Source organism: Notamacropus eugenii, chromosome 3 (genome assembly GCF_028372415.1).
Source record: "Notamacropus eugenii isolate mMacEug1 chromosome 3, mMacEug1.pri_v2, whole genome shotgun sequence".
Taxonomy (NCBI): Eukaryota; Metazoa; Chordata; class Mammalia; order Diprotodontia; family Macropodidae; genus Notamacropus; species Notamacropus eugenii.
Genome location: NC_092874.1, coordinates 431,919,874 through 432,042,588, shown reverse-complemented (window position 1 = coordinate 432,042,588; position 122,715 = coordinate 431,919,874). Strand labels below are relative to the sequence as shown.

Below are 122,715 nucleotides of genomic sequence, written 5' to 3'. Positions count from 1 at the left end.
CTGACTTCAATTCTCAGACACTTCCTAGTTGTATGACCCTGAGTAAAGTCGTTTAATCCCTATTTACTCAGTTCCTTATCTGTAATGGGGCCACACTGGAGGAGGAAATGGTACATCACTCTGCTAGCTTTGCCAAGAAAAGTCATTTAGAGTCAGACACGACTGAACAATTTCATACTTTCCCTGTCCAGTCTCGGTGTGAATTTTATTTTGCTCCTAATTATCACTGTATTAGCTTTTCCTAGACATGTGTTGTGTTTCTTTTTCAGGGCAGTGTTATCTGTTCTTTGTATCCTTTCTTATTCTTAGCACTGTACTTGGTACATAGTAGGCTTTCGGTACATAATGCCATTTTCAGTGCCAGAAAATTCTCTCCCTGGTTTGCAGATGCTGTGGTGGAAAATAAGAGCCTAATTTTTTTTAACTGTTCTTACTGAGATTGTGCCCAATCATTTGACTAGGGATTGCCCTCAAGAGATTTGAGCAAATATTCTAATCAGAATTTTGAATTACTATAACTCTAGGGTGATAATGGAAACTTAGATGTATATCATGCATATTAAGTATCAGAGTACCATGCTGGATAGTCAGGGAGATACAGAGCTCTCAGGAGAGTAATAGGATCACAGAATTTTCAAGTCTAGGACATATGTAAGGGCAGAGTTGGCTGAATAAATCAATCAAATCACCCCCTTCCATGTTAAGTGATATTGGATGTCTTTATGAAGTGAAAATCAACTAATCAAACTAACATTTTAGATTTAGTGCAAAATATTCTTGGATGACATGGAGTGAAGCTGATGGGAAGTATTTGAATTGACTGAAGAAACTCAGTTATGGCCTGTGGGTCATCTATAAAATAGATGACCAGTTCAGAACCCAGTTTATTACAGCATCTGGCAGAGAAAACAGAAAACAGCACTCTTCCAAGGAAACCTCTGACTCATAAAGTAGTGATCATTTTTCTAGACTACACACAACCTCCTAGCAATTTCCCACTGAGGATAATTAGGTCTGCGGTGACCATGGATGCCTCACTTAGGATACTCTCCTGTGCTAGATATCAACGGCAATTCAGAGACGTTCCAAAAATCTTAGTGTGGTTTTAAGCTACTGCAGCTTTAACACTAAGACTCTTAGGATACCCTGAATGTAGAATGGCAATTTCTTTTTGTCTTAAAAAATTATTCTACATTTAATAGATGAATAAAGCAGGCATTTTCACTTACAAAGAACACAAAAAAGAGGATTGTCTGTGAAATAGCAAATCCCTAATTTTATACAGCTTGCTTTTCCTTTTAAGCATGTAGTAAATTGAACGTGTAACTTTTTGGGTTTTTTTCGTAAAGCATTTGGGGTTAAGTGACTTGCCAAGAGTCATACAGCTCCTATCACGTGTTTGAGGCCACATTTGAACTCAGGTCCTCCTGACTCCAGGGCCAGTGCTCTACCCATTGTGCTACCTACTTCCCCCTAACATGTAACTCTTTCAAATCTATCCTACTTGTATGATTCTATTCTCTTCAGTGAATTAATATGAAAATAAAAATGCTTCTATGACTCTACCTCCCTCCCCCTTTGTGTGGTAATCTTGTAAATATTAGGTAAGAAAATTAGCTTTGACATTGAAGCAGCATTTCTAGAAGGCAGTGACCTATCCTGCTTTATGTCACCCCAGGATTGTTAGGGATAACTTTCTGTGAGGACCTGAGTATCTCTAGGACAGGGCCTCATCTTGTAATAATACAAGGGTCCAGTGCCTAGGCCCATGACTAAGTATGTACAGGACCTCTGATCAGTATCTGTAGAGGATAATGATGAAACACTGAAAAGATGAGGTTTATTTTGGGGGGGCCAGGGCTGCCCCCCAGTCCATTGTTATTCTCCCTGCCTCAGAACCTACTCCTGGGAGAAGATCTACAAGCTGATTCATATTGGCATCACACACAGTAAGAATTCTCTAGGACAGAGGTGTCAAACATGCATGCTGCCCCTAAAATTTAAGAAAATAGAAATACAATAAAACAGGTAACATTACATTTTGAAACTAAGTTAATATGCAGCCTTAAGATCCTATATATGGATTGATGGCCCCTGTTTCTATTTCTGCTTGGCACCATTGCTGTGGGACCTCTCCATCAGCACTTGGTCACAACCAGTGGAGGGGGAAGGTGTGATCACCTAAGTGTTTTCCCGTATCAGGTCTCTAGGTTCTCACAGGATTGAAGCCCAAGTCCCCATCTCTCCCTGACCTTTACAAATCTGAGAAGGCTCAGGGCTCAATAGAGCATCTTAGTAAGAGACCAGGAAGGGCAAAAAGCTTGTTTTCGACACAATGACTACTGGGGTAATATAATACGAGCATGAGCACATGTAAGACTAAGGACTTTGGGATAGGGCGATCTCCCCAGGAGTGCAGGTATTTTTTTTACCAAGGGCCTTGGCATTTATCTCCCCTATTAGTTCACAATAAACCTAAGCTTACTGGGCTATGTGTAGTACTGCTATACCTTTTAGAATCAAATTCAAAGTAATCTACACTGTGTAGTAATCTAGACTGTGTATGTCTATATGTATGTATGCATATGTATATGTCATATATACACATACATTTATATAAGTAAATCAGTCCTGGCTTTGCATTTTTCAAGGAAAAAACCCTATACAAACAAATAAAATTTGGTGACTATTTATTTAAAACATTATCACAGCATTTTTCAGGAACATTTGGTTACAAATGCAATGGGGAGCACAGCTATCATCTAATAAAATTTGTAGAGCTTGGTCCCATCCATGTTTACTATGATTTCAATTTGTGCAGGCAGAGAGTGTGAAGAGGGGTTGTGATGACTTCACGCTTCTTAGAGCGAGGCCAAATGCAGTCAGAAATGCAGTTTCAACTAAGACTTAGTTTTTCATGATTTTCCCAGAGCCAGTCATGATATTTATTTAACTTATGGTCTTCAGGATGCACCTGGAAGAAAAAAGATGAGAAAAAAAGATAAGCCAAAGCCAAAACAAATCTAAGCTATTAATTTCCATTAAACAAATTCTTAAAGCCATGGTGGGAAGCAGAATCATTCCAGTCGGTCATCAGTGTCACAATCATGGTCCACTTTTACTTTGACATTGGACACTCAACTAATAGGGACATTAACTATAAACATGCAATGCAGGAGAGCACTGGATGGGAGTCTGAGAACCTGGGTTTGAATTCTGCCTCTGCTGCTTACTACCTAGGTGACTGTAAGGATGAACACAAAGCTCCTAATGAGGGAGAGGGGGAAGCAGGAGGGTCCCAGGGTTAAGGAAGGTGCAGAAAGAAGCAATTTATGTAAAGCTCACAATATTCCGTGGGCAAAAAGGAAGGATGTCAGTTGGCTCACAGACCATGTAGGTGGATCCATAGCTGTATGAACAACCAAACTGAAGAAATCCTCTCAAACCAGAGGGAGTCTTCTAGTGTGTCTCACAGGGTTCTTTTGTTCTTTCAACAATGACGGCCAAAGCCAGAATGTGCTAATTAAATTTATGAATAACACCCACCTGGGAAGTAAAACTTAGACACTAGATGACAGAATTGAGATCCAAAAGGGTCCCCAAGGCTAGAGAGAGAAGCCCAAATCTAAGAAATTAAATACTAATCTATTAAAGCTTAAAATGGCACGAAGACTTTGGGGACATCCCAGATAACAGGACTGAAAGGCCAATCTTGCCCTCAGGGACTTCTCCATTTTAGAAAAAGTCAAGTAGAGGATGTTGGGGATAAGGTGGTGGTTTACAAGGCAAAACCTTAGGAAATTCATTGACTGAATTGTCAGTATCAGTGAGTAGCATGAGAAAGGCAGCACTTTAGGTTGCACTCACTGAAGTCTGTGGTGCAGTAGCCCTACTGTGCTCTGTGTTGGCCAGATCTACCATATCTGGAGTGTTGTGCTCTGTTATATATGCAATGTTGACCAATCAGAGCATGTTCTGGGGAGGGTGACCAGGATAGGGAAGGGACTTCAAATCATCTTAGAGGAGGAAGTAGAGGGACCTGGGGAGATTTTACCTGGACACAAAGTCATATAGGTATGGGATAATAATACCCCTTAAATAATCAAAGGGTTATAATGTAGAAGAGGAACTGGATGGATTCTGTTGCTCCGTCTCCTTGAGGGGAGAGTCCCCCTGCCTGCCATGGTTGGGGGTGTCAGAGCAGAGCAGGTTAATCTTGTGAGGGCTGCTATCACCAGGCTGGCTCATGGTTCGTAATGGAACAGCACCAAAGAGCTCACAAAGCACATTACTCAGAATGATCCTTGAGGTGAAGTTAGGAAAGTGACCCGTCCAAGGTCACATAGCTAGAAAGCAGCAGAGCTGGGACAAAAGCCTAGGCCTTCAGATTTTGAGACCTGGGCTCTTCCCACTTCCCTCGTCTGTGGAATAAACAATCCATCAGGTGGATCAGGCTGCTGGGCCTGTGGTGTTTTCTAAGATTGAGTTGTGAAGGGCTGTGACATAGACAGGCCTGGAAACAGCCAGAGAGAGCAGAGGGGGTGTGCGGCTGATCTTGGATGCTACTTGGAGGAGGGAGAGAGAAACCAGCTGAAACCCCAATGCTGCCATCGAGACAGTAGGGGCAGTCACAGCTGTTTGACAGAAGAAAGCAGTGTTTCTTCCTCAGATAAAAAGCTGGTGTTTGTTAGGCTTCCAGGGGTAGGAGGTTCCTCACCTGCTTCCATTCGTTGACACAAAAAATTCTGTACGAGTCATTGCCGTATTTTCCAATCCCATGCAGTTCGATTGGGTACCTCCACTGTTTGGTCAGATATTCATCTAGAGAAAAAAACTCATGAAAAAAGGAGGTTTAACAAGCCCCAATAAAAAGGGAGACATCTTCCCTACCAACCTCAGCAGCTAGCACATGATCTGACACCCATTCATTTATTCACTCACCACACACTAAGTCACCTCCTGTTAAGGCAGTGAAACTTTTAGTGAGAAGAGACCACTGCTCTTTCCCTTCTCCTAATGACTGATGTTTATTTCTAGGGCACCCATTTATTACTTTTTGTAGTGTTTTTGTGTATCTACACTTTTGATGGGCAGCTGGGCGGTGCACTAGATAGAATACTAGGTCTGGAGTCAGGAAGACCTGAGTTCAAATCCAGCCTCAGACACTTAGTAGCTGGGTAACCTTGAGCCAAGTCACTTAACTCTGTTTGCCTCAGTTTCCTCATCTGTAAAATGAGCCGGAGGAGGAAATGGCAAACCACTTTAGGATCCTTGCCTAAGAAAACCCCCAATGAAGTTATTAAATGTTGAATTTGGACATGAGTGATCAACAATACTGATTCTGATCTTCAATTGGAGGGCAGGAACTTGCCTCTGACTGCTCTGCATTCTTCCTAACAGCCTGTCAAAGTGATGGACCCTTATGAAGTACTATTTGTTGTCTGATCTAGTGGGAAAATGAGGCTCAGGAGAGGTGAAAGGATTTTAAAATCTTGTGTCCATGCCTGGGCCTTGAAAGCATTCCAGTATAACAGGGTACAGGGATAAGCTATCTAAGCATAACAGGACACTAACATTTTAGTTGTCCTTGTCTTTGAAGGTTTGGTATTTTCAAGTTTACCTGTAAATGAAAGTACCTGAGAATTTGATAATTGTTTTGGCTCTAAGATCGTAGAGGCCGAGAGGCTTGAGGAGCTCTGACACGTCCCTCCAGTCTGCAGTCCTTGCCACCTCAGCAGAAGGGTACCGCTCCAGAAACTCCCAGAGCACAGGTATCGCCATCTTGCCTAGACAAAGACAGCAGCAGGTGAACACAGTCACTCAAGGTGGGCTCACCTGACTTTTCTATTTGTTTATTTCTCATTCAGAGATTGTGAAGCTCAAAGCAGATCTACTTTTGGTTGGAAAAAAAGATTTTCTGGGGTTGAACCTTTATGTTCCTGGACAGGTTTTTAGTGATGCTACCCAGAGAAAGAGGGTGATTTAGCCAAAATCAGCCCTCTCTGCTAGGGCAGGATAGGTGGGACTCCCTCTACCAGTCACTCCTGAAACCAGAAGTTATCTGCACTGGAAAACCGATACTTGTTGGCTAATAGCCTGAAACAGATAGAATTGATTAGTCAGGAGCTCTGTGTGATATTAGTTGTTGAAGGATATGTATTAATTATACTTTCCCCATCCAAGTAACAAAATGATAAAATCATAGCTAACACCCCTCCCCACCCAAACAAAACAAAACGAAGTAGAATTGCCAGATGATATTAAGGAATTTTTGGAAAAAAATATGCACAATTGAGATGTGGGACTTTTGGCAGGTATATCAGAATGAGTGACTACAACTAAGACCAGTTCCCTTGATCACAAACGCAGCAAATACAATTGAAAATAAAAACAAAAAAAGAGGAAAACGGACAGAAATCTTGAAATAAAAGAAAATAAGAAATCTGTAGAAGACCAGAAGAAGAGTGACATCACCACACCTCTAGCTAACAGACACACTGTAAGGAGCTTCAGAGTGGTTACACTGGGGGCCATTTACCCCAAGGAAGCCAATGATAAAAAGAAAGACCTCAGAGACACTAAGATATTCATATCAATACTTCTTGTAGTACCAAAGAACTGAAAATAAAGGAAATGCCCATTGCCTGGGGAATGGCTCCACAAGTTATGATACCTGGATGGAGTGGAATATTACTGACCTGTAAAAAACAACAAATCTGATGACTGTCGAGAAGCATGGGAAGAAACATCAACTGATATAAAGTGGGCAGAACCAGGAAAACCATAGATACAAGACGTACAACCATGGACATGGAATGAATGAAGAGCAAAATAAACAATCAAAACTGATTACAGTGAAACTGAAATGACTAAGCTTGTTCCCAAAGGAGAAAGCACATCTCCTGCTTCTTTGCAGAGATGGGGAGTGATGGATGCTGTATCTGATGTCAGGCTCTCTACAAATTGTGAGTCTTACTAACCTTTTCTCTTTTTATCACCAAGCACTGTAGACACAAAGAGAAAAAAAAATGAGATAGTCCCTGCTCTTTCAGAGACTTGGATTCTAACTGGGGAGATAACACATGTAGGGCACATGGACAAACCCAGGGTCTTCAGGGTGCAGTGGCAGGTCAGATGACTGGAAATAAGACTGTCCATGGAATTCAAGATGAAGAACATAAGAAGTGACTATATAGCAAGGATCACAGAAAGTCTCACTGAAGCCGTTTTAAGTAGAATGTCTCTGAGAGAAATAAAAAATGAAAGATGGAGAACTAACATGAGAAAAATGTTTTAGAAATGGTGAAACTTGAAGAGCCTAAGCTCTTTTACAAAGCAAAGTAACAGACAACCGAACTTGGGGACACAAGTTGAGAATTACTGGTGTCCAAGAAAAATATGAAGAAACAGTTTGAATAATGATGTTAGACAGTTACAGCTCCATTAAGATATCTTGGTGAGAAAGGAAGAAGGCATTTTCAATCACAGTCAGAAAGACGGAGAGAGAAATCTCGGATACCATCTGGTTCAAACCCTCCTTTAAAGAATCAGGAAGCTGAGGCCCAGAAAGACAATTTGCTTGCCCAAAGTGACATACATCTGGTTCGTGGCTGAGCTAAGCCTAGAAACCAAATCTTTGCGCTACACTTCTACTAATACTGAGCCACCAAATACAGTCTCACTCACCCTTAGTCCTATTGAGAAATATGGTAGCGATGAGGAGCTTCCATGGGTCATGAAACAGTGTTTCTTGGACAAGATTAAAAGGGGATCGAGGTGGAGTCCACTTTTTAAACAGCTTCCGTCGTGGTGGACTAAAGGCTAAACAGATACATCATGTCAATGTTAGATACTCAAAATGGCTTTAGAATCCAACTGTTATATTCCCATACCTTCTTTGCTGTATTCGCTGGAGAAATACTGGCTGGTTTTCCTTTTTTCCACTTGTGTCCGTTGGATGGTATTTTCTGGAAAAGAGAATCAGCACTGGATGGAGTGGGGGAGCTGCAATCAGGAAGACCTGAGTTCCAATCTCACTTGAGACCCTTATTAGCTATGTGATCTGGGGCAAGTCATTTCACTTCTATCTGCAGCAGCTTCCTCAACTATTAAATGGAGACAATAATAATAGCACCTGCCACTAAGATTGTCATAAGGATTAAATGAAATAAGATTTATAAATTATAAAATGCCATATAAATGCCAGCTTTTAGTGTTATTATTTAGAATATTCATAACTAATTATTATAAGAGCAGAAACAATAACAAGGTGAGGCCAACTGCCCAAAGCTTTATTACATAGGGGCTATAAGCACTAGTGATAACTTACATACCATACAGGCATAGAAGCCTGCATAGTTATGGTGACTGAGCTAGCTTTGTCTCCCTGAAAGATTTCAGTGCTGAGGAGATTGACCCCAAGGGAGCGATTCAGCAGTTGAGAGTACCTGGGCAGGCCTCTTTGTTCCTGGAAGGTAACTGGTAACTTCTACAATGTTACATTTACCTAAATCTCTACTTTATATGAGTAAGACCTGACAGTCAAGTCCTCTCATTTGAAGCTGAGCTCTTAATGGTAACCTCCCCCCATTTGCAGAGCACAGATAATGTGTTGTAGTTCTAGTCTCAGAATCTCAGAGCTGGAGAAGGCCACTGAATCCATCCTGGATCTGAACAAGGATCTGCTCCACAAAATTTGTGCCACGTGATTCAGCTTGGTGAGGCCTGCCAGGGCTTCTGTTTGACCCACTGGCATAGCTATGGAGAACCTGGATCACCTCCACACATCACAATGGGAGAAGGCACAGAGTGGGCTAAGAGGTATTATGCACTGATTGTCCTAATGAATAAATGAACTACTACAAAGCTGCTTAAAAGGAGTCACTTTTAAGGAATGATATGTGGAATCTCTTCTCCACTGAGGCATCATAACAGTAAAACCACTGAGATGCTCTGATCTCCATATTAAAACGACTGCAAATTAGAGGTGACCTACATGAAGTCATGAATTTTTTTAAAGGAACATTTCAGGACGGTTATATTAGAAGACTAAAGAAAAAAAATTTTGCATGATCTATAATATAAAAACAATCTGCAGATACAACACAATGTACATTGAGTTATGAAGAATGCAAAGAAACTGCTTACTACTACTTAGTGGTTCATACAGAACAAAATGAGGCACCATACCCCAAAGCCTAGTCCAGGGGGTTTGCTAATAGTATGGAAAATAGAGAGCAGGGAGAGTTGGCAGTCATGTTCCACTCCCTGTTGGTACTTGTAACCCTCAGAGAATGAAGCACAGTCCTCCTGGGAATCCCTAGGAGCCATTGGGGTGAGGGAGGTGGCAGGGGTTACCTGCTTAGAGACCCTCCAGGAAAAAGATTAAAAATGGTAACTTATCTTAATATGAATCTATTGGGCAACATTTGTCTAAGAGAGTGCTTTTTTCCAGATTGTCAAAATAAAAATCCTATCACAGTTATAATGTGTAAATATTTTAAGTTATATTTAGAAAAAGTAAGACAAAATCCATAAAGCAGTGACCTACTCGTTGGGGACCTATGGTACAGAATGTTTTTGAGTTTTCTCTAGATTCTCAAGTTCCAATCAATGTCCAGGCACAGCGCACACAACTCTGTAATGGTAAACCTTAACAGCTCCCCCAAGGAAACTTCAGCAGCTCTTGAAAACACAAGTATACCTTGAGATGTTGTCACAAAAGTCAAATCTTTTTCATCCTGGGAGCTACTACTGCCTATTTCAGAATTACATTTTAAAATGTCAGCTTGTGAATGCTCCTTCTCTTCCCCACTTTCTATAAAGGTCCTTTCAGATCCTCCAGAAGTACACCCACTCTTTTCTTTATATTCTGAAACTTCACTGGCACACAGTGTATTTTCTGTACAAGAAGCATCTTGTGCAGTACTTGAATGTGAGGCTGAAGTAAATACTTTATTTATCCGTTCCCTTTCTTCATCTGTCACCTTTATGTGCTTGTCACTCTTTCCGTCAGCAGAACTGCACAGGGGCCTTTCAAGGTGCTCCTTGTGTGCACTGGAGATAGCTTCTTCACCAAATGCTGCCCTTTTTCGTCTTTCAATGCAGCCAGAAGGACCTTTCCTAGACCGTTTCTTCACTTCCTTAATGTGACTCCTGTTTATAGCTGCTGTTTTTCCTGTGGGTTTTTTCAGATTTTGAGAATCAATGACATCAGTATCGTTCTGGAGCCTCTGGGGGAAGGTGAAGCAAGACAGCTCACTATTCTGGTCCTGCACCTGTGAAACCCTAAATGGGGAAGGAAGCGCATCTTTCTCTTTCCTGTGATGCGTCCTCAGCTTCTGCTTTGGGCACTGGCAGTTTGGCTCTGCCTGGAACTGTCCTCCCAGAGCTTTCTCGCTGTGACATGGGGGTCCTGATGGAGGGTGACTCTTGCGAGGGGCCCGGAAGTCAAAATCTTCTGGCTTAAGAGAAGTCTCTCCACTTTTGTGAAGATACCATGCAAGTAAACTTTTGGATCTGAGCTTCACTCCTTCAGGGCTAGAAAAGCAAATAAAGAGAACTGATTCACTGATGATTATGAACAATTGAAAAAGAGAAATGAATCGAATTTGAGTTAGCTAAGCAGGAATTTCCATTCCAAGACCTGTAAAAGGCATTTAACTTTTACTGTTGAAAATGATGGAACTTTGATTTTTGAGTATTTCCAGTCAAGATGGGTGGGGAAAAGGGAGTAAGATACAGCATCTAATATGTGCCAGGCACTGTGCACTAAGCACTTTATAAATACCTTCTCATTTGATCCTCACAACAACCCTGGGAGGTAGGTGTTATTATCACCCCCATTTTACAGTTGAAGAAACTGAAGCAGACAGAGGTTAAGTGACTTGCCCAGGGTTACACAGCTGGTAAGTATGTAAGTGTTTGAGGTAGGATTTGAACTCAGGTCTTCCAGATTCCAAATACTCTATCCCACTGTGCCACTGATTGCCCTAGGTGACTTCAAAAATCTCAAAGTATGTCATAACACAATAATGTAGGTCTAACCTTTGCCTTAGGCAAAAAAAAAAAAAAAAAGGAAAAAAGGCATATCATTAGACCACAGCATTCCTGTTTTTGTATTTATCACCTTCCTGGGCATATCACATACCTGGTTCTAAATAAATGTTTGCTGAATGAATGATGTATGAGAAACTTAACTACTTTATTTACCTGATAAAATACACATCATATTTTCCAGCCGTTTTCCCAGACAATCTTTGCTTCACAATCCTTTCCCATCCACAAGGACTAGACTTAGAGTGCTCCATGACAGTGCCACTGTTGTGCTGAGTGCTGGCATTAGGTTCCTCTAATTGGAGAGTCATTTCTTCTCTTCTTTCTGTCACTAACTGTTTCTCACCATCCTCCATTTTTTTTCAACTCCTGGGATTTCAATTTCCTCACTGAAAGAGAAATGATAAATTATTGGACTTTGCAACTGGAAATATGGAATCAGTGGTTATTTGAAGAAAAGCAAGAACCAATGATTATTTGGATAAAATGAAAGACTCAAACTAAGGACTTATCTATGTTGGAAGACTCATCTTTCAAATCTGGCATCAGACACTTACTGTGCAAGTCACACAATCCAGTTTGCCTCAGTTTTCTCAACTGTAAAATGAGCTGGAGAAGGAAAGGCAAACCACTCTAGCATCTCTGCCAAGAAAACCCCAAAAAGCATCATGAAGAGTTGGACATGACCGAAAACGATGTTGTATGGAGAAGTCTGGGCTTCAGGTCTCCAATCTAAATACTCAAAATTATGACCTCTCAAACTATTTGTCTGGATCTTTTGTCTTGCTTTGCTAATTAAAGGATACTGTAAAAATGTAATTAAATTTTATACAAGTTTAAGAATTCTTTATAGGTAACCACTTGACAGTGACTAAATGAGAAAATCATAAAATACTGGAGATGGAAGGTAGCTTTGGGATGCCTGTTTTTCTCGCTGTACAGGGAATGGACTCTGAAGTAAAATGACTTGCATAAAGGTGCACGGCTAGTGACTGGCAGAGTCAAGCCTGAACAGTTCTTCAGTGCCCTTCCCACAAAGCCAAGTTTGGGTTTAAGAAATGTCAAGGCTTTACAGTTGCTCTTTAAGCCAACTTCATTAGAAATCTTTTCAGCTAAGCATGGAAGCTGGACAGTTCATGTGCAAATTAATAAGCAAGACCTCTTATACAGTGATGCTTCCCCCCTTACTTGTCTACCTCTAGTAGGATTACTTCACTTAGCCAGTCGTGGATGCTGCAATGTTATGCTGAGCATGACAAAAAATTGAAAATGAAACGGGTTCAGGTCGTTCCAGACTGGATTAGATCAGGAGACCTAGAATGAATAACGTCCTAGCTATGTGCCCTTAGATAAGTCTCGCTTCTCTCCACTATTCCATCTGAAAAAGTGGGATAAATTCCAACGCACCTCATTAGATGAATTAAACGTACCTAACAATCTATGCACCTAAGACAAGGCTGGCCCCAGCGCCAAGCACCCGTGACACGATACCCTCCGCTCTTTCTCCAGCTCCGGTAGCACAATTCGGCTCGTAACTCTAGGACGATGCTACATAGTTACAAACAGCGTTGCTACAGTTTCATAGCCGTACACACAGAGATCACATTCTCCTGCAACTGTAACCACAGATCTAGGAAGCCGCCCCCAGCCCAAGGCGCAGGACTCTCCTCCACACCAGGCTCATCTCCCAAGTCCCCAATGATTCCTCTCCCAGGAGAGCCCACCTCCTGTCCGGGTTCAGACTCGAACGCCTCGTCCCGCGCAGGGGACGCTGGCGAAGGGGCGGGGACCGTGCCGGCTCCTCCTTTCTCCAGCCCCCGAGGACTGAACACGTGGCCAAGCAGCGAGGCGGCCGGACTCCACGGCAGGGGCGGCGAGCCCGGAGGAGGCCTCCGTCTCCCAGGCTGGGCCGCGAGGCAGAGAAGGGAGGAGGCGGGGAAGAAAGGGGGCAAAAAGAGGAAGCTCTAAGCGAGGTCAAGCGAAGAGCAGCAAGCGGAAACCCGGGCCGGGCCGCTGGGCGGAGGGGGCGGGACGGAGAGCTAGGAGAGCGCCTGTTAGCTCACGGTCACTCGCTCCCGGGGCTCTGGGGCAGCCATCTTAAGCCGCCTTGCCGGTCACATGATTCGTGGGACACCGCCCCTCCCCATTTCCCGCCAATTACTCGTCGGCGCCTGCCGTCCCGAAGCCGCACATGCGCAATTGCAGCTCGACGGTCCCGACTCCGTTATACGCACCGCGAGTTCATTACGTAGGGAACGTTTCCCACGTGTGTATTAGTACGGAAGGATGGGCGTATTTCAGAAGGGGCTTCTTTGTAGGCCATCTTCGCCCGAGGGCTCTGTGATCTTTCTCATTTTCTCTACTCTTCCTCAGGTCGTTCCGTACACGCATGCGTAGTTTGGCGATTATTACTGCCCCGCAGGCGCACTCGGAACCTCGGTGTAGTCCTGGGGAGCCTGCGGGACACACGGCGCATGTGCGTTGCCCGGGGCTAGCCCGTGGAACTCAAGGCGCATGTGCGTTGCCCGGGGTAGCCCAGGTAGCCAAAGTAGCTTCCCGACGGGGCGTTTGCAGTTTGGGAGGGGCTGAGAGACCCGGGGTCCGAGGGGAGCGGCCATGAGGGCCGTCCTGACCTGGAGAGATAAAGCGGAGCAGTGGTGAGCCGAGGGGAGGCCCGGAGGGAGGGCGGGAGCCGGAGACGGTTGCCAAGGACTCCAGGTCCGAGGATGCTGGGGGGGAGGGGGAGGGAAAGGGATGAGGGGGAGGGGCAGAGCCGAGGGCTCCCCAGCTCCACCCTCCTTTCGTCCCGGACTGGTGCTCCCTCCCCTCCTTGGGCCTCAGTCTCCCCATCTGTAAAATGAGGGGGGTAGATCAGGCAGCCTCCTCCCCTGCCCTCCTGGGCACCCCTCCCCCCTTGTATTACACTCTCTCTTACCCCAGTATTTGGAAGGCCGGGGGGTGAAGGGCTGTGTCCATCAGGATGGGTCAGTTCTTATTCGTTTGGTGACCACGGGAGAGTCACTTAACCTCCGCTTCCTCGCCTGTAAAACGGGGCGGATGAAATAATGCACATAAAGTGCTTTGTGTCTTCCCTGGGACGATGGTGCTGAAGGAGTACTTCCTCTCAGTCTGTATTCCAGCCCAATTCATTACTCCCAGTACAGGACACTGCACGTCCCACCCGTGGCTCTTTGCAGGGACTTTCCCCCTTGCCTGGAGCGTTCCTTCTTCTCTCGTTCCCCTTTGGAGCTCCTGGGTTCCTTCAAGGCTCTGCTCAGCCATCACATCCCTCCTACTCTCCTTCCCCCATTGCTTTGTATTTATTTTGTCTTTTGTATTTATTCTTTTTGCCTGTTATTTCCCCCAGTAGAGTGTAAGTTACTTGAGGACAGGAACGGTTTCAGTTTTTTGGTTGTTGTATCCCAAATGCCTAGCACAATGCCCCTGGTGCATAGTAGGTGCTTCCTAACAGTTAATTGTTGAATTGAATTTTAAGGTTTTATATAAATGTTACTGTCGTTTGTAAAATACCTCTCGTCAAGAATAATACTTTACAGTCTCTCATTCATAGTAAACCTATAATAAAAGTAAAGTAGAATGGAATTCTTTTCCCCTGACATCCCTCTTTAATCACACTCAATGTAGAGCTGGAAGAAGGCGTTTATGTACCCACTGCAAGGTTTGGAAGGCAAAGTTTTCACAGTTATCAGATGAACCTTGACCTAATCACAAAAATAAATACCTAAATGATATGAATAGTAGAATTTTCTGGCAGTAAAAATATTAATAAAGAGTTATTAAAAAGTGCCCCGCGTGTGGTCCCATGAGCGGAGGTTGTAGATCTTCTCTCACATTACATTGTAACAAAGCACAATTGTGTCTGTTATCTTATTTGATTCTCATAGTAAGCAGCCTTCGTAGCATGTTGGATATAGTACAAGACTTGACTTAACTGACTGAGAGACTCTGAGCATGTTTCTTCACCTTTCTGACCTTTAGGCATTTCAAGTCTTATTTAATGTTATTGAAAGTCAGGATTTACCCTAGTTGATTCTTTGATCAAAACAAGTATTATCTCCATGTTACAGCAGAAGCAATAGAGCCACAGATGTAAAGTAGCTTCTTTGTTCTTTTAACAGGGAGTAACAACCAAGCCATAGAATCATAGGATTAGAGCCATAGGGGACCTTAGAGGTCATCGCTTTTAGCTCTCATTTTACAGATGGGGAAGCAGGCTCTGAGAGGTTAAATGACTTCTCTGTGATCATACAAGGAATAAATAGTAGTTGTAATTCAAACTCAGGTTTTTCGGTTCCAAGTATTGTATTCTTTCCCCTATAACAGACTAGTTTCCCTTTAGATGTTGCTTTGATTCAAGTCTATTCAGTGCAATAAGCATTTATTAAGGCTCCTAATTTGTACAAGGAGCTGAGGATACAAAGATAACAGAAATTTTTTCATCTGCCGTCAAAGATTTAACTTTCTCCTGCTGGTACAGTTTGTATACAGATGAGTGAATATAAAATATGTACTAAATATATCCAAATATATCCAAAGTGAGCACAAAGTGATTCTGGAGTTGAGATGTGCTCTGATGCATATTGATCATCTCTGGAACAGCAGGATCTCCCACTTGCTTCTCAGACCTACGTCACTGGGACCTTTGAATTCTTCACACACACCCCACCCCAGCCCCCACCCCCTGGCTTGCCCTTCAGTTTAGCTAAAAAGTCTGCTTCCTAACGATTCCTTTAATATGTGCCATTTCTTTTATCTAAAATAGACTTACATTTTCTCTCTAAATGATATTTTTTCTTCCTTGAAAACACTGCTGAAATTCCTACCTAATTCCAGTTGCCCTTGCAACTGCCAGAATTTATGTGTAGCTGTGATTTTTTTTTTAAGGATATCTTTTGTATTTGGAATCATGTGTGTGCAATCTTGCCTTCTCAATTAAGTTCTAAAAGCCTCAAAGAGAAGCTCTCCTTTCATTGAAGGAAGCTCTATCACACCTATTTCTGTCCAATTCCAGACAAATATAGTTGTTTTTTTTAAAATTTAAAAACCAAGAACTTACTCTCTGACCCTAAGCAAATCATCTCCTCACTCTGGGCCTCAGTTCACCCCTTCAGAATGAAGGAGTTGGACTAGATGATTTCTAGGCCTTTTCCATCCCTAACATTGTGTGATGTACACATGCTGGATGCAGCTTGGCCAGGCTATGTCAAGTTGACAGGGGGTGTTGAATAAACTTACTAGTGGCTGTATTTGACATTAGTATTTGTGAATGTAACATTGGAAGAGGGTCTGTTTCCCTCTAAGAGAGTTGGATGGAAAAATGCATTAATTTGAAACGGAGATGGATTCAACTGAAACAATGTGCTTTTAGACATATGAAGACTGTTTAACTATAAAATAAATGGCTTTGTAAAATACCAGAGCTCCCTGTAATGTACAGTATTCTAGCAGAGTCTGGGTGACTGTCTCTCAGGCGTGATATGAGATAGGCCTGACTCAGGCCTGTCTAGAGTTCCTGACTGGAAGTGAATGAGACTCATAGACCTTCTAGCTGTTAACAGAAGAAGATTTACTTACTCATAGCATGGAAAGGATACTCAGCAAAGATATAGCACTTGATTCAGGTGAGTTCAGTCCCTGCAGTCTCCAGATGGAACTACTTCTGGACAATAAGTTGTATTGGGTTAGTCACTTAGTAAACATTAAGTACCTACTATATTCTAGGCAAGACACTAAGCATTGGGGATACAAAGAAAGGCAGTCTCTGCTATCAAGAAGCTCCCAGTCTAATGGGAGAGACAGCATGCAAACAACTATATACAAACAAGCTGTTAGGCAAGATAAATTGGAGGTGACCAATAGGTGGAGGTTCTGGGATTCAGGGGGATCTCAAAAGGCTTTCTGTAGAAGGTGGGATTTTAGCTTAGACCTGAAGGAAGCCAGGAGGCAGAGATGAGGAGGGAGAGCATTCCAGGCACAGGTGACAGCCAGTCATTTCTTGGGGACAACATTTCTGACTTAGGGAAAAACGAACAGCCTGCGGTTGTGGCAACAGGTCCTCAAGCATCAGGAATGCCATCGACGGTTCGATCCCTTATCCCTCAGACCAGTCCACTCCAGTCTCAGGGAAAGCTTCCCTTCTTGTTTGGGATAGGAACTGGGGATGGGAAATTAGCCTAGCCCACATGGCAGAGGCCCTGGTAGGTGCTGCTCCTCTTCCCAGAGCTGGGCTATTTCAGGTCGAAGGAACAGGTTGAGTGAAGGCACAAAGTCATGTAAACAACAATTGGTGTCATATGAGCTCAGGTAAAAGTGGATTGTTGGGGTTAAATCCCCTGTAGGGCTTTTATTAGGGAATCATGGAAAATATAACTCCATAGGTCAGGTTCAACAGAGCCAATTTATGGTAGGATTTAAAAACCAGGTGGAAGATCTGAGAGTTGAGAACACTTCCTAATGTGTACATAGCAACACTTGACTGGTTGTGTTTGTCCACAACAACTTCATAAAGTATACTGTGCAAGACTCTATTATCTTGTTACAGATAAGGAAACTGAGGTTCATAACTTGCTCTGGTCCCATAATTATTAAGTAGCAGAGCCTGAACTTGAACCCACATCTCCTGACTCCAAATGCAGCCCTCTTTCCACAAGATTAACTAGACTAATACTCACTTAAATAGCAAATGCCTTTGCGCAAAAAATACTGAACTATTTTTAAGGACGACTTCTCTTCATTTTCTCAGGGGACCCCTGTTAAACCTATATCCTAGTGGGTGATTGTGCAACAGGATTTACTGGCTTTTCAGACAGAAGAGAACAGTTCTAAGACCATATCCTGACCACAAAAGGAATAATGACTAAGGAAGGTTTTCTTACTAGTGGTAACAGGAAATTCACCATGAAGTTCCTTGCTGAGGAGAGTTAATATGTTGGTCTTACTCTTGAGGATCCTTGGATTTGAAACCTCTGGCTCATTTTTGTTTCTTTCTTCTCTGAGTTCCCACATCTCTCAGTTTCCAAGTCCACTTGATTCCAGTTCCATGTTTCTGGTGTTTCCTTTGTCTTCCTCTATTTGTGTTGACTTCATCCTTATCCAGGCCTTCATCACCTCCTCTACTAGCATCACCTTCATCACCACGTCTATTATAAGAACCTCCTCCGTGGCTCCAGGCTCTTCTCTCTCTCATCCTTCCTTTACCCAGCTGCCAAAATTATGTTAGTTTCTTTCTTGATCTCTATTCAAGCCAAACTGGATGACTCAGGGGCTCCTCAGCTCTTGTGTTTTGTCTGTTTTTTTCACGTGAATGTACTTCTTCATTTCCATCTACTAAAATCCTTAAGTCTTAGCTCAGGAGCTATTTCCTCCCTGAGGTTTACCCTGATTCTCACAGATGAAAGTGCTTTATCCCATCTTACATTTTCCCCATCATTTTCTCTGGATTCTTATTTTGCCCCATCACCCTCTCCCTTGTGTTAAGTGTGTGTACATGCAATTTCCCTGCAAGTAGATCACAAGCAGAGTCTTCTTTATTTATTATCTTTGCACTCCCAGCAGCTAGCATAGTGTTGCACATAGTAAGTGCTTAGTAAATATTTTATGAGTTGAGAATTAGGGTTCAGCATATGTTCTTAAATAGCAGAGGCTAAAAACTGGTGTAAGAGGTTTTCTTTTGTCATTTGAGCATTTAATTTTTTTTCATATAAATTTATTTCTTTTCAGTTTTCAACATTTGCTTCCACAAAATTTTAGATTTCAAATTTTCTCCCCATCCTCCCCTACCCTCACTCTAGGACAGCATGTATTCTGATTGCCTTTTCCTCCACTCTTCCCTCCCTTCTATCACCCACACCCATCTGCTTCCCTTCCATTTTCCTGTAGGGTAAGATAGATTTCTGTATCCCATTGCTTATATATCTTATTTCCTAGTTGCATGGTGTAAGAGTTTTAAATTGTTTTTCTGCTCTGGCATCACAAGCTGCTCCTGATTTTTTGGGAGAAAAAGTGTCAGTTACTAGCCATTACTAGTAATTACTAGCTACAGGAGTCTAAATCAAGAAGCTGTCATTTCTTCTTGATGCTACAGCAATTCAGAATATCTTTTAGTTATTCCACAGATTTTGACAAAGTAAGCCAGGTATTGTGGTGTGCTCCAGGAGTCTCTGCTACTGATGAGGCTGAGGCAGGTATATTTCTTGAGTTCAGGAATTCTGAGTTGCAGTAGGGCTGAAACCAACTGAGTATTTTTACCAAGGCCCACACCAATATGGTGACCCTCTGTGGGCAGCGGTGGGGGTGGGGGGCAGACTCCACAGCTGCCTAAGGAAGGGAGAAGCAGCCTAGTTTAGAATGGAACAAGTGATCAAGCCCAGGAGTGGCAGCTTCAGCCCTTCCAGCCTGGATGGGATAGATAGAACCAGTCCCAGGCTGCCTTCCCAACCCCATAAAAAGAAATTACAAAGAAAAAATTCATGTGACAGTTATTTCTTAATGAAAACAAAATATATACCACTTTTAGAAAAAAGGAGAGGAAGGGAGCAAATTCAAGCCCTTCAAATGATAGGATAGTGTAGTCTCAAAAGTAGGAAAATTGAGGGGTGGAGCCGATGATGGAGTAGAAGGATGGATCTGCTCTAGCTCTACCCCCATAACCCATAAAATACCTGTAAAATGAGTCTAAACAAATTCTAGAGCAACAGAAGATACAAAACGACAGAGTGAAAGAGATTTCCAGCCAAAGACAGCCAACAGGAAAGGTCTATCGCACCAGGCTCAGAGCAGAGTGCAGCCCAGCCTTGGCTGTGCAGCACTGCATGGACAGGGCTGGAGCAGGCTTCAGGGCATAGAATCATGGGTAGCAGCTGCAGTTCCTAGATTTCTCAACCCACAAATGCCAAAGACAGCTTCAAAGGTCAGTGAGAAAGCTCTTTCACCTGGGTGAGAAGGGAGCCTAACTGGGCCCTAGCCCTGTCCCAGGGTGGCAGCAGCCACTGTGGTGTTGATTTTTGGAGCCCTCTGCCTAAACACCCTGGGCGAATTGAGAGCCAATCTGGGTCTCAGTTCTGAGTGGCGGTTCTGGGGTGAGGAAGAGCACTGACATGGTGGAGCTGGTGGAGGCTCTGGAGAGGGAATCCTACTCGCAGATCCTGGGCAAAAAGGCTTGTGGTTGTTTCCAGACTAGAGTGCAGGCCAGGAGAGGAGTAAATTCCTCTCCCTTGATTGTGCCAACTTGGAGGAACTGAGAACTTACAGGTCCCTCCTCTTGACAAAGGACTCAGAAGTCAAGTAACTGGCTGGGAAAATGCCCAAAAAAGGGAAAAAAAATAAGACTATAGAAGGTTACTTTCTTGGCAAAAAGGTATTTTCTTCCATCCTTTTGGATGAGGAAGAACAAAGCATAACATTAGAGAAAGACCTAAAAGTCAAGAATTCTACATCCAAAACCTCCAAAATAAATATGCAATGGTCTCAGGCTATAGAAGAGCTCAAAAATGATTTTGAAAATCAACTGAGAGAGGTGAAGGAAAAATTGGGAAGAAAAATCAGAGTGATGCAAGAAAATCATGAAGAGGGAGTCAACAGCTTGCTTAAAGGAGACCCAAAAAGATGCTGAAGAAAATAACATTGTAAAAAATAGACTAACCCAAATGGCAAAAGAGATCCAAAAAGCCAATGAGAAGAATGCCCTGAAAAGCAGAATTGGCCAGATGGGAAAGGAGATCCAAAAGCTCACTGAAGAAAATAATTCCTTAAAGATTAGAATGGAGCAGATGGAAGCTAATGACTTCATGAAAAAATCAAGAAATTACAAAACAAAACAAAAGAATGAAAAAATGGAAGATAAAATGGAATATCTCATTGGAAAAACAATTGACCTGGAAAATAGGTCCAGGAGAGACAATTTGAAAATGATGGGAAAGCCATGATCAAAAAAGAGCCTAGACGTTATCTTCCATGAAATTATCAAGGAAAACTGCCCTGATATTCTAGAACCAGAAGGTAAAATAAATATTGAGAGAATTCACCGATCACCTTCTGAAAGAGACCTGTAAAGAAAAACTCCTAGGAATATTGTAGCCAAATTGCAGAGTTCCCAGGTCAAGGAGAAAAATATTGCAAGCAGCCAGAAAGAAACAATTTGAGTGTTGGGGAAATACAGTCAGGATAACATAAGATCTAGCAGCTTGTACATTAAGGAACTGAAGGGCTTGGAGTATGATAGAAGCCTTGGAAGTCTTTTCCATAACTGTACATGTATACCTATATTGAATTGCTTGCCTTCTCCATGGGGATGGGTGGGGAGGGAGGAAGGGAGAGAAGTTGGAACTCAAAAGTTTTAGGAACGAATGTTGAGAATTGTTTTTGCATGCAACTGGGAAATAAGAAATACAGGTAATGGGGTATAGAAATCTATCTTGCTCTATAAGAAAAGAAAGAAGATGGGGATGAGGGAAGGGAGGGGTGTGATAGAAGGGAGGGCAGATTGGGGGAAGGAGTAATCAGAATGCACAGTCTCTTGGAGTGGAGGGAGGGGAGAGATGGGGTGAAAATTTTAACTCAAAATCTTGTGGAAATCAGTGTTGAAAACTTAAAATAAATAAATAAAAATTGGAAAATTGCTGTGGTAACACTGAGTATATCAACTGATGTTTGCAGGGTTAGTGGAAGGAATGTTGATTTTTCCTGGTGTGGTGATATATGACTGTCATCCCAGCTACTGGGGAGGCCAGGACTAGTAGATCTCTTGAGTTCAGGAGTTCCAAGTGGCTACATCAAACAGGTGTCAGCACTAAGTCAGCATCACAACAGTGAGCTTTTAGGTCACAGGGGTGTGGAACCTGTGGCTATGTTTGGCTTTAAGCTGAAGATTCCCCATCTCTCCTAGGAGCTGTGATCTGATCCAGGTTAGAAACCATAGCTCAAAGCTCTGCAACCAATGAGTAGTGGGACTGGGTCCTGTGACTAGCCTCTGAGCTTCCACCTGGGGCAAGACAGAACCAGATATTTAAAAATATATTGATTTCATTTATGACTATTTCCTCATCTATACAAATAGAGGCTAACATTGCCGTAGAAGGAGATGATTCTTCCAGAGACTGAACATATCTATGTGTGGGTATGTTGATATAATAATAGCAAGAGTTTAGCATGCTATGGTTGCAATTATTTTTAAAATTCCACATGACATTCTCATTTCCTCTTGAACTTCTAATTGGTTCAGTTGGGAATGTAATTGTTGTCATCCACATTTTATCTATCAGAAAACTCAAATTCCAAGGTGAGTTAAGGTAGTCAGAGAGTTGTGATTCAAAGACTGACTGATCCTCCACCTTACGGCTGTGGGTCATTGTAATGCGACATCATTGGGGCTGCAGTGGATCTACTGAAGGATTGTGGGGGATTCTCAGAAGAAGAATTGCTTCCCCAATCCCTATCCTAGCACAGAACAGGAGAGAACAACCTCTTTGGTAAGGTGGAGATGTCAGGGACAAAAGAGGCTAGCTCTAGGACAAGCTCCAGTAACCAGGATTCAACAACCACCAAATTCAGCAAATATCTATTAAGCAAAATGTCTTTTCTCTGTAAGGTACTGTGCTAAGTGCTGGGGAGAGAGAGACAAAAACAAATAGAAAATATTCCCAGCCTTTAAGAACTGTACATTCTCTGTGTTAGGATTTGCTAACTGGCACAGGTAGACATTACTGTTATCTTCATTAATGGCCTGACCTCCTGGGGAATGAAAGAGGGAGCAGCGAGCTTGCACAGACTGTGTTAAAGGAAATTTCTTGTATTAATCATGATATAACAAGTCTATCAATTTAAAAAAATAGGTAATGCTTGTTTTCATTCCCTGTTAGGCCTTACGGTTGATCATCAAGCTTCAGTGGTGTCTCTTACATTCTATAAGAAAAGGTTGTTAGATCAGTAAGAACCAGGTTTTCATTGTTAATAGTATCTAACTCCCATACTGTTTTTTATTCTACTAACCCAAATGCCCTTTGCATCAAGTATAAGCATCAAGTAAGTATAAGCATTATACTTACATGTTCCATATGCATCTCAGTTCCCAGCATGTCCAAAATGGAACCCGTATATCCGTATTTCTTTCAAACTCCAGTAGGGATTGTTTAACTTACTGCATTTTATCCTTAGTGTTTATTAATACAATGTCTGACATACAGTAGGCACTTAATAAATGCTTATTGATTGGTTTCTGTTAAGGGTACCATCATCCTTCTAGTCATTTTTGACTCTTTCCTCTTTCTCACCTCTCATATCTAATCAGAAGACATGTCTTGGTGATTCTTCCTCTGTCTCACATCTGTCCTGTCCCTTATCCACTTTTCACCTAGCTAGCAATCTGATGTTCCTGAAACAGAACTGCCCATGTAACTGCCTTACTTTAAGATCTTCAGTAGGTCTCGCCTGCTTCTAGTAGGTGATACAAATAGTTCCTCACCTACCTTTCTAGTCCTACTTCATGCTATTGCCCTTCAGCTACCCCTCTTTCCAAGTCAACTGGTCTAAGCTGTTCAGTGGATGTGCCATCACATTTCTGCCTCTCCTTTTATTAATGCTGTGGCTCTGGCCCTCTACTATTCGCAAATAGAAACTTTCCTTGCAAAATATCAGGGTCATCAAGCAGAACAAATCAACATAATATTGGCCCTGTTTGAAAATGTAAGCCTCATTCAACATCTACAGTATGCCTGCCGTCAGTCTGCAGGAGGTGGGGGGCACGCTTCATTTAGTCCTCAGAAGTCGTTGTGGGTCACCCCATTGAGAAGGTTCTGAAGTCTCTCAGTGTTGTTTTCCTTTACATTATTGTGTTGTTGTGTAAGTGATTCTCTTGGTTCTCTTTACTTTGTTCTTTTATTAGTTCCTTCCAGGCTTCCCAAGTTTCTCTACATTTTTCATATTTAGCATTTCTTATGGTGCATTAATATTCCATTATATTCATACTCCAGTTTGGCCATTTTCTAGCTGATGAGTACCTGTCTTCTCTGTGGTTCTTTGTTACGATAAAAAGTGCTACTATATGTATTTTTGTATGTGTAAAATCTTTCCTTATTTGTCCTCCTTAAGGATACAGTGTATGCCTAAATGTTATGTTGCTTGGCAGGGTCAGAGGGAATGTAGTTTAGTGACTTTTTAAAGTATAATTTCAAATTGTTTTCCCAAGTCGATTGGAACAATTTACAACTCCAACAGTGAATTGATGTGCCTATCTTCATAGTCTCTCAATCATCTATTTATCATCCATGTATCTACCTTTATCTTCTGTGTATCTCTAGCTATGAACTATATATCTATACCTCTCTCTGTCTCTGTCTCTCTCTGTCTCTGTCTCTCTCTGTCTCTCTCTCTCCCTCTCTCTCTTCCTCCCTCTCTCCTCTCTTCCTTTCCTCCTTCCCTTCCTCTTTCTCTCTTTTCACTCCTTCTCTGTCTCTGTCTCTCTCTCTCTCACATATCCATTATTCCTTGAAATTATCTGTGACCCTGAGATTGTGTGCTGTGCCCATGTGAGTCCCTTCAGCACTAGGAAGTTCCCTGAAGGCAGGAGATCTGGGCTTGCTCCCTAGGTGTACTTCTTCACACTTGAACAACCTTGAGAAAGCAGTTTCACCTCCATGGACATTGCCTACCATGAGGGGTTGAACTAGGTCCCTTCCAATTTTAAATCCTATATATGTATTCTTATCTGTATAGATTCTGTCCACTTGGCTCAGGGTTTTAGAGAGGGCTCTTTTTAATCTGATGAATCCAGCAGAGTGTCATAGACTCCTTGGGCAGGCTGGAGAAACCTGCAGACCCCTTCTCAGAATCATGTTTTTAGTGCATAAAGTATCAATTACATGGAATTATAGTTATCAAAATATTTTTTAAAAGTTCACTGATCCTAGGTTAAGAACTCTTGTTTTAGATGATGGGAAATTGGTAATATTTAAGTGTAGGTACCCAGTACTTTGTGTTCCTAGAAGAAGACATTATATCATATAATATATTGGATTTCCATAAAATTCTGTGTAACTGATCCTTCATAGTCTTCCTTTGCAGTATCATCACCTATGTGTGAAGGTTCTCTACGACTCTGTCTGGAGCTCTCTCGTCTTTCTGTGCTCACTTCTGGTGAGCATTTCAGTGCTTATTGGTTCATTTGTCTCCTTTATGCAGATGACTCTCAGGTCTATATCTTCTTCCCCGTGCACGTCCACAGGGGAGGGGGAGGGAGAATAAGGGTAGTGTGATGAGTAGCAATGACATATTTAGGTGACAGAACCCATCAGATCCCTGCCCTCCAGAAAGGGGTGAAATTATTGTTGGCACAGAGGAGGTGAGGTGAGCACTGACTGTTAGACTCTCTCTTCAGGGATCTCGCTGCTTACACCTTTGCCCACCACCACTCATGGTAACCTCACCTGGAAAGATGCTAACCTGGCTTTTTGCTAGTGCATACTGGTCTCTCCCCTTTCTACCTAAATGTGTATCACAGAATTAGGGACAGCTAGGTGGTGCAGTGGATAGAGAGCACCAGTGCAGGAGTCAGGAGTACCTGAGTTCAAATCTCACCCCAGACACTTGTCACTCACTAGCTGTGTGACCTTGGGCAAGACACTTAACCCCAATTGCCTCATCCTGGGTCATGACTGGAGATGACTGGATGATGAGTATCTGGTCATTGGATTCAGATGGCTCTGGAGGAGAAGTGAGACTGGTGACCTGCACAGCCCTCCCTCACCCAAAACAAAGTCAAGTGCAAGTCATGTCATCATTTCTCTGATGGCATGGTCTTCTTTGGCTATGAAGGATGAACACACACATCTGAATGCCTGTTGGACATCATCTGCCCAATAAGCATCTCTAATTCACCATTTCTAAACCAGCATTCATTATCTTTTCCCACTACTCCTATTCCTCATCCTTATTTCTGTTTTTCAGTTCAGGGTACCATCATTCTTCTAATCACAAAAGTTTGCCCCTGTAGGAGATATCCTTGATAGGAGATATCCTTGATAGGAGATGTCCTTGACTTTTCACTCTCATTTTCCCCTCCATAGCCAGTCAGCTGCTAAATCTTGTTGGTTCCACATCCTCAATGTCTCTCCTATCTGTCTTCTTCTCTCTGTTCACACCATAACCATCCTCATCCAGACCCTTTTCACCTCTGGACTGTATGATGGCAGTAGCCTCTAAATGTTCTCCCTGCATTCAGTTTCTCGCTTTCTCAGCCCGTCCTCTAGATATCTGCTAAGCTGACATTCTTAAAGCTCAGGTTTGACTATATAATCCTTCGGAGTAAAGAAGCTTAGCTGTTCCCCATTCCCCAGAGGATGAAATGCAAACTTTTCTTATTGGCATTAAGTCCGTCACAGTGTGGCTCCCACTAATCTTTCCAGACTGATTATAGGTTATTTCCCCCTTACTTGTCCTCCATTCCAGCCAAACGGGTCCACAGCTCTCTTCATTGTTTCCCATATTCTCTCTCCCAACTCTGTGCCTTTACATAGGCTATGTTGTCTATCTCGTTCACTCTTCTCACTTCCATCTTTTGAAATTCCTATGTAGGACAAGTGTCTCTTCTTGCAAGGTGCCTTTTTCCAGTTGTTATTGCTTTTCCCTTGTATTTATTTGATATATTTCCTGCATTTGTTGTTGTGTTTGTCCTTCATTCTCGAAGAGGACCATGACATCTGTGAACGTGTGCATAGAGGGCAATTTCCTTAGATGCAAGCAATGTCTCATTTTATATTGGTACATAGTAGGTACTTAATATCAGTGCTTGTTTATTGATTCATTACACAATATCAGTTCTCAAACATGGATTGTTAAATGAATTAATATGATACTAAAAGAATAAAATCAAGAATATTTAAGAAAAAAAATCACTCTAATATCCAAAAATCTAGAGAGATTTGACGTAAATCTGTAAGAATAAGAATGCAATAAAAGGTTAAGGGATATAAAAAAGTTTTCAGAAGACATGCAAGTTATAAGCAGTCATCTAAAATGTGCTTAAATTGCTCACTGTTGGAGAAAAGCAAATTAAACCAAATCTGAGTTATCCTGCTGTCACAGATGTAGATCTGGAAGGACTTCAAAAGTTATCTCCTGCAACTGTCTCGTTTAGATGAGAACACTGAGGCTCAGGAAATTTGTGAGTTGTTCCAGGTGATATTGATCATGTCCAAGGTATCTTCACTGTCATTACATTAGAAAAGGTGGTAAGATATGGAAAAATTAAGCGTTGGTGGGGATGTGAGAAAGCAGACACATTAATTTACTGCTACTGGAGTTAGGAGCTGGTCTGTTTTGCAAAATGATCTGGAATTTTTATGCAAGAAAAGTTACAAAATTGTTTATATGCTTTGATTCCACTGTCTTCCTTATTGGATCTATACTCCAAGGAGGTTACTGACAAATAGAAGTACTCACGCTCAGACTATTTCCAGAAGCAAAAATTTAAAAGGAAAAGTTAGAAACAGATTATATGCCCAGTGATTAGGGAACAGCTGAAGAAATTGTGGTATATTAATATAATAACATAGTAATGCATGGCAAGGATCAATGAATGAGAAGAAGTTATGGAAACATGGGAAGACTTCTGGGGAGCAATACAGAGTGAACAAAGTAGAAGCCAGCTGTCTGAACAGAGGGAGCTGTAATCATCAGTGAAATACAGCAAAAACAGTGCACACCTAATAGATAAATAGTCAGAGGATAGGAACAGGAAGTTTGCAAATGAAGAAATCAAAACTATCAATCACCATTTAAAAAAATGTTTCATATCATTAATAATTAGAGAAGTGCAAATCAAAGTGACTTTGGAGTTTTATCACATACCTGTCAAATTGGCAAAGATGACAAAGAGGACACTAGCAAAAATGTTGGAGGAGCTATGGAAAGACAGGTATGCTAGTGCATTGTTGGTGGATTGTGAATTGGTCCAGCCATTTTGGAAAGCAGTAAGGAAGGATACCTCAAAATATACTAAACTGTGCTTGTAGTTGACCCAGTTATACCACTACTAGGCCTATACCCCAAAGAAATTAAAGAAAGAAGAAAAGATCTATATGTACAAAAACATTTCTAACAGCTCTTATTGTGGTAGCCAAAGGTTAAAAACTCAGAGGGTATTCTCCTATTGGGCCAAGGCTAAAGTAATTGTTGCATAGGATTATAATGGAATATTACTGTGCTAGAAGGAATGATGAAGGGGACAGTTTCAGAGGAAACTGGAAAAACCTACATGAACTGAAGCAGAGTGAGCAGAAGTAGAAAAATTTATGCAGTGATAACATTGAAAGACAACTTTGAGAGACTTTAGCTCTTTGATCAACAAAATAATAAACCAAGAGTCCAGGAGAATGAAGATAAAACATGTCCTTTACCTCTTGGTAGGGAGAGTGGTAATGAAATGAAAATGCAGAAAAAGACATGGCTAATATGAGAATTTGTTTTGTTAGACCCTACAGCTAAGTATTTAGGGTTTGCTTTATTTGTTTTAAAATGTGCTTAGTGGAGACAGGATTGCATAAATATTAAGATTAATAAAAAGGCTTGTTAATTGAAAATAAAAGTTTAAAAATTAGACAGAATTGATATTAAACATACACTCATCCTTTTAGCAAACAAGTATTGGGTTGCTTATGCAATCATCAATCATTCTTTTATGCAGTTTGACTTAACTGTATTTGAGGATTATATGTTAGAGAAGATTCAGTTTCAGATATGCTGAAGTTTTGTATTATGTGTCTAAAAATTTATCAGTCAAGAAAAAGAAAGCATAGGATGAGAGAAGAGAGATATCAACAGATCAACACTTTTACTCTTTGATAAAAACTAATAAAGTAAGACCACTTATTCATATAAATGTTTTTCTAATTTCTAAAATATATAGAGAACTGAGTCAAATTTACAAGAATACAAGTCACTCCCCAACTGATAAATGGTCAGAGGATACGAACAGACGGTTTTTAGAGGAAGAAATTAAAGCTGTCCATAATCATATGAAAAAATGCCTCAAATCACTATCAATTAGAGAAATGCAAATCAAAACAACTCTGAGGAACCACATCACACCTATCAGATTGGCTAACATGACAAAACAGGAAGATGATAAATGTTGGAGAAGATGTGGGAGAATTGGAACACTAATTCATTGATGTTAGAGCTGGGAGTCGATCGAACCATTCTGGAGAGCAATCTGGAACTATGCCCAAAGGGCTACAAAAATGTGCATACCCTTTGACCCAACAATATTGCTTCTAGGGCTGTATCCCAAAGAGATCATAAAAATGGGAAAGGGTCCCACGTGTACAAAAATATTTTTAGCAGCTCTCTCAGTGGTGGCCAAGAATTAGAAATTGAGGGGTTGCCTATCAGTTGGGGAATAGCTGAACAAGTTGTGGTATATGAATGTAACGGAATACTGTTGTGCTATAAGAAATGATGAACAGGAAGATTTCAGAGAGGCATGGAAGGACTTATATGAACTGATGCTGGGTGAAAGGAGCAGAACCAGGAGAGCATTGTGCATAGTAACAACCACAGTGTGCGAGGAATTTTTCTGGTAGACTTAACCCTTCACAGCAATGCAAGGACCTAAAACATTCCCAAAGGACTTGAGGCAAAATGCCATCCACATCCAGAGAAAGAACTATGGAATCAGAATGCAGAATGAAGCAAAATATTTTCTCTTGTGTTATGTTTTGTTTTGTTTTTTCTCATATTCATTTATTTTAATTTCTCTATGCAGTGTGACTAATGTGAAAATGTGCTTAATAAGAATGTATGTATAGAAACCATATAAGATTGAATGCTGTCTCGGGGAGGGAGGGGGAGAAAATCTAAGACTTATGGAAGTGATTATAGAAAACTGAGAACAAATAAATTACAGAAAAGTTATATAGAGAGAGTATATTTTATATAACTAAAGGAAGTTGCTCAAGAGCCTGTGATGGCAATCAAAACAAGATCTTTTGCTGTTTTTGTTTTAGTATAATCAGGTGCCTCAGGTTGAATCTTGCCTTTATCAATCAAGAGTCTTTACAAGGAGTAAATTACAGAAACAAGAGTTTCTTTAACTAGAAACAGTGTATGTATTTTTATTGTTAATTATTTGAATGTGATTAAAGATCTTTCCCACCCATTGATGGGCCTGCCCACTGTGGGAAGCTTGATTAGGGGAGTTGTTTTGTAGGAGAATCCCAAATACCTTTTGTTTTTTCTATTGAGGCACTTAGTCAAAGGGTTGTGATGCCCTCTGGCTCTAAAAAACACATACATACTCTCAGTTGAGGTTTTACTTTGGGACCTAGTTTTTGGTAAGCAGGTTTGAGTGCCAGATGAGGACTCTGGGAAATGGCTAAGCAGCTCCCTGCCTTTGAAAACTCACATGTCATGCTTCCCTCTCTGGTAACTATGGTCAGACAGTTGGGGTCCAGCTGTCTGTTGAATTCAGGCAGAGGAAGCCATGTCTGTTGATCTTTTGATTTCTCTGTATTTTCTTTGAAATTCAGGGTGCTGACTCTCTGAACTAACTGAATGATATATGTACTTGGTTAAAGGAATGATACATATGCTTGATTAAAGTGATTGTTAACCCCTTGAAAGTTGTTTTCTTTCTGTGAATGCAGATGTAAGAGCCTGTGCTGGCAGGCCCCCTGTGTATTTTGGGGTGCTTACTAATACAGGGCCATGTTTTGAATAATGTTATATTCCAGCACCTTCTTTCTATTGGGTTCTCAAAAATGTTTGTTGTTGATGCTATTGATAAATTGTGCAGACAAAGGAAAGTTGAGATCTTTGTCGATTGGAGCATGCATTAAAATATCTGTAATCATTATATTAGCAGTAATAATCAGGATCTGATCATACTTTGATATCATCTTCCTCCATATTTGACGTTATGAGATGTATATCTTAATAACAGATTATTGTATTTATTTAGCTAATGGTACTAGTATTGCTATATTCCCTAAACTATGAAAACAATATTAATAGTAATGACCGTCAACGCTGCAGATCTTCATACAGATCTTCAACAGCTAATTCTTCCATTCTTTCCAGCTGTATCACATAAATACTGGAACAAATGTCCAGTGTCTTTGGCTACCATAAATTGTCCCTGGGCACGTAGAGCTATGGACACACAGCATGTTGCAGAGTGGGTAGTGCTGAAATGTGCTGGAAAGGGATAGTGGTTGACTGGAATTTGAAGCCAAATATAGTTCTTACTCTAGTTTTTCCTAGGCGACCTTTGATAATGAAATTGAAATCTATTTCCTGACCATTGGCAGACCTCACCATTTGGGTTCCTAATCTTCCTTTTGTCTTGTCTCCTGTTTAGTATATATGACCTTGCATTTAAGCCTGACGGAACTCAGCTGATTTTGGCTGCAGGAAACAGATTACTGGTAAGATTTATTCGGCATTTCCTTTTATAAAGTGCTTTTTCTTTCCTTCTCCTAAGTGCTCCTATAATATGACCTTTTTTGAGATAAAAAGAAGAGGGTAGAAAAATCAATCATTACTTTTTAATGGGGATGGAAATGGGTTATTTAAAATAGGTAGGCATGGAATCAGATAGGATCCTGTGAAATAATATTTTCACATCACTCATTAATCTTTCTTTTTCTGCTCTGAGATAACCAGAAGCAAATAGAAAATAGCTAATGAATACTTGCATGAGCAGGAGTTGGCAGCAGCTGATGGTTTCTTTTCTGTGGGAAGAATTAAAGAAACAGGGTAGAAATGGGCTCTGAGAGTGCATGCCGTCCATGGGACTGCTCTCGGCCATGATGGCGCTCACCCATTTTGGGAGGATCAGAATGTCTCCAGTGGTTCATCTACTTCCAGAAGCTCTTCTACTTCTGGAGTAAAAAAAGTTCTTTATGTGGAACCTAACTTCTCCTTTATGTTTAGCCTAAAACTTACAGGATACTTCATCCCATGTGCCCCTCCACTTAAAAAAAGTTCACCCATTTCTTCTTGTTCAGCTTTCCTTGGAAATGGTGTAATTAAGTTTTGTTTAATAACTATACGTCACTAGAAACTAGTTAATTGCTCCCTTTATTTCCTTCTCAAGGCTAAACAATCCAACCTCCTTTAATGTTTCATTTTTAAAAAGTGGATTTTCATTGATTTTTTTTTAATCATCTACCTATCTTCTTCTATTTCTGCCTTCTCTGCCTCCCAGAGAACCACCTTTTATGCAAAGAATAGAGAGGAAGAGAAAAAAAGATCCTGGGAAACCAAATGACCCTTTGACAACATCTGATTTTATCCTTTGATGTTTACTAAAGGGTCTTCTGGAGCTCTCTCACACTTTTTTTCTGGGGTGGGGGGGGGTCCCTCCAAGCCTGACCTCTCTGTGGTTAGTTAGTTCATTTCAACAAACATGAATTAAGCTTCCCCCTCTGCCAAGTGGGGTGGGGGGCTGTCCTCAGGAAGCTGTGATTGGGCTGTGTCCCTCATGAAAGCAGAGATGTCCGTAGTGTCAAAGTAAAATGAAATTGTTTATATTGGAGCTTTAGAAACAGGAACAGTTTAGAATCACCCTGAACCTTGACAAATGATCCCCCTACAAAATATCTCCCCTGCCCTCCCTCTGCTCTCCTCCTGCCCTGTCCCATTTTATAGATGCTCTGTGGTACCTAGCGATGGCATATGTGAACCAGCATGCTAATGGGGGGCAGGACTGGGAATCATCAGTCCAGTTGTTGAGTCTCAGCCCTGGCCTGACAGCTGTATATGCTTGGTGAAATCACTTAATCACTGAGCCTCAACACCTTGTCTGTAAGGTGGGCAGAAGATACCTGACTGCTTATCCAGGGTTTTTGTGAGGGTGATGTGAGAGAATCTCCATGGGAGCATGTTAGGCTGTGCGCTGAGTTACAAATCATCGCCAGCCTGGATTAGGCTGTGAGTCCTACAGGGTAACTTCTTGTCTTACATCTGAGGGGACAGGTAGAGTTTTTCTAATTGATTAGCTCAGGTTTAGAGGTGAGACTGCATGGTACGTTGGGCAGAGGTCTGGGCTGGCTCAGGACTGGTCACTTAGGCTTTCTCTATCTAAGGAGGAGAGGCCCTCCAGTCTTGGGGTCACAGGGTCCTTGTAAGACTCTGGATTTTGGTTAATAGTGTTGCTTAGGTCAGCAGACTCTGGAGAGCCTGAACCACCGCCGTCTGCTGCGTGACCTTCATAATCAGCTCCTGCCTCCACCCATTCCATGTTGACCTCCAATGCCAGAGCATTGAATGTAGTTTCAGAAGACCTGACTGTTGGGGGTGCTCTCTGGCCACTGTGATGGTGCTTTAGGACTCCTGGCATAGCTGCGAGAATTCTACGATAGACTGGGAGCTCCTCCAGGGCAGAGAGCCTTCTTAATTTTGTCTTTTGTCTCCAGCCCCTGGCATGGCATCTGCCACCTAGTGCAGCCATAAGAAACATAAAAAATGTTTCATCTTATGAATAGGTAACTTATCTTCTTCTTCTTTAGGTTTATGACACTTCGGATGGGACCTTAATTCAGCCGCTGAAAGGGCACAAAGACACTGTGTATTGTGTGGCCTACGCCAAGGATGGTAAGGGGCTCCTGTGGTTTGTTAGCCTCCTGCCAGCTCTCCAGGGCCACTGGCTTTTGTTCACATCCCTTCTGAGACCCTACCCCGCCGGGTGCCCCCAGCATTTAGTGAAGGCAGCATTTTAGGAAAAAAGTCATCATCACACAATGATCTGTAAAGAGGTCTGTTTCTTATACTTCATTGGATCTGTGATTTTTTTTGGATAACAATTCCATGATTTTTCCTCAACCATTCAATGTTGTCCCCGCCTTGCAGAGATTTTAAAAATAGATTCCTCAGTGCCCTCACATTGTGTTGTTTCTAGTGGATCTCCTCTGTGTGCTTGTCCTAGCCTAGTTCTCTTCCTGACTTCATTTTAAAAATGCCTTTTCTGCTTCCTTCTTGAGCCCACCCAGAGGCCAGTTACCAAGAGTTCTGCTCCTTTATAGGCCCTGTCCAGACTTCCTCTACCACTTTCTCTGTAGTATTCTGAAAATGACTCTGTATTCTAAATGATTGTTTCCCCAAGTTATTCCATCTGTCTAATAATCAGAAGGTCTAGTATTAGGTGGCAGAGATGACTCTTGGGCACTCTTAGCTTTTCTGTTGTAGTGACTCTTGAAATGGTGATAATTAGCATCTTTACTAAAAAAATGGGAAATGGATTTTTAGGTCAGATTGGGGCTGTTGGCATTGTCCAGAAGATCTTTTTGTCTTTTTTATTTCTCCTCTTTTGATATTGAATTTGATTGTTGTTCTAACTTCACAAAGACAGCTGATTTAGAACTGACTCCCAAGTGGCAAACCAGTCCTTTTCTGGCTTTTCAGTTTTAGTCATTTCCATTTTTGTGATATTAAGTGCTGGTTGTCTTTAGGATCTCTCCCACCTGTAGCCTATCTGCACAGGGCTCCTGAGTGGTCTACAAGCCATTACCTCATTTGTTTCTTATCATGAGCCAATTCTCCAGGTCAGTCTTCACAATGATGTTGCTGAATGCCAGCGTGTCTCTTGACTATACTTATGTAGAGATACAGATAAAAACATAAAGATCTTTTCTCCCTCAGTATCCTCTGCCGCAGATGCACCATTCAATCTAATTCAGTTTAGCAGGTGTTCATTAAGAACCTACTGTGGGCAAAGTACTAAGATAGTGTGCAAGGTACCACATGCCTGGTTTCAGGGGATATGGACAGAAGTGAAAACTTATTCCTGTTCTGAGGCAGTTAGGGGGTGCCATAGTACACAGAGCCCCTGAGTTCAAATCCAGCCTCAGACACTCACTAGCAAGGTGATCCTGGGCAAGTCATTTATCCTCTGTCAGTCTCAGTATCAGCACTTTTGAAATGGGGATAATAATAGCACCTGTTAGTGTTATTATCTGTAAAATGGGGATAATAACTGCACTGATGCACTGACCTCCCAGGGCTGTGGTGAGGAGCCATTAAAATGATCATGGTACAGCATTTAGCCCAGTGCCTGGCACACAGTCAGCACTATGTAAACAAACACCAGCGCTTCCTCTTACTGAGGAGCACACCTTCTCTGGAGAACAAGGTGATTGGAGGGAGAATGCAGGCAGCGAGGTGGATTGGGAAGGGCCTACCGAGGTGCTTACACTCATCCTGCATTGTGCCCCTCCATCTCTGCCCTCTCTCTTTCCCTGCTTGGAATCCTCCTGGGCCTCCCCCATTCAAGGTTACTTCATGCCCACAGTGAGCATGTTGTTTCTCCAGTTGGAAGGTAAGCTTCTAGAGGGCAGGTACTGTTCTCCTTTGGTCCTTGCATCTGTAGCGCAGCGCCTGGTGCACAGTGCCGGGCACACAGCTGTCGATTCACACATGCCTGTTCATTATCAGAGTGAGATGCTGTAGTGTCCCCCATAATTGTTTCTTGTTGGCTTTGGGGACTTGCTTAATTACATCGGCTATCACAGCTCCTTAATCTGCTTCTTCAAGGAGAACCTGAGGTCAGTCCTTTTGCTTAACCGCAGCTTGCTTGTGTATTCCGGCTTTATTTATAGTAGAAAAGCTGTACTGAAATGTTCAGTTCCTCTAGAAGCTTGTATATTTATTCATCGTCAAACGTGAATCTCTTGTCAGTTGTAGTAATTGTTAAATCAGCATCTGTAGCCGGTCTAGAAACCGTAACCTTCTCAGCCCTGTCTGCTTCCTTTCTCACCATTCTGTTAATGCTCCTGAAGAAGCCAAGGAGAAGGCACAGGACGAAGGCCATTGTGTTTGAGTGGGTGTGGTCAAAAGTTGGTCACATGATGACCAATGCGTGGATGTTGTCCTTCTCTGTATGTAACTTTGGAAAGCTCAAAAGTTGGATCAGAAAGTCCTCAGGTTCTCTTGCTCAGTGTGCCTGCAAACCCTTTCTAGTGTGGTTTAGAAGCGTCACAACTGGTCGTCTGCAACATAGTCCTTGAGAGCACAGGGACCCTTCACACCATGTTAAAGCACTAGAGCTGATCTCTTGTTATATATTTTTACTTTTTCAAGTTCAACCTGGAAGGGTGGGTGGCATCATGAAGTGGAAAGAGAGCAGGATTTGGAGGCCAGGCCAGGGAGTGAAACCTGGACTTTCTTTTAATTCCACTCATGTGACCTTAGAAAATCTGTTAACCTCTGTGGACCTCAGTTTCTCCATTTGTAAAAACAAAGAGGTTGGACCAAATGATCTGTGAGTTTCTGTCTGGCTGTTAAACTATTAGCCTAAGCTTCTGTATTGTATTGAAGAAAAAGATGGCAAGGGAGATGCCAGTCATAGAACCAGAGAATGTCTGAGTTTTAAAGTGCCTCAGAGGCCATCCATTCCAAGCTGTACTGAATAAGAATCCAACTTTGGAACCTACCCATCCTTTTTCTGTTTTTGAGGCAGGGATGCACAGAATGATTCTTGGAGAGACTCAGTACCTGCTCCAACGCTCCCCTGCCCACAGTCATCTTCAGGCAGCTTGATGGCTGTAAGAGGGGTCCTAGGGTGGTAGAGCCAAAGTTGTTAGGGAAGGCCCACAGGGAGCCTCTTGTCTTATTTTACAGATGGGGAAGCTGAGGCACAAAAGAGGTTCCCTGAGCTGGCCAGAGGCATACAGTTAGTAAGTGGCAGAGAGAGAATTTTAACACTCCAAGTCCAGCAGTCTGTCCACTTTACAGATAACCTCTGTCTCATCATCCTTTGTGATAAATGTTGGTGCATAGATTTCAGTTATCTTTACTGGGGTCCTGAATATTGCAGAGTATGATGTATTCCATTAAATGGTGTTTCTTGTGGCCTTTCACCAAAATTCAACAACTCCTTATTAAGCACCTTTCAGGTGCCAGGCAGTGTAGTAGGTAGGGAGCCCCCAGAGACAGAATTAAACAGATACTGCCCTCAAGAAGCTGGACACATTCTTCTGGACCAAGACAGCATTACCTACCTGAAGAAACTGACTGCTGGGTGCTTTACTCACCTGCCTCTCTTGGGAGTACCTGCGTGCTCCCTTGTCTAGTGTTGGTGCCTTTAGTCACAGTGAGAATGTCGATGTTGATCAAGCTCATTGCCTTTACACCTACTCTGTTTCAGGTAGATTAAGAAGGCAGCTGTTTGCAGACCTCGCTTTTCTATCTCCCAGCTGTACGTATCCTCTCCTTCCACACACTTGCCCATTACTTTGTTCAGCATTCTTATTCATACCATCATATTCTGCCTTCTGCTGATCTGCACTTCTGATGTCCTCACTAGGAGAGGCTAAGCTCCATGCAGGCAGGAAGTTTACCACTGTGAATCCAAAACCACCAAATTCAAGAATGGGGGGTTTGGATGCTACTTCTCCACTATGATGTCATTTCTGAGACAGTCAAACAGTGTGGAACAAAGGATCCTTTAAAAATGTGTTGAGAACAGGAAGGATTCATTTTCAGCTCTCTGGCCTGGATGTGGCACATACTAACCACTTCATAAACGTTTGCTCTTGAATTGAGGAGCAGAGAAAGTAAATGTCTTGAGTCAAGCAGGAGGTGAGACCACAGTAAGCTGGAAGTGATTGAGAAAGACTGCTGAAGGAGGTGGGCCTCGTGTTGGGGCCTGTAGGACAGGGAGGTTGTACAAAGGAGGAGAGAGACTGAGGGCCTTCTACATAACAGGGAGTCCAAGGAAAGGGGAGGGTGAGGTGACCAGGGCGGCAGCACCATGGCTCCAGCTTGGGTCCACTGTGGCTTGTTGTGGTTGATGATGCAGTATAGTGATCAGTGCTGCCTACAGAGTCCCCGCCCAAAAGGGAGACCATTTTCTAGTGGTCTCTATATTTGTCAGGTAGGGAAAAGGATCCCTTTCTGACCCTTTGGCTCAGGAGTGCAGATTTTCAATTGATTTTAGTACTTTGAGATGGTTGTTTAAGACAAATGTGAATTAACCTGGAAGGTTTTCTTTTTGAAAAAATTTTAGGCAAGCGTTTTGCTTCTGGATCAGCTGACAAAAGTGTTATCATCTGGACAGCAAAACTGGAAGGTATTCTGAAGTACACGTACGTAATCTTTTTTTCATTAATTTGATGTCCTTTTTGAATGATCATAGCAAGAGACCTTTAAATCTTTCATGCAGAACTCTTTTACTGTAAAGGTTAGATCCCTGAAGTTAATTTCTGTGTGTGTGTATGTGTGTGTGTGTGTGTGTGTGTGTGTGTGTGTGTGTGTGTGTGTGTGTGTGTGTTTAGGAGGTGGGATGACATTCCTGTAGTCTGAGAGGATGAATGTCCAAAGTGAAAGAGTGAAATTGGAGAGCTGAGATGCCATTCACTCCCAGCATGGCCTCCCTGTTACACATCCTCAGTTTTCAGAGTCATTCATGTGCTTGTCCTGTAATTGGACTTTGATAGGCAGTCTCTTTCTACATGTTCATCCTGTTTGCACATCTACCACAGGCAGCAAACACTTGTGCAAACCCCAGGAAGTCTCGGGGGGAATCTAACTTTGAGGCTGTATCTGTGTGGGTCAGGTTTAGAAGAGCTTGAGGGTATGATCTAGGATGGCCTTCTTGCTTTGAGGACTCTTCAGTTGGAACTCATTGAAATGTGGTGTGTCTGTGTGTGTGTGTTTTCTTTCAGACACAATGATTCCATACAGTGCGTCTCCTACAACCCTGTTACCCACCAGCTGGCATCTTGTTCCTCCAGTGACTTTGGTAGGTTTGGTTTCTCAAAGTTCTGTCCTCGAATGTACGACGGTGAATCAGGAGTGGGTTCAAAACCACCAAATCCAAGAATGGGGGATTTGAATGCTACTTCTCCACTATGACATCATTTCTGAGACAGCCAAACAGTGTGGAACAAAGGGTCTTTTAAAAATGTGTTGAGAATAGGAAGGATTCATTTTTTTTAAAAGTTTAGTACTATTTTGTTTTTTCCCAATTACAAGTAAAAACAATTTTGAACATTCATTGTTTAAAAATTTGAGTTCCAAATCCTCTCCCTTTCTTCCTCTTCCCCCCTCTAATAGGAAAGATTCTTGTGAGAGGGTTGCTCTTATAGGAACACAGGAGGACCTGAGGAAGGGAGAGTTAACCAGTATGATGCCCAGAGGGGCTGATGGAGCGCAAAGAAAAGGCACAGATCATTGGCTGTATCTCAGTCACAGGAGGCATCTGCTTTTTAGCATAGTCGCCTAATGAGTTCTCTCCAATGAAATCAATGTATACTAACAGTGACAATAATTTGCTTAGTGCTTTAAGGTTTGCAATGTGCATGACATATATTACTCCCTCTGATCCTCACAAGAGCCCTGGGAGGTAGGTGCTGTTGTTGTCCTTGTTTTACAGCTGAGGAAACTGAGGCTGAGAAAAGTTAAGTGACTTGTCCAAGGTGAAAGTAAAGTATCTATGGTAGGTGTTGAGTTTGGACCATGTGGCCTTCACGGGACCAGGACAGAAGACCTGGGTCTCAGAGTGGCCCTGGGCAAACCATTTAATCAAGCTAACCTTCTGTTTCCTTCTCTGGAAAAGAGGGTCACTTGTACCTGACCGACCTCATGGGGTTGTAGTTGGAACCAAATGAGAAGCCTTCACTGAAGTCACTTTATAAGTCGAGGTGGTGTTAGGAAGGCTAAGAAAAGGGAAGCCACAGCATGTATAATCTAAGAGTAGACAGCACAGAGGCAGTTTTCTGAAGATTTGGGTTTGCAGCATAGAAATGTATTTTTGTGCCAGATTTATCTTCCTGATTTTGCTTGACTCAGGCTAGCAGTAGAATTCATTTCTATTTCTGAACACAAACCAGCCAACAGGAGCAGGCTCAGGAGCAAGAGAAAACTGATTTGTCCTGGATTGTGTACAGAGTGGGAAAGCAAGAAATCATTTACTTTGAAACATTGAAGTTGGTCTTTATTGCATAGAGAAACCACAGAGAAGTCTGAGGTTTGACGAAATGGGTCTGATTACTTTGAAAACACGATGTGTCTCCTCCAGTCAGAGATCCTGATGGTGTTTGAGCATAGTGGGGCCCTGGACAGCCTGACCCAGTCATGCCTCCTGTTTTCTCCTCTGAGAAAGAGAGGATGGGACCCGCCACCTTGTAAGGGCCCTCCCAGCAAAGAGTTTCCTTTTGATGGATCTTTAAATCTGCTGAGCACCAACAGTCAGTTAATTTTGTGGCCCCAGTTCATGTCACAGTTGATTTTCCTGTAGTTGTTGTTTGTCATTCAGCAAAATTAAGCTGAGCTTTATTTTTCTATTTTTATCTTCCCCTTCTCCCATCCTCCCCACAAGGTTTGTGGTCTCCTGAGCAGAAGTCTGTCTCTAAACATAAATCAAGCAGTAAAATTACCTGCTGCAGGTGAGCATCCAGGAAAGGGAGTGGGGGTGGGGAAGGGTGGAGGGGAAGGCAGGAGGCCAGGCATCCCTGGGCTTTCTCTGTCATCCCCATGGAAAGATAGACAGGAGAGAGTTTGGTTCCTCCGTTGCCAAGGTGGTGGAGGTGGGGGGAGGAGAGGCAGTCAGAGTCAGAGATGGAAAGAGGGAGAGACATAGAGAAACAGACAGAGAGAGACAGAAAGAGAGAGTGAGGGGGGAAGGGAGAGGGAGGGAGGGAAAGAGAGACAAAGACAGAGTGAGAGCTCCAGACTCCCTTTGGGTAGTAATTATGATCCAGAGAGAAGCCTTGTTGAGTGTTGGGTGACTGGAGATCCTGAAGCTGTCAGCATCACAGTCTCCCTGACTTGTGAGAAGGCATCACCCAGAGCTGAGGGTCCCAGGGTCCCTTTTCAATGTCTTAGTGCACCACTGATCACCCAGTCTTCTTTTCAATGTCTCACTGTTGACTGGAGAAGTCAAAAAGGACATCAGATGTGATCCTCTCTATTCACACCCTGGAACTAGCAATAGATAACCTTGAAACCCAACTAGAATTTTTTTCTTTTTAAAATTTTGTTTATTTATTTTTAGTTTTCAATATTTACTTCCATCAGCTTTTGAATTTTTCGTTTTCTCCCCCTTCCTCCTTTCTCTCCCTCCTCCCCAAGACAGCATGCAATCTGATATAGGCTGTACATATACGTTCATATTAAACATACATTCACCTTAGTCGTGTTGTAAAGAATTAGAACCAATGAGGGGAACCATGAGAAAGAAGAAACTAAACAGCTCTGCTTCCATCTGTGTTCACACTACAAAGTTCTTTCTTTGGATGTGGATGGCATCTCCATCGTGGGTCTTTTGGAGCTGGCTTAGATCCTGGCACTGCTGAGAAGAGCCAAGTCTTTGAAAGTCAGTAGCTGTGCACTGTGGCTGTTACTGTGTACAACATTCTCCTGGTTCTGCTCACTTCACTCAGCATCAGTTCATATAAATCTTTCCAGGTTTTCCTGGAGTCTGCCTGCTCACCATTTCTTGTAGCACAACAGTATTCCATTAGAATTTTTTTTACTTAGATTTATTTATTTTTTTTACTTTTATTCTGGACTTGACAAACATCAAATAAAATGGTCTATTCAATACAGAACAGAAAAAGAGGGTTGTACATGAAACTGCAGGTTTCTGTTAGAGCTGGCTTTTCTTGTGAAGTACATGGTAAATTCAACCTGTAGCTTTCAATACTTTCCTTATTTGTTCTTTTTGGCTCTTCTCTTTTCTGCTCTGCATTTTTAAAAGGATGCCTCAGTGATCCTTTTTTCTTTTTCTCTCCCTTCTATCGTATCCCTGTTCTCTCTCACTCTCTGATCATTACCACCTCATTGGGAGAAAAAGAACACCCTCCAAACAGAAATACGTAATCAAGTAAAACATATTCTCACATTGGCTGTGTCCAGAAACATTCATCTTTCCCTGCATTACCGCTCTCTGCCCAGAGGTGCCCAGCAGGCTCATTCTCAGTCCTTGAGAAATCGGAGTTGACCTTTAGAGCAGTGAGAGTCCTCAAGTCCTTTGTAATCTCATCTGATGCTCCATGAGAGTCATATCAGGTTGTCACTTCTTAGCCCATGTTGTCTTCTGTTTGACTCCTGGGTCTGGGAGCAGCTGGACCAACGATGGGCAGTACATTGCTCTGGGGATGTTCAATGGCATCATCAGCATCCGGAATAAAAATGGCGAGGAGAAGGTGAAGATCGAGCGGCCGGGAGGAGCTCTGTCTCCAATCTGGTCTATCTGCTGGAACCCTTCCAGGTACTGGTATCTGGTCGTCTCTCTTTTTCAGGAAAATAGTGACTTTTATGAGAAGATTTCTTAGAAAGGCTCGCCCTTGTTGCCTCCTTCCAGGGTCCTTGGCCCTTCCCACAGAGCCCTCGTTAGGTTCACCAGTTGGTTTAATTCTGAAATGGGCTGGATGGACAGAGCTTTCACTCTCTTTTTGGGGGATCTAGAGTAGGTGCCAAAGGTCAAACAAGATGAATGGTTAAGCCATTTTTCCAGGCTAACCTGGAAAATCTAGATTTTATAATCTAGATCTTATAAATCCTTTCCCATTATCATTGGGTTATTTCCCTACCTTTTTACTTTTCTTTAGCTCATTCCATTGTATTCTGAGGTATCCCCTGGGGACTAGTTTAATAATGCAGAGATGTTTGGGGCTTTTTTCCTCCCCCAGCAGGTTAGCACCTCCAGTGGTCTTCCCCAACATGTCCCCATGTAGTAATAAGGAAGTAAACTCTGACCACCCAAGAGCAAACCAGTCAGTGAGTAGGCATTTGTTGAGCTCCTGTTATGTGTTGGGTGCTTTGCTAAGCCCTGGGGATACAAAGAGAGTCACTGCCTTCATCCAGCTCTTCAGCCTTTTGTTGAGAAGCAGCTGCCCTCAAAGCAACGAAACCTTACCGAGTGGTTCCTTGAGAATCTCTGGGTGCAGGGAAGTTTTTATTAGCCTTTCCTGATGTGGGGCATTGGACACCTAAATCCAGGGTGGGTGCTTTCCTTCCCCCAAGTGCACTTTGGAAGATGTTGTGAATATGATGGGGCCTTTTGTGTTTCTTTGTATAGAGATTTTTGCAAAGATTATTACCGTGTCGGCCCCAAGTCCCACAGGGCCTCTTGAAGGTCACCTGAAAGACACCCAACTTTTCTCAGTTCGTTGCTTTGCTGGTTTTCAGCTCAGTGGTTTTTTGAAATGGGTGCTGGTGGGAGTCCTTTGCCTGGTGTGCCCAGAGCTTCCTGTTGCCTCCTGAGCCATTTGGTATGTCATGTTTCCCTCTCCGGCTCTGGGGTGCATCTCAGAGACCCTGCTGTTTGATTTTGTGGCCATAGATGACTCTGTGGCTTCAGCCTATCATTTTTAATTCATGAAAGACAGGATACTCAGTGTACCTGATGCCCACATTCTTCTTGGGTATAGCTCTATCTCCCCGTTACACACTTTGAATTTATAGCTTTAGTGTAGTTCTAGCTAATGTGATTATGAATGAACAATTACTGTCTGCAGCCGATGGGAGAGTTTCTGGATGAACAGAGAAAATGAGGAAGCTGAGGAGGTCATTGTCAACAGATATTTTCAGGAAATCCCTTCTGCTTTGAAGTCAGCCGTGTACAGTAGTCAGGGTAGTGAGGCAGAGGAGGAGGAACCTGAGGAAGAAGAGGACAGTCCCAGGGACGACAACTCGTGAGTGTGTTCTGAGGAGAGCTAAAGTTAGCCCTTCTACAATGAGAATGCCGGCGTCAGTGGGAGAACTCTCTGATGCAGATGTAACTGTCTTCAAGTCTCTTTACGAGGAGGGGGCCAAAGGGTTAGTGGTGAGGGAAGTGCCTCTGTTTCCAGGAGGTCCAATGTGGTGCATATAAGATACACACACACAGACACACACAGAGACACACACACACTGAGACACAGACGCACACATATAGACACAGACATAGACAGACACACACCCTCACAGCTATCTTGTTATCTCTCAAAATAAAGGTCCTAGGTCTTTTAAAAATCTCAGCATTAGCTCTGATTGTTTGAAATTCTGCATTCCATAAACCACATTCCCCCAGAAAATCCTTTCATTCATAGACTTCACCATCTTACTGTCTCACAAGAGTAGGCTAAAAAGAATAAATAAATCAGGATGATCCTGAGAACCATGCCTGCTTGGTTGTGTAACAGTCCCTGCATTTATTGGGAAGCCCTGATTTAGTGAGGGGTACACTCCTGATGTGCAGATGGTCTGTAGGGCATTGGGCACTGTCCTATTCAGGCTTTTGCCCATGCAGACCATGGATGTTCCTCATCTATCAGTTTTCCTCTGCAGGAACCAAAGATAACATTCCCTGGTCCTTTGCATATTTGTCATCACCTAATAGGTTTAGGATTGCACACCCAGCCCTGTAAAATAGGCTGATTATTTCTTTCTCAGCACCACACCCATAATTTTAGTAGCTGCCACCTGGCCAGGTGTGCCTTTGGGCTTGTTTATAGGCCCAGTGGAGAGGCACGCTCCCAGTGGTGGTAACAGAGAGAATCTGGAGTAGCCCACAGCCCAGCCTGTGCTACTTTTCTAGTCATGATGCAGCCTTCTAACTTTCTAAGGACTGCTATCTCCTCCACTGATACTGTTATACTTTTGTCGTCTGTTGTACTTGTGGACCTCTGGTCTTTTAGGCCAGTGCTTTCTCCTTCCCATTCAGAAATGGTCTCAGTTATCCAAGGGTTACTCTAGGCATTCTTAAGGGGATACTTATGTTTGGGCTTACCTACTGCAAATGATTTTTTCCTGAAAGTATAACATGACTTTTATTAATTTGTCCATGATGGGGTTCGATTTCTGAAATAATATTACACCTTTTATTGGCTCTAGCTAGTGATAATTTTATCTGTGGTTAGAATGCAGTAAGAAAATCATATAGGGAAAATTGGGATAACTTCTGTAGATGGACTAGATTTTCCCACCTTTCCTTGTTTGCAGACTACCTTCCCCAAAGTGTTACTGAATTTTAGGAGAAAAATAAAGGTCCCAGGTCTTTCAAAAATAAAGATACTAGATCTGTGGTACTTTGAAATCCTGCATTTCATAAACTGTGTTGCCCGAGAAAATCCTTGGTTGTGCCCTTTTATCCCTAGGTTTCCCTGTCTCCAACTGTGATGGGATCCTACAAAGGGAGCCCAGGGTAAAGAATATTCAATTAAACAATGGTTTCCAGGGGGAGCATTAACCTTGCCTCATCTTTACCACATTAATGTGTTGTGCTAAACAGCAGCAGCCTTTTGGCACCTGTACAGTTGTGCAGTGTTTGACCCCTTGCAGTCAGGAATTGTATCTTCTCCTTCCTGGTGTTTCTGAATCCCCTAGGAATAAATGTGTCAATAGGCCATTGCCCTACATGACCCTGTTTGTCTTTTGTTGATTAGAGATGAACATAATGACATCCTGGCTGTAGCTGACTGGGGGCAGAAACTTTCCTTCTACCAGCTGAGTGGCAAGCAGGTAGGTACTGGGTCCATTGGAGATATAGCTGTTCTCCTCAGATTGGTGGCACCTTCTCTCCCTCTGAGTTGTTTGCTTCTGGAGTTGTAACTCTGGCTGAACATTCACCAATGTGGTTCTTCTTTCATCAGATGCTGGTGTGGTGCTTAGTGATTTCAGAGCATTGTGCAGGGCCTGGTAGCATGTGACAAGTCAGGCCAACTCCTTTGTGAGCACCTTTCCTTCCCATGACTCCTGGGCTGCTGGAAGCCTTCCTTCTCCCAGTCCTTGTCATTTGGCGTGGTTTTCTTGTCTCTTCTTGATTCTTGAGTTTTCATTTTTTATGTCTGACTGAGGGAATAAGGGGAGGTGGTGGTGGTCAGAAAGTATTTCTAAACTCGGGAGCCAGTCTCCTATTCATGCCATGCCTTCCTTTTAAGTCCTTGGTCTCATTTTCACAAGTGCTAGTTTTCCTGAATCCACCAAAGAGGTATTTTTTGGAGTGCAAAGCAATGTGCTAGACATGGAGGAAGGGAGAAATAGCCCCTCTCCTTGAGGAATTTACAGTATGGTTGGAGAGAGAAGGCATACACATGTGAAATATTTAAGTCATAACATGAGGAGTATGTGATTGCTCCAGAAGTGCTATGAATTGTAAGTACTGTGGATATTCAGAGGAAAGGGGAGGTCAGTCAGTCCACAAGCATTTATTAAGCATTTGCTATGGAGCAGGCACTGACCTCAGCATCAGGATCCGAAGAAAGGCAGCCCAAGTTCTAATGGGTGAGGAGACAACATGCACAAAATGTTCTGTACGAGATCTACACAAATAAATGGAGGATGCTCTCCAAGCAAAGACATCAGTAACTTGAAGGCACTGAGTAATGCCTCCTGCAGTAGGGAGAGTAGGGAAGCCAAGAGGCAGAGGTGAGGAGGGAGGGCATTTCAGGCTTAGGGAGCAGCCAGCATGCGGGCATGGACTGGGGGGCCTCCATGGAGTGCTGGGCACGAGGAAAGGCAAATGCGCCAGTGAGCCAGGGTCATAGGCTGTGGTGAGGAATAAAGATCAGAGAGGTCGGAGGGGGTCAATCTGAGAAGCCAAAGAAGAGTTCTGTGTTTGATCTTGGGGATGCTAGGGAGCCACGGGAATGAGCTGGCTGGCTATTGGGGGTGGGGGAGTCAGACCTGCACGTCTGAGAAATCATTTTTTACTGAATGGATTAGGGAACACCTCATGGATGAGGAGGATTTAGGTTAGGCCTTGAAGGAATTTAGAATTTAGATACCTGGAAAGGAGAAATGAGTATTTTAAGGAGAAGGTCCTTCAACAAATACTTAATGCCCTTGGGAATGATGCATTGGAAAATGAGCTAGACTTGGAATCAGTAGGACTTAAACCCCAAAGTCCTGGCTTTGATCCTTACTCTCTGTGTGATGGGGACATATCCCTTTACCTCAGTTTCCTTATTTGTGAAGTGAGAACAACAGTGCTTGTGCTACCTGCATTCCTTTTTAATGGAAGTGCTTTAATAAACCTTTAAATACTATGTAAATTTGTTTTTCCTTTTGTTGACATATCACATTGAGATTGTGAATTAAGAAATGGTCTTTTTTTTTTGCCTGCGTTTTTTCTCCCTTTAGGTTGGGAAGGATAGATCACTGAACTTTGACCCTTGCTGCATCAGCTATTTTACCAAAGGAGAATATATTTTGCTTGGAGGTTCAGACAAACAAGTCTCCCTCTTCACCAAAGATGGAGTGCGTCTTGGGACCATAGGGGATCAGAACTCCTGGGTGTGGACATGTAAAGTTAAACCGGATTCCAATTATGTGGTAAGAAGAGAAATTTGTTCTCTAGGACTCCTCCCTCAAGTGGATGTTGAACAGTGAGAGCAAATATGTATATATTTGCTTCCATCTATGTTAATGCAACCAAGGGATTATAATAGATAATACTTGAAGACTCTCCGTAGAGAATAGTAGAACAGACCTTTGACTTATAGGATCTTAGAATTCTCATCCTTCCTTCTTTCTAGGTGATTGGCTGCCAGGATGGAACAATTTCCTTCTATCAGCTTATTTTTAGCACAGTTCATGGTCTCTATAAGGATCGTTATGCCTACAGGGACAGCATGACTGATGTGATTGTCCAGCACCTGATCACAGAGCAGAAAGGTAGGAGAAACCATGTGGATAAAATACATGTAGAATGATACACCCCGAGAAGGGACATTTGCTGGAGAAAACTGGAGTCAGATCAGGAGGCTTGACATTTAGTGCTCATACCTCTTCATTGGAAACGTGGAAGGGATGGTGCTGATGGCCCATTTATTGGGGCAGCCTGCGGTCATGCACCCTTTCCACTAGAGGTCACTCTCCTTCAGGATTTCAAGAGTATTTCCGTACTCCTGATTTTGTTAGGGGCTGTCCAGATACAGTGAGTTGTCTTTGGGGCTGCTGTGGGTACAGACATGAGGGATTTAAAACTGATCCCAAAGTGCTGAGTAGACTTACACTTGGATGTTTTGGCTTATGTAGACCAACAGGTGTAGTCCATACCCCCTCAGTGGAGAGGATACCTGCTAGGCCAGAGTTTGAGATCCAGTTTTGCCACTTTCTGGTCTTGTGACTCATGGTAAGTCATTTCCCACCTGTGAGCTCCAGTCTCTTCACCTACCCAATGGAGATGGCCATGACTGGGCTGCTGACTTTACAAGGAGGTGACGATCCAATAAGAGCCAAGCTCTTTGCGTACCATAATGTCCTCTCTAGTCTAAGAGTTCTGGAGTTATCTTGAAGCTCTAAGAGTGTATCTCTTTGTAGGCTACAATTCATCAGTCATACCTAGAAACAAAGGTGTTTGGAGCTACAGAACTATGGGAGTCTGCTATGGCCCCTCAGGCAGCCTCCACTTCCTTTGACTGCCCAGCATACAGTGGTCAATCTCTTATTGTCTGTGCCACTAATAACTTACCATAGCTAACCAGCCTGAAAGCCCCATTGTCATGGCCTGTGACATGAAGGCAGAGAGATTTCCCTGCCTTCTGCATTACTTCCAGCCTCAGAGAGAAAGAAACTGACATCAGACTCCTTTTTTCTTTCTTGGCAGTTCGGATCAAGTGCAAAGAGCTTGTGAAGAAAATCGCCATCTACAAGAACCGGCTGGCTATCCAGCTGCCGGAAAGGATCTTAATCTATGAATTATACTCAGATGACTCCTCAGACATGCATTATCGAGTTAAGGAAAAGATTGTCAAGAAATTTGAGTGTAACCTACTGGTGGTGTGCTCGGATCACATCATCCTCTGCCAGGTCTGGAGCTTTGTGTGTGTGTGTATGCATGCATGTTGAAAAACATATTTTTGATCCCTGTGTCTTTTCTAGGTTTCTCCCAAGGGTCTGGTTGTTAGCTCAGGGCTTTAAAATGGGTACTATTGGTTTAAACTTTTCAATTTCCAGAGAATCTTTGGATGCTTTTCATTATATTGGATTTTTGTCACATCAGATACTGTTTGAAATAAGCAAGATGGTGGTTGGGACCTGATGATCTTTTTGTAATATGGAGAATTTTGTTTTAATGGGATTTGACCTATGACTGTCAGAATATGAATGAGTAACACAGGAAATTAAGGTTAATTTGTTTATTCATGTGGATTTGTGTGTGTGTGTGTGTGTATGTGTGTATATAGCCTAAAAATGATAATTAGAGCTTAATAAATGCCCATTAGGTATTCAAGGAAAGAGTTCTCAATCAAGAGAAGGCCTTCTTGCTTCCTAGGGAATGGTCATGACTCACAGCCATTGACCAATATTAAGTGACATTTGAGGATGCTTTGGAAGGAGGAATACCTTAACTCCTAACAGTAGAGCTGGGTTCAGGTTCACTTGGAATAAAATAGAGAAAGTCTTGCATAAGTCAGAAATTATTACTGTAGAATGAGATATTTCTGTTTCAATATTTTTTTGAAATCCAGAGCTTTGCAGGAGACTTAGGGATGCCTCTGGTCATAGCATGACTTCCTTGTGTAGGACCAGCAGTGTCTGCTTTATTAAATGAGCCTGTGTATGATGTTTGGTTTGCAGGAGAAAAGGCTGCAGTGCTTGTCTTTTGGAGGTGTAAAAGAGAGGGAGTGGCAGATGGAGGCCCTTATTCGTTACATCAAGGTGATTGGAGGCCCACCTGGAAGAGAAGGCCTTCTGGTTGGCTTGAAGAATGGTCAGGTGAGTGTTTGCTACTTGAGTTTGTGTGGTGAGGGCTTCCATGTGCCTGGTAATCTGTACACTGGTTCACATGACTCAGAAATAGCCTTGACACCAATGCAGATTTCAGTAAGTGCTAAAAGCTTCCATCTTTTCCAAGGGCATGGTGGAAGGAAACCCAGAGTGTGGCTTTGTGCCCCAAGGAGCCTGAGGGAGAGCATTTCCTAGTCATCAACCCAGTGGAAAAGCATGCCTCAAATTCTTGGCATGTTCGCACACCAGGGGGATTGTCATTGCAACCACTGAGCTGGATTAGTCAAAAATGGATTAGGTTACTGAAGGTCACCCAGAAATGGGAACTTTATTAATGCCTTGGAGTGGGGAGGGAGACTGGGAGAGACAGAGAGAGAGAAACTGTGACTTAGGTCACATTCATATGAGTGAAATGAATGGATCTTAGTTAGAGTCTTAGATCATACCCATAGCTTGCAACAAAAGGCTTGTAGCATAGTTCATATGCTTGAAAAATGATTGACGTAACTCCAGCACAGCTCACTTGGCCTTAATGATCGATATTGTTTGACAACAGAATTCTGGCTTTGTGGTCTCTGCTCCTCCATAGAGCTGAGCCTTCATCCTCCCTCCAGGAGCAAAAACCAAAGTTGAAAGGGGGTTTTTGCTTGTTTCTGGGAGATGATGACCTAGTTACACCTTTAGGAATCATGCCAGTCACAGAGTTTAGATGCCCTTCAGTGCTCATCTAGTCTAAGCTGAACCTGAAAGGAATCTTTGCCATAACTGCCCCAATCAATCCCCTTTCCTCACAAAGTCTGAATTGGCTTTTTTGACATTCCTCTTTGACATTGTTTCTGGTCCTGCCTCTGGGGCCAAACAAAATACTGGAAATACTGGAACACGGCTTTTCTATCTCCCTTGAGTCTTCTCTAGGCTAAAAATCCCTGGTACTTCAGCTGGTATTTACATGACATAGACTCAGGAGCCTTGTCCCTCCGCTTGCCCTCTTTTGACACTCACTGGCTTGTCAGCATCCTTGCATTGTGGGTCACAGACCTGAACGGGGGCCTTCAGCTCTTTCAGACCAATTGTGGTCTGACTGTGCTGTGCCCTGTACCCGAGAAGAGGGAGACTTTGCATTTCCCTGTAGTGAATTTGTCTTATTAGATTCAGCCCAATGCTCTAGTCTGTCAGGATCTTTTCAGATCCTGACTCTTTTATCCAGCGTGTTAGCTTTGTTATTTGCAAATGAGATGGGCCAAGAGAATGATTATAATCCCTGTAAAAAATGATATAGGTGATTGAATTTTCTAATTCAGAATTACTGCATTGAGAAGCTATGATCAGGTGAGGAACTAAACATGACTCAGGCCTGGAATACAGTCATTAGAATTTGGGAGTTAGCTAAAATCAGTTTCTTCTTCTTTTTTTTTTTTTTAAAAACATTTTTAGACAAGCTATTTCAGCCTACAGATTGCTCCTCCAGATGTGATTGTACCCCAAGGCTCTGTCCCGGACCCTCTTCTCTCTTTACATGATAGGTAGTGCAGCGGATAGCCTTCTTGGCCTGTCATCAAGAAGACCTGAGATCAAATCTGCCCTAAGACCCTTACTAACCATATGACACTGGGCAAGCCCCCTAACCCCCTTTGCCTCAGTTTCCTGTTCTGTAAACAGCAGAACCTACCTCGAAAGTTTTTTGTGAGGATCAGATGAGATAATTGTAACGTGCTTAGCACAGTGCCAGGCACATAGTGTTATGTAAATGTAAGCTGCTGCTGTTATTATTACTGTTATCTGTACTCTCTCACTTGATGATCTCATTGGCTCCCATAGTTTAATTATCATCTCTATGTAGATGACTTGTAAAAGCTATATGTATATATATGAAGGGTATACTTTGATTTCTAAGTTCCTGTTGCTTATTTTAACTGGATGTCCTGGAGGCATCTCACACTCATAATGTTCAGAATAGAGCTCATTCTCTTCCCTGACCCCCCAAATCCACTCCTCTTTCAATCTTCCCTATTTCTGTCAAGGGGACCACCTTCCTGACAGCAGTTGGTGGTACAGTGGTTAGAACTGTGGGCTTAGAATCAGGAAGACCTGAGTTCAAGTCCAACTTAAGATACTTATTATCTCTGTGATCCTGGGTAAGTCACTTAACCTTTGTTTGTCTCAGTTTCCTCAGCTGTCAGAATGAGATAATAATTACCCCCTAGGATTGTTGTGAGGATCAAATGAGATATTTGGAAAAAACACTTTGCAGAATGCCTGGCACATAGTAGACACTATATAAATGCCTATTCCCTCCATCCCCTCTCCTCCTTCCAGGCACTCAAGTTCACAACCCTGGGGTTATTGTAATCTCCTCTCACCACATATATCTAATCAGTCCCCACAGGTTGTCATTTCTACTTCCAGATTCTCAAATCAGTCCCTTTCTCTCCCCTCATGTAGCATCCCCCTACTTTGGACCCTCGTTGCCTGTCTCCTGGACTAGTGCAGTGATCTTCTCAGTTTCCCTGCCTTATGTCCCTCCCCACTTGAGTCCATCCTCACCAGAGCTGCTGAAGTGGTTTTCCTCAAGTGCAGTTTTAAGCACATTACTTCCCTTCTCAGTAAAAGCCAGTTGCTCCCTGGTGCCTCCAGGATCAAATATAAACTCCCCTGTCTGTCTTTCAAAGCCATGGCCCTGATCTCCGTTCCCACCCTCACCCATTCCTCCCTTTCCTACCCTTGGTGCAGTCAGATTAGTCTTCTCACTACTGCTCACACTCAACACCATCACCTTTGCTGCGGGGCCTCCCTGAGGCATGGACTGCCCTGCCTCCTCGTTTCTGCTTCTTATAATCTCTCATTTTCTTCAAGTTTCAAGTCATGCTATTTTCTGTGTGAAATCTGTGCTCTCCCTCTCTCTCTTAGCACCCTCCCTTGCAAATGACCTCAGATAATGCATACGTACATGTTCATATATACATATACGTGCAAAACCTCTCTGTGTCTCCCTTTTGGGAATCTAAGCTCTCTGGAGGCAGTTACTATTTGAATCTTGTCTTTGTATTCTGCATGCTGAACGTCTTGGTGCTGTGAGAATCTTGCACAAATTTGCTCACAATGTGGAAGTTCTGAGTGGGATGTCTGAGAACTTGAAAGCTCAGTTGTGGCCTGCCTTGCAGAGTTATCTTGTGTGAATTAGAAACCAGCTGATGGTTGTGTAGATGAGGTTGCCCAGATCTGTTCTGAGGTTAAAGATATCAGCCTTCTCATGGAGGAGTTCCCAAAACCCACGTATAAAATCAGTGGGGACTTGAACCATGGAAGGAGAGCCCATTTGTCATGATTTTCTGTATGAAAAGGGATCAGTTCCATTCAGTTCACAAACATTGGGTACTTATTAAAAATGGGGGCCCTCCTTTGAGGAGGGAGGGATCACTTTTGGCCAGAGAAGTAGACACGCATCATCCATTGTTAGTTTCTGACTAGAATCCCTGTAGGGTGGAGCATTTAGCCAGCCAGGACAGCAGACATTTTGAGGCATCAGAGAAACCATTTTACAGTGAACCCCAATTGTACTCTGTTAGTATGTGGTATCTGCCGTGCTTTTGGTAAGAATGTCCTTGTGCCTTGTGATATCAACAGGAGCGCTTTTCTCCACTAAGGAGCTTCTCAGACGTTAAACTGTGTTTGAAGTTTCCTCCAAGGCAGTGACTGACACGTGTCGTTGAAACATTTCCAGATCCTAAAGATTTTTGTCGACAATCTGTTTGCCATCGTCCTGCTCAAGCAGGCCACAGCCGTGCGGTGCCTGGACATGAGCGCATCCCGGAATAAGCTAGCTGTAGTGGACGAAAACGACACCTGCCTGGTGTATGATATTCACACCAAAGAACTGCTCTTTCAGGTAGGAGATTGGAGCAGGCCACTAGGCCGGCCAGAATACAAGTTATGGCCACATGGAGAATTAAAGGTCTTTTAGTCTTCCTCTCTTTGTTTCACAGGGATGTTGTGAGTCTACAAGATAATCCCAGTCAAATGATTGAACCCCTCAGGGATAGGCATCATACATAGAACATGATTCTGTTGTAGAGGCAGGTTAACGTCCCCAGGGAGGTGAGGGACAGGCTGGTCAGGTGTCCACCAGCTTCCCTTTCCTCCCCACTGTTTTCACTCTGCAGCTAGCAGGGTGCACGGGGAGCTGGGATCATTCCAACTTGACTGTGCTCCTATTTCCAAATAGCAGAGGAAGGATGGGGATTGCTGCTACAAGTCCTATCTTGTGCTCCTGGTGTTTTCCAGAATTCTGCTGATAGTAGTATAAGTAGAGCTGCTGGAGTGGGGGGCTGGGGGTAGGTAATTTACGTCTTAATCTGGAAACTGCTTCCTGTTGCTTTCAGTCTACTGACCTTCTTCTTAGCTAGGGGTACACCTGAATTCCAATGTCCTCCCCACTTTGAACTCTTACTCTCACTCCCCATACTCAATCTACTTTCCTCACCCTCACCCCTGCCCCTAGTCCTTATCTGGGGAATACAGGCAGCTTGGGAGATTGTATGTCTGGTAGGGATCTCCTGGGTCGGGGTAGGGGAGTGGTAGAAAGAGCAGGTAGAATTCTTAGAACTTGTCTTTGGGTATAAAGGTCCTCTGACTAGTGGTTTTGATTTCTTTTTGTGGTCTCCATGGGGCTTGAGAGCCAAGCAGGAAATTGTGGAAAAAAATCCCTTGCTGATTCTGTTTTTATAGTGTATAAGTGTATATGCAGGACAGTTTTTTAAAAAAATTGTATATCCATTTGGAAATGAAAGATGCAATGTTGAAACAGTGACAAAGGTCGTATGCTCTTTTTTCCTATCAAACTTTTTTCTTTTTAAAAAATTTATTTTTAACATTCTTTTTTTTTTTAAATTGTGAGTTTTTACTGATCCATCCATTCTGGAGAGCAATTTGGAACTATGCCCAGAGGGCTATAAAACTGTGCATACCCTTTGATCCAGTAATATCACTACTAGGTCTATCACAAAGAGATCTTAAAAAAGGGAAAAGGACCTGCATGTACAAAAATATTTATAGCAGCTCTTTTTGTGGTGGCCAAGAATTGGAAATTGAGGGGATGCCCATTAATTGGGGAATGGCTGAACAAGTTGTGGTATATGAATGTAATGGAATACTATTGTGCTACAAGAAATGATGAACAGGAGGACTTCAGAAAAACCTGGAAAGACTTATATGAACTGATGCTGAGTGAAGTGAGCAGAATCAGGAGAACATTATACACAGCCACAGGAACGTTGTATGATGATTAACTCTGATAGGTTTAACTCTTCTTAATAATCTAGTGATCCAAAACAATTCCAAAACACTCATGATGAAAAATGCTATCCACATCCAGTGAAAGAACTGTTGAATCTGAATGCAAATCAGAGCATATTATTTTCATTTTCTTTCTTTCTCATGGTTTTTCCCTTTTGTTCTGATTTTTTTTTCATAACATGACTAATGTGGAATTAGGTCAGAAAGAGATACAGGAGAGCTCTCAGGGTCTCTCTGAAGAACTTTGGAATTGATTGTGAAACATGGGAGACGCTGGCACAGGACTGCCCAGCATGGTGTGTCCACATCAAAGAAGGAACTCTGTGTTCTATGAGCAAAGCAGATTGGAGTAGCTCAAAAAAAAATTTGGAATGGGCAAATTTAGAGTCATCTCCACCCCAAATGTTCATGAGGACTGTGTGCCTGACCTGTTGTAGAGTTGGCATTCCAACAACATGGCCAGCCCATTCAAGAGTTACACTCTCTGCAGTACAGTTTGAATACTTGGTAGTTCATCCTGAGAAAGGACCTCAGTGTCTGGTACTACTGGATGATCTTAGGATCATTCTAAGACAATTCACATGAAAGTGGTTCAATTTCCTGACATGGCACTGGTGTACTGTCCAGGTTTCACAGTCATACAACTTTGAGGTCAGCTCAGTGGCTCTGTAGACCTTTAGCTTGGTAGCCAAATACCTCTTCTCTCCCACACTTTCCTCTGGAGCCTCCCAAACACTGAGCTAGCTCTGGCAACGTGTGTGTCAACCTCACTAACAATGTGTACATCCCTAGAAAGTATACTGCTAAGGTAAGTAAACTTGTCCACAGCATTTAATATTTCTTCATTTGCTATAAATGATGGCTTCATGCATGGATGGATGGTGTGGTGCTACCTGTTGGGGAACCTGTTTTCTTGGTGTTAATTATTAGACGAAAATTACCATAGGTAGCAGAGAATCAATCGATATTCTAGTGCATCTCAGCTTTGGAGGTTGCATTGAGTACACAATCATCTGTGAAAACATCATGCACCAATTTTCCCTCCACTTTAGTCTTGAATTGTATCCTTTTCAAGTTAATTTACCATCAGTGCAGTAGCTGCCCTTGACTTTTCATTAAAAGTGTCTGACAATATTGCTGAAAACATTATGCTAAAAAACAGAGGAGTAAGCCCACAGCACTGCTTCACTTGATTAATGATGGGAGAGTTTGAGAGCATCATCCTTAATTCAGAGCCCATGCAAGCATACAACTATTGTACAATAGTGGTGAACTTCTCTGGATAACCAAATTTTTCCATCCTCTTCTACAAGCAACAGTGTCAAAGACCTTGGTCAAATCAAGGAACTTTTGTGTACAGATCTCTGTTCTGCTCCTGGCATCTGTCCTGAAATTGCCAGGCAGCAAACACTGTACCAGCTGTTCCTCAGCCCTTTCAGAAGCTACAGTGGCTCACAGGTAGATGACCATCTTCTGGGTGAAAGATCAGCCTATTAAGGAAGACTCTGGGAAGGATCTTCCCAGCATTGACTAAGAATCTTTCATCTCCCTAAGCTTCACTATCTGGTCATTGGATTCAAGTGGCTCTGGAGAAGTGAGGCTAGTGACCTGCGCAGCCCTCCCTCACTCAAAACGAAGTCAAGTGCAAGTCATGTCATCATTTCTGTGATGGCATGGTCTTCTTTGGCAACAAAGGATGAACATAAATGTGGAATTATGTTTTACTTGATTATATATGTATTACCTATGTTCGATTGCTTGCTTTCTTGGGGAGGGTATAGGGAAAGAAAGGAAGGAGAAAAATTTGGAATTCAAAATTTTACAAAAATGAATACTGAAAACTCTCTTTGCATGTAATTAGAAAAAAATACTATTAAGGAAAAAAATTTTTTGAGTTCCGAATTCTCTCTCTCCCTCCAGCACCTCCCTCACTCATTGAGAAGGCAGGCAATGTGGTATCAATCACACATGTTAGTCGTACAGAACATATTTCCATATTAGCCATGTAGCAGAAAAGCAAGAAAATAAAGTGAGAAAATTGTAATTCATTTTGTACTCAGAGTTCTCTTCTCTGGAGATGGATAGGATTTTTCCTCATGAGTCCTTTGGAATTGTCTTTGGTCATTGTCTTGATCAGAGTAGTTAAGTCTTTCACAGCTGATGGCCATATAGCATCACTGTTGCTTTGTGCAGTGTTCTCCTGGTTCTGCTCACTTCACTCTGCATCAGTTTGTATAAGTCTTGGCGCATTTTACCGAAAGTGGCCCCTTCATCATTCCTCAAAGCACAGTAGTGCCCCATCACAGTCCTGTACCCCAACTTGTTCAGCCATTTCTCAGGGGGTGAACATCTCCTCAGTTTCCTATTCTTTGCTGCTACAAAAAAGCTGCTGTAACATTTTATGCATGCAGGTCCTTTTCCTTTTCCTTTGCGCTCTTTGGCATACAGACCTTGTAGAGATGATGCTGAGTCAGAGGGTACGTATGGCTTTATAGTCCTTTGGGTGCAGCTTCTGTTGTTCTCCAGAATGGTTGGACCAGTTCACAACTCCACCAGCAGTGCATTCATGTGCCTGTGTTTCTTCATACCCTCTAGCATTTGTTGTTCTGATGGGTGTGAGGCAGTGCCTCAGAGTTGTTTGAATGTATGTTTCTCTAATTAGTAGTTATTTAGAGCATTTTTTCATGTGACTATAGGTAGCTTTGATTACTTCTGAAAACTGCCTATGCACATCACTTGACCATTGATCAACTGAGGAATGCCTCTTAATTTTTACAGATTTGACTCAATTTGAGAAGACCATGTTCTCTTCTGGGAAAAGCGTGGGTGTGATCTAATGGTTCTCACCCTGTCCCTCCTAGGAACCAAATGCTAACAGTGTAGCCTGGAACACTCAGTGTGAGGACATGCTCTGCTTCTCGGGCGGCGGCTATCTCAACATCAAAGCCAGCAACTTCCCTGTGCACCAGCAGAAGCTCCAAGGCTTCGTCGTGGGCTACAACGGCTCCAAGATCTTTTGTCTGCATGTGTTCTCCATGTCAGCTGTGGAAGTGCCCCAGGTAATGCATCCGTCCGCACTGTGTGCCAGGCACTGTGTTAGTCTTGCTCCTTGATGAGCTGACTTTAGGGTTGTGGGAGGGGATGGTCACCAGCAACTGTAAACCCAATAAAACAGACCCCACAACTGGGTATTTTTTGGGAGATGGGGATGGTGAGTAGGGAAATAAGGGTAGAGGCATTTATACAGCTCCTGCTGTGTACCAGGCGCTGTGCTAAGTGCTTTTCATACATTACATCATTTGATCTTCTTGACAGCCCTGAAAGGTCTCCATTTTACATTTGAGGAAACTGAGGCAAACAGGGTGAAGCAACTTGCCCAGCTAGTCAGTGTCTGAGGCAGCATTTTACCTCAGATCTGCCGTATTCCAGAGCCAGTGCTTTATCCAACATGCCCCTTGCAGAGAGAGCGTGAGAAGTGAGAGGAGAAGTTGGAGTTATAGGGAAGAGATTGGAGAAGGAACATCTTGGGGGGAGATGACTTCCAATGGAAAGTAGAATTTTCAAATCTGATCCCGTTGAATTCTGTTTCTGGAGGTTCCAGTGTGTGGCATGAGGGCAGAGAAAGGAGGAGCAGTGAAAAAGCCAGACAATTCCAGAAAGAAGACTCTCTTGCTCCCTCCCTTTGGCCTACAGGAAAGACTGAGTGGAGGGTCATTTTCTCTCTGTGCTGAAGGCCCCTGCAGGGTTCCTGTCCTGGGTACCACAGCCAGCTTGGCTGACGTAGCACAACTACTGGGGCCCTGGGAGAGAAGTCCAAGACAAAGGCCCTTTATCCATTGCCTTGCCTGTAGCCAGACTGTGGGGCGGCTGGGAGAGGAGGGTGAAAGCCTCAGGCTCATTTGGGTGGTTTCCTCTTCAAATGTGCCTCTTTTGGTGCAATAGTTAGTTTGTTAGGGTGGCCAGGTGGCTCAGTAGACCCTGAGAGCGTGCAGGGGAGGAATCAAAGAGTCGGTCATGTGGTTCAGGGGGCATTTATTTTTACATTTCTCATACCTGGAACCCCAGACAAGCCTAATTGCTCATTGTCAGCATGGAGTGTTGAGTGAGCACATGAGCCCATTTTTGGTACCTAGCCCTTTGCTGGGGGCAGGAGGGGGGCATACAGGAAGTATGAGATATAGCTTAAGACACTCAGGGACTAATCAGAGAGACAAGACGTAGGCACAGTGTAAGACACGAGTACTCCAGGAGCTTGCAAGTGAGGACTTCGTGAGTGAGGAGAATAAGGTTGAGTGGGAGAGCATTTCAGGTGGAGGAGATGGCACAGTCAAAAGCATGGAGGCAGAATGAGTCCATCCCGTTCCAGTCATGGTGAGATTGGGGCTGACTCAAATCAGAGAATAATGAAAAACAAGGTTTGATAGGAGAGGGAGGTATGCCAGGCTAAGGAGTTTGGTCTGGATTTTATAGGCAGGAAGATAGGGAGACAGCTAATCATAACAATAATAGATAAAAACTAACATTTCTGTGATGCCTTAAGGTTTGCAAAACACATTTTAAGTTAGTTTATTTCATCCTCATAACAGCCCTGCAAAGTAAGTGCTGTGATTATCCCCATTTCACAGATGGGGAACCTGAGGCAGACAGGTTAAAGGAACTGCCAAAGAAGTGTCTGAAGCAGAATTCAGGGCTCCCTGCCTCCACATCTACACTCTGCTTATTATAGTTTGTGCTATATGAGGGTGGGTTAAAGGAGCTGAGAGGGTTGGCTTGGAGAAGAGAGGAGAACCTCTGGAGTCTTACTGTCTTCTAGTATTTGAAAGGTTGTCTTGTGAAAAGTCATTCTGCTTGTGCTCTTTGGCCCCTGAGGGCAGAACAAGGAACAGACACAGATGGCAAAGGGACAAGTTCAGGCTGTATGGGTGGAGAAGCTTCCTCCCCATACCTCCCCACTGCAGTGCTGTCTGGAGGATGAGTGGGCCCCTCATAGTAGGGGTCTGAAGGAGCCTTTGTCAAGGAGGCTTTAGGGGACCCTTCTTCAGCAGTGGCTTGGGTGGGAATGGTCCTTGAGCTCCCTGCCCTCCCATGTCCAGGCACTCTGTGGAGACTGGCTGGTCAACATGGCACCCTAAGACTCATCCAGTGGTAGGTAACAGGATGGATTTAGAACAGGAGAACTGGAGCCAGATGATTGAAGGAATACAGGTGTCAAGGAATGTTGAGGGATGAACATAAGATTGGAGAAGGGACTGATGCAGAAGATATGGTCAGCCAGTCATTCAGTTAGCATCATGGTGGAAGAATCATGAGGGCTTTTATGAATTAAATAGGTAAGTGAGAGAGCTGGGATCAAAAATAGCTACAGTTTTGAGCTTAGATGCCTGGACGTAAGGTTGGCTTCAGTGACAGAAATGAGGACATCCAGAAGGAAAGACAGGCTGGAGACAGATGAGGAGCTCAGGTTTAGATGTGTTTAGTTTGACTTGATGGCAGGACTGACAAGTGGAAATGTTCAGTAAGATGTCTGGAGATGTGGAACTTGAGGGAGACCTCAGGGCTGCAGACAGAAACTTGGGGGTTGTCTAGGAAGAGGTAAAAGGGGTGTTTTCCCCAAGGCTGAAGATGAAACCTTAAGAAGTTACTAGATTTAGGAAGCAGGAGAAGGAACAAGGGCCAGCAAAGGAAAACTTGGTGTCAGAGAGCTTGGAAAGTAGAGCACTGTGGGAGTCCGGAATGACCGCTTGCTGAATGCCATAAGGGGGTCCATGTTGCAGGAAGGGCCTGGATCATTTACCTCTGAGGTCCCTCTAGTGCTGGGTGTCTGATTCTATGAGGTGAGATTCTCAGGAAGGGAGCACAGGGAGCATGGACTGAGACATGGCCATTGGATTTCCACTCCACATGTCAAGCATGGGGCAGCCAGCATGATGGAGGCATGGGGATTCATCACTTCCTTTCTGACTCTGGATGCCCACATTCATTTCTGACTTGGCTCCGTAACCCAGAATGAGGCATTCAGCTTGACTGTGCTTTCTGCGCTCTCTGCAAAGAGAGGTGCATGTCCTTTGATTTGTCTCTTGCCTCCTAAAGTCATTAGTAAGGCCTCAGATATGGAAAGGACGGCATTGCCTCGGACCACCAGGGTGGGAGTCTGCCCGTGCCATTGTCCGTGTGACCTTTGCAAAGTCATTTAACATTTGGGGGCCTGTTTTCCTTTTCTGCAAAATGAGGCTCACACCAGCTGCCCTGCTTCATGAGGATGATAATAAATATTCCAATAAGCATTTACTATGTGCCAGGCACTGTCTCTGCCCTCAAGGAGCTTAGGAAAATGAAATATACATATAGAAATGCGTTGTGTTTTTGAAAAAGCAAAATGTAGACACATGCCTTCCTTCTGTTATGGCTGCTTGTGATTAAATGCTTTAGCTCCTGTGAAGAAAGACAGTCTTGTCAATTTTACTCTTGTTTTAATTCTGAAAACAACCTCTTTCTTTCCCTTTTGACAATTGTGTTTCAATGAAAACCTGCAGTCTGCCCCGATGTACCAGTACCTCGACAGGAAGATGTACAAAGAAGCCTACCAGATTGCGTGTCTGGGTGTGACAGATGCAGATTGGAGAGAGCTGGCCATGGAGGCTTTGGAAGGGTTGGAATTCGAAACGGCTAAGAAGGTAAAGTATTTAACTGAGTATCAGAGGTCTGGATTCACTACCTGATGGAGCATTCAATCCAGGTGGTGTTTGATGGGTTTTAAATGTAACCCTTATGAAATGATGCCAGCTTTCTTTGCATGGTACTAAATGTTGATGAAGAGACAGTAGGAAATGTCCTTGTTTCTTAGATTCAGTCTGTGCTTGCTAAGCTCTAGTCCTATATCACATTCAAACTGGGTATCCTCTAGGCATCTCCCATTTAGGATGTCCTGAGCAAGACCCATCTTTGTCCCCAGATCTGCCTCTGGTGACTTCCCCGTTCCTCTTGAGGGTGCCAGAATCCTTGTGGCTTCTCAGGTTTGTAACTGGAGAGTCATCTCTCTCTCTCTCTCTCTCTCTCTCTCTCTCTCTCTCTCTCTCTCTCTCTCTCTCTCCCTCCCTCCCTCCCTCCCTCCCTCCCTCCCTCCCTCTCTCTCTGGAGCTGATAAGCTGATGGGCCTTATCACATCCGCCTTCCCCATCTGTCCATTCACAAGTCCCTGTCCTTGTTCACACCCTTCTCTCCTCTCTCAGATGGACTCACCTCTCCTCTGTGATCCATCTTCTACCCAAGGACCAAATAGTGTTTCTGAAGCCTTGTTCCACCATGTTACCTCCCTGCTCAAGAAGCTCCCATGACTCCCCCTTTCCTCCAGGACATTCACAGCTTTTCACCATTACCACTGTGGCTTACCTTTCCAGATTGATGTGCATTTCTCCCCTTTACAGACTACAGTCCAGCCAAGTAGGGACCTGTGTGAAGACTCACTAATTACTGGATTCCATGAACTGTCCCCTTCCTGGGAACATCTGCCCTTCACTGTGATGGAAGGGTAAATACCCAGAGAAAGAGTTCTTGCCACAGCTTGGCTCAATTCAGCAGCAATGGAGTGAGTGTAAGGCCTTCCCCAAAGACCAGGAACATAGCTCCCCTTTAATTGATGCCTCGTAAGCCCTGGATTTAGAGTGGTTTTCATTAAGCTCGTAACTTGTCAAATCTGAACACTTTGTCTCAGAGCCCTGTACACCTTCCTTGTTCAGCGTCTCTTCAGAGTGAAGATGGTGTATTTAGGGCTTGGTGCAAGGACATCAAAGTGCCTACGGGGCCCTTGCACATGGTAGGTACTCGATAAATGTTTATGGGTGTCAGTTGTTGAAACCAAGAAATGGGAGGCAGAGACCCTGCCGTGATGGCTGTGCTCGTCCACTAGATGTCAGAGAAGAGCTGCTTTCTCGTCCTGCCTCCTCATGAACTTTGTTCAGGGTCTCCAGGCCCTGCCTCCGAACCTGGGAAGGTGAACGCTGGGACGGAGTTGTAGAAGATGTCTTCCCACTTGAAACCCTGTGAGTCAGGCATTCCCTCTCAGTCTGCAGCTTAGGGAACTGAGGCCGAAGGCCAGTGGGCAGGAGGCAGGAAGTCTGTCTGGCTGTCCACCGGTCAGTGGTAGAGCCAGCTCCAGCTTCTCATCTGCTGAGCCCCAGTCCAGGTCCAGAGAGAGAGCCTGCGTGGTCCCCAAGGAGCCTTCCTTGGCTGCTCCGTAAGGCATTTCGGAGTGGAAGACGATGTATCAGCAGCGCTGACAGCAACAAGGGTAGTGATGATGATGGTGGCATTTGTATAGCACTTTATACAGGTTGCCTTTGACTCTGTTAGCAGCCTTCTGACAGAGATGTTATCTTCCTTCTGCACAAGCTGAGGCTGACTTGTCCAGGATTACGAAGCTAGTAAAGGTGTGAAGTGAGACTCAGACTCAGGGCTTCTAGATCTCAAGCTCTGTTCGCTGCACAAACACGCAGATTCATGCAGATGGACAGAAGCCACAAAGCATCAGTGTCCTTGCAAACCATTTTTAAGTCCTAGGGGCTTTTGTTATCCTTAGTTTGGGCTATCAAAATCCAAAGGAGGGATTTTAGAGGCGCAGCCAAATGTAGAAAGGTTGACATGAGAGAGATTCTTGGTGTTTTGGCCAGTAGAATGGGTTGTGAAACATTTGCAGGCTGAGAAGGGCCTTCAGAAGTCCATGGGCTAAAGTAACCTGCTTTATTTCAGGTCTCAGGCAAGAGCTGAACCTTGTATGGTTTGTGCAAGGCTCTGTCTCTTGGGGAGTCTGAATAATAACATTTTTCTCCATTTGCTAGAAAGCATCTTTATCTTTTCTGACTTTCTTCATCTCCCTCTGTGCTCGATAATGTGCTTGCCCCCATTGCACAGTATTTGTTGAGCTGTCAGGTAAAGGCATCTGTCTCCTGGTTTTCCTCTGAGTCTCCAAGATGTGCTTGCTGTCTTTTATCACTCAGCGACATTTTGCTCACCTCTACTCTGATGCAAGCCACCTCCCTTTACAAACCTCAACGAAGCAGTACATTTTTTTTTCCCCATTGGAAAGGGATACTCCCTAGTCAAGTAGAATCACAGAATGCAGGATCATAATTTTGTTTCATCTAATACCAAAGGGACTGATCTATCCAGATCTCTTTCTCTGTTTCTTTTATAGGATAATCCCAGGGATAAAGGCTTCTCTCTCCAGGAGGTATAGCTTACATGAAAACTCAGTGATTAATCATTACCTGCTCCTTCTTCCTTGTTGCCATTCTAAAACCCGACTTTCTATCATAAACCAGTTACAGACATTTGAAATGCAGAAGCAACTGATTTTGGGTTTTTTTTTCTCTATTCCTTTAGGCATTTACCAGAGTACAAGATCTCCGGTATTTAGAGCTGATTAACAACATTGAGGTAAAATACTAGCTGAAGTATCCCTTCTTCTCAAGAAAGAGTCTTCTGGTTTTCAATGAATCATGTGGAGGCAACTCTCTTAGCAGATGAGAGAATTCTGAGCAGGATAGCTTGCCTCCTATTTCTGCTTTATGCATCTGTGTGTGAAGAACCTGGTGTGGTAAAATAATCAGGTGGTTTCATGAGTGGATGACTCTGGGAATCCCCAACCTAAATTCCATTCCCAGTCTGCTTACCTCGAATTCTCTGGATGATACATGCAAACAAAGTATTTAAACTTGTGTGCCATGGGGCCAGTACTGTGTAGAAGGGACCCCTGGAGCTCAGGGAGCATAGCGTGCCTTATTTGTCTTAATATTTCTCCCACTGCAAGCCAATTGTGTTGTAGACTTTAAGCACTTAACATTTGTTGAATGGATGAGCCACAAATGTATATTGTATTTGGAAAAAAATTTCTTTAAGTATGTGTGAGGGTAAAACATTTGAATTTCTAAGTAGTGACAAGCTGTAGAGAAATGAAAGAAGTGTACACTGGGTCTTATATAAAAATGCAGCTTCCTACCTATCCATCAGAAGGACGTGCATGTGGAATTGTTTTTCTAGGAATAGTGACAGATTTGCATTTGTCCATCCATACAATGTGCTGTTTCTTCCCACCAGTGACATTCATTAAACCAGATAACTTTTAGGATTTGAGGTTTCAGGCTGAGGGTGGAATAGAGTTTTTCCTCTGCGCAAAAATAACTGGCCCATATAAAGACTGAGCCTCTAACCTTGGCCTCATTAACACTGTGCTCTACCTAACCCAGCTCACTGACGTAGGCACCAAATAATACTCTTAGGCAAAGAACATTGATTAATGGATCGATGTCCGTTAGTGTCCTCCCTCAGCCCTGTCCTATTTCACATTTTTATCAATGACTTGGATGAAGAATTGAAAGACATGCTTATTTAATATGTAGGGAACACAGAGCAGGGAGAGATAGTGAATACTTTGGGTAACAGAATCGGAACACCCAAAGACCTTGATAACACCAAGACAAGGAATCAAAGCTAACAAGATGATGTTGAATAGAGATGAATGGAGAATCCTTCCCTTAAGGGAAAAAAAAGCTGCACAAATGTAGGATGTGGAAGACCTGGATTAACAGCAGGTCATGGGAAAGAGATCTAGTCTTAGTTGAGTGCCAAGTCAGTGTGATCAGCAGTATGATTTGGCTGCCAAAAATGCTACAACAGTTTTAGATTGCTTTAGGAGTGTCCCGAAAAGTCCCACTGAACTCTAGACTGTTCAGCCCACATCTGCAAGACTGTTCTTCTTGGGGTGCCACACTTTACAAGTGACATTAATGAAATGGAATGTGTCCTGAGACGAGGGGCTGAGAAGTCTCGTGGAGAACAGTTTAAGGAACTAAGGATGTTTACCTTGGAGAAGATAACTGGGGGGGGATGGGACATGATCCTTGTTTTCAAAGTACATGGGCTGTTCTGTCGATGAAGGATTGCTTCGGCTCACTGTTTTATCAGGCGGTAAGATGCAGTTACCCAGAGGCAGATTTCAGTTTAGTGGAAGAAACTTCTCAGCAGTGGGAGCCATCCGACATGAAATGGACTGGCTTATGAAGCAGTGAGTTCCTTACCATGTAAAGTGAAAGTCTGTAATACAGTTAAGAAAAAAACATGCCAAAGAAACTCTTGGAATACCCAATTTTATAACTACTTTGGTTCCATAGCCATGAATTCTCTCTGACACAGGAGAAAATATGGGATATATGTCTCTTCCTGATTTCTGGTGGGAACACTTGATAACAAAAGAGGTTTTTAAAGAAAATATGCTTTGTTCCTTCATCGTTAAACATTTCTTTACCTGTTTCCTTTTTTGTGTGTTGTTGGAAATTTATCGGAATGTGAATATAATAGACTTTCTAATCTCCTTCCCTTCCCAGTTCCCTTCTTTGAAACAGCCAATCTGCTGTCTAGTCAGAGAATCTAGAATCAGGGCTGGGGAACCTTCAGCTTCCAGGCCACATGTGGCCCTCTAGGTCCTCTAGTGCTGCCCCTTCATAAAAGGATTTGTTCTGTAAAACTCGGACTCAGCCAAAAGGCTACACTTGAAGACCTAGAAGGCCACGTGTGGCTGCAGGTTCCCCACCCCTGATTCTTGAGTCTGACAACCACAGAACCCTGGCGTTAGGAGGAGCTCATTCTGAGCCTGGGCTGTAGTGGGAAGAGTCCTGGATTTTGAGTTAGGGGGGTTTGGTTTATATCCTGTCTCCTCTCCTTCTTACCAAAATCACCTTGGGTCAGTCACTTCTCTGCAGAATGAAGGGATCAGATCAGACAGTCTCTCAGTTCCCTACCAGCCCTAAAATCATATATATGACTTTCTTTTAGGTCAGAGACCTAATCTTGTGAATTTTTTGCCTCTGTGGTTACTTCTATCCTTACCTCCCTTCACTCCTCCCTAACTCCCTCCCTCCCCTGCACTCCTCTGCCAAGTTAGCCAGACCTTATTGTATTTATGGGAGTTTGTCAGGTCCTCACACAGAGCCTGTACACATTTGGAGGCCTCTTCTTGAAAGAAAACACAGGAGAGCCATCATAATGAACTTATACAGCACATATGGCAGACATTTGCACCTCCATGATCTGATTGTCCTCTTTGGATGTTAACTTGTTCTAGAAACCCTGCCTTTGTTGCCAGGCATTCCCACCAGAAACCTGGGAAAGAGACGCGAATGCACCATTGTCCCCTCTAGGTTCCCCAGGGAAATCCCGGGAGGGTACCTTGAAATAGCTCTGTCTAACCTTTGTAAAGCTTGCTTCCTGCCTGGGGCTGCAGAGCCCATTTCCTGTGCTACTAATTTTTCCAGGAGAGGAAGAAGCGTGGAGAGACCAACAATGAGCTGTTCCTAGCAGATGTTTTTGCCTACCAAGGAAAGTTCCATGAGGCTGCTAAACTGTACAAACGCAGTGGGCACGAAAATCTGGCTTTGGATATGTACACTGACCTGCGCATGTTTGAATACGCCAAGGTAATCCTCACGAGGGCCAGGCCTTATGCAACAGGCAGTAAGAAGTCAGTAGTCCAGGAGAGCTAGAGGCAGACGGTACCAATGAATTCTCAAAGGTCCTTGAAGCTGTATACACCCAGCCATTAGGACTGATGTCAGGAAGAGCCTCTCACCCCTGGCCCCCGTAGAATGTGACTTGGGGTGTTTCTTGGTCATCAGGTATTGGAGAGAACATGGGTCTGATCCCCAAAGGTGTTTTCTATATTGAGTTGTGGAGTTCCATGTTGAAAACACAGAGGGTTTCTGCCCAATTCCAAGGGTTACTGTGGGTGGGATGGATCCATAAGGCCTCATGGTGAAATGAGGTTCCTCACTTTACAGTCATATCTCATTCACTCCTGGTGATAGTCAAGGGTTGACTGTGCAGTCAAGACTCACTTTTGTATTTGGAGGGGCTTGCAGATGCCCCCTTCCATTTAATGCCAGCAGTGTTGGATTCAAAAGGGCCCTTTGCTAAAATATGACTCAAGTCAGCTGCTAGTGGCTTCAGTGAAAATTAGGTCCAATTAAGGAATACAGAGTCATTCAGAGGGATGGCAGATTGCAGTTGCACGTGTAACCCAGGGCTACAATTACCTTTCAGCACATTGAATAACATGGATTGCTGTGTGAATGGGTGTAATCTACCTTTACCTAGAATGTCAAAGGAAGCATCCCAAAGATTATTAAATGAAACATATGTGACCACCAATTAGTTGTTATTAATAGTAATTATCTGGCTCACAAATTTAAGATGGTAACTTTTCCTGCTTTTTGATTTCCTGTTCTTGAAGACATTCCTATTTTTTCCTTTTCTCCCTGCTTACTCCATAAAATCCCTCAGATCATACCAGTTACATTCCTATGGTGAATGTTGTTAGCATTTGGGGATTCTAGGATTTCTGTTATTATACCCTAAATATAGATAATGAGTCTAATAGTTGTTTTTCATTATCATCAGGGTTAATCCTAGACACACTGTGAAGTAGGTGAAGTTTCCTTTGGTGCCTGTAGCCTCTCCTCCCTAGACTCTTCTTCTTTTCCCCAACCTTGTTATTGTGTCCTGCTTAAGACTTCAGGAACCTCATATGCTTTTCATACCTTGCTGCAATCGTAGAAAGTCAGAATTAGAAATTCCTTAAGAATCCTCAGGTTTGACCCACTCCTGAGCAAGAGACTCCCCTCCACCCCATCACCAACAGGTGGTCATCCAGCCTTTGTGGGATGACCACTAGTGATGGAAAACTCCCAGCCTCCTGAGGCATCTTGTTCCACTTTTAGACAACTCTAATTATTAAGATGTTTTTCCATGTATTGGGCCAAAAATATGCTTTTCTGCAAATTCTACCCTTTGGTCTTAATTCTACCATCCCAGGCCAAATAAAACAAGTTGAATCCCCCTTGTGCAAGATAGCCCTTCACATGCTTCCACTACAGACATGTGTCATGTCTCCCCTAAGTCTTCTCTCCAGGCCAAACATCCCCAACTGATCCTCCCGTGGTGGGGTCTCCTCACCCTCCTCTGCACGTGATGTCTCTCCTTAAATGCGGTGTCCAGAATTGAACAGATTCCTTGGACCAAGGCAGAGTCCAGTGGGAACATCATCTCCCTTGTTCAGCATGCTATGCTTTTGTCTAATTCTAAGACTGTATCAGCCATTCTGGCTAGTGGGTCACATTATTGACTTCTGAGCTGGTAGATACAGAATTGTACAACCTGGTGACCTCCACCATCCCAGTTGCCCTCCTGTAGCTTAGCAATGCCCTTCCCAAGTTGTAGTGTGCAGAATTGAATATAATGCTCCAGATGTGGCCTAATCAGGGAAGGATGGTGGGGCTGTGGCTTCCTTAGGCCTGGAAATTAAGCCTTTCTTGGTGCGCCCTAGAATTTCATCAGCTTTCTTGTCTGCCATATCCTACTGTTGACTCATGTTCAGCTTACAGTCCATTAAAACCCTCAGATCTTTTTCAGATGGGCAACTGCCCAGTTACGTCTCCTGTGTATGTGAGGACAATTTAAAAACTGAAGTGTAAGTTTTTATATTTATGTCTATTAGGTTTGACCCAGTGTTCTAGCCTGTCATAATCTTTCTGACTCTTGGCTCTGTCATTTAGTATATTAACTATACCTTCTGGCCTCTTGTCATCTGAAAATTTGACGTGCCTTTATCCAAGTCATTGATAAAAATGTTAAACGGCACATGACCAGGCACACGTCCCTGGGGCATTCCACTGGAGGCCTTTCAGGTTGATACTGAACTTTAATTAGTTCACTTAGGTTCAGCTGGTTTTGAATCTCCTTAATTATACTTTCATCCACACCATATCATTTCATCTTGTCCACAAAAATAACATGAGAGAATTGTCAAATGCTTTGCTGAATTCCAGGTAAACTATATGCTGTTGCCTTAATTCTCCATCTAGTAACACAGTCCAAAAGAAAAATAAAGTCAGTCTGGCATGATCTGCCCTTGATGAAATTATGTTGGCTCTTGGTGATCACTTCTATTTGTAGATATTCATCCCTTTAATGTGATGGAGAATTTTTCCAGGAATCTGAGTCAAACCCACTAACTTAAAGTTTGTAGACTCTCTCCTCTTCCCTTTTTGAAAATTAGCTGTCCTCCAGCCCAACAATTCTTTTCCTTTTCTCCGTTCCCTGACATTGACTCTGCTGTCACACCTCCCAGTTCTGTCACAGCCTGATGATGTGGCTCATGTGGGCCTGCTAAAGAACTCATCACCGGCAGTTTAGCGCTTTCTTATTTGCATGTTTAATAATTTCTAGTAGCCATATTTTATTTTGTGCATTCTGGCATAGTGTTAAATTATTATCAAGTCATTCTCCTTAGCAAAAAACCAGAAACAAAGTAAACACTGAGCCACTCCACCTGTTCTCTGTTTCTGTTGTCATCTCTGATTGTCGGTCTGTCCTTTCTTTGCTCCTACTCCTTTCTCAACAGAGGGCATGTTAACGTTCTCTGCTTTCTTTATTGGCCTCTGTTTCCCTGCCTTGCCTCTCCCCTCTGTGAGCCAACACACAGTTGCCAAGATGATTTTCCTCAAGTGCAGCTCAGGTTTTTCCTCAAGTCACTCTCCCTACACAGTAAACTCCAATGACTCCTCACCACCTCAGAAACATGTCTGCTCCTTTGTTTCCTTCCTTCTCACGCTCTGCCTTGTTGCTGCTGTTGCCCCCTGACATTTCCCATCTCTGGGTCTTTGCACTGCCCCTCACAGTCCAGTCTAGCTGACTAGGGCCTTGCCCTTCCTAATAATCCTATCTGCTGCTGAGCTGTTTGTCTCAGTGCACTCCCTCCTCACAGCTGCCTCTTGGCATCCCTTATTTCTTTCAGAACTGCTCAGGCACTACTTTCAGTGTGAAGTCCTCCAGATCCCCTCAGCCACTAGTGACCACTTAGCAGCATTTACTTTGTACACACTCATTTAGTCTCGTGTTTCTCCCCCAAAAGAATGTAAACTCCTTTAGGGCAGGCCAATCTTCAGTCTTGTTTTCCTGTCTCTAGCATCTGGTACAGAGGCTGGCCCAAAGAAGGCATAAACTAAATACTTGTTGTTGATGGATTCATTCTGAGAATCTACACAACTGACACTCCCTGTGGTAGCGGGCGCCCCTGTTGTTTTCATCCTCCAAAGCCAGCTCATGCTTCCATCTTTGGTGCTTCTTTTAGAAATTGAAGCGGGCCAAAATGTGTGTTCTCTGTGCTTCCTCATCTCTTTCTTTAGACAGTTTCCCTCCTATCTTTATATCCCCAGTTCATAGCACACTGCTTGGCACATTGTAGTGCTTAATGAATGTTCCTTGATTTATTATTTGATTGATTCCTCCTAATCAGAATTAGTGGGGTTTTTTTGTTTTGCATTTTCAGAATTTCCTCCTTGACAGTTTCCTGTGCTTCCTGAGCTGACTTCCTTCTATAGAATTTTAGGCCATAGGGTCTTACCTTATCTTTCTTCTGAACCATTGAAATTGGCACTTCCCAAATCTAGAGTGCATATCAGACCCAGCCTTCCTCTTATTATTTGTCAAAAATTCTAAGATGCACTGGTCTCTTCTTCTCAAAGTTCCCATCATTTCTACCCCAGAAATTAGTTTCTCCTTGTTGGTAAGGATCAGGTTCACTATTGAATTTCTCCTGACTGGTCCCCTTCCTTTAGAGGGTTGATATTATCATTAAGAAGTCAGGAAAATATTAGCTGCTGTATTTTAGGCAGAGAGCGATTTTCAACAAATGCTTGGATAATCGACATCTTTTTTCACTATTATGTTTTTAAATTTGTCAAGGTTCCCTGACTTTACCTTCATTCTTAAACCCCACTATCCTTTCTCCCTATCTTCACCTGTTTCTGTGTTGGGTTTAATGTATTTCTACTTCAGACTCTTTCTGTCTTTGATCTGGGTCAGATGTGAAGGAGGTTCATGAGATGCAGGCTTCCTCAGCTCTTACTCCACATTTGTGTGTTCCTCTCACCCCATTGTTTTGGGTAAATGTAGGGCAAGAAGAGAGCCTCAGCCTGGTGTAGTGGAGAGGGAACTGGCCTTGGAGCTGGGAGGCCTGGAGTTTGAGGCCTACTGTTCACACGTACTGGCTCCTGAGCAAGTAACTTAGTCCTTAGTGCTCTCTGTCTATCTGTCTGTCTGTCTGTCTCTCTCTATCTCCGTCTCCTCTCTCTCCTCCTCTGTCTCTGTCCCCCCTTCTCTTTTTTAATTGTAAACAAATACCAAATAAATTGAGCATTTCCATTTACATCATAGAACAAAGAGTATTGTATGTGAAATTGCAACCGTACCCTTTAGACAGACATGTCTTAACCTGTGTGTGTTCTTTTGTCTTACCAGCTACCTCTTTGTTCTCCTCCAGTCTTTCTCCTCCTCTCCTTCTTCACCTGATGAATGTGCCTCCAAGCTCGTCCTTCCCAGCCCTTACATCCTCCTCACATCCTTCCCCTCAGCTTGAGGCTTCCTTGCATCTCCTGCATCTCTTCACATCCCTCCCTGTGTTCATTTTCTGCTCTTCACAATTTCTTAGTCTTCCAAATCCTCTTCACCTTCTTTTCTTCAGTTCAGATTCTCCTGTGATAACTGTAGTTGAGTGCATGTTTTTTTTAAATGAACTGTATTGAACCACAGTGACCCAACCTTGTACTTATGCAGGCTACTGTTTTAACCCAAGGCTAGGGCTTTACACATATTCTTATTAAATTCCATCTTAGTAGAATCAGTAAGCTCTCTGACTTATTAGGAAATTGTGGGATCCTGTTTCTTTCTGCCAGCATTTTAACCTGTTCCCCTTCTCTTAGCTCTCTGTAATCTGAATGTGTGATAAGCAGGCCACCTGTGCCTTCCAAATCATCTATGAGAATATTAAATAAAATGGGGATAGAAACTTAGAGCACTGCACTCAATTCCTCTCTCAGGTTGATATTAATCGTCAGTCTTGGAATCCCTTGGTGCAGCCAACCTCCAGTCCACTTAACCATCCAGATGTCATGAGAGACTGTCAGAAATGTTTTGTTAAAATGCAGGCATACTGTATTTTCTGTCACACTTCTTGCCTATGTATCTAATAACCTTAGAAAAGGAAACAAGATGTGTTTGGTGTTACCTGGTTTTTGTTTTTTGCCCAAAAGAGATTTAATAATGGAATTTATTGCTAACAAGAGAAACGAATGCTAATAAGAGAGAGCTAACAAGATGCTACAGGTTTCAAAATCTGTGTCCAAATTAGGTTGATGAGGTGATAGTATCCCATAGTTATATGGTATGGCAGCTCCAAAGGTGGCTTCCCAAATTTATATTTTTTTACATAGAAGACCTATGTCTGATGGGAGTTGGAGGTGCTCCACCTCTAAGAGGGGTACCAGGCTAGTGTCTAGGGAAATCAAAGTGTTACCTCTGCTATGTGCTTTGGGATATTTGAGCACAAAAATTGACTGAGAGGGATGATAGTTCGGGTCCAGGATATTTGCTAATTTGGTCAAGGCTAGTTAACAAGGGAGTATGGAATAGAAGAGTTATATCTCTGATGCTACATGCTCTGTGATAGGTTATCTTTGAAGTTAAGGCAAAAATAAGGTGAGATCTTGGTAGAAAGCAAAGGAAAGTTAACATTTACTATATGCTTGTCAATTATCTGGTGAATTCCAAGAAGGTAATTTCAAAGTATTTCTCAAGTGAGGATTGAAAGGTTGTACAAAAATACTTAAGACATTAAAAAAATGGGATTTTAAATTGGGAATGCTAACTCTGATTTAGTAGAGTAAGGGAAAATAAATTTCTAATACACAAATTCTTAGAAGGGGGTAAAACTTCCTATTAATATTACTGTGTATAAATATGTATATATCTAAACATGTATGTAAATATGTCTTATCTGTTTGTGTTCTAGAACAAGCAATATTGATTCACTTAAATCCCACAGATTGAGGAAAGAGAACACTTGAAATTACAAAAGTCTACCCATCAAATTCATGTTTTCTTTCTTTTTTTAAACTCCTCAAAAACTTTGTTATTAATTCATTTATAACATTCTTTAAAAAAAAATTTTGAGTTCCAAATTTTTTCTGTCCTTTCCACCCCCTCCCTTACCCACTGAGAAGGCAAGCAATATGTTATCAGTTACATATGTGATGTCACACAAAACCTATTTCCATATTAGCCATATTGCAAAAATAGCCCAAAAAAGTGAGAAAATTATACTTCAGTTTGCACTCAGAGTTCATCACTTCTTTTTCTGGAGGTAAATCATTTTCATCATGAGTCCTTTGGAATCATCTTGGATCATGGATTGATCAGAGTAGCCAAGTCTTTCACAGTTGGTCAACATTACAGCATTGCTGTTACCTTGCACAGTGATGTCCTGGTTCTTCTCACTTCACTTTGCCTCATCCTTTCTTATAGCACAGTCGTATTCCATCACAATAATACGCCACAACTTATTCAGCCATTCCCCAATCAATGAGCATCCCTTCAATTTCCAATTCTTTGCCACCACGAAAAGAGCTGCCTCCTTGAGACACAGACTGAGTAGTGGTATTGCCGGGTCAGAGGGGATGCACAGTTTTAAAGCCCTTTGGACCTACTTCCAAGTTGTTTTTCAAAATGTTGGGCCATTCACTACTGCACCAGTGATTGGTGTCCTGTTTTCCCTCATCCCCTCCTGTATTTGTCATTTCTGATAGGTACGAGATAGGACCTCAGAGTTGCCATAGTGTTCATCTCTCTGATCAGCAGTTACCTAGAGCATTTTTCATATGACTGTAGGTAGCTGTGATTTCTTCTTCTGAAAACTGCCAGTTCATACCCTTTGACCATGGATCAGTTGGCATGATGTGATTTGTTCTCAATAAACTTCAGTTGGTTGTTTGACCTGATCCTTTCCGAGTATTCACAAACCATAAACCAAAGCTTCTCAATGGTTCCTCTCACCCTGTGGATTGCTTTGTATGGGAAAAATACCTTCTTCAGGTACTCAGTGCTACTTCTCTCTCTCAAAATCTGTTACCCAGAAAGAACTGACAAAACTAACTCACACTAAGGTATAAATGACCAAAATTAGCTTAATTAAAATGAAACTGGTGAGCAGGAAACCTGGGAGCATCAGAGCAGAGTTCAGGGAGCTTTGGAAAAAGCAGATAAAAGGTTTCTAGTCATAGCACAGCCCCTAACTAGCTATGTGACCTTAGTTAAAGCTCTCCTCATTGGCAAAGTGGGGGGTTTGGACCAGATGGCATCAGAGCTCCTTCTCCATGTAACCTGAAGAATTTAGGTTACTCTTCTCCAAGGTATTTGCATTTTTTTTTTTACATGGGACAAAGCAGAAACCCGATAGAAAGAATTTGAGTTTTCAAGAAACAAGTGGTAGAGGCAGTTTAGGGGATATATGGGACACCTCACATGCCTGAAGTTCTGTTGTGTCAGCTGCTAGAAAGCTGGTGCTGACCATCCCGTTCAGATTCTGGGCTTCTCTTTCTCCTGACTGTGCCTTAACTTCTGCTGTAACAGATTCGTTCATCTTTCTATTTTTCTTTCCTCAGTCCAACCATAACACTTCACCTAGAAAATATAGCCTCTTCACATTCCCTATAGCACATCTGCTTGTAAATATGAATACTTGGGGGCTTCTTTTTGTTTTTAAGTTTTTTGATCAGGATTCAGAGTAGATTGTTTCCTATTCGGCTCCTTTCCTGTATCACAGTTTGCAATTGAGAAATGTGTATATACGCATTATGTTTTTTGGGGGAATGTGGAATGCATAGCTTATTAACATGGCACATTTTTGTTTATTCACAAACTTTCTTCTCAAGATTAAATCTGTTTTTCAGAATTTTCAAATTTCATTCCTACATACAAATTAATTGTATGCTTTCTGGATAACTGACATGTTTATTTGGTGATAAAGAGGATAATAATGCTTTTAAATCTTATGTAGTGCGTCCTTATCAAGATCACTAAGAATGAAAAACACTGTTTAGTCTCATTCATCATTCAAGACAGCCTCTTTCTGTCTACTGTAAGACAAAGTTTTCACCATAACCTCTTGATAAAGTGTAAATTAGGTTCACTGAACCAATGTCCCTTGGAAACTCAGTACATTAAGCCTTGAGCAAATAGTTTAGTATTCTGAAGAACACAAGTCATATCTTCCCAGATCTGCGGGTAGGACCATAGCTGGCCATCACTGCGAAGACCTCATGTTTCTTCTGTAGAAATATTCCTTAGAACTGTGGACCAAGTCAGTGCCCTTCAAACTAGTTCAGGGCTCAGATTTGGACACCTCTCTCTCCCCTTACGGTGACTGAGTCCGTTGAGCGTGCGCTAGGATAGCTCAGAAGGAAATGCCTGCTCTTGTGTCATACTGTTTTACATACTGTTACAGCTTTATGCAGAGAATGTAGATTTTATGTGGAAATTAAGTCTGTCTATATTATGCTCAGTCATCAGCAGGTAGTTGGTGGTACAACAGGAGCCCACTGAAAGACCACTCTGTGCCCCCACTTTGGAAGTTGTAAAATCGGCAGATCTTCCAGGGGAGAATGCTTCTGCTTGTGGGTCCCCAGGCAGTAGTCCAATCACAGTAAATGGTGACCATTTTTTTTACCTTATTATATTACTAATAATAATCACAACCACTCCCATATTTAAAACACTTGACAAAACATTTTCCTCACAACACCCCTAGAGGTATATAGCACAAGTATTATAATTCCCATTTTATTGATAGGGGATTTGAGGCCAGGAGTAGTTGAATGATTGCCCGAGGTCATCACAGTAGTGAGTTACAGCTTGAGTCTTAGCTAAGATCTTGCAGCCATGTATCTGGAATTGGTTTTTTCCCTTGCTACCTCTAGACCTCCTCTGTTTCTTTATACAGTTTCCCTTGGAAGCCACATGAAAGTTAATAATTAAAGTGGATTTTCAGTGTCTTTGACTTTATTTTTTTGGAGAAATGTTATAGATTCATGTGCATGTGTTCTGGTTGTGAAGATCCAGTTAGATAATAGATGTGCAACATGTATCGCCTGGTAGATTGCGTTCTATTATTCTGTAGTGACTTGTTGACCATTCTTTCATGGGATTTCAGTGCAGTGATCTATAGGTGTCTTAAAAACAGGATAAATGCTAAGAAAGGGGAAGGAAAGGCGTTTGGTCCATGTCTCAATTCCTGTGTGGGTGCCCCCTCCATCCTCCTGGCCTGCCTTATGTGGCCCACGCCCATGATGCTGCATGGTTGTTTGAGAGGTGTGGATTTGCACTCGGGTCTTTAATGCCTGCCTTAGTCTGACTGGGCCTGCCTTCCTTTTCAGATTTTAGCATCTTGATGTAATGCTGGTGGCAGGAAGAACTGAAGTGTTGTTGTGTTTGCTTTGCTTCCTCAGGATTTCCTTGGATCTGGAGACCCCAAAGAAACCAAGTTGCTGATCACCAAACAGGCCGACTGGGCCAGAAATATCAACGAACCCAAAGCTGCAGTGGAGATGTACCTCTCGGCGGGAGAACACATCAAGGCCATAGACATCAGTGGTGATCATGGCTGGGTGGACATGTAGGTTTCCAATTTCAAACTTTGGGAGTATCTGCCATCTCATGTCAGCTCCTTAGGTTCTGACCAAATGGGGAGAAAATGAGTATTTCTCAAAAAGTATCAAATCCCCTTCATCCTCATGCATCCTAGGAAAGTGAATTCTAAGACTCAGAGCTGTGGGGTCTACATAGCTACATGCGTGTGAAGTGTAAGAAGCAGCTACCCCTGAAGGGCAACTGAAGGCAGGGTGGGAGGAACAGGGGGATGGCAAAGACCTGGAGCTGTGACCTTGAGCCCAGAGCTGGCATTTAAAGATTACCAGTGGCCCCGGGTAGATGAGTGTGGTTGTGCTCAAATCCCCACCCCCTTCAGCCATCTTAATAGCCATCTGACCCTCTGCATCCTTTCCCCTGACTGGTAGCAAGGTTTCTAACAGAAAAGCTACAGGCTGAGACACAGGTTTTATGTGTTAAGATCCTTTTGTATCACCAGGAGGGTAGCCCTTTAAAGCATTATAAGAACCAGGTGGATTTAGGATCCCCTCTCTCTTATGTACTTCATTATCAAATGATATTTATCAAGTATCTCTGAAAACATTAAACTCAGGCTTTGAACATATTTTATATTTGTCTGGGTCTTAAAAAGTGCCACTTTATGGATGTTTTCATTGCATGGAGGGGCTGCCTCTGTCATATTTCTGTCTTAATATGTCCTCTCTGCTGGAAAGAGCTGTTTTTAGTTGTTATTGCTCTAAGTGCTGATTGACATAACCTTAAGACAGGACTCTTTTACAGGAGGCATCTCCAGAGACAGCTGCCTCCCTTCCTTCCTTTCTGCTGGAGGGTAGAAGCAATGATCATCTCCATCCTTGACCCCTTTCCTCCAGAAGAGTTGGTTTTACTCTTAACTCTGCTCTGATCAGAAAGCATTAGCACTTCCCTTTCAGCCTCATCTTTCTTCACCAGTGGGAGAGAAGTGGTGAGATGACATAGAGGCCATCTCCTGTCATTGATGGGCCATTGGATCTGATCAGGAGAAGAGGGGAGGTTTTTTTAAAGGCCTCTCTCTCTCCTCTAGATCAAAGGGTAGCCCAGACATCCACTTACCTCTCTTTGATGATGACTGTCAGTGGGGTAGCGAGATGTCCCCATCATCCTCCCCCTTTTTCCTCTGAGGATTGAACTAGATCCTATTGGATGAGTAGGCCATCCAACTGGAAGTTAGACTTATGTTAACTCTGCCAAAGAGGATAGCATCATTTCATGGTTAATCATGCTACCACTAATTCATCTTTACTGAGTGGCCAAAGGTACCCCAGGTGTTGCCCTAGTGATATGAGAAGGTTGGGTCTTTGCAGAGACGCACTACCACAGCCATACTGTGTAGGGGGTAATTTGGGAGAGGCAGTGGGGTGCAGGGGAAAGGGTACTGACTTGGATGTCAGAGGGCCAATGTTCAAATCTGCCTATATCACCCACTCCCTACATGACCTTTCATCTCTCTGGGCCTCAGTTTCCACATCTGTGAAATGAAAGGGTTAGACTAGCTAGCCTCTAAGGTCTCTTCCAGCACTGAGTCTGTGACCCTATGACATCTCCTTGGCATAGTTTGTTACTTATAAAGAGCCTCTGAGGTCTTTAAGGGCCAGATGTTATATGGCTACATCTGCCCTGGAGGGTGGGTAGTATAAGTACCCAGGTAGGTATAGCTTTTTTCCTTCCTCTGAGATGAAGAGTGCTGTCACATGGTCAGGTCTGAAGCTAGCAGTGTTAAAACCAGGATGGCAGCTCCCGGGTCAAGCATACTTGTCTTCCCTCTTCCTATCACCAGGTTAATTGATATTGCCCGGAAACTGGATAAAGCTGAGCGGGAGCCCTTGCTACTGTGTGCTCACTACTTCAAGAAACTGGACAATCCCGGCTATGCAGCTGAGACCTACCTGAAGATAGGGGACCTGAAGTCCCTGGTGCAGCTTCATGTGGAAACTCAGCGCTGGGATGAGGTGTGAACTGGGTGTTGATGGAGACCATGGCAGGGGTTGGGGGAGGGTGCCGGAAGAGGCTGCTGTGGGGAGGAGATAGACAGGGCTCTGCCAGGTGGGACAGGGGAACAATTCAGTAGTCCAGGTTGAGGGTAAGGGCTTTGCCATTAACTGTGCAGCCCTGTGCAAGCTGCTTCCCTTTCTGGCCTTCATTTGTAAAATTAAGTGGTTATGGCTGCCTGGTTTCCATAGCAGCCTCTATAGAAGTTTCCCTGACCGTGGATGAGCCAGAAGCACCCTGGCAGTTCTCGGGCACTGGCTGGCTCCCTGGCCTTTTGGCTTGGGGGGATGCAGGAATGAACAGAGCTGGGTGAAGGGGATCCCAGTGCCCTGAAGCCAGCTGGGTCTGCTCACTCGCCCACTCCAGCGTCCTGCTCTGACTGCTGTTCCGAAGCTCCTGCCTGTGGGTGAATGTGGACATTCTCTTGGCTCTGTGCAGTTCTCATCTGCTGTCCACGTGACCCATTTGGTGGAGCAAGGGGGTTGAGCATCAGGGAGAAAGAGCTCCCTGAGTTTGATTGATAGGACGACTTCTCGAGAAGCATAAATGACGACACCTTGGACCACCTCCGCCCCAACTGCATCAGGCCACCCTTGGGGCTTTGGACACTTTCCTACTACAGTGTATTTGTGCTTGAATGAGTCCTTCTCTTTAAAAAAAAAAAGTGGCATGTCTGGAGTAGTGCCTTAGTAAATGATATTTCAAAGGCAGAGAGAATGGGGCAGGGGGGTAGGATTTTACAGCTGATTCTGGGGCTCAGGAGAAATGGCTAATCTGGCCCATACAGCACCAAGACCACAGTTATCACTCAACAGAATATAAGCAGCAGTGATGATAATGTCAATTATATTTCCTTAGGTGTCAGATTCAATTAAAAGAAATCTGTTTTCAGCACTACCAAAGCCCACGCAAGCCCTCAAAATAAAACGTTTCCGATTTGGTGCCGCTTCTGTGGTCCAGAAACAGACTGTGTTGTTATTGAATCCAGTCTTCTGCATATTGCTGTTAATTGCCTTTTGTTTTCAGAGAGCCTGTTTTGTTTTTGCCTTTCTGGAGGCAGGGAGGAGAGGAAAGGGCCCCTCCCCATGCCCGGTTGTCATGCTGGGGAAATCTGACAGCTCCATAATTAATTCAGCCAAGTACAGTGTTTTCACAGGACAAAGTAAGCTGGTTCATTAAGAACACATTTGCTCCTTCTTGTAGGCCTTTGCTTTGGGTGAGAAGCATCCTGAGTTTAAGGACGATGTCTATGTGCCCTATGCCCAGTGGTTGGCAGAGAACGATCGCTTTGAAGAAGCCCAGAAAGGTAGGCTGGCCAATCAGACCCATCGTTAGTAGTAAAAGTCCAGCTTTCAGACTTGGCCTTGGCTCTCCTGCCACTGTTTCCAGTGCCGTGGATTTGTATTTCACCATCCAGAGATATTTTCAGTGGCAAAAGCCTGAATTCCCTCTTGGGTTCTCTTCTTGGCTCTGCCTTGAATCGTTTCGGCATCTTTCCTGCAGGATGGGTAGTACTTGCTGAGGTGGGGTGATTTTCTGCTCTTAGAAGCTTCGGAAGGGGGTTTATACTACTGTGGAGGGGATGGGGGGCTTGAGATCCTGGGAGAGGAGAGCTAGAATGATAGCTACTGCTGTTCTCTTGAAAATGGGTTCACATTCTATCCCACAGCATCTCACCTCTACTTAGATACACTCAGGAGCAGTAGCTGTCTCCTTACTTCACAGAGGGGTTGTGAGGATGCGGGAAGGAGTGACTGGAGTGATTTTGAGGCATTCTAAAGGACAGAGTGTTCTCTCAGGATGTAAGCATTTCCAGAGCACCCAGTTGCTAAAGTATCTGCATGTTTGGGCAAAACATATCAACCTATCCATCTGTCTGTCTCCTCATTTCTAAGAATCCATTGCCATAGTAACTTGGTGCTCAAAGAAGACACTGGAGGCAGAACTGGAACAAAGACAATAGTCTCTTTCCTTTCCTTAGAATGAGTTTGGACATTCTAAGTTCAGAGGGCTGGGGGGGTCCCAGGTGGAGGCCTTCTGTCTGTGGTGCTCGGGTGAAAGGCCTGTCTTGGAGAGGGTTCTCATTTGCTACCCACAGATTTTGATGCATTGTCTGAACCAACTTTTCAGGGACCAGGATCCCAAAGATGCCTCCGATAAGGACAGGCAGGAAAATAAGCTATCGAGCCCAAAGGCACAGACCTTTAAGGTTTGGCTCAGCAACTAGGTGGACAAGATGACCAGGAGATCAATAGAAATTTAATCCCTGTGTGAAATCTGACGTGATGTGGTGGGAGCACCAATCAGTTAAGGTCCCTTAGCACTGAGCTCTCTGGCCAACCTTGTATAAAAGCTGGGTGCTGCTTCTCCCCGTTAGAAACAAACAGATAGCTGTACTTGGCGGGGGCAGGAGGAGGGGGAGATACACTTACTACTGGTACTTATAGACATAGGACCTGGACATGACTCAACAGGGGCCCAGTAACTCTACATACTTTTTATGGATGCACAGAGTGGGATTCCCCCTTTTCTAGTCCTCCCTCTGTACCCTGTGAAATGCACCCCTTGAAATCGTGACTTGATTGCATCACCTGCCCTGATGTTTTGCTTCCTGCAGCATTCCACAAGGCTGGCCGTCAGGGTGAGGCAGTCAGAGTGTTGGAGCAGCTCACTCACAATGCTGTGGTCGAAAGCAGATTCAATGATGCAGCATATTATTACTGGATGCTGTCCATGCAGTGTCTCGATATAGCTCAAGGTAAGTAAGTAGGAGAGGGCAGGCCTGTTTCACCTACCCCCACTCCAGCACGGAGATAAACATCTAATGAGCTGTAACATTTTAATTAAAACCCAGGGCTTGTTTATTGCCTGTACCATCTAGAACCCTGTGTTGACGCATAATCCGGCATGTCATCTTTTTCCAGTTTGCCTGTAAGCATTAACAAATACCTGAATGCCATGCTGAGGTTATAGCCGAGAGCCCTTGCCCTGCATGCTAATTCAGAACATTTCCTCCCCCAGCAGGGACCTGTAGCTGCAACCGTCTGAGCACCAGTTTGTTTGTTTTTTTTTAATAAAAAGAAAAGCAAATCACATGTAATAACACACTGGAATTTTTTTATATGGCTTTTATGGGCTACAGAGAAAAATTGCTGCCTTCTAGCACTAGTACTGTTCTAGAAGGCTTCTCATGAAAGGAATGACTGTGAATGGATGGTGGTGTTCAGGGAAGGAATTCTTCTTCATTAGGCTTTAAGAACAAAGCCAGCGATTTGCTCATGCCCTCTCTTGCTGCTACCTTTGCATTCAAGAGGGGAGGCACAGAGGGATGAGGGCCAACAGGACAGTGATGATGCTGCCCTGATCACCCAGCTCCTTCTGCTGCCGATGACTTCAGCCTGTCCCTGCCACAGCAGGCAGGCACTGTGCTGAGTGGACATGACAAGGGGCACTCTGTGGATTACTTGGTGTCCACCATGATCGTTCTAGATGAGACTCCTTCCCTAACTTGGGCTGCCCAGTTCTTGAACCATCAAACACGTTAGAATGCCTTTCTGCTACATCTTTAGTCTCAGGGTCAACCCTCAAAGAACTAATTCTATCACCGGTCCTTCTTGTCTATCCTTTTTTTTTACCTCTGTGGATGAGTCAGAGACAGTTGGGAATTCAGTTTGATTGGTCTTCTCCCTCTTGCCTCCATGCATGCAGCAGACCAAGGCCAGAAGGAGGAGATGCTGGTCAAGTTCCACCATTTCCAGCACTTGGCTGAGCTGTACCACGTGTACCACTCCATTCAACGCTACACGGTGAGACTATTGGTGGACTGGGGAGGGGGGCTCACAGAATGGGGTGCTCCGTTCAGTTTTAATGAGCAGCAGACCTCGAGATGTACAAGAAACCAGTTTAGACACAAGGAACTGCTGAGTAATTCTGACTGCTTTTTAAAAGAAAGTACTCTTTAAAAATCTTGTGCTTTTTTGTTCCTAGTAGATTTCCTAACTGGCACACAGCTAGAGTTCTGGAGTGGAAGTGTGCACTGGTGACTCACATGATCCTGTTCTGTCCTCTTGCTTTTTTAAAGGTTCCTAGAGATGCAGATTCCATATTAATCCCTCCATTATTTAATTCCCCTCCTAGTCAAGAAATCTTCAAGTCTAATCAAAATCTTAGATTCCAGGCCCAGCAGTACTGCTTACTTACTGTGACCTTGGGCAAGTTACTTTATGACTGCATAAACTTGTTTTTCCTGTTTTCTTCTCTGTAAAATGACATGGTTGGGCCAGGTGATCAGAGGTCCCCACAGACTAACTTTCTATGAATCTTTTCATTTTAAGCCCATTCCCTCAATGTCATCTTTATAACTACCCTAATTCCTCCTCAACTTCTTGGATTTTTTTCTAAAGATTATGTTTTTTCATCTCTGATCATTTTGGCTCCTCCTATCTGTACCTTCCTCAGTTCTTTCATGTTCTTATTAAGATACAGAGAGCCAAACTGGACAGCTGCTTTTTTCTTGTAGCTACTGTATCCTAGGAAAGTGGGCCAAGGATTGACCTAAGACTTTGATGGCACTGGTGTCCTGGAATTCCCATTAGGACCCTGAGCCGTTTTTCCCTATTCCCCCTCTCAAATACCGTAAGTCTCTCAGTCTCTAACAGGGGTTCTGTGTTGGCAGTGCAGGGTGGGGAGGTATAGCAGTAAGCACCCTGATACATCCAGGAGGGGCTGCTACCACAGGTTCTTAGATCTGCTTTTCTAAAAGGAAAGCAACTTTTGAGGGGCCAACAATCTTCTTAAATCACACATACCAGCAGAGAAAATGTAAGCAGAGAAATAAGTACCAATGGACAGAACTTCCAGCTGTCTGACCACAAGCAACATGTACATCACAAATCAACAGATAGATCCAACTATCTGACCATTATATACATACATAGTTACCAGAGAGAGAAGAGCCTGCATCTGGCTTTTCAAAGCCTCGGACTCCTTAACAGCTACCCAGAGTCTCCTCTGGCACACAAACCTTCTTCCAAAGAGTAAGCCCCAAAGCAGAACCTCCCCTAGAGTATATATACTCTTTCCAGAACCAGAGGGCATCTCTACCCTCATGACTCAGTGCCTCATTAATTAACAAATGGTGTGGGCCTTCCTACAAAACAAGCCTCCCCTAATCAAACTTCCCTTAATGGACTCCACCGGAGGCCTGTGAATGGATAGGGAAGAGGAGTCCTCAGGTGTTCATCCACACTCAGTGGATTCTCAGAGACTGATGTTCTCATTCAATTCAGTAATCGTTAATTAAGCTAAAAGGGATGCATTCCTTGCCCTTAAGGAGCTCCTCTCACCACTGGGATGTGGCATTATTTCATTGAGTGGTAAAAAGAACAGGATTTGTCATTTTGTCACTTCCTTATCATGTGCCCAGGAGCTGTTCTTCAGAATCAAATCCAAGAATCAGCATTTATTAGGCACTTACTGTATGCCAGGCACTGTTGTGAGTGCTTGGGAATATGATCACCTGCAGATACTTACTGCCTATCTACTTTGTGCCCTATTCTAGGCTCTGGTCTACCCTCTGAACTGGCCAGTTCTGCCATGTTTAGGTGTAGCCAGTGCCACCCACTTGGGTCCCAGGTGACCAGAAGTGCCGACCCAAGGATGAGCTCCTCTTATGCTGGGATAGGGTCAGTAGGAAGCATCCTCCTGTCTCCCAAACTAGTGTTCCAATAATTCGGGAGCCGCCTGAAAGTGGACAGCCCAGCTGCCTGCTCAAGAAGCCCGAGGGCAGGGCTAGTCAGAGGTCACGCTCAGTACTGCCGAGTTAGAGGCTGGTTTTATGCTCAGTCTCAGCCTGGCAAAGGGTGACCTCCTCGCAGAGGTCGTTGTTGGAACTTTTTTTGGTAATTAACTTTTTTTTTCAATTAACAAGCATTTATTTTCTCTCTTTCCTACTTCCCTCACTAGAAAAAATCCTCAGGGTAGAATTAAGGCAACATTTCACTTTCCTGAGGCCGGCTGATTATGTAGGGAAAGTAGAGTAGCTAGAAATTCAGTAAACTTTAATGAAGTACCTACTGTGTGCAAGGTGCTACACTAAGCACTGGCAAAGACAGTCTTCCCATCTAATGGGGGGAGCCAAGAAACCAAAGGAAGCTGGGAAGAGGGTGAGGCCCCCACCGAGGGTGGCCTGGCTGAGGCCATCGTGTTCTGGGAGCCCATTCCAAGCAGAGTTGCTGATGGACAGTGGAGAGTGAACTGGAAAGGACTCAGACCCTGGAGAGATAGAATATAATGTTCAGACTGCTTTGACCTTGCAACTTAGTGAAAAGCCTAAATTATTAAATATTTTATAAAGGAATATAGCTATATTACTATCTAGGGCCCACAGAAGTTATAACTAACCTCTAGCTAAGCATGGCCAAGTAGAGGTTTGGCCTGGTTGATTTGCATCAGTCTTATCTAAAGCATAATTAAAAGCATCTCCGTGCAGACAAACCATCAGTGGGCCAGATTCCTTCAGAATGGTTTGTTTCAAGTCAGTTAGGCTGTCCTCCAAACCTTGGAAGGCCTTCTTAGCGAGGGCTGAGATGGAATTCATCACAGCCTCTGTGGAATTCTCTCAGAATCCAGTGAAATGAATTCTAGGTCTTGACAGGCCGTGGATTTCACTCTCTTTTTCCTCCCTTTTCCTGCTGCAGGAGGAGCCCTTCAGTTTTCATCTTCCTGAAACACTCTTCAACATCTCCAGGTTCCTGCTTCACAGCCTGTCTAAGGAAACACCCTTGGGTATCTCTAAAGTGTATCCTTGCTCCAAGGTTCTGAGCCAGACTCCCCCTCAGCCCCTGCTCCTAATTGCCCAGGGCTTTTTCTTTTAGAGCACTTTGCAAACAAAACCATTTATCTTTCCAGCAGCCCCTGAAGAGCCTGAGCTTGCTATCCTTAGTCCTGTTTTATCCTAGAGAATCAGTCAGGGAAAGAAAGGTGTCTGTGCCAAAGGGAGAATTAGCGGAAAGGACCCCTGGGGTGTGCACTGGGCTTCTTTGAACTCTCTCTGTAAATGTCCTGGTGAGGAACAGTATGGGAGCCCTCAGCATTCTCCTCCACAAGCATTTGGTAAAGACTTCCTATGTACAAGGAGTGCCCAGAGCAGAAGTCTTCTGATTTGGCTAAGATGTCAGTCCTCCTCCGTCATAAGACCACCTGACCAACTGAACCACTCAGAACCTCAAGCAACCCTCTGAGACCATCCTCTACAAATGAGTTGCTAATTTGCATCAGTGGAGGGACTTACACACTAGGAGTTCCTGATACCATTGAAATCATGTGTCCACATCTATGTCTGTCTCCCTACACCTGTAATCTGTCTGTCTGTCTGTCTGTCTGTCTGAATACACCAATTCTCTGGTCATTGGTGGAGACCTAGCTGAGCCTTCTCATTCTGTGCAGTTCTCCGTATAGGACCTCTGTCTTATGCTGAAGGCCTTATTCTAGGGCTTTTTGGGTTTTTTTTACATTTCTTCAGTTTTAGTGTATCCTTTAGGTTAACTATCTGTTATCCCTTTCCCTTGCCACATTCATCATCTCTTTTCCAATTATAAGTTCATTTCCAGGATGATATCCCTTACACCATACCATTCAAACCTTCTTCATCTATGACTTCCCATGAAACAGTACTTTTATGCACAACAGATAAAAAAATTGGGAGGATTTATAGGAAGAGGGTCCTGTGATGGCAAGAGTCTCATTTATGCCAGTTCTTTGACCCTCATCAACCAGTATTTACTGAATAACAGACCTTTCCTCAGCCCTTTGTTTAGTATTATGGAGGACACGGCATAAGACACTTCTTGCCTTTGAGGATGTTACCGTGTAATAGGACAGACAAGATTAACCACATGACACAATTAAGAAATGTTAGTCTAAGCGTGTGTTAATTAAATTTTAAGTTGTGGGCCACATCTGCCGAGTCCTAAGGAATTCAGAGATGAGGGACCTCAGTGAAAGTGAGCAAATCAGGAAGGCTTCCTGGAGGAGGCACCCTTGGTGTGTGAGCCCTGAAGGATAGGTGAGATTTGGACTGGAGGAGAGGAGCAGGGAAAGCATGCTTCAGGCTTTGGTGGAGAGAGGCACATAAGCAAAGACACAAAAGGCTGAAGTGAACATGATCCGTCCCAGGGAACAGCGAGCAGAGCGTCAGGCTAGAACAGAAGGATAGCGAGTGATAAGATGGGATGGGCAGCAAGAGGCCTCATTATGGAGCCTCCCAAGGCAGGGACCCCAGTGGAGACACCATGTGGGAAATAGCAGAGTGCGAAAGACGTAGCTCATGGGCCAAGTCTGGGAGCCTGTAACTTAAAGTGGGGCCGACGGGCACACGGTGCAAACCGGAGGCCAGGCCAGGTCACCCAGGGCACAAGGCGTCATTTGTTCCAGCCTTGAGTCCACCTCAGTCTCTGCCATTGCTGAGTGCAGCAGAGACATTCTGGCCCGAATTTAGGGAGCAGGATGAGCCTCAAGGAGGCCAAAGAACCGGAGCGGTTAAAATATTAATGGAAATGGCACTTCTTTATCTCTGGACAAAACCGTGTGCCTCTGCATCCGAGAAATACATTTACATCTTACAAATGTGCAGACGCATTTCTCAGGCTTCTGCCCACACCTTCCTGGCACTGACAAGAGCTGAGCTCTGGTGCAAAGCTCACTCCAGAAGTAACCCCTGGTTGCCTCGCTGCCTTTTTCCTCCTTCCTCAACTTGATTACAGAAATACTTTATTCACGCTGGCCAAACAGAGCAAGGCTCTAGGCGCATATAAATTGGCTCGTCATGCTTACGACAAACTGCAGGGTCTGCAGATCCCCGCAAGGTTCCAGAAATCCATTGAACTGGGCAGCCTGACCATCCGCTCGAAGCCCTTTCACGATAGTGAGGTGAGTGTTGACGTGGGCTCACAGCTGTCATCCCTCTGACCACCTAGTGACCAAACCAGTCAACCTAGTCCTTGCCTGATGACTGTCTCCAGATTCAGTTCGAGATCTGGCTTGGTTTCTAAATGTTCCTCAAGGATTCATTCTGTCCTTCCCACTCTGACCCCAGGTTCCCTTCTTCTAGGTGTATCCCCCTCTGCCATCTCCTTTCCTGCAGTCTTCACACTTTGGAGTTTTGGCCATGACCTCGCTCCCATTCTCCTTATCATTTCCTTAATTTGGAGATGGTTTGAGCCTGGCCTGAGGGAGTCTGATGGTTCAAGTGTTTTCCAGGTCCCCAGACTCCTTGAAGGCTTCAGGTTAGGTATCTCCTAAAAACAGCCTGCAGTCTTCAGATGGCAGCATGAACTTTCTCAGCCTCCTGGCTTTAGAACCAGTCTTGGGGCTGAAGCAGACCTGTGCAAGCCCTCAGACATCTGCGTCCAGACCAGGCTCTCCCTCATGCTGCCTTTTGGCCTTGGGCTTTCCTTTCCTCTAACCCAGTGGTTGCCTGATCTTCCATTTTGATCAGTGACTTCCAAGAACATTCTTCACAGTATTGCCCTGGATCATTCAGTATATTGTGGGAAAGAAACAGGAGCAGCAGTGGAGTCTGGAGAAGGAACCCTTCTTACTACCCCCAGGCTCCCTAGTGTGGGCATGTAGGCGACGGAACCGAGTTGGAATAACTGGTTCCTATCCAGACTTTTCCACATATTTTTATGTGACAGACTGGTTATTTTCCTTTTTGGCCAGTTTCCTCCTCTGTGAAATAAAGGGGCTAGACTAGCCCATCCTTTGCGAAGGCAGACCAGAAATGAGAGTCAGCCCAGTCTGCAGGTGCACCCGGTGTCCCTTCTCACTGCCTGCCCAGGCTTTCTGCCCGCAGAGCTGCTGGCCATGTGGCTTGCTCCCTCAGGACACATGGACGTTGTCCCTTTGGTGCAGTGACCAGCCCAGGAAACACTGGTGGGGGAGGAGGCTAGCCTGCTGTGCCCTGCCAGTGCCTGAGGAGGGCAGGTGGCTTTGTGCTCGACTCCATGGGGTTCTCTCTTTGCAGGAGCTAGTGCCCTTGTGTTATAGGTGTTCCACCAATAACCCTCTGCTCAACAACCTGGGGAACGTGTGCATCAACTGCCGGCAGCCCTTCGTCTTCTCGGCGTCTTCATATGGTGAGTTGGAGAGCAGGAGCCTCGCTGCTCCTTTCTCACTCCCTCTGGGGAATGGGGAGCTGGTGGGGGAGGCTTTGTGCTCAGGACTCGGGGAGGTGGCTGGGTAACCAGGGAGTCGAGTCTGCTGACAGCCTGGAAAGCCTCTGGGGATCTGAATCCAGGCTGAGATGCAGTGTTTACTGATGTCCCCTGGCTCCTTCACCTGTGACCTCATTCTCCAGAGGTTCTACACCTGGTGGAATTCTACTTGGAAGATGGAATTAGTGATGAAGAAGCTGTGGCTCTCATTGATCTGGAGGCCCCGAGGCTGATTAAAAAGGAGAGGAAATGGCAAGAAATAACCAACCCTAGTATCCTTTGTGGGGCTGAGGGAGGCAGCTGAGCGCTTGTTGTTAGTACCCCCTAGGATGACTGTTGCTGTTTTCCTCATTTGATACAGTCGCCATGTGGTCATACTGCTCAGTCCTGTTGTCTCCTGGTGGTTCACTGGTGGCTTTAGGCAAATCTCAGTTTGAGAGGATAGGATTTTAAATCCTTATTTGTAACGACTTGTGAACTTCTTGAGTGTGAGCTCTGGACATGAAAGGGAGTGTCCTTTGGAGGCTAACAAGACATGGGCTGGGTGGCTAAACAGGGCCTCCTCAAGCGGTTTCCTTTGACAAAGTCCTCAAGATTCACAAACTTTGAGACTTGATGAGACTGTGGACCACATCGAGGAAGACGACCCATTTACTGCCAAACTGAGCTTTGAGGTGAGAGCTTTGGTGTAGGCCCCTCACTCAGCTTTTCTGACTTCAGTACTTAGAGGGGAATAAAATCCCTGTAGCCATGAGGGCCCAGAGATTAGACAACATGGCGTGTGGTGGCACCAGGCAGCGCCGTGGTGAGATTTCCTGAAGCATTTTAAGCATCTTGGGATGGGCAGGAGGAGTGGGAGAGTTGAAGTGACTCAGGGTTGAGAATTAGCATCAAGTCCAGCTCATTGGGAATTCTCAGTTAATGTCTATCGAGAGCTGACCAGGACCACATCTAGGGTATTGTGTTTGGTTCTGGACACTTTACCGAAGCGTGTGTAGACAAGGGTCACCAGGCTGTGGTCTCAGTGTTTAGCCTGGAGATGAGGAATGTGATCACTATTTGAAGGATGTTCCATGAAGGAGGGATAGCCCACTAGACTTGTTCTGTGAGTCACCAAAGGATATAACTGGAACCAGGGTCTGGCACTTACATGCGCAGTGCTATAGCTTATCTTTCTACCCAAGAGTTGTCCAGTAATGGACCAAAGTAACTTAAGAGGTAATGAGCTCCCTGTACCTGGAAATGTATCTCACAGACGCTCCCTGGCTGTAGAAAGAATCAGTGGTAGGCTATACTAGGGCCTCTGAAATTCTTGTTAACTCTGAGACAGGCCTGAGATATGCCCAAAGGATACCATCCCTTCTTCTTGGGCATGGTGTAAGTAAATCCCAAAGTGCTCTACCTCCCCATTTTTACACCTGCTTTTTGTAGCAAGGGGGCTCTGAATTTGTTCCTGTGGTGGTGAACCGGGCAGTCCTTCGGTCCATGAGCAGGCGGGATGTCCTCATCAAGCGTTGGCCCAAGCCGCTGCAGTGGCAGTACTTCCGCTCCCTCCTCCCCGATGCTTCCATCACTATGTGTCCTTCATGCTTTCAGGTGGGAGATGCACAGCTGGTGGGGGTGGGGAACCCAAACCCCTCCTGGGCAGGGATCCACATTTTATCCCCTTAATGTCAAACTCCAGGCTAGATACCTCATGCTGACCAATTTCAGTTGGTTGGAGATAATTTCTCCCTTTTGCCCTGTGACTTTATGAACTGGAGAGCTAGCAGAGGTTGGCTACTGAGACCTTTGATATCTGGAAGGGAAGGCCCCATCCTGGACTGAACCAGTGCAGCCCAAACCCAGAAAAGGGGAAGAATCTTTGGACCCCTGAGGCTTCTTGCTCAACAAACCTGTTTGCTCCTTTTGGTAGATGTTCCACTCAGAAGATTATGAGCTTCTAGTCCTGCAGCACAACTGTTGTCCATATTGTCGGAGACGCATCGATGAAGCTGGCCAGTGACCCCTGTCTGCCTCTGCCTCTCTTCCCACAGGGGACCACAACAGAGAGCGAGAACCACACATCCACACCCCTTCCCAGTTATCCAGGTTATGCCTTTGTCATTCCCAGATAGTTTCAGATTTTTGAGATGTTTATATAAAAAAGAAGAGTTAAAACCATCAAAATGTTTTCTGTGCAGATGAAATTTATGTTGGGGGGGTGGGGAGGTGGGGAGGAAAGTGTAACTACGAAATTTCTATTTATGGCATTTTCTGCTTTGTAAATAGCACTATGAGATGGAAAAGAGAATGTACATATATTTTCTATTAAAAAAATCTGTTACTCTTTAAGATGATTGGAGTTGTTCATAGCAGCCTGCTGGAGTCCACAGATCTGTCAGACCATTAGCATGTACACTTGGCGAACAGATTGCCTCAATAATTACAAATAAAAGGGCTACTTATTTTCATCAGTGTCTGTATTTTAGCAAATCTTCATATTGTCTGTAACTTAATTTCCTTATGCAAAAGTGCACCTGTTTCTAATTTAATCAGAGAGGAACATTACGTTTGTATGCTCTTAAAATTTAATCTAATTGAAGTGACAGTATAGGGTGGGTTAAAAAAATTTTTTTATATTACCAAGAGCAGTACTCACAAAGAAATAAATACCTGTCTCAGCCATAGATAATAAGAAAATCCAAAAGGAGTCATCACTTATCTTTCTAGATTGAGAGTCAGTTTTGAAAAAACCATTCTTGTATAGGAAAAGGGGAAGAGTGGGGGGAAGTGGAGAAAAGGGAGAGAGAATATCTCTCCAGACAGAGCTTTCTGCCCTTGAAGAGATGACATGCTAATGGAGCTCACAATCAATTTTATGTAATGTCATTTCTCAAGGAAGGGTGCACTGGAAAAGATATTACTTAGGAGGTGGTACCTGGGTAGCACTTTGAAAGGAACTCAGGGTTCTAAGAGTGTAGAGGTACAAGGGAGTGCATTCCAGATGTGGGGGACCTCTTTTGCCAAGACACAAAATGGGGTGATAGAATGTGGTGTGCAGGGAACAGCTAGTCAGTCACTTTGTTAGGGTTGCACGGGCAGTCAACTTCTTTGGCCTTTTCTGGGGCTTCAGGGATACCCTGAGCTTGGTCCCCTCACTTTCTGACCACTGAGCACTTCAGCTAAGAAGTAACCTTCCCCTAGCTCACCTGCAGATCCAAGCCATGGCTCCACTATCTCCCACAGTCTACTCTATCTCTCAACAGTCTACTCTTCAAATTTTCTTAAAATTTGTACTATTGGGAACTATAAGAGAACAGAGAGGGGGTGACAGCTGGGGAAAATCCAGAGATACGGTGCAGAATCCTACAAGGTAGCCATCCCTGAATCTTGAGGGGGTTGCCACGTCCTATTCTGAGCTGTCTTTTTACAGGCTCCTTTCATCCTTTCATCCTCTGCCTCCCCACTATAGACCCTTAATTTCCTGGCCTTTCACTGGAGTGAAAATGGAGTTAGATGCTAATCTTTTTTAACTCCTCAAAATTTTGCAAGGAGGACACTATAAGGGAAAAAACAGGTAGAACAGGATAAAACTAAGCTGTCAGAAGAAAGTACTCCAAATTCCATCCCATTAGAGTCAAAACAAGTTACGCATCCAAAAAGTGTGATTACATCCAAGTCTAGGAAACTGGGCAACACTACTATTCCAACTTTGGACCAACCAGCCATTCAGTTGGCCAAAGCCTGAGTTCTCCCTCTGATCTCACCTTTCTGATTCCTGAGCAGTCTTGGTTTCTACCCAAATTGTGTCCCCTGGCAGCTCTTTCACCTCAGTGCAGGAGGTCAGTTATAGGAACAATGAATGACAAGTGATGGTAGTGTCTTTCTTTATATTTGTAAAGAACTTCATACTTTTCAAAGCCCCTTCTCAACAAGTGTCTTACTAGATTCTCTCATCCCCTTGGTGAAGGCTGGGATTTTTATTCTCATAAAACAGAAGAGCTATGTGGCACAGTGGAAAGTGCCAGATCTGGGGTCAGGAAGACTCATTTTTCTGAGTTCAAATCTGGCCTCAGACACTTAATAGCTGTGTGACCCTGGATAAGTCATTTAACTCTTTGCCTCAGTTTCTCATCTATAAAATCAGCTGGAGAAGGAAATGGCAAACCACTGTAAATCTTTGCCAAGAAAACCCCGACTGGGGTCGTAAAGTATCAGACACCACTGAAATGATTGAACAACCAAACAGAAGATGAAGCAACACCTCTGAGAAGTGACGTGATTCCAGGTCGTGTCTCCGCTTAGCAGAGCTGTGACTAAAATCTCATTCTCCCAGTTCCCTTTCCAAGGCTCATTCTAAAACCAGCTTGCCTTTGTTAGAAGAATTCTCTTTGTTCTGCTGTGGTAGAATCTTAGCACCTTAGAATTAGAAGAGGTCATCTAGTTTAACCTACCCTGAATAGGAATCTCTAAAAAACTCCCTAACAAGTGGTTATTAAGACCTCCACTGCTCTTCAGAAAACATTCTCACCAATTGCAAACATTGATGAGACTGCATTACTCTGTACTTGTTAGGAGGTTTTTTCTCAAGTTGAGCCCCTTCTCTGCAGCTTCCACTCATTGGTCCTAGTTCCACCCTCTGGGGCCAAGCAGAACAAATCTAATCTCACTTCCTCATGACAATCTTTCAAATACTTAGAGACTCCCCCTTCCCCGATTCCCTATTAATCCCTTCTGTTCTCCAGGCTGAACATAGCCAGGTTCTTCAGTCTTCAGTTAGCACTTTCTTCTTTACCTGCAAGGGCCAATATGGAAACCACATTGGCGAAATGTGTATTCTATGGAGAAAAAATGAGGGGGAAGCATAAGGAGAGCTAAACCAACAGAATTCTTGCCATTAGAGTATCTAATTACTTAAAATCATGCATGCATGCTTTCTAGCTAAACATTTATGAATGTGTTAGGATTTTCATCAGTGTGTTACTTGAACTGAAGTCATCTGGCTGGGAAAAGATAGGGGGGAAACCACTACCTAGCAACATGTCAATCATGCTGACAGATCAGATGGTCTGTGGTTGAAGGCAGTAGGATGAGAAGACTAGACTGAGAATGGAGATGTTTACGACTTCAGGTAATGATTCCCAAACCATTACCACAGTTCCTTCAGTGAGGGCACCAGGGGAATTAGGAGATGTCAGCCTAGTTAGCACAATGGAAAGGTCATTGGACTGGGGATCAGGACACTTGGGTTTTAGACCTGGCTCTGACAATCAGGAAATCAGCAAGAATTTATTAAACACCTGTAATGTGCCAAACGCTCTACTAGTTGCTGTCCCTGACTAAATAGCCTTGGGCAAGTCACTCCCTGCCTATAGGCCTCAACGCTGTAAAAATGAGATATATTTATGTACATGGGGATTTGGAAGTGACTGCAAGATGATCTCTTCTGGCTCTGAGTTTCTATTAATACATCTGCTGCTGTTGAGCTAGATGTATTTCATCTCTCTGGGCATCTTTTACCTGTGAAATAGAGATATATGACAATCTGTTTCCTCAGAGGGAGATTGTAAAGAACAGTAGAGCTCATCAAGAGTTTTGAGCTTTTTGGAATAAAATAAAAAGCTCTCTGTCTCTCCCTCTCTCTCCTCTCTCTGTCTCTCCCTCTCTTTGTTCTCTCTCTGTCTCTCCCCCTCTTTGTTCTCTGTCTCTCTGACTCTCTCTCTGTCTCTCCCTTTCCCTCCCTTCCTTCTTCCCTCCTTCTTTCTGTCTGTTCTCTGCTGCTCTTCCTCTCCCTCTTGCTTTGTTGTCCTACCAGTCTGATAGTTCACCTTTCTCCTCCCATCTCATAAGAATGGGTATCCTGGAAGGCTCCATCCTTTCCTTCTCTCTCCTACTCTCCCCCAGTTTCACTTATCGTGTTTATGCAGTTGAGTCTCATATGAATAGCTAAGTCCAACTTCTCTAAGTTCCAATCATATATTCCTAAAAGCTTACTGAAATTCTCCATCTAGATGTCCTGCCTGCACTTCAAACTCATTAGGTCTAGAATTGAATCTATCTTTGCTTAAAAGCCCTCTTCTCCCCTTAACTTCCACATTGCTGGTTCTCTCCAGAAGTGACCTCCTCCACGTTCACTCTCTTCATCATGACCTTGGACAAACTGGCCCAAGAGCCCAGTGCTTCTTTGGCACTTCCAAACCCTCCCTCTGCTGTCCTCTTTCTGCTTCTTGAGGGGAGAGAGACTGTCTTGAATTTATTATTGTATCCACAGCACCTGGCACAGTGTCTAGGCGCTTCATCAATGCCTCTTTACTTAACTGATGCCAGTCTCTTCTTTAACTTTACTTCCATCTGACTGAATAAGCTAGTCTAGACTCTTGTTGCTACAGTCTACCAGCCTCCTTTCTAAAGGAGCTCAGCACTTGGCACCTAACTTACAACCCTTTCTCTCTGCTCCAACCCATTGATTTCATACTTGGGGACCTCAGTGCCCAGGAAGATTTCCTCCTCCTATGCCTTCTCACTCTGTTAGCCTCATCAACTGCATTTCCACATCACCGATAGGAGAGTAGGAGAGAGAAGGAAAGGATGGAGCCTTAGCTCTTACCCCCATCATCATGAACTACAACAACCAGTTATTAAGCCCCTGCTTTGTGCCAGACCCTTTATTAAACCTGAGGATACAAAGAAAGGCAAAAACCCATTCCCTGCCTTCAAGGAGCTCCCGTTGTAATGCGAGAGAAAACCATGCAAATGACTTTGTACATTCAAGATATATAGAGTGTGAAGACTATTGACCAGAATAATAGTGCCATCCTCTAACCTCAAACTTTGAAATTAGCTTCCCTCATCATAATCTCCTGCCAGCTTTCTTTTTTTCCCTCTCATGCCTCCTAAAACAGATGGTGAATTCCTTGAAGATAGAGACAGATAGCTCAGCAACTGGCACATGGGGGGGAACCTGAGACCTTGAGGCCACATGTGGCCTATCTTCAAGTGACCTTTAGGGACCTGTGGGTTCCCAACCCTTGGTCTACTACATTGTAGATGCTTGTTGACTTGCTGACCACAATCTCTAGTCTCTCTATCCTTGCAATTCTGTTTTCCCCATCTACCAATCCTGCTCTGTCTCCATTTCTCTTTATAATTTTTAATCCTATTTTTTTTTTTACCAGTTTAAGGATACACTGTCTTCTACTCTTGAATCCCTCACTTAGATTGAATAGGCCTCTTATACAGACACCATTTATACCCTGCTAATAATAAACTCTGAATCATCCCCTTCATCCACCTTATCTATTCCTCTTCTTGAACTGTTGAATGGATTAGGTACACTCCAATTTCATGTTATTTAACTCTAATTGGGACCTCCTAACTGCACAACCATCCGTGGAGCATTCCCTGATTGACGGTCATGCTCTCTGCAGCAACTGTTCCCAACCTTCTCCTCCAGCTACACCCACCCTCCACAACCCAGACTCCCTGAAAAAATGGAGGCCAATCCTAAGTTCCCTTATCTCTTCTATTCTGTGCTTGAAATCATGTATTGCCTTTTTTCTGGGATATTTTCAAGACAAGTTTGAAAGACTCGGAGTTTTTTGTTGTTCAGTCATTTCTTGTCAGATTCTTCATGACCCCATCTGGGGTTTTCTTGGCAAAGATACTAGAGTAATTTTGCTGTTTCCTTCTCCTGCTCATTTTACAGATGAGGAAACTGAAGCATAAAGTGACTTGCCCAGGGTCATACAACTAGAAGGTGTCTAAGGCTGGATTTGAATTCAGGTCTTCCTGACGCCAGGCCTGGTGCTTTATCTATTGTGCCACCTCACTGCCCCAAATTTTTCTGTGTTTCCACTTGTCCTTTCCACTTTGCTCCAGGCTCTGAGGACCTTTATCAAAGTCAACCTATGGCCTTGATGTCATCTTGTCTCTTCTTTCATGCGCCCATATCAAACCTTTGCCTTCCTATAGACTCTTTCCCTGTTGACTAGAAACATATCCAGATTTCCCCAATCTTTAAAAAAATTTTCACTCAATCCTCCAAGCTCTTCAAGCTGTTCTTGTAATGAATGATGAAATACATTTAACAAGCATTTAATACTAAGAAAGCAAATCAGAGATCCTCACCCAGGTCAAGGATCTCTGGAAAGAGTCCTCATTTAATAATAATTATTATTAATACAGATTATAATTAATATAAATAATAACAATTATATATCCCACTAAGTTCTGTGGATCTATTTATCATCTGTTTATCTATATTCACACACATATACATACATGCACACACTACACATATTTATGTATGTCTGTGACAGTGTCTGTTCTCAGGGAATTCACATTCTAATAGAGCGAGACAATATATAAAGGGGAGATTCCAGAGATGAGAGGCTTAAGTCCCGAATCCTAAGAAATCAGCAGCAGGGCATTTTGATCCAGTGGTTCTGAGACTGCAGCAGCAACCTTGGTGGATGACGAGAAGGTGACCTCCATTTTGTTTATAAGTTCCTAGGCCTCAGAAATTCTTCCAATTCACCATCCTCTCTCTCCTCCATCTTTAGCAACCCATGTGGAGATTTCAGCAGGCAGTTATCAACATGAGACAAATTCAAGAGAGAGAGATTCAAGGTGGGAAGATAAATTGGGAGTCATCAACATGGAGGTGATGATTGAATCCATGAGAGCAGAATACATCAATAAGGGAGAGAGTTGAGGGTAAGAATAGAAGCGAGCTGAAGACTGAGTCCTGGAGGACACCTATATTAGGAAGGCAAGAGAGGGTTGATGAGCTGGCAAAAGAGACTGAAAAGCAGGGCTCAGACAGGTGGGAGGAGAACCAAGGGAGACCAGTGTCCCAGACTCCAAGGGAGTAAAGAATGCCCAGTAGGAAGGGTTAGCCAATAGTATCAGGATATGGAGGAGTAAAGGAGAGGGGAAATGGAGGAAAAGCCATCGTTTTCAGAACACTGGCAACTTGGGAGGGAGCAGTAGTGAGGATGTAAGGAAGAAGCAGAGGCATCAAAAGAAGAGGATTTTCTAGGAATTTGGTGCTGAATGGGAAGAAAAAAAACAACTTAAGGGGATGGCAGGTTTAAGGGAAGGGCTTTTCAAAAAGATAACTCACCTGTATATGGTTCTTAGAGCAGGGGCTCAACCTTTTTTTTGTGTCCTGAATGCCTTTGGCAGTCTGCTGAAGCCAGAATCATGTTTTTAAATGCATAAAATACCAAACAGGATTATAAAAGATATCAACTATATTAAAATGGAGTTATCAAAATGCAGAATTTTAAAAAAATTATTTATTTTTACCATTAAAAAATTTTAGTTTCAAATTCTCTTTCTCCTTCCAGTCTCTCCCCTGCCCATTGAGAAGGCAAGTGAAATAATATCAATTATACATATGAGTCATGCAAGGCATATTTCCACATTAACCATCCTGCCAAGAAAAAGCAAGAAAAATAAAGTGAAAAAATTATACTTCAATGTGCACTCTGAGATCATCAGTTCTCACTCTGTAGGTGGATAGCATTTTTCATCATGAGTCCTTCAGAATTGTCTTCAATGACTGTACTGATCAGAGTAACCAAGTCTTTCACAATTGATTGTTACCATATTGTTACTGTATACAACATTCTCCTGGTTCAACTTACTTCACACTGCATCAGTTCACATATGTCTTCCCAGGATTTTTCTGAAACTATCCTGCTTGTCATTTCTTATAACACAGTAATATTCCATCAAAATCAAATGCCACAACTTGTTTAAACACTCCCCAATTGATGGGCATCCCCTCAATTTCCAATTCTTTGCCACCACAAAAAAAGACCTTGTAGGGGTATTGCTGGGTCAAAGGGAATGTATGGTTTTATAGTCCTTTGGGTATAGTTCCAGATCATTCTCCAGAATGGTTGGACCAGTTCACCACTCCACCAACAGTAAATTAGAGTCCCATTTTTTCCACATGCCCTCCAGCATTTGTCATTTTCCTTTTCTGTCATGTTAAACAATCTACCTGATGTGAGATATCAAATACATTTTAAGAAGTAAACAAGTTCATAGGCCCCAAGGTAAGAACCTTTGGTTTAGAGACCTACAAAATGGTTTCTTTGCAATAACTTTGTTCAGGTCTTGTTATCTCCATTTTGCAGATGAAGCCACTGAGGTTCAGTGACTTGTAGTGTTCATACATCTGGTAACTATAAGAACCAAGGATTTAATTAATATTTGTGGTATTTGAATTTGAAAGCTTTTTGGTCCACAGCTACAGGCAAAACCCTGAGAAATTTTCAGGCACTGACCTGTTTAAAATTAGTAATAGTTGATCCTTTTAAAGGGATCTTTTCTATCCAATAGAGGTGACATACAAGACCCTTCCAAACCCAACAAGCAAACAGAAATAGGTCACCGAGACTGAGGGCAGGCCTGATTGGGGAATCAGCACTAAAAATGATGGCTAGATTTCCCATTTGTTTATTCACCTCTTTTCAGAGATTGCTTGTGTTTTCTTCCTGACATCACTCATAAACACAGCTGACTGTACTCGCCATTTGCTGCCAGCCCAACACCCAAGAGGGAGACTATAGCACCCAAGATAACCATTATTATATGCCAAACAATTCCCAACTAGAAAGATGAAAATGACACCAGTAGAGGCCCATTTCTTGCTTTTTTCCTTCATTCTCTTCTTTTCCAAACTTCTCAGATTTCATGATGCATCTTAGGCGCTAAGCCAAAGGGCTGGAGTTGCTACATCAGCAGCCTCTTACTACCCCTAGAGCTTAAGAGAAGTTATTTGTATACCTCTGGGCTAAGCCCCTAATCCTCCACCCGACTCAGGGCTGAAAGCTCTGGTGAGCTGAGCCGAGAGGTTTGAACAAACACTTATGTATCTTGGAGGAAGCAACATCTGTTGAGAAGATGGCAGAACACCTGGAGCATTCCTCTTTCTCTTGCCCCTTCCCCCCATCTTCTCCCACAACAAAATTTTTGTTTTTGCTTACATCTTGCTCAGGTCAATGAGTTTAAAGCTTTGCTTTCAGGAGAAACCAAACAAGTGGATTTCTCAGAAAGTGGCCTATTTCCAAGTGTGGTCAATAAACTAGAGATTCTGATTTCAGACATATCCCTTCTCTCTGGGCCCAAGCTTTGTCATATGTAAAATAAAGGGGTTAGGTAATCTTTGAAGCTCCTTCCAGCTCTAAGATTTTGTGTTATAAGGTATCTTCCAGCTCTGACATGTTAAGACAGGGATTCTTAAACTGTTTTGGGGGAAGGGGCATCTGGTGAAGCCTGTGGAACCCTTCTTAGAATAATGTTTTTTAATTAATAAATTGCATGGTTTACAAGGAAACCACTTATATTGAAATGCAATTATCAAAGCGTTTATTTAAAAAACCAATGAAAAGTTCATGGGTTCCGGGTTAGAAGCTGTTGTTCTAATATCCCCCCTAGCTCTGTCATTCTCTGCTCCAAGGTCCCTTCCTTCTCCAACATTCTGTGTTCTAAGATTCCACATCTGATATTCTCTGTCCTAAGGTCCTTTCCTTCTCCAACATTCTGTGTGCTTTCACCTCTGATATTCCCTGTCTTAAGGTCCCTTCCTTCTCCAACATTCTGTGTTCTAAGGTCTCTACCATCTCTGACATTCTCTGCTCCAAGCTCCGTTCTTCTAATATACTATGGTACTCTTTGGAACACAGAGCAGTTTCCAGCAGCAGTGTCAGAAGAGGGGGCTACAGCTTCTAGGACCAGGAAGTAAGAGCAACTTCAGAATGGAAATAGAGCCCAGATTTAAGTGAGCTACTCCAGATAGAAGGTCCCTGAGAATGGCATTATTGTGGCCAGTTGTGAGGCTGAAGGGTGGAGTCTGTCCATCTTTACATTATAACAGTTCCTTGAAGGTTGGAGTTAGTGATAGTAGAGAGAGAGAGAGAGAGAGAGAGAGAGAGAGAGAGAGAGAGAGAGAGAGAGAGAGAGAGAGAGAGAGAGAAGAGAGAGAGAGAGAGAGAGAAAAAGGATTTCAAGATATTAGCCACAGGGACACTTCTCTAGCCAATCTGCACATGATGCCAGATCTAAAAGGAAGCAAATCAGAGATCCTTGCCCAGATCAAGCCCTTCTGGAAAGAGTTCCCTTTACTGGAGTCTTTCTACTCTGAGTCACTTCTATCACTACTATTAGTATTCTAGTACTACTACTACTGCTATTACTACTACAACCACCACCACCACCACTACTCCCATAATTACATTATATTAAAATAAGCTTATTATATCAATATAATATTAATACCATTTAATAATTAATATGTAATAGATGACAAATCCCCATAATACAAATTTATAAATTTACAAATCCAAACCCCTAAATTCTCTCGAGAATCCAACAAATAAATTGCTCTGGAACCAGAGATGACCCCAGACAGATCTGTTGCCTACAATTGTCCAGACATAACATCACTCTGTAAAGATTCAAGAACAACATTTTCAATAAATGTTTCCTTGCCAAATATTGACAATCCCGAAACTACATGGAATGAAAAGCTTTCAGATATAGAGAACTAGTGGGAGACATCAAAACCTGGGGGAGGGGGGACAAGGGAGGTTCTGTCCCTCAAAGTTCTATAGCTTCTTGGAATTGTGCTTCAGATGCTTTCAGTGAACCTACCAAACTTCTAAAACTTATATTCAATCTCAAAAGATCATTTTTTTCCATAGACAGTGGTGCAGTGGATAGACTACTTGTCCTGGAGTAAGAAGGACCTGAGTTCAAATCTGGCCTCAGACACTTACTATAGTTGTGTCACTCTGGGCAAGTCACTTCACCCTATTTGCCTCAGTTTTCTCATCTGTAAAATGAACTGGAGAAGGAAATGGTAAAACCACTCCAGTATCTTTGCCAAGAAAATCCCAAAATGAGGTCACAGGGAGTGACCCCATGGACATGATTGAAATGGCTCAACAGCAACATTTTCATAGAATATCAAACATGAAAGAAAAATAGTAGGATTGTGCTTCTACCTGAACTTCATCAAGAAAGACAAGAACAAGCTGATAACAATAATTTCTGGCATTTATACGGCACTTTAAGATTTGCATAGACAATCTCATTTGAAATTCCCAGAAACTTTGTAATGCAGTTACCAAACTTGAACTAGATATTTCCTAAGCTTCTTTCAAGTTATCACATCTTTTCAGAACCATCATTTACATTTCTTTTTTTTTCTTATTACAAACATGTATAGTTGAGGAAAATAAATTCTCACATTGTCCATGTTAAAAGAAAATATGCCTCAGTCTGTACTCTGAGTCAATTACCTTTCCATTTAGAGCTGGGGTAACTAACAAGTTACATCCTAAGTCCTCTAGAGTTATGATCAGTCACTGTGTTGATCAGAGTTCCTAAGTCTTTCAAAATTTTCTTTACAATACTGTTATTGAATAAAATGTTCTCCTGGCTCTGCTTACTTCACTATATATCATTCTGTATAAGTCTTCCCAGGTTTCTCAGAAATTATCTCCATCATTTCTTATAGCACAATAGAATTCCATCACTTTTTTTTTTTTTGCCAGGAGTGAACTTTTATTTTTTTTATTTTTTTAAATTAATTTATTTAACTTTTAACATTCATTTTCACAAAATTTTGGGTTTCAAATTTTCTCCCCATTTCTCCCCTCCCCCCACCCCAAAACGCTAAGCATTCTAATTGCCCCTATCACCAATCTGCCTTCTCTTCTAACATCCCTCCCTTCCCTTGTCCCCATCTTCTCTTTTGTCCTGTAGGGCCAGATAACTTTCTATACCCCGTTACCTGTATTTCTTATTTGCTAGTAGCAAGAACAGTACTCGACAGTTGTTCCTAAAACTTTGACTTCCAACTTCTCTTCATCCCTCCCACCCCACCCATTCCCTTTGGGAAGCAAGCAATTCAATAAAGGCCATATCTGTGTAGTTTTGCAGATGACTTCCATAATAGTCATATTGTGTAAGACTAACTATATTTCCCTCCATCCTATCCTGCCCCCTCCATTGCTTCTGTTCTCTCTTTGGATCCTATCCCTCCCCAAGAGTGTTGACTTCAAATTGCTCCCTCCTCCCACTGCCCTCCCTTTCATCCTCCCCCCCACCCTGCTTATCCCCTTCTCCCCCACTTTCCTGTATTGTAAGATAGGTTTTCATACCAAAATGAGTGTGCATTTTATTCCTTCCTTTAGTTGAATGTGATGAGAGTAAGCTTCATGTTTTTCTCTCACCTCCCCTCTTTTTCCCTCCACTGAAAAATCTTTTGCTTGCCTCTTTTATGAGAGATAATTTGCCCCATTCCATTTCTCCCTTTCTCCTCTCAATATATTTCTCTCTCACCACTTATTTTCATTTTTTTAAAGATATGATCCCATCCTATTCAATTCACTCTGTGTTCTGTGTGTGTGTGTGTGTAATCCCACCAACTACCCAGATACTGAAAAGTTTCAAGAGTTACAAATATTGTCTTTCCATGTAGGAATGTAAACAGTTCAACTTTAGTAAAGTCCCTTATGACTTCTCTTTGCTATTTACTTTTTCATGCTTCTCTTCATTCTTGTGTTTGAAAGTCAAATTTTCTTTTCAGCTCTGGTCTTTTCATCAAGAATTCTTGAAAGTTCTCTATTTCATTGAAAGACCATTTTTTCCCCTGAAGTATTATACTCAGTTTTGCTTTGATTCTTGGTTTTAGTCCTAGTTCCTTTGACTTCTGGAATATCCTATTCCACACCCTTCGATCCCTCAATGTAGAAGCTGTTAGATCTTGTGTTATCCTGATTGTATTTCCACAATACTTGAATTGTTTCTTTCTAGCTGCTTGCAATATTTTCTCCTTGACCTGGGAACTCTGGAATTTGGCCACAGTGTTCCTAGAAGTTTTGGATCTCTTTCAGGAGGGGATCGGTGGATTCTTTCAATATTTATTTTGCCCTCTGGTTCTAGAATATCAAGGCAGTTTTCTTTGATAATTTCATGAAAGATGATGTCTAGGCTCTTTTTTTGGTCATGGCTTTCAGGTAGTCCCATAATTTTTAAATTGTCTCTCCTGGATCTATTTTCCAGGTCAGTTGTTTTTCCAATGAGATATTTCACATTATCTTCTATTTTTTTCATTCTTTTGGTTTTGTTTTGTGATTTCTTGGTTTCTCATAAAGTCATTAGCCTCCATTTGTTCCATTCTAATTTTTAAAGAACTATTTTCTTCAGTGAACTTTGGGACCTCTTTTTCCATTTGGCTAATTCTGCTTTTTAAAGCATTCTTCTCCTTATTGGCTTTTTGAACCTCTTTTGCCAATTGAGTTAGCCTATTTTTCAAGGTGTTATTTTCTTCAGCATTTTTTGGGGGTCTCCTTTAGCAAGGTGTTGACCTGCTTTTCATGCTTTTCTTGCATCTCTCTCATTTCTCTTCCCAGTTTTACCTCCACCTCTCTCACTTGATTTTCAAAATCCTTTTTGAGATCTTCCATGGCCTGAGACCTTTGAATATTTATTTTGGATGTGTGGGATACAGAAGCCTTGACTTTTATGTCTCTCCCTGATGGTAAGCATTGTTCTTGCTCATCTGAAAGGATGGGAGGAGATATCTGTTCACCAAGAAAGTAACCTTCTATGGTCTTATTTTTTTCCCCTTTTTTTGGCATTTTCCTAACCAGTTACTTAACTTTTGGGTCCTTTGTCAAGAGTAGGGTATACTCTGGGAATCTGTGAGATCTCAGTTCCTCCAACATGGCACAATCAAGCGTGTACTGGTCTGGATGCAGAGAGGGATTTTTGTGCCCAGAATCTTAGCAGATACTCTCCACAGCCACTTGGCCTCCAGTTCTGATAAAATCAGCACTGGGGGCTGATTTTCAGATAAGCTGGATGGGCAAGGCCGCCATTCAGTGTGAGACAAAGACCAGATCTCCCAGGGCCTCCACCCCAGGCTGAGGTAAGACTCAACTTTTCAATGCCCCCAGGGGTTTTTACGCTCCACCAACGAGCGGTCTGTATGGGCTGCTGTGCACCCTCTGTGCCTGCTGCCTGCTACCTGCTGCTGAAGCTATGGGAAGGCCCTTCTCTCTTCCTGGGCAGCTGATAAAACCCCGTCACTGACCTTTGGCACCTGTGGGCCGAGGGATCTGAGGACCTGCTACTGTGACTGGAGATTCCGCCCCTGAGTGTCCTCCTCCCAGAGTCTAGTCATGCAGCGCTTGGCCAAGGCTGGGCTGGGCTCCATGCTTGGCTCCTCGTCCAGCGCAGCCGACATTTCCGTCGGCCTTTCAGGTCACCGTGGGCTGGAAATCTCCTCCGCTCTGTTGTTCTCCACCTCTGCTGCTCCAAAATTTGTTGAGAGTCCCACTCTACAGGTATTTTATGGGCTGTGGGGAGGACCCTGCGTAAGTGTGTCTTTCTAGTCCACCATCTTGGCTCCACCCCCCCATCATTTACATTTCTTTAGCATTTTAAAGTTCTTTTGCAAAAGTCGGTGTTGTTACTAGCCCCATTTTTCACATAAGGAAACTGAAGTTTGGAGAAGTTAAGTGACTTGCCATAGAGTTAAGTTAAGTATTGGAACCAAGTTTTTGAATCCATCTTTCTGATTTTATGCACATTTTTTAAACAAATATCTGTTGAGCACCTATTGTTTACGAGAAACAAAAGTTTAGTAAGTCAGTTTTCAAAATACTTTCCCATGTTATCTCATTTGATCATCACAACAGCTAGATGATGGGCATAAGGGTCATTCCTCGTATGGGGGCATCATTGTGTAGCTCCAAGGGAGAGACAATAGACATCTCTAACCTCTTTTTTCTTCTTTAGGTGCATGCCTAATTCATTGATTTGTTCCTTCCCATCTTTTGTTGATTAAAGTGTGTTTAGAGATATAAAATTTTCCCTAAGGACTACTTTGGCTAAGTTCCAAAAGTTTTAGCATATTGTCTATTTATTCTTTGATGAAATTTTCCATTGTTCCTATGTTTTGTTCTTTGACCCATATGTTCTTTAGAATTAAATCACTTAGGCTAAGTCTGAATCCCTTCTTCAAATGCCCTTTGCTGACTGGGTTTCTCATTGTGTTGTAGTGGGGAAAGTACGTGTTGAATATTCCTGCTTTTTTTGCAGTGGGTTGTGATATTTTTTATGGCATAGCACCATGGTTTCCAAACTGTATATTGTAATGCAACAGTGAACTTACAGAAGCACCATGCTATTTTAAATTTTCAAGAGAAACACAATAATACTTGACATCTGTCAGACACCGCATGAACTACTGAATAGGAGCTACTAGCTTGAGGTAGGTCACAGTTTCCACATTAGCTCCTGTACCTTCTTTTTGATGACAATCTCGGATGTTTGAGATACATTTTTGTGGACTTGTACTTTTTGCCACATCAATAACTTCTTGAACTTCCTCATTTATGATTTCATATCTTTGTGGAGCTGGGTTTTTGGTGGTTGCTGGGATAAAAAGCAAGTACTGTGCAAAAAGTGTGGAACAGGAAACAAGGCTAGTGGTGTCCATTTTGATTTCAAGTGCCTAAGAGATTCACATATTCCATTAGTAAGTAATACTGGTTATTTAAGAATGAAATAAAAATGTTATTTTTTCTTTCAATTTATGTGTTATTTTTTCAAGTGACCACTTGCCTTCCATGCCCCCCCCCCCCGCTTCTAAGAAACATTAAAGCTACTTTTAGCAAGGCTTAAGGAAGGTGTTTCCAATACTCAACTCTCATTTTGCTTTTCTGGGCCAGATCTGGCTGTGAGTACAGCCTGTCACTGTCCGTCCAGCTCGTCATAAAGTAGTGAAAACAATTTGGTGTCAAAAGGCTTGAGTGAGAAATAAGACTCCAACACTTTGACTTTAGACAGGTCACAACCTGTTTTGGCAGGAACCTCTAAGGACCCTGCCAGCTCTTAGAAGCTCATGACTATCTGATTTCCTTCTAATTTCCTTCCCAGCTCCTCAGATGGGATAGGTAAGAGCTAACTTAATGTGGGTTCTACACACCTGATCCACCCTTGGGAGATGAAGAGCCTGGAGTTCTCTCTGTGACAGCAGGAGTACATATGGCTGTGCTATTCATCTGTGGTCAGGATTAGAACTCAGATTGTGGGGGATGGTTAGAAATCAATTTATGAATGAGGTTAGGAATTGGGCTGCATCTAGAATTTGGGTCTTTGGTGAGAGTTGGGCCTCAGTTTGAGGTAGAGCTGGGGCTTTTAAAAAATATTTGCTTTTCCCCCCCAGTTACATGTAAAGAAAAACTTTAACATTCATTTTTTTAAAATAAAAAAAAATTAAAGAGTTTTGAGTTCCATGGATTTGGGATTTAAGGTTAGGAGGTAGTCTGGTCCTAGGTGGGCAGAGCTAATTCTTATTCTGTGGCTAGTGGGGAAGGGCTTAGTCTGTAGGTAAAAAGAGGCATTAGTAGAATATCTCTACAATATTTCTCCAGTCTTTCTCTTTCTCTCCACTCACATAACCTGAATACCAGTTTAGGTCCCCATTACCTGCTAATTGGGTGGTTTGGTAGATAGGGCACTGGGATCCTGAGTCAGGATAGATCAGAGTTCAAAACCAACCTTAGATATTTACCAGCTCTGGGACCCTGGGCAAGTAACTTAAACTCTGTTTTCCTTAGTTTCTTCATCTGTAAAATGGGGCTAATAGGAGCCCCTCCCTCCCAGAATTGTTGTGAGGATCAAATGATTATATTTGTAAAGTGCTTGCAAACCTTAAAGTTCTCTGTCATTGTGAGCTATTATTAATATTATCTCTTCTCCCTCAAATTATTACAATAGCTTCCTAATTAATGATCCAAGACAATTTCAAAGGACCGGTGGTGAAAAAGGCTCTCCATCTCCAGAGAGAACTGATGAACTGTGAGTGCAGACTGAAGTATGCTTTTAAATTTTTTTTCTTTTCTTTCTTTTTGGGGGGTATATTTTCTTTTGCAACATACCTAATATAGAAAGATATTTTGCATTTTTGTATTCATGTTTTGCATGTCTTTTATGCATATGTTTTGATTTCACATGTATATTGCTTATCTTTCAAGGGGTGGGGGAGATGCAGGTGGGAGGGAAAGAATTTGGAGCTCAAAATTTTTAAAAATGAATATTCAAAAAGTTTTTAAATGTGATTGGAGAACATTTAATGCAATACAAATACATTGGAAGTTGAGAAAAAAATGCAAATAGACCCTTTAACCTGCTAATAGATTTATCTGTTTCCTTTATCTCCTCCTCTGTCATCATCCACCCACAACTGCCAAACTCATTTCTAACAAACCAAATACAACCACATCACTCCCTGTTCAAGAAACTCCAGTCGCTCCCTTTGGCTTCTGAGATGAAAAACCATGCTCTACTTTGGGGCAGTCCTAGATCTAAGGCCAGCCAATCCAACCCCTTCATTTTGCAGATAAGGAAACCAAGGCCCAGGATGTTGAGTGCCTTTTCCACGGTTATACAGGTAGTATTAGCTCTAGCATTTGAACCCAGGTTCCCTGCCTCCAGAACCAGGACCCTTTCTATTGCGCCACACTGCCTTTCCAGGCTTGTCACACGCTGTTGCCTTTCAGGTATTTGACATTCTAGCCAAAATGGCTTCCTTGATGTTTCTACTTATGCCCTTTACTGTTCCTTGACATTCATTCTCCATCCCCCACACCTTTGGGGTTTGGAAATCTTCTTAGAACCTGTACCTTCCTTCAAAAGCTTCCTTCAAAACTCAGGTCAAGTCCCTCCTTCTACATGAGGCTTTGATTTTGCTCAACCACTGGTGCCTTCCCATCTCCTTTTCCCACAGCAAACCTGGAAATGCATTTCCTTGGTTTTATATTTTGTTTTTACTTGTCTAATACATGTTATTCCCTCTAGAATGGTATAAGTTCCTTGAGGGCAGGGACTATTTGATTTTGCCTTTGTTTCCCCAGTTTCTAGCACAGTGCTTGACGTAGAGTAGGTGCTTAATAAATACTCATTGATCGATGGATGGGTTGGTAGCAGTGATCAGAGTTAAGCTCCCATTTGTGGTCAGGATTAATGTTAGTACTTAGTTTTTGGCTGGTGTTAGGGATCAGTTTGTTACCTGAATTAACCCTCTCCCTGTTCAATTAACTGCAGTGACTCCCTAGTACTTCTAGGATCAGATACAAAGTCCTCTGGTTGGCATTCAAAGCCCTTCCTACCTTTTCAGTTTTTTTACATCTTGCTGCCCTCACCCCCACCAACTCTTTAATTCTGGTCTCCTTGATGTTCCTTGTACATGATGGACTGTACACACTTGTCCTGCTCGTCCTGTCTGCCTGGAATGCTCTCCCTACTCCTCCCTGCCTCCTGGCTTCCCCGGCTTCCTTCAAGTCTCAAATAATGTCCCACCTTCTCCAGGAAGCCTGCTCCCATTCCCTTTACTGTGAATACCTTTCCTTTGTTGATTTTTTTCACTTTAACCTGTATCTTGTTTGTACAGAGTTATTTTCATGTTTTCTCCTCATTACACAGCAAACCCCTGGAGAACAGCAACTGTCTTCTACCTTTCTTTGTATTTCCACTGCTCAGCAAAGTTTCTGGCAATCAGAGGAGCTTGATAAATGCTTGTTGGGTTATGGCTAGGTCTAGGAGTCAGTTTGTGGCCAGGGCTAGGGTTCAGTATTTGACCATTTAAACTTCTCAGCTTAGAACAGAAGAATAGACATTTTTTTTTCTATGTCTTCCATAGACCTCCAACCTTGACCTCATTAGTCTTGTGCTGCAAGCACTGGGATAATCTGCTTATTTAGTGAAAGGTCATTATACTGAACCAACCCATGCTCTACTCCTGAGTGGAACTAGTGTGGGGCTGAGAATCTAGCAGCAGAAAGGGCTCAATAACTCCAGAATCAGAGCATCTGACATCCCTTGGACATCCCTTCTTTTGGTGCCTCAGTTTCCTCATCTATAAATGAGGGAATAGGACTAGATGACCTTTGAGATGTCTTCTAGGTCCACATCTATGATGCTGTGATCTGAGTCAGTGTGGTTTCTCCTGGCTGGGGGTCCCTCCTTTAGTGTGATACCTTCCTTCCCCTCCCTTGGCATTACTTGCTCTAGTGAGTGCCACAAACCCCCAAGATTGCATCTCTATGTTTCCTTTCTCATGGGGCAGCCTATCTTTACCCCTTTCCCAAACTCCCCTTTCCTGGTTAGAGTATCTCCTAAATATTCCTCCCAACCTGCCTCCACCCCATAAAAGTATTTTCACATCTGAGTGTGTTGTATACACACACACACACACACCTTTCCCAAAGCAGGAGCAGATGGGATGTTCTCTTCAGAGGTGGTGGTGAATGGACTAAAGAGGAAATACAGGGTCTTATGTATTTTTAAGCATTCACTGACAATGAGTGGGTGTTGCCTTTAACATGCAAACGCGTATTGTAAAACCCTGAAAGAGAATATGCCATATGGGCCAGGCTGTGGGGAGGAGGAGACCCTTAGTTGGGTAGGATGGGTGGGTGGGTGAAGCCTGAAGGGGCACACTAGCGAAGAAGGGGGGTGAAGGAAAGATGTAGCACTGGGCACAGAGCCCAGAAGAGAGACAAGTGGCTAAAGACTGGGATCAAAAGGGACAGAGAACTCAAGATGGAGGATCCCAAGGCAGGATCCAGTGCACACATTTTGCAAAACAAATTGGAGGTAACTTGGGGCTTATGATTTTACGTACAAACATCTTTCATTCTATTCATCTCTGAATGTTTGTTTTTCTCCATGGTTTCTTAGTCTAGAATAAAAAACTTCAGAAAAAAAAACCAATTGCATGAGGGACAGCTTTGGGATAGTTGGTGTCACAGGTTGCCAGAAGAATTAGTGAGACACCAGTTCTTTTAGGGAAGGGATCAACTGAACATAAGCTGCACTTGTGAAGGAGGTTACTATGACCTCAGCAAGGCTTCAACCAGAAGCTGGAAGGGATGTGGAACTGGGTCCTAGAAGCGAAAGATCCTCATTTAAACACCATGGAATGCAATATGAATAATAATGAGGAGATTTATACAGCACCTACTATGTGCCAGGCACAGGGCTAAGTGCTTTGCAAATTTTATTTCATTTGGTCCTCACAGAAACCCTGGGCACTATTATTGCTTCCACTTTATAGATGAGGAAAGGGAGGCAAGCAGAGGTTAAATGACTTGCCCAGGGTCACACAGATAGTCAGTGTCTGAGGCTGGATGTGAACTCAGGTCTTCTTGACTCCAAATACAGCTCTCTTTTCAGTGCACCACCTGAACAAATCTCATAGATCATCAAGTCCAGCCCCTTCATTTAAGACAGATGGAGGTCCAGAAATGATGAGTGACTTGCCAGGTTAGGTGACTAACAGGCAGTTAACCAAGCCTGGGTTTGAAATCATGTCAATCTCAGGGTTAGAAGGAACTTCTGGCCATCTAGTGTCACTCATACCTAAGCAAGGGGCTCTTTTTCCTCCCGAGTCTCCTCAATCATCTCTACACTTTTTCCCTTTCCAGAATCCTCTGGGTCTCTCTCTCTCTTCCTTTCTCATGCTCTCCAGTTCTCCTCATTCTTCTATCTTTCCTCTCAGCCTGGAAATACCATTTCCTTCTCTCACTCCAAAATGTGAGCTTTTCCACCATACACTATTCTGTGGCTTCTCCAGAGACCAAAGAGTAAAGATAATAGCTTGTCCTGGAACTTGAGGATAGACAACACAGAAAAATGGGAACCCCCTTGCTGGAACCTAGAGGAAAACTAGAGGGGAGGGGGGTTATAGAATATCAAGAAGACACCATCAGTGCCTTCAATGGTGAATGGCTACAGATTTTGTGCTAATGAGCTCGATTTTGATTCCTAGCAAAATTCTAGTGCTTATCATTAGAGGGATGCTTCATGAGCATACAGAAAAGGAAACAGCAGTCACAAAGACCCAACCCAACTTCATCAAGAACAGATTGTTCTAAACTAATTCCATTTTCTTTTCCATTAGAGTTGTCAAGGGAGTGTTATAGATATAGCTAGCCTAGATTCAAGAAAAGCATTCAATAAAATCTCTTAGGTTATTCTTTTGGAAAAAGGTGCATGCAAGATGATGTTTTGACTAGGTTTGGAACTGAATGAATGATCAGAGCCAAAGAGCAGTTTTTGTCAATTTAGGGGAGGGTTACAGTGGAGTGCCGTAGGGTTCTGGGCTGGAGTGCTGTGAGGCTCAAAGAAGACGATGCATGTAAAGCGCTATATAAATGCCAATTACGGTTATTAGTCTACAGTTACCAGACCTCCATCCCTACCCCCAAGGAACTTACATTCTGTTGGGTAGAAACAACATATACACATTCATTCAAAGGAATCTGTGGTCTCATTGATTTGGGAGTCCCCTCCAACCTATCCATACCCACCCATCCTGTGCAACCCTTGTCTATGTGCTCTTGGAAGTTCACCACAGAGGGTTTACTCATTGTGTTGGGGGCCTTCCTCATTTTCACTTGACATCATGAGAGCACCAATGGAGTCCATTGACTGTCATCTCTCCCACTCACCATGTGACCAACCCATCTTCTGTCTTTGACAACATTATTTACTCTTGCTCTTTGGAGTTCCTTGTTGGTTATATGTCGTAGCCTCCTCACACCCACCATGTGCCCTTCCATGATGTTCCATGATGATTGTCTTTAGTTCTTCAGAGGCAGTGGAACTCCAGGCTTCCCTACCATACAGCAATATTGATAAAATGTTTGTATTGAAAAATGGGTGTTTGTTGTTCTGGGAAATTTGTTCTTTGTGATTTTCCAAAAGCAAACCAGCTGCTCTCATCCTTTCTGTCTGTTGTTGTCGGTCCTTTGTTCTGGACAGAGGACCATGACATCAAGAAGATGATGCCATGACTTGCAAATGAATTGGACTTAAGTGAGGGAGGACTGTGCAAAGTCACCACCCCCACTTTCTCATCTGGAGCCACCATTAGTAAGAATTATAGACTACTGGACTAAAATTTCTTTAAATCTATTATCTATACCAGAGTTCTAATCTTGTGACACTACCTTCCTTTGCATTTAGAAAGTTTTAGAACTGACTAGAAATGAGAAGTTACACTCTGGTTTTCCTTAGAAATTCCTGGGAGACATTAATAATGTATTGAATCATTTATTTAGTTACGTAAAGCTTCAAGGGGCTTTATGCCTGGAAGTTGCATAACTAATTTCTGTAACTTGTCATTTTGTCTTTTAATTTTTTCAGTTCATTTAATAAGAAACAGAATATACTTAAGAAAATACTTCAAATCTCAAAGCATTTAAAACTATAAAATTGAATAGAGGGTGGTAGCCCTTTCTTACTGGAAGTAAGAATAAGAAGGAAGGAACGATTAGCAGGTATTAATTATTGTATATGCAGAGAATTTTTTTTTATTGGTAACCTGGATTTTAGAGAACTATTGTCTTGAGTTAGGAATGTAGGAAATGAGGAAGACCAATATAAAAAGTAATCCTTTTTATCTATATTGGATCCAGACCAGTGTTCATTTGTATTGGTGGTCATAGATATACATATAGTTGGAAAACTTCTACAAGGTATTCATTCACATGCTTATTGAAATCTGGATAATAAATATTCTTCATCTCCTTGGTCTTTCCTGTATGGATGGACAGACCAAACTCCATTGAGTAAATCCTATTTCAAGAGGATTTACATTGTCTTTAGGTTTGATGTAATTAGCATAATGTCATCTGCAAATAGAATCATCTGGAGGACCTTCTCATCCCTTTCTTGACCTGGTCTCTCTGTTCTATCTCCTCTATCACAGTGGTGAACACTTTGAGTGAATTACATCTTCCTGTTTTATACCTCACTTAAGGTTTATCTTCAGAGGGGTCATTAAACAGAGCAATTTGTATTGTTATATCTTCCAAGAAATCTTCAAATATTGACATATGGATGGGAAATGCATTATTGTAAATCAGTTTTTAATGATGATAATGATGATGATAATAGCTAGTATATTTCTTTTATCCTCACAGCCACCTTGAAAAGTAGTGCTATTATCACCTCTATTTTACAGATAAGAAATCTGAGGCAGACAAAGGTTAAATGACTTGCCCAGGGTCATACAGCTAGTAAGATATGGGTGGATTTGAATTCAGGTCTACCTGACTCCCAGATCCTGGGCTCTAGATACTGTTTTCCCTAGTGTAAAGGGAGTTTTGTTCTACTAAGTTGAAAGCTTTTCCCTGATTGACAAATAATAAGTTCAATGGATCAAATCCCACAATGAGATATTATACTGCCTATATTTTTTAATCAATTGTGACATGATAAAGATGTACTACAAGGCTGAATTTTGCGTGCTTATTCTCTGTACTAATAACCTCATTGAGCATGCCCTCTATTCATGTATTGTTGCTGAGTTGTTTCAGTCACGTGTTACTCTTCATGATCCATTTTAGGGTTTTCTTGGCAAAAATACTGGAATGGTTTGCCATTTCCTTCTCCAGCTCATTTTAGGGATGAGGAAACTGAGGCAAACAGGGTTAGTAAGTGAGGCCACACAGTTGAATTTATGAAGAGGAGTCTTCCTGATTCCAAGCCCAGTAATCTGTCACTGTAGCACACTGCACCATCTATCCACTGAACCACCCAGCTGCTCCATTCACATACGGGTAACCAGCACAAAGATGGAAGAGTAGGCATAAAGCTGACAATTAGTAATGACCTATCAGTCACTTTTTGGGGATATTAACAAGATTCAAAATTTTTTTCATGCCTTTGGTATCTTTCACTCTTTCTGATACCTTCTATTATTAATTCCTCAGTGACCTAACGATTTGATCACCTTCAGCATAGGTCTGCTCTACTTAGAACTGGCCGATTCCAGCTTCTTTTCTAGCTTTTTTCTCCTTAGTACCATTTCTTTCCTCTCCATAAGTACCTTCAGGACTGTGATGCTAATCTCCCAAGTATGGTGACCCTACTATCCTTGATGGAAGAGACAGCTGGTTGAAATGAATTTGGCAAATCTTTTAAATTTTTCTTCTGTTTCTAGGTCTCCTTCCATTTTCATCCATGAGAGCCCTTTGAATAATTTTCCTTAGTTGGGTATCTTGCCAGGCTTTCTTTAAACTGGATTTACATGGATAAATTAGTAAATTCATACACACACACACACACACAACACAACACACACGGTAAATATAAAACAAATGGAGGTCCAGAGTACTAATAACTGGGGAGATCAGCAGAGGTCTTTTATAGGAGGTGGCATTTGTGCGGAACCTTGAAAGCAGCTAGTGATTCCTAGCAGTGGAGGTGAGGAGAGAGAGCAGCCCAGGCACAGAGAACACATGCACAAAGTCACTTAAGCAGGAGATGGAATATCATTACTGAATCATAACAAATAGAGTAGATCAAATGTCTGAGAGGAAGTAATATGACATCAGTTTAGAAAGAGGATGAATCCAGATTGTGAAGGACTTTCTTTAAATACCAAGTGGAAGCATATTTATTTGATCCTGAAAGCAAAAGGAAACTTCAGGAGTGCAATATGAATCAGCAATGTGAAACAGCCAAGAGAGCTAATTCAATTTTAGACTGCATTTAGAAGGGAATTATGTTCACTGACTGGCTGACTGACTGACTAGGGAGGTTATAATCCCATTAAACCCTGTCCTAGTCAGACCACATCTAGAATGTTACATTCAGGTCTGAGTACTGCATTGTAGGAAGGGTATTGCAAGAAGGGTTGGAGAGTAAATACTGCAGAGGAAGGTAATCAGAGGAGCAAAGGGCAAGATTGTATAATGTGAGGTCAGTTGAAGGATGAATGAATGTTGAGAAGAAAAGACTTCTCTAGGATATGATGGTAATCAATGAGTATTTGAAAGGATGTCAAGCAGAAGATGGATTAGATTTGGACTACTTGGCCCCAGAGGTCAAACTGGAGACAATGGGAGAGTTACAAGCTTAGACTTGATCTAAGAACAAACTTCCTTATGGTTAGAGTGCTCCATGGATAGGGCAGGCCACCTTGTCACGCAATGGGGTGTCTCTCACTGGAAATATTCAAGTAATGACTACTTGTCAGGTGTGATGTAGAAGGGATTGGTGCTTAGGTTCGAGTTGGCCTGGGTGACCTGTGAGGTCCCTTCAGACCCTGAGATTCTGTGATTTTCTACCTGTGAGATACCTCGCCTATAGGCATCTTCAACTTCATGGAGATCTTGAAGGTCAAATGAGACAATGTCACCATCCCCAGTTCCAGGTTCTCTGAGGTAGAATGCGTATGTGTCCTGGACTCCTTTGGCAGGCTGCTGAAGATTATGCACCCCCTTCTCGGGATAATTTTTTAATGTATTCAACTTAATATATAAGATGACAAAGGACAGTGATTATACTGAAATTATCAAAAAATTTAAGAACAGGTTCATGGATTCCAGGCTAAGAATTCCCTCTTCTGGAATTGTTTCATTTTTGTCTTTGTATTATTGCTTCTGATACAATGCCTATTGAATGAAAGAAGTGAGCAGAATGAGGGGGTCCGCTTGGGGCCGAGGTTAGGGGCTCACTCTGGGCCATAGTTAGAGGGTCAGCTAGAAACTGGGAGATAGAACTTTTCCCTGAGCATCCCATAGGCATCCCATGGTCTGCAGATCAAACCCACAACCTTGACCTCATTAACGTCCACTTTAACTCCTGAGCTAATCCACTTACACATTGAGAGGTTGTCATAATACTTGGGCCAGCCCCTCCTTGGATTGTTTGCCTCCTACCTCTAAAAGGCCTGTATCTGCCTGACCCAGACCTGTCTCACCACATATAGATAGATAACTTATCAGGGCTGCAAATAGCAATTAATTGACAGTCAGAGGTACATGCACTGAATATTCACTGTAGACTTTTAAGCATTAATATGACCTCTAACCCCTGGCTTCCAAAGGATCCCAAGACCTTGACCCAAGAGGGATTTCACTGAATCTCAATCAAACAATCAGAAAGTATTTCTTAAGTACCTACTATGTGCTAGGCACTAGGAATTCAAGGAAAAAGGTAAAACAATTCCTATGGTCATGAAGCTTACATTCTAACAGGGAAGTCAATATCTATGCTTAGAACATGAATATCAAGAAGTTGAGCCCATGGGAGCTGGGGCAGTTTGCCCTTTCTTTCTCCCTCTACTCTGGATCCACGTATGGCCATGGTCAAGATGGCTCAGTTTTGGGTAAACCTGTCCTCTGTAGGGAGTAGGGCTAGATTTACCTTTCCCAAACTCTTCAAATTGTTAAACCCACACCACAGCAACCAGAGATGATTTACTTATAGATGCACAGCTAGGATTTCCTCCAAATAGATGAATATATCACACTTAGCCCTTCTGTTCTTGACCTTGCATTTATTTGCATATCATTTTTTAAAAAATAGAATTCCTAAATTATTTTATGGGGGATGGAGTCTGGCTGGCAATCAGATATTCAACAAAAGTTAAAAGGATTTTTTTTTTACCCCAAATCAGCTAGGGATAGGGGTCAAGAGCATACAAAGGTATTGTCTTGACATAAGAACAGACTTAATCCTGATGGGGAGGAGGGAAGGTTTCTTCTGGTTTTTGTGGGTCGTTGATATGACCTTAAGCTGTTTGGACTAAAAGACACTTCTCTCAAGTAAGGGAGAATTGCTGAATCCCATAGGATGATAGCAGATAGCAGGAGAGAGTCCAAAGAAGTTGAAGACCACCTCATAGTAATTTGTCATCCCTCAATTGTTTCTCATTCATGTCTGACTCCTCTTGACCCTATTTGGCACTTTCTTGGCAAAGATATTGAAGTGGTTTGCCATTTTCTTCTCCAGCTCATTTTCCAGATGAGGAAACTGAGGCAGACAGGGTTAAGTGACTTGCCCAGAGTCACACAGCTTGTAAGTGTCTGAGGTCAGATTTGAATTTTGGAAGAATCTTCCTGAATTCAGGCTTGGCACTCTATCCATTGTGTCACCTAACTGCCCTGCTACCTGGTAGCAGAGAATTGTTGAGAAAACTTTGCATTCTGAGACCAAGAAAAACAATAGATCTGACTTGAGGCCCAGCAGAGAGCAGCAGAGAACAGTATGATGAATTCACCAGAGGACACTGGTGGCTCAGCAGCATTGGGAGGATGAGTCCCCTTGGTCACATGTCCGTCTCAGTATGTGCCCCTCCATGTGTGTGTTTGACTATGCATGTATGGGCCATGTATTGACATGTTCTCTGGCCTCTGTATTAGCTACACATGTTCACTCCTGCATTGTAGGTATGGTAAACTATGAGAATAGTGTACTCCTATGAATTCGGGGGATGGAATCTCCTCTTGCTAATAAATGTGCTGCGCTGCTTAAGTAGAAGACTTCTGCTTTGAATTTATCTGCCCTTTCTGGCTGGATCCTTAAAAAGAGCCACATCAACAGCTGCTGATCTGCAGAGGGTTTTGAACTTGGGGTAGCTTTATGAAGGTGAATGTGTGAGGGAACATCCTGGGGGCTACAAACTCATTTCAAGATATAGTGATCACTGGTGCTCTAAGTACTCACAAATTATCCCTTTCAAAATTTATTTTAGAATTTTTCCAGTAATCAGGTTCACTAGCCTACAGTTTAAAGCATATACTTTGGAAATCAGGATACTTGTCTGTTTCCAGACATGTTCTACCTCCCATTCTCCACAGGTTCTGACAAGATTCTCATCTGACAGTTCTCTCTGTATCTTAGCACAGTGCTTGCCACATGTTGTTGAGTCATTTCAGTCATGTCTGACTCTTCGTGACCCCATTTGGAATTTTCTTGACAAAGATACTGGAGTGTTTTGCCATTTCCATTTCCAATTCATTTTACAGATGAGGAAACTGAGACAAACAGGGTTCAGCAACTTGACCAGGGTTACACAGCCAGTAGGTGTCTGAGGCTGGATTTGAATTCAGGAAGATGAGTCTTCCTGACTCTAGACCCAACACTCTATCCACTGCACCATCTTAACAAATGTTCATTGACTGACTAATTCGTAAATACTAACTGGTATAGTTCATCTTAGGACTCATGACTTGAACTCATTAAAGGCAGCTGAATGCTCTCTTACCGTAGGATCATAGATCTAGAAGGGATCCTAGGGACCCTCACATATTTTACAGATGGAGAAACTGAGGTCCAGAGATTAAATGACTTTACTATCACATAGACAGTAAATATCAGATTTGAACCTGTCCTGAGCCCAGAGCTAGCACTCTTTCTGCTGTGCATAACGCCTCTCCTCTCCTCACTTATCTTAGATTTCAATCCCCCTAAACTTCCTGGCCTGAAGATCATTCTCCTTGGTAGAGAAATCAAAAAGGGAAATAAATTTCAACAGTTTTGTCTTCTGTCTTAATACACTATCCTCATCTTGAACACTGACCCTGTCTCTTCCTTGTTTCTCTTTTTACTTCCAACACAGTTTTAAATGCCCCCTTAAATGCCTATGCCATTAATCACAAACTTCACTTTATCCTGGGTTCTATTCTGCCTTTCTGATAACATTCTTTTGGACCATGCAGTTCTCTTGCAGCTGTCTTCAGTTACCTGTCCACCCTTTATACAGCTTTTTAAAATGTAGTTTGTAAATGAGTCACTTCTATAGGCACATCAATTTCCCCTTTTTCTCTCTCCTGGGAAAATATACACACTTATAAACATATATATGTATGTGTATTATATATAGTCTTTATATGTGTGTATATTATATATAGTTTCTTTATATGTATATATATATATATATACAGTCTATATATGTGTGCATATACAAGTGCACACACACACACATATACGTACACCTACACACACTCACACACACATAAAAGTTTGGCGGTGCAATAGATAAAGCACTGGGCTTAGAATTAGGAAGACTCATCTTCATGAGTTCAAATCCAGCCTCAGACACTTACTGGCTGTGTAACCCTGGACAAGTCACTTAACCCTGTTTGTCTCAGTTCCTCACCTGTAAAATGAGCTAGAGAAGAAACTGTCAAATCATTCCAGTATCTTTGCCAAGAAAACCCCAAATGGGGTCATGAAGAGTTGGATACAACTGAAAACGATTCAACAACAACATACAGGTAGGTCTAAATGCATACACACATGTCATACACATGTATTATGTATAGTCAATGAAATTATGTTTCTGAGAGCCTCCCATGTCTTCTGAATCATTTTCCCTTCTAGAATCTTGAGCTATGGGATGCTACTTGTCTTCACTTTGAATTCTTTGAAATCTCTCTTCTTTGAGGTGATATAGTGGGACAGAGCTGTGGTATAAGAGTCAGGAAGACCTGTGTTCAAATCCTACTTTCTATACTTACTAGCAGCATGACCCTCAGGAAGGGTCATGACCTCTCTGTGCCTCTGTTTCCTCATCTGAAAAATGAGGACACTAGACTCAGCCTCTAAATTCCCTTCCAGTCCTAAATCTATAACAATATGAAATCTAGCACACATATCTAGGGTTATAGTTAACATTACATGTTAGTAGGTGGCTAATGTATCACATGACCATCATATAATAACCTTAAGCATCAATGTAACATGCTTCTGTTATATGCTAACATCATATTCATTCAAGAAATGTTTATTTAGCGTCTACCATGTGAAGAACATTGTACTAGGCACTAAGGGTGCCATGAAGCCGAGATAAGACAATGTTCCTATCCTCACAGAACTTATAGTCTAGTAGAATAATATGAGACCCACACAGATAACCATGATGCACAGTGATCAATGATGTCTATGTCCTCTGATACCTCACAGTGGTAAGGAGGTGACATCAGCCAGTGAACCACAAGCTCTACACCCCCTCCCCAACAAGTGGAAAAGATCCAAATTTGGGCCCAGTGATGGGCTACATGCATGTTGGCCATGGATGAGATCAACAGTTCCAAATGTCTCATTGCCTGTTTAGCTATATTGGGGCTATTTTTTGGCCATAGGAATTCTCAAAAACGACCCACTATACACAGGATTTGCTTTAATGAAGGAAATCCAACACTGACAAAATTACTGATCTTGGCTATTTTTATGTTTTATGTGGTAAACACATTAAAGAGGTGTAAAACAAAAAGATCATATGAAGTCTTGGGGGAGGCTGTTCTCTGACTTGAGAGATAAGGGAAGACTTCATAGCAAAAGTGGTATTTAGTTTTAAGGCATGAGTCTAAATTCAATTGCTAAAAAGAAGGAAGGGCCTTTTAGGTATAGGAAATTGTGTGAGCAAAGGCATGGTAGTGGGAAAGTACAGGGCTTGTTTACAATGTAGAGAAAAGAAGGATATAAGGAAGGAAGGAAGAAAAGAAAGAAGAAACAATGGAAAGAGGGAAAGAAGGAAGAAAGATGGCACTCACCAAAGGGAGAAGGGGAAGGACTCTGTGGGGGCCTACTCCACAGTGAGCTGCTCCAGGCTGAGGAGGTCCTGGGCTCTGAAAAAGGCTCCAGGATGAGCCAGCAGTAGACAGGGAACGACTTGGAAGTTCAGAGGAGGTCAGGGGCAGGGCCCAGAGCAGAAGATCATCATTTGCCAATATGGCCCATGTTGACCTTGTACTCCAACAGTGCAAGCCATAGTACATTGGATTGCCTCATGCCAGTGTCACACCCTGAAACTCCAAACTTCCATCAGAGCACAGGTTGTTGGGCTGATCACCGCTTGTCTTTGCACTTTTCCTTTCCTTATTTCATTAAGACACAAATGAGTGAATTCAGCCAATGGGCAAGATACTGTCTGTATTATGGAGACATAAATAAGATCTTCCACTCACACTCAACGGGCAGCAACTCTCTGACATAAAAAGAAAAGAGACTATAGGTGGCACATACTAAGAATTAGTGAATGTTGGAGAAGGGAGACATTGGCCACTATGGGTTTGAGTGGGAAAAGAAGGCTCCAGTGGAATGT

The 122,715-nt window shown here is 43.0% G+C and overlaps 2 protein-coding genes across 7 annotated transcripts; one reads left to right on the top strand and one right to left on the bottom strand.

Annotated features, from left to right (window-relative positions):
* Window positions 1–2,673: 2,673 nt before the first annotated feature.
* Window positions 2,674–13,562, bottom strand: MBD4 (methyl-CpG binding domain 4, DNA glycosylase). 3 transcript variants are annotated; one of them, XM_072598418.1, is made up of 8 exons: window positions 13,290–13,562; window positions 11,212–11,444; window positions 9,704–10,539; window positions 7,893–7,967; window positions 7,687–7,821; window positions 5,637–5,786; window positions 4,718–4,821; window positions 2,674–2,974 (listed from the first exon to the last, which is right to left on the bottom strand). In XM_072598418.1, exons 2-8 carry the CDS (start codon window positions 11,409–11,411, stop codon window positions 2,897–2,899), a joined length of 1,578 nt encoding a protein of 525 aa, XP_072454519.1. In that variant the 5' UTR covers window positions 11,412–11,444; window positions 13,290–13,562; the 3' UTR covers window positions 2,674–2,896. The 3 variants fall into 3 exon arrangements, with proteins under 3 accessions (XP_072454519.1, XP_072454518.1, XP_072454517.1); XM_072598417.1 differs by lacking the exon at window positions 13,290–13,562 and adding an exon at window positions 12,486–13,159; XM_072598416.1 differs by lacking the exon at window positions 13,290–13,562 and adding an exon at window positions 12,780–13,149.
* IFT122 (intraflagellar transport 122) lies at window positions 13,517–92,251 on the top strand. Of its 4 annotated transcripts, none has more exons than XM_072598413.1 (30): window positions 13,517–13,712; window positions 31,424–31,490; window positions 33,576–33,660; window positions 38,069–38,147; window positions 38,727–38,803; window positions 40,382–40,448; window positions 42,128–42,274; window positions 43,524–43,700; window positions 45,432–45,507; window positions 47,128–47,319; window positions 47,523–47,661; window positions 48,596–48,798; window positions 49,570–49,707; window positions 53,441–53,605; window positions 57,873–58,070; window positions 61,545–61,685; window positions 64,390–64,443; window positions 67,317–67,478; window positions 77,397–77,563; window positions 79,373–79,544; window positions 80,788–80,890; window positions 82,202–82,342; window positions 83,296–83,390; window positions 86,283–86,383; window positions 88,347–88,512; window positions 89,609–89,720; window positions 89,942–90,070; window positions 90,393–90,472; window positions 91,230–91,394; window positions 91,714–92,251. In XM_072598413.1, the coding sequence occupies exons 1-30, from the start codon at window positions 13,672–13,674 to the stop codon at window positions 91,801–91,803; spliced, it is 3,729 nt and encodes a 1,242-aa protein (XP_072454514.1). In that variant the 5' UTR covers window positions 13,517–13,671; the 3' UTR covers window positions 91,804–92,251. The 4 variants fall into 4 exon arrangements, with proteins under 4 accessions (XP_072454514.1, XP_072454513.1, XP_072454516.1 ...); XM_072598412.1 differs by having other exon boundaries at window positions 83,293–83,390; XM_072598415.1 differs by lacking the exon at window positions 43,524–43,700.
* The last annotated feature ends 30,464 nt before the right edge of the window (window positions 92,252–122,715 follow it).

Coding starts and splice junctions, on each gene's coding strand:
- IFT122 (XM_072598412.1), top strand. CDS start 13,672: ATGAGGGCCGTCCTGACCTGGAGAGATAAAGCGGAGCAGTG. Junction 38,148..38,726: donor GAAGGTATTCTGAAGTACAC/GTACGTAATCTT, acceptor GTTTTCTTTCAG/ACACAATGATTCCATACAGT. Junction 43,701..45,431: donor AGTCCCAGGGACGACAACTC/GTGAGTGTGTTC, acceptor TTTGTTGATTAG/AGATGAACATAATGACATCC.
- MBD4 (XM_072598418.1), bottom strand. CDS start 11,411: ATGGAGGATGGTGAGAAACAGTTAGTGACAGAAAGAAGAGAAGAAATG. Junction 10,540..11,211: donor TATGATGTGTATTTTATCAG/GTAAATAAAGTA, acceptor TTGCTTTTCTAG/CCCTGAAGGAGTGAAGCTCA. Junction 2,975..4,717: donor GTGTCAACGAATGGAAGCAG/GTGAGGAACCTC, acceptor TTTTTCTTCCAG/GTGCATCCTGAAGACCATAA.